The sequence below is a fragment of the Leopardus geoffroyi genome, chromosome E1 (genome assembly GCF_018350155.1).
Source record: "Leopardus geoffroyi isolate Oge1 chromosome E1, O.geoffroyi_Oge1_pat1.0, whole genome shotgun sequence".
In the NCBI taxonomy this organism is placed as follows: domain Eukaryota; kingdom Metazoa; phylum Chordata; class Mammalia; order Carnivora; family Felidae; genus Leopardus; species Leopardus geoffroyi.
Window position 1 is genome coordinate 46,135,247 of NC_059330.1, and position 113,986 is coordinate 46,249,232.

General features: G+C 44.8%; 4 protein-coding genes and 2 long non-coding RNA genes across 27 annotated transcripts; 3 read left to right on the plus strand and 3 right to left on the minus strand.

The window, feature by feature from the left end:
- The first annotated feature begins 2,378 nt into the window (after positions 1 to 2,378).
- On the plus strand, positions 2,379 to 8,374 carry LOC123603915 (translational activator of cytochrome c oxidase 1). 2 transcript variants are annotated; one of them, XM_045489412.1, is made up of 5 exons: positions 2,379 to 2,924; positions 4,389 to 4,438; positions 5,810 to 5,937; positions 6,449 to 6,626; positions 6,955 to 8,374. In XM_045489412.1, exons 1-5 carry the CDS (start codon positions 2,645 to 2,647, stop codon positions 7,153 to 7,155), a joined length of 837 nt encoding a protein of 278 aa, XP_045345368.1. In that variant the 5' UTR covers positions 2,379 to 2,644; the 3' UTR covers positions 7,156 to 8,374. The 2 variants fall into 2 exon arrangements, with proteins under 2 accessions (XP_045345368.1, XP_045345367.1); XM_045489411.1 differs by having other exon boundaries at positions 2,385 to 2,924; positions 4,389 to 4,495.
- LOC123603916 lies at positions 7,779 to 9,196 on the minus strand. The gene is made up of 2 exons (XR_006715108.1): positions 8,777 to 9,196; positions 7,779 to 8,547 (listed from the first exon to the last, which is right to left on the minus strand). It is a non-coding gene; the product is annotated as an uncharacterized LOC123603916 (long non-coding RNA).
- A 6,983-nt stretch (positions 9,197 to 16,179) lies between these two features.
- MAP3K3 (mitogen-activated protein kinase kinase kinase 3) lies at positions 16,180 to 77,184 on the plus strand. Of its 3 annotated transcripts, XM_045489417.1 has the most exons (17): positions 16,180 to 16,442; positions 25,520 to 25,641; positions 38,298 to 38,338; positions 43,742 to 43,841; positions 45,856 to 45,882; positions 48,163 to 48,276; positions 56,022 to 56,142; positions 64,360 to 64,493; positions 67,298 to 67,371; positions 69,329 to 69,396; positions 69,603 to 69,695; positions 70,306 to 70,497; positions 71,246 to 71,394; positions 72,044 to 72,175; positions 72,639 to 72,768; positions 73,099 to 73,276; positions 74,389 to 77,184. In XM_045489417.1, exons 1-17 carry the CDS (start codon positions 16,439 to 16,441, stop codon positions 74,615 to 74,617), a joined length of 1,908 nt encoding a protein of 635 aa, XP_045345373.1. In that variant the 5' UTR covers positions 16,180 to 16,438; the 3' UTR covers positions 74,618 to 77,184. The 3 variants fall into 3 exon arrangements, with proteins under 3 accessions (XP_045345373.1, XP_045345374.1, XP_045345372.1); XM_045489418.1 differs by lacking the exon at positions 45,856 to 45,882 and having other exon boundaries at positions 16,185 to 16,442; XM_045489416.1 differs by lacking the exons at positions 16,180 to 16,442; positions 25,520 to 25,641; positions 38,298 to 38,338; positions 43,742 to 43,841 and adding an exon at positions 43,901 to 44,447.
- A 1,535-nt stretch (positions 77,185 to 78,719) lies between these two features.
- On the minus strand, positions 78,720 to 82,443 carry LIMD2 (LIM domain containing 2). 4 transcript variants are annotated; one of them, XM_045489442.1, is made up of 5 exons: positions 81,884 to 82,443; positions 80,185 to 80,279; positions 79,949 to 79,993; positions 79,728 to 79,867; positions 78,720 to 79,652 (listed from the first exon to the last, which is right to left on the minus strand). In XM_045489442.1, exons 2-5 carry the CDS (start codon positions 80,224 to 80,226, stop codon positions 79,493 to 79,495), a joined length of 387 nt encoding a protein of 128 aa, XP_045345398.1. In that variant the 5' UTR covers positions 80,227 to 80,279; positions 81,884 to 82,443; the 3' UTR covers positions 78,720 to 79,492. The 4 variants fall into 4 exon arrangements, with proteins under 4 accessions (XP_045345398.1, XP_045345397.1, XP_045345395.1 ...); XM_045489441.1 differs by lacking the exon at positions 81,884 to 82,443 and adding an exon at positions 81,039 to 81,196 and having other exon boundaries at positions 80,185 to 80,326; XM_045489439.1 differs by lacking the exon at positions 81,884 to 82,443 and adding an exon at positions 81,039 to 81,195.
- A 1,334-nt stretch (positions 82,444 to 83,777) lies between these two features.
- On the minus strand, positions 83,778 to 110,854 carry STRADA (STE20 related adaptor alpha). Of its 15 annotated transcripts, none has more exons than XM_045489428.1 (14): positions 110,722 to 110,818; positions 109,355 to 109,520; positions 102,703 to 102,758; positions 100,944 to 101,001; positions 98,657 to 98,685; positions 92,691 to 92,793; positions 91,808 to 91,929; positions 90,024 to 90,132; positions 89,788 to 89,911; positions 88,106 to 88,277; positions 87,479 to 87,583; positions 85,323 to 85,564; positions 84,975 to 85,017; positions 83,778 to 84,691 (listed from the first exon to the last, which is right to left on the minus strand). In XM_045489428.1, the coding sequence occupies exons 3-14, from the start codon at positions 102,712 to 102,714 to the stop codon at positions 84,539 to 84,541; spliced, it is 1,272 nt and encodes a 423-aa protein (XP_045345384.1). In that variant the 5' UTR covers positions 102,715 to 102,758; positions 109,355 to 109,520; positions 110,722 to 110,818; the 3' UTR covers positions 83,778 to 84,538. The 15 variants fall into 15 exon arrangements, with proteins under 15 accessions (XP_045345384.1, XP_045345381.1, XP_045345380.1 ...); XM_045489425.1 differs by having other exon boundaries at positions 102,679 to 102,758; XM_045489424.1 differs by lacking the exon at positions 109,355 to 109,520 and adding an exon at positions 110,441 to 110,644 and having other exon boundaries at positions 102,679 to 102,758; positions 110,722 to 110,767.
- On the plus strand, positions 92,471 to 96,070 carry LOC123603926. 2 transcript variants are annotated; one of them, XR_006715109.1, is made up of 3 exons: positions 92,471 to 92,664; positions 95,322 to 95,377; positions 95,689 to 96,070. It is a non-coding gene; the product is annotated as an uncharacterized LOC123603926 (long non-coding RNA). The 2 variants fall into 2 exon arrangements; XR_006715110.1 differs by lacking the exon at positions 95,322 to 95,377.
- Positions 110,855 to 113,986: the final 3,132 nt, after the last annotated feature.

Genomic DNA, 113,986 nt, shown 5'->3' on the forward strand with positions numbered 1-113,986 from the left:
ATGAAGACCTACAGTCTTGCTTGGAGAATCCAAATCACTGGCAGAGAAGCAGCCTTGATTTCCAGCCAGGTATAGAACCTCAGAGCGGGGGTTTTTGAATATAGCATTCCCCACTTAGCTTTGTAGTTTCCACAGAAACTAAACTCTGTCTGCTTTGCAGTCCAGAACTGATGTTCACCCACTTTTCATACAGCTCTGTGTTCCTTTGAGCCTATCAAACTCTATTTCATTGAAATTTCGCCTAACCTCCACCTTTATCCATACTATATGTATACTAGTACATATACTATATTATAATTATCTTTTCCTTTGTTTGGTGAGACACCCCACCATCCCTATAGTGCGCAGTTTTCCTTGTTGCAGTGAGTCTATAGTCTGACTTTGTTGAACTACAGATTTGCCTTGGTAGACTTAGGCTGATTGGACAAGGGCAACCTCAAGCTTCACTTTGGTCTTTATGCTTATTTGCAATTATAAATTCTCTTAATTTGCTTTTTGCTATTCAAAGTATCATTTATATTAAACTATATTTTTAAATTACAAAAAGTAATACTATCTATGAATAGTATTTTCATAAGCACATGAAAAGATGTTTGACATCATTCGTCATTAGGGAAATACAAATCAAAACCACAGTGAGAAACCACTTCATGGGGCACCTGGGTGGCCCAGTGGGTTAAGCGTCCTACTGCAGCTCAGGTCATGATCTCAGAGCTCGTGAGTTTGAGCCCCGCATCAGGCTCTGTGCTGACAGCTCAGAGCCTGGAGCCTGCTTCGGATGCTGTTGTCTCCCTCTCTCTCAGCCCTTCCCCCCCTCATCTGTCTCAAAATGAATAAACATTAAAAAAAAAAAAAAAGAAAAAAAAGAAACCACTTCATACCCACTAGGATGTCAACAGCTATAGTCAAAAAGAGATAAGCGTTGGCAAGGATGTACAGAAAAGTGGAAACCTCATATGTTGCTGTTGGGAATGTAAAATAATGCAACTGTTTTAGAAAACTGTGGCAGTTCCTCAAAAGGTTAAATGGAGTTACTATACAATCCACCAGTTCCACTCCTTGTTATATACCCAAGAGAAACAAAAACATGTCTGTACAAAAACTTGAACATAAATGTTCATGACAATATTATTCATAATAGTCAAAAGGTGGAAACAACCCAAATGTCCATCAACTGATGAATGGGTAAATAAAATTGGTATATCCATACAATGGAATATTTTTTGGCAATTAAAAGGAATGAAATGCTGACATATGCTATGTGGATGAACCCTAAAAACACTATATGCTAAGTGAAAGAAGGCAGTCACAGAGGACCACATATTGTATGATTCTGTTCACATGAGATGTTCAGAATAGGCAAACCCATAGAGGCAGAAGTAAATTGGTGGTTTCCTAGGACTGAGGGAATTGGGGGGAAATGGGCAATGACTAATGGGTAAAAGGTTTCTTTCTGCGGTGACTAAAATGTAAAATTGATTGTTATGATGGCAACACAAATCTGTGAATACATACACTAAAAGCCATTATACACTTTAAATTGGTGACTTGTATGACATGTAAATCATGTCAATAAAGCTGTTTAAAACAAAACAAAACAAAAAACCCGAAGAACTGTGCCAGACACAAGGGTACCAACCTGCTCTCAAAGAATTTAATACTGTGGCAGAGCCATAAACATGTTTATATTAAAAAGTTATGTGCGGGGCGCCTGGGTGGCGCAGTCGGTTAAGCGTCCGACTTCAGCCAGGTCACGATCTCACGGTCCGTGAGTTCGAGCCCCGCGTGAGTTCGAGCCCCGCGTCAGGCTCTGGGCTGATGGCTCATGATGGCTCAGAGCCTGGAGCCTGTTTCCGATTCTGTGTGTGTCTCTCTCTCTCTGACCCTCCCCCGTTCATGCTCTGTCTCTCTCTGTCCCAAAAATAAATAAACGTTGAAAAAAAAAATTAAAAAAAAAAAAAAAGTTATGTGCTAAGGTACAGACGTGTTTGAAGAGTTATGTGAGCACAAAGTAGGGCATCTGAACCCGACTGGAGAATCTGGAGATGTTTCCATTTGGTGGAAAATGATGCCTGAGCTGAATCTTGAAGGAAAACAAAAGTTAGCCAGGTGAAGTCAAGTGGAACAAAGACCAGCAAAGACAGGTTTGTGTTGAACAAAGGAACTGGGAGAAGTACTAGGAGTAATCTGATGTTTCTAATATGGCAAAGTACGAGGAGAGTGCCGAGCCCATCGCAAAGAAGCTTGGATAACAATAATAAATTCCTAAGTGAACTATTAGTTACAGCTTAAAAAAAAAAAAAAGGTCGCCCCGCTTCGCCCCAGCTCTGCACAGGTACGACAAACAAGCGAGTACCGCGAGGCGGAACGGATTTTGCGGGCGATGGGGGCACGTTTCCGGAACGGACCGGGGAAAGGAAGTGTGTTACTTTATCGAGGGCACCCACTCCCGGCTTCCGCGGGGATGGTGCAGGGTGCTTCGTGTCACTGCTTCCCCGGCCTGGCCTGAGCACTTGGGTCTCCGGTGAAGGGCGGAGGTAGCCGCAGGCTCGGGACCTGCTTGTTTCTCTGGCGGACACCACGGGCTGACCGTGGTCGCTGCTCTTTGGCTGCTCTTGCTGACCTTGGCCCAGGGTCGGAGCCGATGGCGTCTTGGGCCGCTGTCAGCCTAAGCAGAGTTCCTGCCCGGTGCTTGTGGGCGCAAGGCCCCGGTGTCCGGGCGGCTCTTCCGTCCACCCTCGCGGCCTCCCAGCCTGAGCCCACGGGCTGCAACCCCGCTCCGGGCAGGACGCTGCACCTCAGCGCGGCGGTCCCCGCAGGGCACAACAAGTGGTCCAAAGTCCGGCATATCAAGGGTCCCAAGGATGCCGAAAGGAGTCGCATCTTCTCCAAGCTCTGTTTGAGCATCCGCCTGGCGGTTAAAGGTAAGAACCTGACGGTCGTCCGCTGCTGTCCTCTCCGCACCCAAAGCCTCGCTTGCCTCTCAGAGCTAAACCAGAGCCAACCCCGATCCTTGGTCCTTCATATTCTTTTCTTTTCCTAATACTCACCGTTGCCCACTTTATAAACGTTCAAAACACCTCCCTACACTGTAGGTCTCCACTCACCTTTCCAGATGCTGAGCGTATGCCTGCTTGTCGCAGAGTTGCTCTTAGGATGATAATGGTGAAAGTGACTTCATTCTAGAGTGTAGCTGGGTACTTCTTAGAAACAGACCCTAAGGGTAAGGTCACTCGTGTGTCTTTTCAGTAGAGACAAATCAAACCCTCTAGTCCCCTCTGGTAGCACATAGGTTGTGTGGCAGGGGCGTTGAGTAAAGCTGTTAGTTGCCCAGACTCAGTTTGCTTTGTTAGGGTTTCCTAAGACACATTTTCTTGGAAGGTAAGTTTGCAAGCATGGTTTTTTCAACTGTGTAGCCACTGTAGAAAGGCTTTTTTTGTTTGTTTGTTTTTGTATTTAGTGTCAGATACCTGTAGGAGTGGAGAACAAGTCCTGTAAAAATTACGGACTTCAGAGTCAAGAAGACTTGGTTTCTGTCACTTACTAACTGTATGACTTTGAGCAAATGGCTTAACTTTGATGAGTTTCAGTTTTCTTTCTTTATTTTTTTAAATGTTTATTTATTTTTGAGAGAGAGAGAGTGCAAGCAGAGGAGGGACAGAGAGAAGGAGACACTGAATCTGAAGCAGGCTCCAGGCTCTGAGCTGTCAGCACAGAGCCTGATGCAGGGCTCGAACTCATAAATGATGAGATCATGACCTGAGCTGGAGTCGGACACTTAACCAACTGAGCCACCCAGGTTCCCCGAGTTTCAGTTTTCTAATCTAAAAAAGGGATAGTGCCTACCTTGAGGTCATTTCTGGTGCATAATAGGCACTCAGTAAATATAAGTTTACCCCTAGAACTCATGCCTGATATTTCTCTTTGCTTCCTTTTCTTCTAAAATCTTGATACTGAGTTAGATAACAGTATTGAATGTTTGTTATGTGCACTGGTAATACAAGACAATGAGATATAGCCCCTACTCTTAGAGACAGCGTGATTACATGCTGTCATGTGAATGTTTCAATAATTACAAAATAGTGGTGTCACAGCAAGGGGTATTAATAAGTCCAGGAAATGTTGGTACCATTTTCATTTCTTACCCGATTCAAAGTGGTGTTCACTGAAACCTAGCAGGAAGATATCCGCCCTTAAATAGTGAATTAGAACCTTCTTTTCCAAAATACTTCTCTGTATTCAAACGCTGAATTAATGTTCTAAATGAACTGAGAGCTAAGTGGCGACCTGCTGCTCTTCTGGCTGGAGGTGGGTAGAGTGGCAGAAATCCCTTCTTTCCCCCTGGCTGTAATGCAGTGTTTTCACTCACTCTTTTCTCTCTATCTCAGAAGGAGGCCCCAACCCTGAACTCAACAGCAGTCTGGCCAACATCTTAGAGGTGTGTCGCAGCAAGCACATGCCCAAGTCAACGATTGAGGCATCACTGAAAATGGGGGTGTGTCCTCACTTTGACATTTTCTTATTGATCACAGCCCCTCCAGGGCCCATGTCTGGAAGGCCACTAAACACTCTGAAATTATCAGAGAGAAGAGTAGCATTGTGGTCGATACCCTCAATACAGAGCCTTCTGGTGGCTCTGTGTCCTTGGACATTGGTTGTGGGAGCATAATCAGGAACAGGATGAATAGACAATGTACAGAAGCATATGGCCTAGGGACCTAGGACTGCTTAGCCAAGTATGTGAGGAGATGAGAGAGAAAGAAGGGACACAGTGTGGGGAATATTAGATTGAGAAAAGGTTTGTTTTTCAGATATTTATGCCCTAAAGGAAAAGAGCCAGTAGAAAGAGAGACAGGGGCAATAGTGATGGTGGGAGGGGCAAGGATGTAGAGCCCAGTTATGTGAATTGTCTTTGAGCCCGGGTGAGAGGACACCTCTTCCTCTGGGACAAGTAGGAAGGATTTGAGGAATGATAATCATCTTAATAGCCAATAATTATTGAGTGCTTACTCTAGGCCAAACACTTTGATAAGAACTTTGTATGCGTTATCTCACTGAATCCGCAAAACAACCTTAAGTGGAAATCGGGAAACAGAAAGATTAGGTGACCAAGTCACAGAGAAAATGACAGACTTGAAACCAGACAGACTCTAGAGCCTGTTCTTTAACCATTTATAAACACTGCCTTCATGTGGGCTGTGGAAGGAAGAAATTGTCATTTGGGAGTTCCTGGAAAGGCAGCAGGGCAGGGTGCTTGGAGAAAGTCGTGAAAGTTGAATGTGCAGGCAAGGGATAAATGGAGGTGGCGTGGAAGGTCCAGATGAGATTGATTGGTCATTAGACTTCTGATGAATTGTTTGAATTTTGTGGCCCTGCTATTTTCAGTGGTTCTTATGATAGGGCCCAGGTGTGCTATTTCCTGAAGCAGTACTCAGCACCCCAGGGGAGACTTCACCGATGGGTTTCATGCAGGGTGGGCATAGGAGGAGGAGTCTTGGTGGGAGTTGGGGGGGGGGGGGTTGTTAGATGTGAGATTCAGCTGGGACAGGGAGGAAATGAAACTGGGAGATGGCTGACTGATTGTTCAGGGACCAGAGAAACAGACTCCCTTCCCAGTAAGGGGTTATACTTTCAGTTACCTCAAAAGTTGGTCCCAAGGGCCACCTCTCAGAGGTGGGGGACAACAATAAAGACTTGAGAGTCTAAGCTCTACTCCAGAGAGCCCCTCCCATGGAGTTATCTGTGTTCTGGGCTGGGATGCAGGAGGGAACTGGGAAACAGGAAAATGTGCTCATGTTGTTTATTGCAGAAAACCAAGGATGTTTATTTGCTGTATGAGGGCCGAGGCCCTGGTGGCTCTTCCCTGCTCATTGAGGCATTATCCAACAGTGGCTCCAAGTGCCATTCAGACATCAGACATATCCTGAACAAGAACGGGTAGGTATATGTGTAGGGAAAGTGGAAGGCTATGAAGCCTTAAAGTTCCAATTCTTTGCAAGGAAAATACTGTTGTTCTTGGCGGTGTTTCAAGTTTTAAGCACACTTCATCCTTAGCAGAATCCAAGTGGGATCATTTCTTCTCCCTTGTTTCGTTCTGTACTAGGCAGGATCCAGAAGACTTGTTCATTAGATGTAGAAGGGGCTCTTTGACCTATTTTCCTCATGTGTAGCCATATAATGTCTCCAGGTCTTAAAATATACTACTGAGACTGGAATCTTAAAAGATGAGCAAAGTTTTTGCATACACTAAACTCCAATCAGGGCAGAAAGTAGGGGATGGAGATATGTTTGGATTATTCCCTTGCCAGGTCGTAGCTGCATCTTCTCCTTCAGAAGTATGTATGTCTATACTCCGAAGGCTGGGTGGAAAATAAGAGTATTAGAATGCAGTGCTATGTGGAGGCTGAGTCTAAAGGCATTTGGTCTGGCGCATTTCCTTTCCTTTTAGGGGAATGATGGCTGATGGAGCTCGCCACTCCTTTGACAAAAAGGGGGTGATCGTGGTTGGAGTGGAGGACCGAGAGAAGAAAGCCGTGAACCTAGAGCGTGCCCTGGAGATGGCAATTGAAGCAGGAGCTGAAGATGTCAAGGAAACTGAAGACGAAGAGGAAAAGAACATTTTTAAAGTGAGTATGAAGACTTAGTGTTTGGTGGACTTCTGAGAGGCTCCTAATAGATGCGTTAAGGCATGCCTCTCTCGGTTTCTTCTTTTGTGCCCTGGGGTACAGGTGACATAAAGAGTTCACACATTGCACAAACATTTATTAAGTGAATACTGGAAAGGGCTTACTGAGGACTTTGAGAAGGATTCAGAACTCTGAAAACTATATCTCTGCTCGTAAAGAACTTAAATCTGGTGATTCATAATAGTAATTGCATTCAGGTTTTCAAGAGTTCTGACTGGCCTTACCCTGTTACCTCCCGACTCCTCACCTGACTTTCCTTTGTCCCTAGTTTATTTGTGATGCCTCTTCACTGCATCAAGTGAGGAAGAAGCTGGACTCGCTGGGCTTGTGTTCTGTGTCCTGTTCGCTAGAATTCATCCCCAACACAAAAGTGCGGCTCGCTGACCCCGACCTGGAGCAGGCTGCCCTTCTCATCCAGGCTCTTGGCAACCACGAGGATGTGATCCAGGTCTATGACAACATTGAGTAACCAGGCTGTATGTGCCCATGAGGTCCTTCCTAGGCAACTGGCAGCCCTTTCTGGAGCACAGGCTTTTGCAGCGTACTCTGAGACTGAAGCAGATTGGAGACCTAGCAGCTTAGGAGACACAAAACCAAGACCTGCAGCCCTTTGAGGCCAAGGGAATCACTACATCTCTGTGGGGCCTCTTCGTCAGTTCTGCTGATGTCTCATAGCCCTCCTGGATGCAGGGTGGAAACAGCCAGCTAATCAGACTCTGATCTCAGGGAAGGATAGGTGCCCTGAGGACCCATGTACTATAAACTACTTTTTTTTTTTTTTTTTTAAGAGAGAGAGAGGGAGAATGCCTGAGCAAGGTAGAGGGGCAGAGGGAGAGAGAATCTCAAGCAGGCTCCACGCTCAGCATGGAGCCTGACACAGGGCTCAGTCCCACAAATGACCTGAGCCGAAATCAAGAGCCAGATAATCAACTGAGCCACCCAGGCACCTCAGAAGCTACTCTTAAATAAGGTGATTGAAAAAAAAAAAAAAAAAAAGGTGATTGATGTGGGTTGCTGCACTGCTATTGTGTGGGTCTTCTGTTTTCCTGGGTTTTTGTCCAGCTGTTGGAACCCTCTTGACTTCCTTTGACATCTATGGGTTTAGTTCCACTACTCCAGAACTTTTTTTTTTTAATTGACCAAAGAAATGTAGCTCTCTTTGGGTACTACTCTGTGCTCTAATGCTGGTTTAATGGCCTAAACCTGTCACTGATCATGCAAATAGTATTTGTCAAACACCTGTGTACCAAGACCTGTACTTACCAGGAGTACAGGCTATTTATTTGGTGCCCTGAGTTAGATCCTGCCCTAAAGCATAAGACCTCAGAGGTCAGACACAGGACTTCTGTCTGCTGGAGCTATCCTAGGGCAGTGTGAGCTGCTGTGCCTGCATCCTTGTTCTCTTCAGGTGGCCTCTGTGCCCTGCTTCTGCCAGAGAGCTTAAGGTTCTAACCCAGTAGGAAACCCAAGTGCCAATAATAAGGGACTCCCAGGCCCTGCTTTGCCCAGCCTTCCATGTGTTCTGAGATTGGTCAGAGTGGACCTGTGAGCAGATTGGACTGCTCTCAGGAAAGGCTATGCCATGCTGGTTTTGAAACTTGCTTGACCCCAGAACACCCACCCTGGCTCCTTTTCATCCCTGCTGCTAAATGATGGGGCACTGGGAAGTGGAGAGGAAATGAGAATAGAAGGAAGGGTGAAGGACTGAGTCAGAGCCTGGCAGCTGGGGAATAGGACCCTTTGTACATTATGCTCTTCAGAGTCACTTTTGGGTTTAGAGAGACCAAGAGTGCCAATCATCTGTGCTGGAGCCCGTCAAGCATGTCAGGCCTGTAGTAGCTTTTTGATCCTTATTATTCACCTACTCAAGTTTTTTTTTTTTTTTAATGTTTTTTATTTATTTTCGAGACAGAGACAGAGCATGAATGGGGGAGGGGCGGAGAGAGAGGGAGACACAAAATCTGGAACGGGCTCCAGGCTCTGAGCGGTCAGCACAGAGCCCGACGCGGGGCTCGAACTCACAGACCGCGAGATCATGACCTGAGCCGAAGTCGGACGCTCAACCGACTGAGCCACACAGGTGCCCCCACCTACTCAAGTTTTTTAAGCCAGTTCTGAACTCAGTAATTTTCCTGAAGGAGCCTCAGGTAAATGAGGAAAAGAAGAAAAACCAATTTGGCTATAAATAATAACTTCCTCCTTCTAGGAAAAGATTCCTAATTCCATCATGACTTCAGCAGTTGGAGAGCAAAGGCAAGGGGGAGGAAAACCAATGAATAAACCATGAAAATGCCAAAGCATATGCTCTTATACCTCATTTCATAATCATGATACTACCTGGAATTTAGTTTGTATAGGAGATAACTCATCCAAATATCTGATGAACACATCATTAAAATAGTGCAACTTAAAGTTGAAGTGCTGCTTTGTAATTTATAAGATGATTCTTTCATATGTTATTTATTTGATTTTCACAGCAAACCTATAAAATAATGAGGCCAAGTATTTTATGAACAAATGGTCTCATACCAAGCAGGTGAGAATAGGTCTAATACTACATTTTCTATTGATAGACCTTGGTTTGTAAAATAGCTCTGTTTTGTAAACTTTGAATATAATTATAATTTGGAGGAATGTGATAATTTCTGATATGAGACATCTGCACCAGGAAAGCCATCTCTGGAAGGGAACTTGGCTACTCATGTGAACATTCCTCTAATCTAATAGGTAGGATTTGTTAATAATTTTTGTGTAACCAATTTTCTTCCAGCAAGGCATACTAGATGGCTCTGCACTGACCCCTGGTGGTGCCCCACAGTCTTTCCTGAGGTGAATATGGAAGAGGCAGAAATGAAACCTTATTTGGACCTGTTCTGCTTCTAAGTCTGCTAGAGCGCTTTAGCTACATAGGTTAAGTAGTTAAATAACTATTTAACTGAATGGTTAATTAGAGAGGGTAGGAGTTATTCTTCTACTAAAACTTATTTTTCAAAGAATATTTTAGGTCAGAAAATGTTCACAATATAATGTTAAGTGGAAAACAAAGATGTGAAAAACTGTATCGTATGGTCCAAATTTTAAAATCTAGTCATATCTATGTATGAACTTAAAAAAAAAAACAGAAGGAAGTGTATCAAAATCTCAAAACTGGTTATCTCTGAATGGTGATGTTATCACTGAGTTTTATTTTCTATAATCATATATTTTACCAGGGGAAACATTTTTTCAAAAGAAAACTTGTCACATTATTGTCCAACTAGGGAGACCACATGTGAGAGGCCAGGAGTCAGGCATACCTTAAAGTCAGAAGAATGAGGTCTGGTCCTGGCTTGCCTTTACCTTGTCTTTGGTCATTGTCTTAGCAACACAAAATCATTCAATACCTTGCAGCTGGTTTGGGCTCACTTTCAAGTGACCTTTTAGTGGGATGGGAGTATTTGTGACCAGTTCTGTCCATAGCCTTGACTCTTAAAAGAAGTGTTCATGTGCTTTATAGCTGCATTCACTCTGCCAGAGGCCCCAGCTGAATCAAATAGGAACCATGAAGGCTTTGCCTCCAGCCAACAATAGAAAAACCATGAGTTACTGAGTTATTTTTTTGTCTTTTTTTTATTCTCTGAAACTTGTAGTACAACAGTCAGTATAACTTCACACTGGAAGAAATCGCAACTTGTAGACTTTTACAAGTCCCCTGGACTCCTTTGGAGACATTCTGAGGAGGAAATAAATGAGCCAGTAGGTCTGACAAAAGAGAATGTTATGATAGATGCTATATTAGTCTTGACTGAAATGGCTTTCTCTCCTGATGCTACCCCTGGACACTGAACAGGATAGTAGTTTCTACTTTTTCCTCTTTTTATCTTTCTTTTGACTATGCCAAAAAGGTAACATTGGGTTTTTTTGAATGAGTAAGTGAACCTCAAATGGGGGACTTCCCTACCCCCTTACTTGTAAGATACAACCAACATTAACAATCTACTCTTTATTATTCTACTCATTGGAACTGATCTGCTGGGGAATAAATTTTAACTCTTCCATTTGCCAGCAACCTTGGACAAGAACTTCACCTCTTTGTACCTGTTTCTTCATGTATAAAATATGGATAATAGTATCTCTCTCTTAGGGCTATTTTGAGAATTAAGTAAGTTAATATATGTTAAGTACTTAAGACAGTGCCTGGCAATAGTAAGTGCTCAATAAATGTTGCCCCCCCCCCACTAAATATGAATGAACATTTTTTTAAAACTGAAATGTGATTGCCCTCTACATTTCAGCCTTATAAACTATTTTTGTTTTTGTTTTTGTTTTTCACTTCACAATATATCCTGGATGTTGCAATCAACATTACTTTTGCTCATTTGCAAAGTGTTCCTTTGGATAAATTTATAGAAATGGAATTTCAAAATGGAAAAGCAGTTTTTCTCTATAAGTTAATGTCAATAATAAATAAAATATCATGGTTGTAAAAATCTTCTATGAGGTATACATCAATCCTTAACAATGCAGATAAAGTGTTTGAACTGGTAACCTGAATATATTCTACTTTACCTCTGAATTAAAAGAATTTTCAGAAAATCAGGTGGTAGTTTTGTTTTCTTTTTTTTTTTTTTATACCAAATTCATTGAACTATCCCAAAGAGCATTCATTTGTGTTTATTGTTCCCTATCTTGTGTTCAAGTGTCCCTCTGCTCTTGAAAGAAAAAAAAGGAAAGTAGTAATGCAGCTTGTATATGGCAGGGCTGCCTGAGGCCCTGAGCTCTAGGGGCAGGTCGTGATCCTTGAAGTCAGGTATGGTTCAGGCATTTAATCAGGGGCATCTCCTCAGTGTAAAACCAGGGTAACAGACTTGAGAAGATATGACACAGATGGGAGGCTCCGCATGGGGAAAATGAGTGAGGAGAGAATATAGAAAGAAAAGATACATAACATACTTGTGGAGGCTACAACTACTGACCTCCCCATTTGAGGTTCACTTATTCAAAAAAATATGTTTTTTTAATGCACTATGAAAGATGCTAGGCATACCAATTTGAATGACAGCTTCTGTCTCTGTGCCTACTTCCTTTAAAGCCAATTACAACAGAGTGGGACAGGTGCTTTGATGAAGAAAGTACTAGGTGCTCTGGTACCCAGAAATGTATTTGTCTGGAAGGGCTTTCTGGAGGGAGTGATGTTCAGGCTTAGTTCTTTCCTGGAAGAATGAGGATGGAGGCAAAAGTAGAGGAGAAGAGTGTTCAAAACAAAATAGCACATGCAGAGGAAAAGAGGCAAAACAAACTGCCAGTGGTCAGTGTGGCCAGAACATATGATGAGGTTGGCAGAGGTAGGAAATGGGAAAACTTGTGGCTGGAGAGGCATAGCCTGGGTCCTGAAGGGCCTTCTTAACTACATTCATATATTCGACTTATCCTAAGGGCAATAGGAAAAAACTTAAAATTTTTAAGCAGAGCGTGACAAGATCAGGTGTCCATTTTAAAAAGATCACCCTTTGACATAGGTAGATACTGTTACATCAGGTTTCAATTGGGATGGTGGAGCTGAGGATGGAGAGGAGTGGACAGATTGGTAACGTGGTCAAGATTAGCTGAAGGGGAGAAGGAAATGGTGAGGAAGAGTTCGCCAAGGTAGAGAACTCAACTTGGAGTTGAGAACCCAACTTGGGAAACTGAAGAAATATAGAACTATGGAGGAAAATAATGAACTCAGTTTGAACCTGTAGAATTTGAGGTGCCTTTGAGAGGCTAATGGATGATGTTTGGGAGCTCAGAAGAAAGTCTGATATGGTAACTTCAGCGTGGGAATGTTTGAGATGGCTGGTTAAGGTACAGACAATGGAAAAAAAGCCCTCAAAGAAAGCTCTTGCTAGAAAGAAAGACAATCAGGAGGCTCTATTTTTCAGCCAAGTACTTATGTGGTTGTACTATAGTTCTCTACCATGTGCAAGGCAGTATTCTAAGTGCTGGTGATGGGGCAGTGAACAGGACAAAATCTGTGCTCCTACATAGCTTATGTTCATTGTAATTAAAGGAAAGACAAGTAAATGTAATTTTTAAAAAGGTGCTTATTTATTTTGAGAGAAAGTGTGCTTGCACACGCAAGTTGGGGAGGGGCAGAGAGAGGGAGAGAGAGAGAGCTCTGTTGGCACAGAGCTTGACACGGGGCTCGATCCCATGAACCGTGAGATTGCAACCTGAGCTGAAACTGAGATCCCAACGCTTAACTCACTGAGCCACCCAGGCACCCCGTAAATACGTACTTTTAGACATAGACACTGAAGAAAAATAAGGCAAAATATGGGGATAAAGAATGATGGAGAGGAGAGAGGCTCTTTTTGAATGGGGTGGTTAGAAACTCAGAAGAGTTGACAGTTTGAGTGAAGACCTGAATAAAATGTAGGAATTAGCCATGGGAACACCTTGTGGGGGAGGGGGGATGGCAGAGAGCATTCCAGGTAGAAATGGCAAGTGCAAAGTTCCTGAACTTGACAGGTTCAAAATAGGGTAAGAAGGCCAGTGTGGCTAGGAGAGAAGCAGAGATGAGGCAAGAGAGGATGGCAGGGCCAGCTCCTACTAAGCCTGAAAGGCCATGGCAAAGAGTTTGGGTTTTATTGTAAGTGTGATGGAAAGCCATTGGAGGGTTAACAGCAGGGCAATGACATGATCTGAATTACATTTTACAAGTATTGCTCTGGCTGCTGTGTGGAGAATAATTTTTTGGGTGGCCACAGAGGAAACAGGTGATGGGTTAGGAGGCTAAGGCAGTCATCCAACAGAGGGTGGCGGCTTGGACCAAGGCTGTAGTGGTGAGAGGTGGATTGGATTCAGATACATTTTGAAACAATAGGTGAGAAACTTGCTGAAGGATTAGATGTAGGGGTAGGGAAAGAGTAAAACCAAGGAAGACTCCTCCTAGGTTTGTATTTTCACAATTGGGAAAACAGAGGAGAGGGGGTGTTTGGTGGGGAGGGGGAAAGGATAAAGAGTTTGGTGTGAAACTTGTGAAATTGGAGATGTGTTTTAGACTTTCCAAGAGAAGCTGCTGAATAAGCCTTCCAACACAGGCAATAGAGTACTAACCAGATTTCCACTCGCATGGTTGTCTTTTTTTTTTTTTTTTTTTTAATCTCACGGGTCAGTACAATTAAGGGTCAGATATGAGCCTCAGACCGGTATATTGGGACCTCTAGCACTGGCTTATTACACACATTCTCAACAGGGTAATACTCCAGTGAGGTAAAAAATGATTCGTAAGGGATGAGAAAAACGTTAGATAATACAATGGTATGTGGCCTTCAAAGCTCAACCCTACTTGACAAAATCTTATTCCTTAGTATTTAATTTCTCCCATTAGAATTTACATTTAATTAGGGTTGCCTGGGTGGTTCAGTCAGTTGGGTGTTCGACTTTGGCTCAGGTCATGATCTCATGGTTTGGGAGTTGGAGCCCTGTGTCAGGCTCTGTGCTGACAGCTCAGAACCTGGAGCCTGCTTTGGATTCTGTGTCTCCTTCTCTCTCTGCCCCTCCCCTGCTCACACTCCTGTCTCTGTCTCAAAAATAAATAAACGTTAAAAAAAATTGCATTTAATTAATTCAAAATTTTCTCCTTGCGAGGTGATCATGAAAAAGCAGTTGAGAAACACTGGCCTGGCTTAGTAGAAGAACATGACCTTTGGGTGGCAGACAGACTGGGTATGAATTCTGGCTCTCCTACCCAGACATGGTACTTAAACTTCTCTGAGCTTCACTTGCATCATTTAAATGCCAATAGTATTGTTTACCTCAGAGTTATGGGAAAGATAAAATGAGACGATGTGCCTGGCATACAATAGATGACATAATTATAAATTTTCTTTCCCCTTTGCTCTTTCTCCCCTCCCTAGGAAAGAGATTATTATAGTTCAGGAAGTACAATAAACTGAATAGGGATCTAATCAAGAAGAATGACAGACTTAAAAACTCGTTGGAGAAAAAGAAACAGCTTGGACAAGGGGCCTGATTAAATATTGTGGGGAGGAGGGAGTGTAAAGAGAGGAGTCTAAGGTAGTTCTTGAACGATTTGACACCCAAAGCAAAGCCACCACTAAAGGTTCTTAGCTGACGGTTGAAAATGGCATCAGGGGAAGATTATTCTGGCGTCTGATTTATATTCCACTGGAACAGGGACTAGAGGAAGGGAGAGCATATTAACTGTGATGGACTTGGCATCTAAAGATGTGGGTGTAGAAAATGTTGAACAATGGGGGTTGGGGAAATTAATTACGGTCATTCTCTATTTTGAAACATCATGCAGCCAGTACAATTGTTTTGGAACAATATTTCAGTGGCACGGGAAAACACTTTTAATAAAATGTAAGCATACTACAAAACAGTATGAAGCCATTTTTGTCAAACGTTGTATACCTTGGTAGGAAAGAGATAAAACTATTTCTGGGGTGCAATTTTTTCTTTCAATTTTAATTCAAAGAGCTTGTATTGCTTTCATAACCAAAGAAAAAACTCTTATCCGAAAGAACCTCTCTGACTTTGCCACTTACTGCTTTCTACCCTGGCCAGCAGCGGAACTCCCAGGCTCCCGAGGACCCACATTCCAGTACTATCCCAGCCCCTCGGAGGGTGTGGCCCCGGAGGTAGGAGACCCGGGAAAAGGCGGGCACCGGTGAGTCCGCCCCCGCCTCCGGGCAAGCGCAACGTCTGGACCAGAGGAGTTGTCAGGGGGTCGGGCAGGAAAGGTGGCCACACGCCGGGAAGCGCTCAGAGCCAGAACTCTCCCCGCTTATTACGCGCCCGGTGTGGGCACTGGGAGGGGCAGGACGCTGGTCTCAGGGCCCGCCTGGACTGCCGAGAGCTGAGAGGGCGGGAGGCCGGGGGCCCCTCCAGCCGTTTTCCCAAACTCCAGCCCCAAAGTAGCCGGAGGGGAACACCGCCAGCCCGCGCGCCAGCCGAGCCTTCAGTGACTGACGGGAGGTGGGAATGTGGGCGGAGCCTCACGCGCGAGCTGTGATTGGAGCAACAAACACCTCCCGGGGAGAGAGGGAGGCTGAGACGGCAAGGATGCGCAGAGGCGGGTGCTCAGAGCCCTCTACGTGATTGGCTAGAAGAGAGGGAACCGGGTGCTGTTTCGATGATTGGCAGGCGGTAGACAGCCTTCGGAAACGGCCTTGGCTTCGCCCATTGGCATACTGAGAGAGTGGGCGGGATTGGTTCATGGTGTGGTGCTGATGATTAGCTGGCGGCTGAGAGTTAGGGTGTTGGGGAGAGAGTGGGGTTGGGGGGCTACTGGGGCAGCGACTTCTTCCCTCTTATTGGCTAGCGAAGTGAGCGGGGGTGGTACGAAGGTCCAGCGACTGCCTGGGATTGGCGGGCGCTGCAGTGAGTGACAGACAAGGGGGCGAGCTGCGCGACCAGCGGTTTGTTTTTCGGAGCGTTCCTGAGGTGGAGAACGGTGGCCGGACGGAGCGACTGCGGGACTGAGAGACGGGCGGACGGGCGGGCCGAGCGGCGCCGCCGAGGCCGGGCTGGGCCGAGCCGAGGAGCGCCGGGGATGTAGCGGGCCACCCTGCCCATGCCACAGCGCCCGGCCGCGGGCGGAGCCGGAGCCGGAGCCTGGGGAGGCGGCGGGGGCCCCGAGCGCAGCCCGCGCCCCCCGCGCGGAGCCAGGCCCGCTGCCGTCCCCGCCGCCCGGGCCCCCGGCATGCAGCTCCGGCTGCGGAGGTGACACTCGGGTCCGAGCCGCCGCCGCCGCCATCGCCACCATGGGTGAGTGTCGCCACCGCCCCGGCCTCTGCCCGCGCTGCTTCGCGTCGCCCCGCCCCGGGCTGAGGGGAGGAGGACCCTGGGCCGCCGCCTGACAGGCATGGACAGCCCGCCCGCCCGGCCCGGGCTGCGGACCGCCGGCGTCCGCCCGCCCCGCTCGCGGCTCGGCGGCCCGGGCCGGGGTTCGGTTTTTCTTGGCCCGCCGGGGCGGTCCGGGCCGGCGGAGCCCACTGGGCAGCCTCCTTCCGGGCCGCGCGGCAGGCGCATCCCGAGGAGGAGGCGGCGGAATCGAGGGCCCGTGCTCAGCGGGGCAGCCCGCTCCGGCCCGAGCGAGCCGGACCGCGAGCCCGAGGGCGGGGGAGCGGGAGCTCAGTGTGGGGCCCGGGCTGGAGGCTGGTGCAGGCCCAGCTGCTGTTGTGTCTTTTCCTTGATTTGCTTTTTTTTCCTGCCTGTGTCATTTCCTTCCCTTTGCTCACACAGGCCGGCCAGCGAGAGTTCCCGGGGCTTGCTCTCCAGCCCTGTGCGCGCCCCAGCTCAGGGGGGAGGGCGTGCGGGGAGATAGGCTGGGAGGTGATTAAAACGACAATCTCTGTTATCGGCAGCGCGGTTGAGAAATGCGAGACGCACGCAGATTGCCGGAGGTTAGGAATTGGTCGGGGACTGCCAGTTAGTCCTACTTTTTGAAAAATACGGTTGCAGTGTTTTACACTTATTATGTTTAGTTAGCGGCATCCCTGAAATTATGTAACTTTTTAAAGGAGCATTCGCTATGTAAAAGAATCTGTTCAGTCATTTTTTTTTTTTTATCAATACTTGCGATTTCTTTTGTGAAGATGTAATCTAAGAATCGCTTTTAATGTCTTCCACACGCGGCATTTGACATTTTCATGTCCTTTTTGGTAATTTAGCAAATGATTATTGGACTAGGTTATGAAGCAAGTAACATTTTAGATGTTCTTTGCTACTTTTGTTGGATCAGTTACTGTGATACTGTTGTCCACGATCACAAGTTTTGCAAAGTGTTTGGTATTGTCCTAAAAAATCAAGGAGTAAATTTCAGTGAAAGGATCCTTTGCAAAGGCATTCATTGCATCTGTGAAGTGCCCACGTGAAGAGGGAATGTTAATATTTGCTTTGCCTTATAGCAAGGTCAGGTCATTTTTGTAGAAGGTTAAGTGTATGCTGTGTCACATTGGGCAGATATTGTTTTGCTGCCCGTCTCTACACTATGGCTTTGAATGAATTGCCTTGTTCTGTTCCATGCTGCCCTTGCACAGAAATGGTTGGGTTTGGTTTGTTCATTTGCTGGGTTTACTGCTTCCTTCCCATGCTTTGCTTCGAAAGTGCTTGCTCTTCTGGGGTAAGTCTCCTGTGACAGTAAGCAGAAAAGGAACCCAGTAAGGCCTGTGATTTAAATCTAGAATTCAACAAATACTTACCAGACATTTATTACTATAAATGGGGCACATAATTCTTCTTGTCCTCCCCTTCAACATTTATCTTGTGTTTTGGAATTTGATGATCGAACTCAATCCTTGAATTGGTTTGTGATAGTCTTTCCTCTTTGTCTTGTGAGGGCAGTCTTAAGTCCCAAAAGGGAGTGTGTATTACTTGAGGGTGGGCTGACTCCCATTCCCCACTTTCTGGACCGCTAAATCAGTAAGAGTGCACAGATGTGTTGATTACATTTTAGTATCTAACATGAAAATAGATGTCACCCTGTTTTCACATTTCGAGACGTTTAAAAAATATACTTTAAGTGTATGAGTATATAGAGGGACAGTGATGGGGAGGAAAGGAACTGTATAGGTAGGGGCCAGAACCCCAGAGAAAAAAAAGGGCCCTATCATTTGTCTGCATGTCAGTTTTACGTAAAGAAACTGAGGCATTGAGAGGGGAAGTAACTTGCATGGTGGCTGCAGTATATTAGGCAAGTTGGTTTAAGAACCACTGCCTACCTTTCTTCAGCAGTTTCCTCTCATACTATTCTCTGTTTTTTGTGGATGACCTTGATATGCAATTAGAGCTAGTACTGAATCTTCCAGAACCTACCTAGAACTTTAATTTACTTTATATAAGGTTCAGCAAGGATATGTGTACATGCACGCGCACACACACACACTCACAGAGTCTGTTTCTTAAATACTGGTTTCCACTTTGGTGATGTATGTGATGAAAATTCAAATTCCCAGGTTAGTTTCCTTTAGTTGCTGTAGTTCTAAATAAATTGCGATCAACAAGAGGTTGATAAGAGAGACATACAGAATTATTAGTATATTCATTATACTTGTTAAACTTCAGCCCAGTGAGGAAAGGATCAAAACTAATTTGACTCCCTGCCCTGTAGGTTCTTTGGTTAACAGTCATGTTTCCGTGAGCTGTTCAAAGCCCCACACTCAAGCTTGTTTGGCAACTTGGGTTGGTAATAAAAACAGGTTAAATTTTATATTGGCTGTTAGCCTCAGTAAATTTCTAGTGGGAACTACACTTATCCCTGTAAATAATAGGAAATATGGAAATAATTCACCTTTTTAAAATTTTTTTTTGGCTTTGATACTATGGCTATTAAAAAAATTCAGATTAACTGGTCATTTTTGTTGGTCACGCTAGAATTCTCTCCCAGTTTTATTTACTATTTATTTTTTTAAAGTTTACTCTATTTATTTATTTATTTTGAGAGAGAGAGAGAGAGAGAGAGCAAGAGCAGGGGAGGGGCAGAGAGAGAGAGAATCCCAGGCAGGCTCTGCACTGTCAGCACAGAGCCCAATGTAGGGCTCAAACTCAGAAACTGTGAGATCATGACCTGAGCCGAAATCAAGAGTTGGACACTTATCGAACTGAGCCACCCAGGTGCCCCTATCCCAGTTTTAGTAATTATGTGGCAAATGCTGTTAGTAACACTTGAGACTAATTCACGAGTGTTTATTTGGACTTTTTATATGTGCATTCTGAAACTTAGTGGGAAGTGTTTTTGAAAAACATGTAACAATTTGGAAATGTTACAGGAAACTATAGTAAACTGAGTACAGGATTAAGGATGGTGTCGTTCCAGGAAACTATAGTAAACTGAGTACAGGATTAAGGATGGTGTCGTTCTGGTTTGATAGCTTGGTTAGAAGTCAGAATCATTGTGATTTACAGACACCTTGCATCTCTAAAGTTCCAACAACCTTCCGAGGCTCCTTCCAAGGCTAACTGGGAGCTCCAAGTTAGACCAGTCTCTATATAGACTCTGGTCAACAACTGTTTTGATTGAAATTTGGGTCACAATTTAATGAGTCAAGCTGGCCATGTGTTGACTAGGTTTCTGATATTTTTTAAATGACAGTTGGACTTTAAAACTGAATTTTAGGCATTTATAAAAAGTAAATATCTATCCAACTGAGTGTTACTTAGGGGAATACATAAAAGATAAGAAACCGTTTTCTTGGTCCTGTCTATGTAAGCTATTCCTTTATTCTTTGCCCATTTGAATGTCTCTTATGTGTCAGGTGCAGTATTAGGCCCTGTATCTGCATTTATCCTGTCCTTAAGAAGTTACAGTTAGGTAAGGTGAACCAGAAACATGTAAACAAATAAGTGCAAGGAGTTGTTGTAGGTACTTTGTCAAAACGGTGTAAAGATGCATAGGAAGGAGACATCAATTCTGTAGTTTTGGGATAAACATACATAATCCTACAGTCTCCAGACCTTTGGGTTAATTTCATTAAACATTAAAATAAAATATAGTGGTGATATGTTGATTCTTATGAGGAAGCAATGGCTTACTTTGTAACATGTATTTTTAAATTTTGGATCATCAGTTACTTTTAAAAAATTTTTTTGTTTTTTAAAGTGGGCTCCGTGTCCAGTGTGGAGCCCAACACAGGGCTTGAACTCACGACCCTGAGATCAAAACCTGAGCTGAAATCGAGAGTTGGACAAAACCAATTGAGCCACCCATGTGCCCCCCCACCATTAGTTATTTTTGAAGGGCTGTTATGGGATATCCCAGAAACAGAAAAATAAACACCAGGGTTTGACTTTGAGATCTAGCAAAGGTTCAACCATATCCATGAAGGAAAAAAGTTTCTTATGAATTGAGGCTCAGACCTTTTTGCTTATACTTCTATAAAATGATGTTTGCCCAGGTATTGACAAGGTGGAGGCAGTGGGAGTGTGAGAAATGTCACGAAGAGTAAGATAGTAAAATCTGACATAAAGACATTCTGAAGACAGCATCTCCTGGGTTAGCAGTATACACAGATGATCTGGGAGAACTGGGTAAAGAGTTGGCCACATGAAGAAATAACATTGTTAGTTAAGTGAACACAACAATTAAAACATTACTGTAGGGATTTGTATATATGGAAAGGGGTGTCTGACATAGTAAACAGATGTTACACAGGACAACAATGTTTACTGAAGGACATGGTGCTACTGGAAACTTTTCTGGGGTTTTAGCCAAGGGGATTCATAAACAGGAGTGCCTTAAGACCCTGCTTTTATTTTATTTACTTAAATGTTTATGTATTTATTTTGAATGAGAGAATCCCAAGCAATCTCTGCACTGTCAGTGCAGAGCCCGATGCGGAGCTTCATCCCATGAACTGTGGGATCATGACCTGAACCGAAATCAAGAGTCAGATGCTCAACTAACTGAGCCACCCAGGTGCCCAAGACCCTGCTTCTATTTATTTATTTTATGTTTTATTTTAAAATAATGTTTATTTATTTATTTTGAGAGTGAGAGAGCGTGCAAGCAGGGGACTGGCGGGGGGCGGGGGAGAGAATGAGAGAGAGAGAGAGAGAGAGAGAGAGAGAGAGAGAGAGAACCCCAAACAGACTTTACGCTGTCAGCACAGAGCCCGATGGGCTCAAACTCACAAACTGTGACATCATGACCTGAGTTGAAATCAAAAGTCGGATGCTTAACCGACTGAGCCACCCAGACGCCCCAAGACCCTGCTTTTAGAAAGAAGTAATAGTTCATTCTGGAAGATTGACTTCCTGCTGGAGCTAAGGAAAGAGGAATATGCTGCCTGGCAGCCCCCATACCATAGGTCGGGGTATCCAGAGAAGAAGTACATGCTGCTGGATAATTATGGATAGCCGTCCACTTAAGACTGCTTAAGAGCTTCCACTTTTCAAGCCTGAACTCTAATCCTAGTTTCATAGATCCCTTCTTTTCTATTTTCTATGAATACTTGCCTCCATAGTCATAACCTCTTAATCTCTAGAATTAACTTCTTCCTCTGTGCTTCTTCCTAGTAGCTTTTAAGTGTGTCAAACCACCTCCATCCTCAGGAAATCTTTTCAAGGTGATAGCACACTATTACCCCAGCCTCAAGTTGTTCATGTGTAAAGTTCACAAATGAATTGTTGATTTCCACTACTTCCAACTTCCTTTTAATCTCCAACTTCTTGATTCCCTTTAAAATTTTGTTTCTGCCTCTATCACTGTATTGGACCTGCCTGGTCTATGCCTGCTACTGTCTTTCTTTGGTCCTGACTTGCTGTGGTGTCACTCTTGTATTTTTCCAGACCTCTTAAAATCTTTGCCAGCATACCTTCTTCCTACTCTACTCAATAAGGATTAATATTCATTGAGCTTCAATCCCTGACCCAGTTTTCTTCCCTTCAGCCCCTCACTTGCTTTTAGGTCCTTTCTTAAGTTTATTTTTCTAATCTCTCCTACATAGCTGGAAAAGCTTGCTTTTCTGAAAGAATCCTTATTCTATTAATAGTTATGTAAAATTGTCTATAAAACCTCTTGCTAATCACACTGTAAAAAATTTTTTTACACGGATGTATTTATGTGCTCTAGTTTGTATATTGTCTAAATCAATTGCTTTACTTGTGTAACCTTGTATTTCGGTGTCATTCATCCATTTACTCCTAGAGTTTGAACAGCTTGAAGTATCTTTCAAAACTATCTAATGTATAACACATATTAGTACTCAGTAAATGGTTATTGGTAATGACTAATAAAAATTCAGGAATAAAATTAAGCGTTAGGATAGATTAAGTAGTGTCCAGTCTTTGCCCATTGACCTTTCTCCATTGAAAATAATAGCCAACATTTTTTTAGCATTACTAAGTGTTAGGTACCACGAGGGAATAATTTGTAAGTTCGTTTTTCTTTTAACTCTCACAGCAGCTCTGTGATATGATATATTTATTTATCTCCATTTTATAGATGAGGAAATTGAGGTTTAGGGAGAATAGTGATTTGTTCAAAGCCTCCTTAAATCCAGGTCTTTTGACTACATATAAATGACTGCTGAACGCTAAGAAAGCTGCTATTTGTTTTTAAAATTTTTGTTTGATTGTTTTTATTTTTAAGAAATACCATACTGGAGGGTTAATAATTAAGTTAAAATCTCAATCCAGGAAGAAATGCCTAAAAGAGCCACTTGATTTACTTCCTGTCTTTATCCATGTCCTCAGTTTGAAGTATCAGTTTAAGAACCTGTCTGCCTCTAGCAATGTTTTTGACTTTGACACAAAATCAGATTCTGTTACCCTGTGTCATTTGTGTCATTTATCCCGGGTTTCAGGAGATGGTGCCAAACCATTCCTCAAATGTGTTCTCAGCGCTGGAACTACCAAACAAGTTTATCCATGAAGTAATGCCAGGAACTGGTTAGCTTCCTGGAAACAGAATTTGTCAACCTGATAAACCAGCTCTTATAATAGTATCATCTTACACAGAATTAGAAACGCTTTCTGTAGTCCTGCTTGTTGTGGATTTGACTTAAAAAGCATGCGTCTCTGTGTGTACTCACATCCATCTCAGTTCAGTATCTGAGTTTAGACAACAACAGAAATTACCAGTTCTCAGAGTGGTTATCTTGATAATGAAAACTCCATGTATTCTGCTGTTAAGAATATCACTCACTGGATGTGCCTCAGAAAACACATACCTAGTCATGATCCTCCTTATAGTGATCCCAATTTACTGTTACAGTTGGTCCAAACATCGTATACACATGTTAAATATACATAATATATAAGCTTATGTATATTGTATATATAAGCCAATCTTCCTAGCTTAGATGTTATGCTCTAATTTTTAAACTTTTGTTGGGAAGTTAAAAAAACAAAATATGCAAGTCTCTTTCTTTAAGGAGCCTATAGGAAAATCACTAGGAAATATAAAATAATTGATGGGATGTATGTGTTTTAATTTTGACAAATGTCTTTTTGTAGGTACCCACTTTCTTTTTACTCATTATCCCATTTATTTATCCTTTTGGTTCTACATCACCTCTCAAACATACTTTGGTATATATTTTGAAATGGAATTAGATAGGAAGCTACTCTACTCATGTTTTTCCTGCACATTTTTAAGTCTAATTTTACTTTTATGAGCAGTCAGAAACCTCTACAATGGGCACCTTTCTCCTTCCTTTCCTGCACCTTCTCAGAGGGCATGTAGGGTACCCGAGCAGATTTGATCTAGAAAGAAGAGAGGCAAATAGCACAGATTTACTTCTTATACTTCAGGCTGTTCTTTCCTTTCCACAAAGTATTAGAATATTTCCAAGGCATGATGATGAAAGACAAAAGATAGGTGCTTTATGGGTGGAGTCTTTTGTACTTGCTTCTTTTAAGCTGTGCTTCTGGTCCTCAAGTGACTCAGTCGTCACCAAAACAAGTGTAACAACTCATCTGTCATGTTCCTTTCCAGATCAACAGATTTATTTTCAACTCCCAAATGCTGTTTGAGTAGACAAGGATGTCTTGAAAGACCTGGGAGAATTTTGCAAAACATGGAATTGGGCTGGTTTGAGTTCTGGGTTTTGGCCACTTGTCTTCAATGCATGAGAATTCCAGTACTCTGCTATTTCAAGAAAAGGGGATTAAAAGTAATGCCAGTAAGGCAGAGACAATGCATTGCTTGGCCAGTTAGGGAAGAAAAACAATAGAACTGCCTTTTCACTTCCCTGTGGGAAGCAGAAGGCCTATAAACTTGTAAAGAGTTGGGAGGGGGGGTGCTCAAAGGCTAGGCATGTAAAACAACTTCTGTTCAAAGCAGCTACCTTGAAGTCCTTGTTTGGTACCTTTTAAAATGTGCTTTTCTAGGGGCACCTGGGTGGCTCAGTAGGTTAAGCATCTGAGACTTTGGCTCAGGTTTTGATCTCATGGTGTGTGAGTTCAAGTGCCACATCAGGCTCTGTGCTGACAGCTCAGAGCCTGGAGCCTGCTTCGGATTCTGTGTCTCCTCTTTCTGCCCTCCCTGCTTGCTCATGCACTCTCCCCCTCCCCCCCCCCCCCCCCCGCCAAAATAAATAAATCTTAAAATAATAATAAATAAATAAATAAATAAATAAATAAATAAATAAAGTATGTTCTTCTAGGGGCAACTGGATGCCTCAGTCAGACTCTTAGTTTCAGCTCAGGTCAAGATCTCACGGTTCATGAGTTTGAGCCCCACATCTGGCTCTGTGCAAACTGTGCAGAGCCTATTTAGGATTCTCTCTCCCCCCTCTTCCCTCCCCTGCTCTCTCTCTCTCTCTCTCTCTCTCAAAATAAATAAACTTAAAAAAAATTTTTTTTAATGTGCTTTTCTACCTGGGATGCTTTAAGAATAAGTCTGTGTGTGACTCTGTCCCATAATCAGCTCTCCATGAATTCATCTTTTCACTCAGTACCCTACTACACTGTGCTGGTTGTTGTTCACTCCAACTTTTCATTTGTTTTTCCTGATTGAGTTTCTCTGGCACTGGAAGAATTGCCCTGTCTGAGCAACTCCCTTGCCGCCAGTGAATTGGTAAATATTGCTGCCAGAAATCTGATTGGAGATATGTTAAGAATCCATTAAAATTCAAATTGCCAGAGTCTGACCTCAGTTATCTACTTTTCAGAGACATCAAATGCATGTGATTATAGTTATAGGATCTGTCGTTTTACCTGGGCAGAACTTACAATTTTTAGTACTAATTTGCTGGTCTGTATTTTATTTTTAGGTTTTTATTTAAATTCCAATTAGTTACCATACAGTGTAGTACTACTTTCAGGTGTACAATTTGGTGATTCAGCACTTACCTGTGGTCCATTTTAAAGTATCTTAGCCCATGTGCTCTCTTTCATTGCAGACGAACAGGAGGCATTGAACTCAATCATGAAGGATCTGGTGGCCCTCCAGATGAGCCGACGTCACCGGGTGCCTGGATATGAGACCATGAAGAGCAAAGACACGGGTCACCCAAATAGGCAGGTGTGTGTGGCCATGGCAGACCCACCTACAGTTGCTGGGAAGGGGTTTTCAAATGGGCAATATTTGAGAAGCCAAGGATACTCTAATACCAGGTTAGAATGCTTTTTGCCCCTTTCTTTCAGAGTTTAGTAAATGGTGAGTGGTATATACCAGCCAGGTGTGGGTCCTGATCTGGATCCCCAAAGCCTTGTGCATCTGACCTTGTGTATAGTGTTGTATCTGTGGAGAATAAGAATAATTCCTTCATGTATTATGGGGACAGTATTCATGTAACTCTTCCTTTACTGATTATTGGCAGATGTTTAATCCAGATTCATAATCTCTCAGGAGGTTTTTTAGCTACCTTACAGTGTATACTCAGGAAAAGTTAGTTAATTTTAGTTTTAGCATATGTAAAATATAATCAGGAAGGGAAATTTACTTAATAAGATGTCACATAATATATTCTAAAGGTAACAATGAGTGATTTTATTATTTTTGTTTACACTTGTTTCCCCTTATAGTAACTTAGGTAGTTGAGAGTGTCTACTCTACTGAGAGTTGTGTGCTTCTTTAGGAAAGTAGTTACTATTTTTATTAACATTTAAACCTGTGCACTGTTGAGAATCTTTTTCCCATCTCTAGTGTCATTTACAAACTCCCTGTTTCCTGGGTACTTTGGCCTTCAGAGAGGAGTGAATGATGGGGAGCTTTCCTCCCTAGTGGGTTATCTAGTGCTATATCATATGGCATATTTAGTGTATTTGGTGAAAATTTGTACATGCCATTCTCCTTTGTGGTTCACTTCCTTATCAGCTAACCTTCCTTCTCTTTCCTCATTTGCACCTCGTCTACCAATTCTTCAGAAGAATCCTTGGTTCCTAGAGAAAAAGTAAGGCCCTAGAACTTTTTCTGTCTAAGGTCTTGCTAGATACAGTCTCCCAGAGTATTTCCTGCCTTAGGAAAACTGGGGAACCCTGCATCCTTTTGTTTCATGATATAACAGAAGGATTAGCTTAGAAGGCTGGTTTGTTTTTATGGCTACCTTACAGAACTGGGGGAATAGGGCCCATTCTTTTACTATTTTCATACATTATTCTGTCTAATTGTGTGGGTTCTGCCTTGTGGTAACTCTTTGCTATTCAAAGCTGCTTTTGGAAGGAGCATTTTACCAGAAGTGAGTCCCCTCCCCCAGGCTTGAGCCTAATGACCTCACTTTCCTTCCTGTCTTCCTATGTGGAGTGTGCTGCTCCAGTCAGCTGATCTTTCTCCAAATGGGGCTGATAGTGTGGATATCAGTTAGGTGAAAAGGGGAAGTTTTCTTGAGTTGGAAGGCCCAAATGGACCAGGCCGGGAAGAGGAGGGTGGCATGGCCTCTGATCATTCCTTGAAGGGAGTTACCTTTTAGAGATCCTTCTTTTTCTTCTTCTTCTTTTTTTTTTTTATGTTTATTTATTTATTCTGGGGAGAGAGTGCATGAGTGCACACAAGCAGGGGAGGGGCAGAGAGAGAGAGAGGGAGACACAGAATCCAAAGTAGGCTCCAGGCTCTGAGCTGTCAGTGCAGAGCCTGTTTTGGGGCTCAAACCAGGAACCGTGAGATCATGACCTGAGCTGAAGTCGGACACTCAACCGACTAAGCCACCCAGGTGCCCCTAGAGATCCTCTGCTTAGAGCCTAAAAACTATTATAAGAAAAGTCCTGATCTTTACTGTGCCTGCTGCTGTGTTATTGGAATAAAGTTAGTGGTTATGAAGGGAGAAGGCTGTGAAAAGGATTGACTGCTGGTTAAGAAGTAACCTTAACAAGAGGTAGTGGCTCTAAGGACCCACAGTTTACTTGAATATCATCATACTTTTTCTGTTGCATGGAGGATACACATTATTAACCTGTTTTTTTGTTTTTAAAGAAAAAACACAGCAGCAGTAGGAGCTCAGCCCTTCTGAACAGCCCCACAGTAACAACAAGCTCATGTGCAGGGGCTGTAAGAAAAAGAAATTTTGGGGAAGGAACCACATTACTCATTAAAGCTAAAATGTGCTTTCAAATCTGATCCAAGTGCTGGAAGAGTGTGGAGTTCATTTCCCAGACAAGTCATTTTAGTGGATTTGTAGGGAGCACTGGTTACTTATAACCTGTATTCTGTGCTTTTAGCCACCAATTTGCAGGATAGTATTATTCATAAGCAGTGTCTGTCAGTGCTGTCCAGTATACTTCGTGTGATGATAGAAGTGTTCTGTATCTGTGCTGTCCAGTGTGATAGCCACTAGCCACACATAGCTATTGATCAACTGAGGAAGTCAATTTTAGGTTTTATTTAATTTAAAAAAAATTTTTTTTAATGTTTATTTATTTTTGAGAGAGAAAGAGACAGAGCATGAACAGGGGAGGGGCAGAGAGAGAGGGAGACACAGAATCCAAAGCAGGCTCCAGGCTCTGAGCTGTCAGCACAGAGCCTAACATGGGGCTCGAACCCACGAACTGTGAGATCATGACCTGAGCCGAAGTCGGACGCTTAACCGACTTAGCCACCCAGGCACCCCAGATTTTATTTAATTTTAATTAATTTAAATTTAAATAGCCATATGTGGCTAGTGGCTACTGTCTTGGACAGCACAACTTTATATACTATAAGAGACTGTTGGTTTGCTGGGCAAGAAATTAAGTGCATGCTGGAGGTGTTTAGCAATTCATTGGTGTACATTCATTCTTCCACACAGGTCATGTGTTTCTATACATTGTGATAAGCTCATTCATGAGAATCCTATCTAAGATTCTATTCCAGAGGCATGGGGGCTGGGGGGTAGTGAAGCTGTGGAACTGACATGACTGTTTAGAAATGGAAGCTCAAAGTTGTATGCTAATATCAGACAGAAGGGCAATGAAAATGTCAAGATCATTTTTCCCCCTTAATAAAGTCAAGGTTGGGGCGCCTGGGTGGCGCAGTCGGTTGGGCGTCCGACTTCAGCTCAGGTCACGATCTCGCGGTCCGTGAGTTCGAGCCCCGCGTCAGGCTCTGGGCTGATGGCTCGGAGCCTGGAGCCTGTTTCCGATTCTGTGTCTCCCTCTCTCTCTGCCCCTCCCCCGTTCATGCTCTGTCTCTCTCTGTCCCAAAAATAAATAAACGTTGAAAAAAAAAATTAAAAAAAAAAATAATAAAGTCAAGGTTGTAGAATGGCCTCTCCTGGGAATTGTAGCAGATGTTCAGCTTCTGACCAGGGGAGGTATTCTTCAGCAAAATCCAAAAGGAGAAAGGAGGAGAAAGTCTCAGTGAATATATTTCTAGGAAGGATGGGGTGAGATGAAAGTGGAGGAAACCTTTGGAGGGAGATGTGTTTATAGCTTAGTGTAATGAAAAGAACCTGGCCTAGGAGTCTGCCAGTGTTAATAATCTGTTAACGTAGGATTTTACAGACTGAATCCCTATTTGTTATTATTGTTGTTGTTTGCTTAGGCTTGGGATAGGATTAAACTGTATTCTCCATTACCAGTTCCTCTGCCAGAAAGTCCATACTTAGCAGAGAAGAATGAAAGATCAAAACCTAATTTAAATGGCTAAGAGATGCCAAATTGAGCTAGGAAATGTCAAATAGGGCTAAAGATTCAAATTGCAGAGTACCAGTTGAAAGTAACCAAGTGTTTGGTTAGAAAGGTTGCTTTTTCAGGCAGGGGATGGTACTGACAGAGGCAAAGGGCACTTACTGCAGCATGAGAAGCGCAGTGCTGGCCACAGGGCAGCGCTAAGATTAGCAGAGCCTTACAGGGCTCAAGCTGGACACAGCAAAGGAAAGCCAGAGGAGCTATGGATTGACAATTGCTGCGGAGCTGAGGCCTGGAAGAATTGGAAAACCTAATTTAATATCTCTGCTTAGCAGGACTTCAGGCATCCTCTTGCCTAAATGAGCAAGCTAGGTAACTAATTGAAAAAGAGAATGCGTTTGGCAACAACTAAACGTTCTGAGCAGCTTTGGACGTACATGGGCAATGAGGTGCTCAACTTTGAACTCTTTGCTAGGAGGTAGGATCTGGGTTCTCTGCATTCTTCCTCTTCAACGTTTATTTATTTTTGGGACAGAGAGAGACAGAGCATGAACGGGGGAGGGGCAGAGAGAGAGGGAGACACAGAATCGGAAACAGGCTCCAGGCTCTGAGCCATCAGCCCAGAGCCCGACGCGGGGCTCGAACTCACGGACCGCGAGATTGTGACCTGGCTGAAGTCGGACGCTTAACCGACTGCGCCACCCAGGCGCCCCTGCATTCTTCCTCTTGTACGTTAGATCCCTGGAAGCCTACAGCCTTGTTAGAGCTGGCCGAACAATCTTAGATGTGTGGCCCATCCCAGTGTGTGGTTGGGGCCTACGGACAGTTTTGCAGGCGGTGATGAGCAACACCCCTTTAGCAGTCATCAGCTCACAGTGCTTTATCAATAGGTGCAATTTCTCTGTGAAGCTGACAGCTTAGTGTACTGAAAAGAGTACTGGCCTAGAAGTCTTGGAGTTGTTAATAATCCATTAACCTAGGATTTTACAGTTTACCGAGTGCTTTCAACAACAACAGTTGATAGCACTAACAACTGTAAGCATGTGTATGATGCTTAAAAGTTTGCAGAGTGCTTACGCAAAGGTATTTGGTAGAGCCAGGAAGCAAACCCAGATCTTCTGACTCCTGGTCACAGTAATTTTACTGTATATAAGTCTAATCATCTTTCTAAACCTCAGTTTTTCCATCTGAAATAATACCCGTTGTGTCTACCTCTTAAAGTTGTTGTAAGGTCACAGGCAGAATGTAAAGCATTTTGTACATCGTAAAACAGATGTACAGATGTAAAGTGGTAGTGATTACATCACTCTGTTATGTTCTGGCACTGCAGGTATGAGTTCTAGTGAAAGCCTCTAATCAGAATTCTGCATACTGTCATGGAACTGAAAAGGTTAAGGTTTTCTACCTTTATTGGATTGTTATTCCTGTCTATCAGATAGTTCTTTGCAAATTTCTGAAGCTAGCCTAATTTCTTAAAATCCCAGGGGAGGAAGAAATAGAATCCTTAATTCCCGTTTCTCTCAAGTCTTACCAGTAACTGGTAAGTAGAGGCTTGAATAGCATCCAGGCTCTGGGTCTGACTTTGCAGGTGTTCACTAGTGGGTGCTTCAGAATGGAAAAGTTGCTTTCCTCATTTCAGGCACTAGCAGGACAGGACTCTTGGCTATCAGTTCTAAAGGAGGAAAATTCTGGGGGCTGTTCCTCCAGTATGGCCAGTGATTGAGCAGACTGTCTTTTGCTTTTACTGTGACAGACCTGGCTCTTCAGGACTTCCATTCTCTTTCAGAGGTTGTTGATAAGATTGTCTGGCTAGTTTGAAAATGAAACATAAAGCAATATATAAGCCTGATACTTTATTTTGTAAGAAGGCTGCTTTATTTATATTTTATACATATATGTATATATTTATATTTGTGTGTGTGTGTGCGTGTGTGTGTAGCAGTGGTTTATTAGGCAGCAATAGCTAAGCAATATACCATTCAATCATTGATTCATTCATATGCTCACTGAGCTGCTCCTGCATGCCAGACACAGTGCAAGGACTGGGCATATAGAAAGAACTAGGGCAGAGAAGGTTGCTTTACAGTCATCTCTTCCGTTGCCCTTAGGACTTTCCAGACCCACACAAAATTATTTTTGTTGTCCTTTTTTTTTTCTTTTCATTTTTTATCTTTGGCAAAATAAGGACTCTAGTGCCAAAAACATGGGAGCCATTAAAGATACATAGCAAATACAGGGAAAAGGAGAGCTACAGAATCAGAGTGCACTCTGAACAATGGCTAGCTGAAACCTTTGTCAAATCCAGTTAGTTCGCAAACATTTGTTTAATAAACCCAGATTTGTACAGGGATTCCTGGGAGCTTTCTTGGGTTGCATGTTCAGTTGTTGAGTTTAGACTTTGAGAAGGTTATTTCTACTTCAGTTTGGCATCATTGTTGATTACTCCTATTGTCCCTGCTGAGTTCCCAAATCTGTAGTTCAGCCAGGAGGCCTACACTATCTTCCTGAGATTGGCTGTGGTGGGCAGGCGACTTGAACTTGCCTAGACCTGAATTTTTATACTGGAACTTCTTTTCTTAGCAGGGATGGCACCTCTCCCTTCAGTTCAACATGTGCCTGTAGTCAAGCCTCTTAGATATACAAAGAAATGTGTTATGTTCCCTGTACCCTGGGAGCCATACAGTCTTATTGGGAAATGAAAACTACATTAAAAAAAAGAAACTGAGGTAGGATGCAACGATGCCTAAATATACGATACAGATAGTGAGTGCCACGAAAGTGTAAGGTGAGCTTGAGCCGAAGGAGTTACAGAGTCATTTCTGGAGGGGGTAGCACTTAACTAGGCTGTGAAGGAATGTGTGAATGTTTAGCTAGGTGGACAGGAGGAAGGGTGGCACTCCAGGTCAGGCAACTGAAAGGCTAAAGGCTTAGGGCAAAGAACGAACCTGGCTTATTTCAGGAAATAGAGTGGGCATTGTTTGGGCCGGAGAGAGCAGTCCTGCTGAGGACAGTGTGAGATGGCTAGGTAAACTGAGTGAGCTTAAATTCCAGAGGACTTTGAATGACAGCTGAGGATTTAGACTTTATTGCATAGATCAGGGGTGTCACTGATTACTTTTTGAACAAGGAAGGGACATGGTGAAAGTGGTGGTTAAGATGACTGAAACCGTAGAGGAATGTAGACTGTGTTGGCAGAGGGAGCTCAGGAGTGCAGAGGCCGCTTTAGGAATCCAGGAGTAAGGGGAAAGGGTCTCAGTGAGAGTGATGACAGAGAGAATGGGAAGTGGGGTTCTGTCCCAGAGGCCTTTGAAGGGAGAACTGGAGGGGAGAGGAAGGAAAGAATCAAGTGGAACTCAGAGGTTTGTCTTCAGCCAAGAGAGCAGTGGTACCAATGTTAGAAATGGCATTGATGAGAAAGGAGACTAGTTTAGGAGGATGGTTGGTGCAAACATACATGTAGTGAGGTTGAGTTTGAGATCATAGTAAAAAAAAAAAAAAATTCAGATTGTATGCATGTGTGTATGTGTGTTTTTGCGGGTCCACAATCCTTTATCTGCATTTCTGAAATCCAAACGGTACTGGAAACTGAAAGACTTTTTTTTTTTTTTTTTTTTTTTTTTTTTTGGTAAATTTGTGGCAGACTCATTTGGCAGCAAAACCTGGTTTGAGTGGACATAGGGCTGTTTATAGTCTTTCTTTATTCCACTTATTGTGAGTATTCACACTTTTCACTACAAAAACTAGCTTGTACTGTGTTAACAGAAAAACCCTAAGTCTTAGGTGACTTAACACAATATGCCCAGTGTGGGGAAGGGAAGGACAGTGTTCCCCACAGTCAGAACCCTGATCGAGGGTGGCCCCACTGACCTGGAACATGTGGCCACCAAAGAAGAGAGTGTAGAACTCAGTTATGTTCCCAGCTCTTGGTCAGAACTAGTGATAAAGTCCCAAACTAACTTCAGGAGAGGCTAAGCAGGACAGAGGTGCGTGGGGGAATACCTGTTCATGTTCTGCCTGTGCCGTGGAAGCGCTGCCCCAGAGACCCTCCCTGGGGGAAGGCGTCACATAATATATATGACAGGTACCATACTTCCTCTCTAAGCTAAAAAACGCATTCTGAAACCCTTTTCACCCCAAGAATTTTGGCTAAAGGCTAATGGGACCTGTGTTTTCATTTATTGAGCACTTACTATGTGCCAGGTACCATTCTCATGTCTTTACCTAATTATTTCATTTAATTCTTCTGATAACTCCATGAGATAAATATCGTTACTATTCGCACTTGACAGATGAGGAAACTGAGTTACAGATAGGTTAGTCAAATTCAAGGTCATAGAGCTAGGAGGTTGTAGAGCCAGGGTTTGAAGCCAGATGGTTTGACTCTGCTGTCACATTTTTAAGAACAACATATCTGCCTCAAATACATGGCAGACAGAGGAAGTTTTGCTTGAGAGATTGGGGCTGTTCATAGAGATTTGGAAATTTTCTATTTACAAGTTGCCTATTTATTATTAAAAATTTTTAAGTTTATTTATTTATTTTGAGAGAGGGTGGGGGAGGGAGGGAGCATGTGTGTGCCAGCACGAGCAGGAGAGGGGCAGAGAGACAGGAGACAGAATCCCAAGCAGGCTCCACATTGTTGGCACAGAGCTTGACGCTCATGAGATCATGACCTGAGCCTCGCAAGATCAAGAGTTGGACACTTAACCAACTGAGCCACCCAGGTGCCCCTCAAGTTGCCCATTTTTTATTCTTACTGAAGAGAGGATGTGAGGAAAGCAGGAGAAATCCAGAGGCCAAAAGTCCAAACATCAACATGTGGGGGGAGGGGTGGGAGAAGGCATGAGGAAGAGGAACGAGCAAAGAAGCAGAAGTGGTTAGAGTGGTGGCAGGTTCCCTGGGCTGGGATAGAGTCACAGAAGGCAGGGGAGGAGAGAACCTCATGAAAGAGAACTTGGCCACCAGTGTGAAATGTCTCAGAGAAGCAAGGAGAATGGTTGGCAGGAGGAATTGAATATATTTATCTTTATCTGAACTTTTCTTATCCATGGCTTATTCTAGTCAGCCTGACAGGGGGAACTTGGATTTAGGAACTTGGCAGATGTGGACACACCATGTGGTACATGCCAGCATCCTGCCCTAGAAAGGCTGTCACCACATCAAAGAAGGGATTCAGAGCCCTAAGCATCTTTGTTTACACTGCTTACTAATCACAGGCTTGGTTGGTCTTGAGTAGGGGTGATTTGTGGTTTAAGGCAAAAGTTTAAATTCCCTTTCTAACTGAATTCACACGGAATAGTGCTTGGATTATGGTCGTCATTAAATAAATTCATTCCTTCAGTCCCACAAAGGGACAGAGGGGATTCCTTTGTAAGTACATCGAAGTATAATGTCCCAGTTTATGAATAAGAGCTATTGCTATATGTTTTTTATTGCTATAAAAAATGAGATGAAAAGCAACAAAAGAATACAATTTTATTTTAAATCAACAGAGAGAAATAAATCCTAAGGGGCTTTAGTTAATACATCAATATTGGTTAATTAATTGTAATAAAAACAAATGTACTATAGTAATGTATGATGTTAATAATAAATGAAACTGTTTGGTGGGAGGAAAGGTATGTGGGATCTGTTTGCTCAATTTTTCTGAAACTCTAAAGCTGTTCTAGAAACAGAATCTGTTAATAGAAAATACTAACAGTGCAAGCTACACCACGGTGTGCTGGACTGTGAGCAGCAGCAGGTGAAAGGCTCTGGTAGCCCCCCTGCGGGGGCAGACAGGTTTTCAGACTTCGGTGAGCACTCGGGTACTCCCGAGCCAGCTGTGGGACCAGAGAGTGTAGGCAGCTGGAGGTGGCACGTCCGTGTGCCCTGGCATGTCGGGGCACTGTGCTGTGGAGGGCCCTTGCCATGCTAACTGCTCGGCATTCCAGGGAAGGAGAAAAAGAGGACAGACAACTGCTGTCACCTGTGTAAACCTCAAATCCACACAGTAACTTTCTCTGCAGCACTGCCCCACCTTTCTGCTTGCACATGCCTGCACGTGCGCGCACACACACACACACACACACACACGCTCACACTCACCTAGAGTGCAGACCAGATGGGGCACGGTGCTTTTCCATTCTACTTCCTCCATCCCCATCTACTCACAACCTCAGCCAAAGCATCCCCTACTGGCTCCCCAGGCCCCATAGCTTGCTGCATGATTGGCACCTCAGTGTCCTGGTTCTGACTTCATTATTACTCCCATCTCCTCCATGAGTTCCAAGAAGTAAGGTCCCATTGAAGCTCTGCGTCTGTGAGTAAAATAAACCTCCTTTTTTATTTTTATTTTTTAATGCTTATTTATGTTTGAGAAAGAGAGAGAGAGCGATAGCAGGGGAGGAGCAGAGAGAGAGGGAGAAACAGAATCCGAAGCAGGCTCCAGGCTCTGGGCTGTCGGCACAGAGCCCGATGCGGGGCTCGAACTCATGAACCGTGAGATCATGACCTGAGCCGAAGCCGGACGCTTAACCAACTGAGCCACCCAGGCGCCCCAAAATAAACCTCCTTTGCCTGTGTGACACTTAAGTTGTGGCAAAGCATGATGGTTAAGAGCTGGGCTTCCAAGGTTTGAATCCTGGCTCTTTCTTTAAAGCATGGTGACCTTGAAGGAACTTATTTAACTTTATTGTCACTCAGTTTCTCCTGTAAAATAGGGACAATAATAGTATTTGTTGTGAGGATTTGCTTAATTGATACATGTAACAGGCTTAGAACAAGGCTTAATACATAGTAAATGTTCAGTAAATGTTAGCTATTGTCATATACTATTAATGGATAAAGTGGTCTACATGTTACATTAAAGAGTGAGAGGGCAAGATCAGAGCTGTGTTTTGAAGAGTTGTCACATTGCAGGTCAGCAGAGCGGAAGCTTTGCCATCCACTGTTTAGTATATGAACTTTTCAGGGACATGAAGCTCTTTGAGCCCCAATTTCACCTTGTCTTTAAAATAATGGGATAGAGGATGGCATTATTATATTTTGATTCAATGATTCTCAAGCTGTGGTCTAGGGATCCCTAGGAAGTTCCCAAGAACTTTTCAGGGGGTCCGTGAGGTCAAAACTATTTTCATATTAATACTAAAATGTTACTTGCCCTTTTTACCCTCATTCTCTTAAGAATGTACAGTAGAGTTTTCCAGCGGCTGCATGATACGTATTATCACAACAGATTAAAAGCAGAAGTTGACATGAGAATCCAGCTGTCTCCTATTAAGCCATGCATTAAGGAGATTTGTATTCTGTCACTAAACTCTAAAAATATAATTCTTTTTTATAACAGTGTGTTTATGTTAGCATGTAATATTTTTTAAATTGTTTTAAAATGAACAAAATAAATATAAATTTTGTTTTAATTTCTAATGTGGCAAATATCAGTGGATACAATCTATGCAAACAAAAGCTCTTTGAGGTCCTCAGCCTTTTTTTCTTTTAATTTTTTTAATGTTTTATTTTATTTTTTGAAAAAGAGAGACAGAGTGCAAGCGGTGTTTGGGGGGGGGGTGGTGGGCAGAGAGAAGGGAGACACTGAATCCGAAGCAGGCTCCAGGCTCTGTCTGAACTGTCAGCACAGAACCAGAGGTGGGGCTTGAACCCATGGATACAAGATCGTGACCTGAGCCGAAGTCAGATATTCATCCAACTGAACCACCTCAGCCTTAAAAAAAAAAAAAAAAAAAAAAAAGTTTATTTTTGAGGACAAGAAAAAGACATGAGTGGGGGAGGGGCAGAGAGCAGGGGAGAGAGAATCCCAAGCAGGCTCCACACTGTCAGTGCAGAGTCTGACGCAGGGCTCAGTCTCAAACTGCAAGATGATGACCTGAACCGAAACCAGGAGTCAGAGGCTTAACCAACTGAGCCACCCAGGTGCCCTATCCTCAGTCATTTTTAGGATGTAAATTAGAATCACTCGTCCAGTTCAGTGGACTATAAGAGAATTCTAGCTTTCTCATCTCTTGGGAAAAAGAAGTTCTTTATGTACCCACCCCACCTTTCGCATTCTGTCCTGTTTCTGTCGACTTCTCTGTCTGCTCTGTGTTTCTCATCTAAAGATACTCTGAAACTTTCTTCTTTCTTCCAAGCCACAGCCTATTAATTTCTCTTTCTCAGTATACTTTTCACTCACTGTCCACTCTTCCTTTCCTCCATCTCTGTTATTTGTTGGTATCCTGACAGGCTTAGTTTTATTTTTTCACTATACGTGTTCTTTTCTTCTGTAATATCTCTTCCCTTTTCCTGCCATTTTAAACTCACTTGCTCTTTACAGTATTTCTTCCTCCTTGATTTGTTTCTTAACATTCTAATGCTTCTACTTCCTCCTATTTCTGACGTTTACACTCAATTCTGTTCTCGCTCAATCCATTTAATAAATATTAGGCACAAATATTAGATACCATTTCCTTTGCTTGTCACTGGTAGTACAGAAACAAGATAGACACGGTCCATAGGGTACCCATAGGCTACCCATGATAATCAGTTAAGACAAATCTGGAGACACTTCTAAGGTAACTTGTCCAGGGTCCTGCTTTATGCCACCAGGGATAGTCTTGAAAGGGTCATGGAAATCCATTGTAACAGCAGCAACCGCATGTCTACTATGTATGAAGTATCTTGTGTATATTATGTTGTTTAGTTCTCATAGTTCTTCAAATCAGCTATGTTTAGCCTCACTGTACACATGGAAAACTAAGATTCATAGAGCATAAGTAACTTGCTTGTGGACTTATAGCTAGGAAGTATCCATCCCAAGATTTCTCTTTCTCTTCAGTCATATCAGCCAAGAAGGAAAGGTGTCCTGGCCAGGAGGTGATATGGTAGGAGAAACTCCAGAGCCAGTTGTAGAAATAGAGTGTAGGAACTTAGAAATGACATGTCAGCATAGCAGCTGAGCTGGGCAGCCACTTAGAGATCTTGTCCTAAGAGCTTTGTTGCCCCTGAAGTTAGAACTCAAAGTGTATGAGGTAGAGACGCTGTAACGGGAGCCATCAGGGATGTTTGCCTAAGGTTGCTAAAGGACTACCTGAAGCTTACCTGGGAATGGCAGGATAACACATGCCAGAGAACCCGCTAACCTGTCTATCATTCCTTTGACAGAGTGACGTCAGAATCAAGTTTGAGCACAACGGGGAAAGGCGGTAAGTCTGCCTTCTGATCAGTGGTTGTGTTCACGTGTGCTGCGGTTCTCAGAAAGCATCGAGCTTATGGAAGCTGTTTCCCTGGAGTGATCCCTGTGGGCTCCCTGGCTAGATGATGGGGTTGATTTGGCATAAAAGGGCAATTTTTACTTTTGGCTTGGCTTACCAATTAAACTTTATTTTTGGTCTTAGGAATGGAAGCCATTTCAACTGCTTTTACTGTTTTTACTCTTCTGCTATTATTCTGCTCCTGTGGGGTCCACCATTTTGCTAGGGGAGGAAGTCAGGACTCCAGCCCTACTCAGTTATGACTTCCAGATACACTGACACTGTGCCACCCGATAACATCAGAAGGAGATCAGGAGGCGTCTGGGTGGCTCAGTCGGTTGAGTGTCCGACTCTTGATTTCCACTCAGGTCATGATCCCAGGGTTATGGGATTGAGCCCCATGTCAAGCTCCATGCTAAGTGTGGAGCCTGTTTAAGATTCTCTCTCTCTCCCTCTGCCCCTCTCCTCTCTCTGTCCTCCCTCTGCCCTCTCCTCTTCTCTCTCTCTCTCTCTCTCTCTCTCTCTCTTCCCTCTGCCCCTCTCTTCTTATCTCTCTCTCTCTCAAAAAATAAAAATAAAAAATTAGTTAAAAGAGGATCAAGATTCTCCTGTGATGTGGTGCTATTTCCAGCCCAGTAGAGTGGCCCTGGCCCCTGGCTTTGTCCACATCAGGGCCAGGTTAGTGACTTGGAAGTTTCTTTATAATGTGTCAGGGTCATGGGAAGCTGCATCAAGTCTGTCAGTTGTGAAAGATTTCAGATCATTTGAGGACATAGAAAGAGGGAGTTTTTCAGTCTATATTCAGTATCTTACCTTGTTAGGGAAGTGAAAGTAATGTTATGAAACCCTTTTGTCCTTTCCTCCATTGTTAGTATTTAGTTTTTTGTAGGAAACCAAGATAGAAGTTTTCAGTGGAGAAAAATAGGACTCCACTTAATTTCTAAAGTTATTTAAGGAAAAACTTATTTTTTTTAAACTCAACATGGGGCTTGAACTCACAACCCCAACATCAAGAATCGCATGTTCTGACTGAGTCAGCCAGATGCTCCTTAAGGAAGAACTTTTAAATAAACTTTATTTTGAGAGAGAGACAGAGCATCCCAAGCAGGCTTCACACTATCAATGCTGAGCCCGGTGTGGGGCTTGATCTCACAACCATGAGATCATGACATGAGCTGAAATCAAGAGTTGGATGCTAACAGACTGAGCCACCCAGACGCCGCTTAAGGAATAACTTTTGAAAAGCATACAGAACTCTGGTAATGGGATAATTGGGACCCTGTGTGTGCACGCATGTGGCACATATGTGCCTGAGTGTGCTTTTCAATATGTTTCCTGCTATTCCAGTCTCTCTCATTGATACCCCACTTTTGCCTTTGCTTTGAGCATTTGGAAATGTGAAGAGCAAACCCATGAGAATAAGCTCTTCCTATTAGATTAGTTCTACCAGAGGACATTAGTGCCTCCAAACATTGTTAGCACAAGTCCAGATATGTGGCTGGATATGTGTCCAGATATGTGTTCTCCCTTAAAAAGATATGTTAACAAGCCTGCAAGGTTGTCAGAGGTTGCCTGGTGAAAACACTGTGGTCTGCGGAGCCAGAGCCCTGCTACTGCGGTGTGTGTTCTAGGGCTGTTTCAGGCCTGGAGGGAGGAAAGTCTTCTGATTTCTGTCCCCAGCGGCTCATCCTGTGTCCTGCCAGTAGCAGAGAAGTTGAATTGTCACTTGATTGTTGCTGCTTTTCACACTTCTGACTTGACTGGGTTTTGGAAGGATTGCCAAACTCAGACTGGCAGAGAGTTTTCAGAAGTAGATACAAAATCAAAAGCTCAATTGTGTTGGAGCCTAATTATGTGGTTACGCTCTCCTGAATTCCTGTTCCCAAAGTGGTATGTTGTTACAGTGAGCAGACTTACGCTGAGAAAGTGTATGTGTTTAGTTTCAGAGAAGCTGCCAGATCGAAACCACAAATATTTAAGGTGGTCAGGTAGGAATGGCCTTTCAAAGCCTGAACAGCAGAGTGTTGGTATCAAGGTTTCGAAAACTGTGCATTCTCTTTTTATGGAGCTGTTTTCAGGAGCCATTGCATTTCACTGTTTGTGTACTATGTGTGGAATTGAGGACTTTTAAGTTGGTGCGGGGAAGCCAAGTTGCAGCTGCACTATGCCAGACAGCTCTGGTTTCATGTGTTTTATGTCTTAGGATTTTATAGAGAATATGATTGTGGGCTTTCTTTACTTTTTTCAGGGAATATGGATAGTATATATCTAAATGTTGTAGGCCCTTAGAGAATTAGAATGTACAGAAAAGAGGGAAGAAATAGTCTTTTTCCATTCACCTATGCTAAGTATCCATTCTGTTTCCCTTTGCTTTGGAAGGGTAGGGATCCGGCTCCTAACGCTTTTACCTTTCAGCCCCAGGAGGGCAGAAGAGGACTGTAGATTCAAACTCCTTCCCTTGGAAAGCTTCCCTGTCTGGACACTGGTGAAGGTGGTTGTCACAGGTGTTAGTCCCCTCTTTGAAGCATTGGCTAAAAATGCCTACCACTCAGGGTGATGGCGGCAGCTTCGATCTTACCAACGCTGATAGTCCTGGTTTCTGATCTTGACTTTGGGGCTGCTTTTGAGTTTTTGAATGGCTTGTTGCCAGGCAAAATGCAGGAGAATTTATCTGAGCCTGATCCTTTTCTAATGGTGTGCTAGGGGCATACGAATGGTCTTCTGGTATTTTATTCAGGAAGACTGGCCCCTGTTGCTGAGATGCTGATGAAGGAGATATGATTTGCTATTAGGAATTAGTGGAAAGCCATTCTCTCAAAAGTCTCTAGAAAACGTCCATATCTAGATAACCCATATCTAGATAGCATTACACAGTATCATTCCTTGGCACAGTTGGTTTGAGGGAAAAAAAATACAAGGATTACAGTATGAATGGATTCCCAGGTGGGATATGAACTAATATATTCAATATAATTTCCAAAAATGAAAGGTGGTGATGGATAAAGGAGAAGTTATGGAGAAATTATCTTCCTGGGATGTTAGGCTTTGTGTGAAGGATAGACTGGTTGATAGAAGTATGCTATTAAGGTTGTCCAAAAGAACTTTCTGCTATAATGTAAATGTTATGTACCTTTGTTGTCCAGTATAGTAACCACTGGTCACATTGCCTTGTGGCTAGTGAGACTGAGGAACCAGTATAAAATTTAATTGTAATCAATTTGAGTTTAAGCAGCTGCATGTGGCTAGTGGCTACCACATTGAATAGTACAGTTCTAGGATGATGGAAGCTTTTATGCTGCCTACTTATTTGTGCCAGCCTGGCACAGAAGAACATTAAAGAAATTATCTGGTCAGATTCCATTAAAATCCAGTAGCTTAGATCCCTCTGTCCTGTGGTTTATTGCTTCTTACTCTGGTTATACCACTTCCCACTCTGGAGGAGCAGAGAAGATGTAAAAAAACCACACACTTCCCAGCATGAGGAGGGCAAGAACTGTAGAGGCTCCATGGCTGAATACTGCTACTCTACCAAGGACTAGTCATATTTCGTCCAGTCTAGGCTACTAAGAGATGAAGGTGGTTTTGATATATATTTTCCCCCATCACATTAAGCATAAATTCATGTGTTTATTGGTCATTCATAACTCTTTGAATTGTCATAATATCCTTGTCTATGTTTCTGTTGGGTTGTTTGTCTTACTGATTTTGCATGGATTATTTTTCCAAGTTTGATATTTCTTAACTTTGTTGAGGGCTGATCATTTTGCTATCAGAAGTTTAAATTTTTGTTGTTAAATCTGCCTTCTTCCTCCTTGTCTTCTGTATTTTATATAATGCTTAGGAAGACCTTCTCCACTCCAATATTTTTTAATCCTATGCATTCTTATATATATATATGTGTGTGTGTGTGTGTGTGTGTGTGTGTGTGTGTGTAGAGAGAGAGAGAGGGAGAGAGAGAATATATGAGTTACTTTCTGATATTCTCTTGTTTTCACTTATCTCATTGTTTATTTTTATCTTAAGTATTTAAGTTGTAATGTATTGAGTTGGACCCATATGGCCGCTTTTGTACATCAAAAATTGTTGACTACCAGCAGCATACAAAGGTAGAGAGAATGTTATACTGAACCCTTCTGAACCTGTAACCCAGATTTGATATTACCAATATTTTGTCAATTTTTTTGTATATTTCATTCTTCTGTTTCATTCATTTTGTATGTTTAATCTGTCCCCAGTTTTAAATTTTGCTGTGATGTTTAATTGACAGATTCTTTTAACACATCTTTGAACAAGTTCTTACTCTACTCTGTATTTATAGACATTGTTTTTTGGGGGCACCTGGGTGGCTCTGTTGGTTAAGCGTCCGACTTTGGCTCAGGTCATGATCTCACGGTTCGTGAGTTCGAGCCTTGCATCGGGCTCTGTGCTGACAGCTTGGAGCCTGGAGCCTGCTTCAGATTCTGTGACTCCCTCTCTCTCTGCCCCTGCCCTGCTCGCATTCTGTTTCTCTCTCAAAAATAAATAAAACGTTTTAAGAAAAGTTGTTTTTTGAACTGACCTAATGAGTTTCTCTAGAAAGGTGTCAATATCAACACTACTTATATGATCATATGTGTCACTTGTTAAAAAAAAAACTTAGGCATGTAACCAACTCAAGGGGAATTCTTTTGACTCTTAGGTAGGAAATCTCAATTCTGAAGATAATCAGCATTGAGATTCCTCTGGCATCAGCAATGGATAAGACCTTTCAAGTCCTGGAGTTGAGTCATTTAGGAGTTAAGACCATGTTTTCAGGACCACTGCTCCAGTCTCCAGGTTTTCTTCCTAACAAGAGTGTTTAGAACCTAATGTTTAAATCCAGATGTCCTGCTTTTTTCTTTTTTTAAGTTTATTTATTTATTTTTGAGAGAGACAGCATAAGCAGAGGAGGGGCAGAGAGAGAGGGACAGAGGATCCTAAGCGGGCTCCATACTGACAGCAGAGAGCCTAATGCGGGGCTCGAACTCACGAACCGTGAGATCATGACCTGAGTGAAATTCGGATGCGTAACTGACTGAGCCACCCAAGCGCCCCAGGTGTCCTGCTTGGATACTGAACTGTCATTGATAGAAAGATCTGAGCTGAAATGGTAGAACAGTTATTGGGACTGAGCAATGTTTGTGATGCTCAGGAGAAAGGTAAAAAAAAAATAAATAAAGTAGGTAAGAGAAGAAAAGAAAAAATAGAAAGTCAAACTGTATGAAGGAGAAAAAGAGAATCCTATGTTTAAAAGAACAGGAAGATATTCAGAAGTCCTAGCTTTCCAAATCTGACTTTTAAAATATACAATTAACGATGCTTCCTATTCCTTTTCAGAATTATAGCATTCAGCCGGCCTGTTAGATATGAAGATGTGGAACACAAGGTGACAACAGTGTTTGGGCAGCCTCTTGATCTTCATTACATGAATAATGAGGTAAGAAAGTAGATGGATGGTATGGAGACAAGATGGGGTGACAGCTGACTACCTTTTTCTTTCTCCTTAACCGAGGATATTTTAGTTTGTTCCTCTAATATCATCTGCAGGTTTTCCTTTTCTGGAGCCTCTTTCCTTAATTTCAATAATTCTGGGATTTCTGGTTTTTGCTACATGGGGGATTCCATAGCTACTTCCATTCTGCCTGCTCAGTCAGTGGTGGTAGCTCTAATACTCCATGGTGGGAACAGGTATGGTACTGGGGCCAGGATGTATATTGTCGCTGTTATGTTTTGTAGCTTATCTTTTTCTTTCCAGCACAACCTTAACAAGAAGCAGAGGTTTAGGAGGGGCTGGAGAGGTGTGGAAAACTGGTGGGTAGTTCCTCTATTGACAGTCATAAATACTGGACTCTTCTCTCAAAGTTTAACTCCCAAGTGTAGTTTGTTTCCAAAGTTAGCACCTACTCAAGTGATTTCTTTAACTCTTCTTCCTCCTGTCCCCTGCCCTTCCTTCCAGTTCTTATTTTTTCATACTTTGAGTGTCACCCAGGAAGGGATTCTTTTGAGTGTCAGTTACTTGGCTGCTTTTCTAGCTCCAAGAAAGGTACTAGAGGCTACAGTCTGCTTGGGCTGATGCTTTGCATTAGTCTGAGAGGCAGTGTGTTGGTGCCTAGTAAAAAGTGTGCATCTTGAGGGAATTGAATTGGGGGACAAGACAAGAAAGCTGGGCAACATCCTGGCTCTTTGAGAATTGGGTCCTTACTGTGTAGTTTTGTTTTATTGGTTAAAGAGTTAAGAATCTCCTCCATAAAGCAACCCAAGTGTCCATCCATCCATCAATAGATGAATGGGTGAAGAAGATATGGTATATATAGAGAGAGTGAAATATTACTCAGCCATAAAAAAGATGAGATCTTACCATTTGCAACAACATGGAGGGACCTAGAGGGTGTTATGCTAAGTGAAATAAGTGAGACAGAGAAAGACAAAAACCATATGATTTCACTTATAGATAGGATCTAAAACACAAAACAAATGAATAAATAAATGAAAAACAGAAACAGACCCATAAATACAGAGAACAAACTGATGGTTATCAGAGGGGAGAGGTAGGCAAAATGTGTGAAGGGGGTGAGAGATACAAGCTTCCAGTTATGGAATGAGAAGTCATGGGGATAAAAGGTACAGCAGAGGGAATATAATGGTATTGCAGTAGCGTTATATGGCAACAGATGGTAGCTACATTTGTGGTGAGCACAGTATAACATACAGACTTGTTAAATCAGTGTGTTGTACACCTGAAACTAACGTGACATTATGTGTCAACTATACTTTAAAAAATAAAAGCAAAAAACCTTCAGCTGGAGAAAAAAGGAATTTCTTCCATAATTTGGGGCTGACATCTATAGGGGCTGAGATTTGTTGGCTAAAACCCCCCAATCCCCTTTTATACAAAATATACAACTACCATTGGATATGTTGCCCAATAGCTAACAAAAATAATACTGTCTGATCTTTTGTTTTTTTGTGACAAATTTTAGAAATACAGCAGATTTGGAAAATAAACCACTAGCTCTATAGTTAATAAGTAATGCAGATGAACTTTTAAAAATTGCAGCTCAAGCTTCAGTCACTGCATAGAAAGCAAGGCTGGAGTCTGCCAGCTAATCAGCATTAAAGAAGGTATTCTTTAGTGAGGAAAGACTTTTCTGAATGATTTAGTGCTCATTTCTTTTTCCATTAAGAATTCCACATGTCCCAAAATCCATTTTCAAATTCTTTGGGCAATAAAGTGGCTTCCCAGAATGTTAGTCGTTCCTTTATTTAAATATTTATGCAGATGTTAATTCTAAAGCCAAACATAATTAGTAGTTAGTAATTATTTTAGATGATGCATGTCTTTCCATGCTCTGCTAATGTGAATGACCGAGAATTGACTAGTTTACACTTTATTAATTTAAAAATCCCTCAACCTTTTTCTTTTCTTTGCCCTCTAAACCTTGCCATGTCAGGATTTGAGAACCACATGTGAGAAATCAGTTGGTATTTTATTTTATGTTTACTTATGTTTTTAATAGCTTTATTGAGGTACAATTTACCCACCATAACATTTACCCTTTTAAGCTGTACAATTCAGTGGTTTTTAATATATGTACAGAGTTGTATAACCAACACTGCTATCTAACTCCAGATACCCCAAAGAAAAGGCCTGTATCCATTAGCAGTCACTTCCTATCCCCTCTTCTCCCTAGCACCTGGCAGGCAAACACAAACCTACTTTCTGTCTCTTTGGATTTGCCTGTTCTGAACATTTCATATACATGGAATCATATAATATGTGGCCTTTTGTGTTTGGCTTCTTGCACTTAGCATAATGTTTTCAAGATAATAATATTCCATTGTATGGATAAACGACATTTTGTGTATCCGTCTGGATACTGGAATTGTTTTCACTTTTTTGACCATTATGAGTAATGCTGCCATAAACATCTGTGTACACATTTTCATATGCACGTATTTTTTTCAGTTCTCTGGAGTATATACCAAGGAGTAGAACTGTTGTCTTACGGTAACTCTGTGTTATCGTTTTGAGAAACTGTCCATCCTTCCCATATCCACTGTACCATTTTACATTCCTACCAGCAGCATAGGAAAGTTATAATTTCCCTATGTCCTCATCAAGACTTGTTACTTTTTGGGTTTTTGCATATCTGTTTTTTAAATTATAGCCATCCTAGTAGGTACGAAGTGGTATCTCATTGTGGTTTTAATTTGCATTTCCCTAATGACTAATGACATAGAGTGTCTTTTTGGTGCTTATTGGCCATTGGCCATTGGCCATCGTCTTTTTTGGGCGATGTCTATTCAAATCTTTTGTCCATTGGAAGAATTGGATTCTTTGTCCTCTTACTGTTGAGTTGTAAGAGTTCTATATATATTCTGGATACTAGACCCATATCATACTTTTGCACAATTGTAGTTTGTTTGTTTGTTTAAGTTAAAGCCTACTCCAGTTATTTCTTTATCTCTCTCCACCTCCCACAACAGTTCTTGTTTATTCATACTTTGAATGTTACAGGAAGGAATTCTTTTACGATGTGATAAGATTTGCAAAATTTTCTCCCATTCCATGAGTTGTCTTGAAATTTTATTTTATTTTATTATTTATTTATTTATTTTAAGCAATCTCTGCTCCCCACATGGGGCTCAAACTCACAACCCCAAGATCATGAGTTGCATGATCTTTTGACTGAGCCAGCCAGGTGCCCCTTGAAATTTTATTTTAAATACTGTTCTTGCTCTTTGTTTTCTCCTGGCCTAGAATTTAGTGTTGCCATCTCCTTTTATTATAAAATGGGAACTGAAGAAATGAATTGGACTTTTGCTTGATTTTGTATTTGCCACAAACGTGTAAGATCTGACATTTGCTGGGTCCTAGGCAAAATGTACTTTTGCATTTTTTAATACTAAATACTCATAGTGTCCTCTGCATTTAACAGCAAGTGAGACTTATCCATACCCTCAAGGGCGATCTCTTTAATACTTCAGGGGAATGAAAACAGAGGAGATTGTTTCTGAATTCTAGTCACTGATTTTTATCTTTAAACATTAAGATATTAAACTCTGTTATGTGGCCTAAATTCGTGTTCTTATTTGAGTAACAGTTTTCATCCTCTGCCTATGCCCCTCCTCCTCCTATGCCTTCTCTGCTTGTTGTGTTAATTGCAGCACAGGCTAAGGTGAGATATTTAATTAATTTGGGAAGAAATATGGGGTTTTAACTGTTTAGGATTTGATGCTTTGGAGAAAAGAGTATTTTTAGAGAGGAAGCTCTTCTCAGAAAGTATCTTGAAACAAACTACTGATGTATTGCACAGCATGGATAAACTCAGAAACATTAAGCAAAAGAAGTAGATACAAAAGACTATGAACTGAATTGAACATGTATGAATTAATAGGATTCCATTTATGTGAAATATCCAAAAGAGGTAAATCTACAGAGACAGAGTAGATTCATAGTTGCCTGGGGCTACAGGTGGGAAGAGGGAGTGACTGTAAATGGGCACAAGATCTTTTTGAAACAATGGAAATGTTTTAAAATTGAATTATGATGATGGTTGCACAACTTTGTAACTTTACTAAAAATTATTGAATTGTACACTAAGGAAAAGAAAAAATACCTAGATGGTTTGAATTAATTTTACGACCCCATACTATCCAATTAGATTGTTTTCATTCAGGTATTTTTTTTAATTTAGCCTGTTTCTAAACTAAAGACATATTTTATATGATTCCCTTTTTCTGTGTCTGTGTCCCAGCTTTCCATCCTGCTGAAGAACCAAGATGATCTTGATAAAGCAATTGACATATTAGACAGAAGCTCAAGCATGAAAAGCCTTAGGATATTGCTGCTGTCCCAAGACAGAAACCATGTAAGTAGCCCCTCTGATGACCTGGCGGCTGGACAGAGGGCAAAACTTGCTGTTCTTTAAGAGTTCACCTGGTTTCCTTGACAGAATTTTGTATTCCTCAGCTGCTGCTAAAGCAAGCAAGCACATACGTGGAGCCCAGCACAGCCCACTGTGCCAGTGGCCAGATAGCAGTTTGCATGTGATTTCACTGTGAAGTCAAGTCACCTGTGTTAAAGTTGCAGCTAAAGGTTACTTGGCTTGTGGCATGGGAGGAAGGAAAACATTTATGATTAAAGAGAAAATTCTTTTTCTCTATATTTATGTTATTTCCATTTGATTTGGACCCTAACAAGAGAGATTTGATGAGGGTGAAGGTGCTTAGCGAAGGCTGCTAGAGATTTGAGACTATCCTGTAGACCTACTCTTACAACCCCTCAGCAACCGTGCCTGTCTCTTGAGATACATGTAGGAAACAAGCTTTTCCTTCTTTTCAATGGGAGAAAGGCCATGGAGTGGAGGGCCTCTTGTAACTTGCCAGCCACTACCTTACCAAATGGCAGGCGATCTGCAGAGGCCGTCAGAAGTGAAGGATTATCCCTTGTTAACTTCTGTAAAAGGTCCCTGGGGGCCTACATTTCACAAGAATGATTGCAATCTGTGTGTCTTCTAATCACTGATTCCTGTGCCAGTTTTCTTGAGATGCATGTTCCTAAAGGTTTCTTGGCACTCTTTCCCTTCCCTTTGCTCAAAGACAGCCAGCTGTGACATACCTTCATAAACACACCCTTAAATCACGGTGGTTATAAACCATGAGCACATCCATCAAAAGACTGTGAAAAAAGTCAGTGGCCACATTGCTAAAAGGGCAATTCTTAAAGCTTTCAGATTTCATACAGTGTTAAGTTCCTATCACAGGGGCTATAACACAATACAGACTTCGGGGAATCTTCAGGACAGATGGCACAGGTGTCTGTATCACCGAGTTACAATGGAATGAGAGCCCTCCCTTCCCCCGAACAATAGCTCACATACTATGTTTAGGTGGAATGGTGCTCATGCTGACCATTTATTTTTAAAAAGATGTATTGATATTGGGCTGTCCTACTGATTAGGGGGGAGCACAAGAGAATGCAGTTAGGAGGCGTTAGGAGGGGGAAGGGCAGAGAGAGAGGGAAAGAGAGAATCCCAAGCAGGCTCCACACTCAGCAAAGAGCCCAACATGGGGCTCAGTCTCACAACTGAGATCATGACCTGAGCCAAAATCGAGAGTTGGACGCTTAGCCAAATGAGCCACCCAGGTGCCCCAAGAAGACATTTTCTAATATTACTGAAGTGTCCTTGTGATTGAGGATGGTCTTCTCTGTCTTTTTTCTGGCTTTGTGTTGGAAAATATTCTGAAATGAAATATATCCTTTATTATTTTATTTTTCTGTTCAAGTTACTCACCTCCTCTTTATAGGCTTTATTTCTTTCATAGGATCCTATCATAGGATCTAAATTTAGCCTAGCACCCAGGGCTTATCACTATCTACCCTTGCTTTCAACTCCCCAGTCTCATCTTTCCACATTCTTCAGCATACTCTCCCCTTTCTACAGTTCTTACTTTTTGCTCTTTCCCAGACCGTGGCTATTTTTAGTATCTGGCTTGATTTACCTGCTACAGTTTGGTCAGTGTTTTTGCCTGAGCCATCTTGATTACTTTCTGTTCTTTTAGTCATTGGATATAATTTGTATACTTGTTTATAAGTTGCTTACTAATTCCCCTCTAGTTGTTGCATATTTGTACATGTTATCCCAAAAGATTATTAAGGTCCTTGAGAACAGGAGCTGTGACTTACTGTTTTGGAACCCTTCCCCACCCATCCTCTTAAGAAAACACAGTGAATGCTTCTTGATTATTAGCAGAAGTCAAGCAGAAATCATATTCAGCAAATCTTCTCTATGGAAGAAGCTAGAATCAGGATTTGGTTTAATGATGTGATTGCTTGACTGGGAGCTAGCACACTTGATCATGATCCCTCCATTCCCATGATGAGAAGGTATAGACAACTCGATCCTTACATCTACTTTCCCATCCATTAAGGGATGTACATGGCTGCAGAGACTGACACAACACTGTGAGCTGCCTGAAAGACGACCATCTGAGCTCTGATACCCAAGGCATTGCATTGCATTAGATGTTGCATAAAATAAATGCCACATTGATGCCTCTCTTTCTTTCTTCTTTCTTTCTTTCTTTCTTTCTTTCTTTCTTTCTTTCTTTCTTTCCTTCCTTCCTTGCTTCCTTCCTTCCTTCCTTCCTTCCTTCCTTCCTTCTTTTTATGGAACACTTCATGAATTTGCATGTCATCCTTATACATGCTAATTTTTGTATTATTCCAGTTTTAGTATTTGTGCTGCCAGAGCAAGCACTGATGCCTCCCCTTCTAAGGACCTATATTTTAAAAAATTACTATAAAGTCAGTTTAACTTTTTTATAAAGTTTAAAAAAGAGAGAACTCTCCTATGTAATCCTATCAGTATGACACATTGATTGATATTTACATGTGCCCCTGTAGTTTTTGAGCATATGTGTACATACTTCAAATGTTGTCATGGTAGTCATATAATTTTCTCAATTATTTTTTCACTTAATATTGTCACGCACATTTTTCTATGTTAATATGCAATCTTCATAATTATAATTTATAAGGGTTCATAATTTCCTTGAGTGGATATACTATAATAACCATTTTTGTTACTGTCAAGTCATTTAAGCTTTTTTTTTTTTTTTTTGCATTTATAAAGATTTACATTTAAGACTAGCAGTGGTAATGGTGGTGATAAAACCTTTCTTTGGGAACTTCCTCAGCTAGACCTCAGACTTCTTAATAAACACAAGTATCATGATCCAGATTTGCTATGTGCTCAGGAATCCCACCTCCAGAACAGTGTTTCTCTAAGCATCTATGATGCAATGTCAGTTTTGTTCTGATTTCTAGTCTGTCATGCATCAGTTCCTTTTAAAACACAAAAACTGAAAAATGAAATGGAAAAGGAAACCAGTGACATACAAAATACAAGACCACAGTTTTTATTATTAGATTCAATAGACAGAAAGTCAGTCTGCCAAATTGCTGTAAAAGTCTGTACAGAGTTATTCTCCGTTTCTGTATTTACCTCGTTGAGGACTGTTATACCACGGCTTGTGGCCTGGTGCCAGCCTACAGATCATACTTTGGTATGCTGCTCCAGGATACCATAGCACCCTGCCTGCCTCATCTCTTGCTGGCAACTCTCAGCCACTTCGTTTCTCTACTGAGTTTCTTTTCTTTTTAGCAAGCTGTTGCCTCATCCACCTATTGTTATCACTTATACCTTTACTTCCCTTCTTATTCCTGTTTCTAAATGTGTGGTCTCAATAAATAAATAAATAAATAAATAAATAAATAAATAAATAAATAAATAAATGTGTGGTCTCTTCTCTCTGAATTCCTTTTCTGCTGATCCTTCTATGACAACTTCTAATCTTTCCTCTGCCTTTACCCCTCACCAAGGTGTATATCATACCCCTCCCACCTTACCTGTCCAAGGCCATGTCTTAGGTTTCAATATTGTTCTTACCTGAGAACTCCTGGATTTTGGTCATCACAGAGTCTGAAGAGCCTCTCTCTAGCCTTACTTTCTCCTGCCCTTTTAAGAAACTTCATCATCTCCTTCAGTAGTTCTTGCCACATTAGGCCTGTGCCTGGAACCATCACCTCTTAGATTATTGCTATTACAGACTTCTCTAAACATGTGTGCATCTGTAAGTTTATCTTTCCTCTCTTGATCTTATAACTTCCTAGACCCAGCTTTTTACTCTCTTAAAGTAATCTCAAGCTTAACATTCTTTTTTTTTTTTTATAAGAAGGTTTTTTATAATTTTTATTTTTTATTTTTTTGAGAGAGAAAGAGAGCAAGCAAGTAAGCATGGGGCGGGGGGGCGGGGGGAAGAGAGGGAGGGAGGGAGAATCCTAAGCAGGTTCCACGCCCAGCACAGAGCCCAACACAGGGATCAATCTCACGAACATGAGATCATGACCTGAGCTGATATCAAGAGTCGGACACTTAACCGACTAAGCCACTTCAAGCTTAATGTTCTTTTGTCACTTATATCCGAATACGATAAAAACTAAATACCCAGCCACCTTAAACTGAGTATGGCATTTTATTTTATTACCTCAGATTCTCCCTGACAAAAGTAAACTTCTAATCTTCTCTTCCAAATGTTGCCCAGTTCCCAAATATCCCATCAATGAGTTTGATGCTATCTTGTCTGCTATTTAAGTTCAAAATATCAAGGACAATGTAAAGAGTAATCCATTCTTTTTTGTCTTACTAAAATAATGGGGCAAGTGCAAGAAGACAGGATCAAAGTTGTTGAGTGGCATAGCTTCAGTCTGGTCCCTGTTTAAACATGGAAAGACCTTACATGTGTAAGTGCTTTTGTCTCTCATTGATTCTTGCAACTTTGAGGGGTCCAGGGCAGGTATCTGTTCTTGCCAGTCTAAACCTGGGGAGACTGAGACAGAGTGACTTGCCTGAGGTGAAGCAGTAAATGGTGACAGAGCTGGTCTAGAATCCAGATGTTCTGTGTAGCTCAGTACCTGTCAGTTACCATCCAGGATGGGGATCTTAGAATTATTGTAGTCCTTGGGAAACCTCCTCCAGGTTCCTCCACAGTTTGTTAGAAACAGAACAGAAAATATAACATTGCCCATGGGGAGAAGTTGTGAGATGTTATGTCACTCGCTTCCCCACAGCTCAGAGGGCAACCGAACTAGAATAGGTCTAAGGGAAGATGAAATTTTCAAGGGGTTGAAAATTCACTTTTATATATGAATAGCTTAAAAAGCCTGGAACTCTTTAGTCTGGAAAGGCAGCCTAAGCATATACGTAATCAGAATCTACGAAGCACTGAAGAGTAGGGATAATGAAAACACAGATTTAGTCACCTTGTCCTGGTTTGGATGAACCCCTTAAATATTGGGGGGAATACTTGGTGCAAAATCTCTTGTTGCCACCCTTGAGGCAGAGGCCTGGTGAGATCCAGGTGCCGTTTCTCACTTGATGCTCCTGCGAACCAAACTGACGCAACCACACACACACCCCCCTTCCCCCTGCATAGGTGAGCCTACTTGTTCACTTTGTCTCATACCACCAGATCTCTTAGCAAGGTAATTTGTGGATCCACTTTTATGACCTTCTTTTCTGCTGATTTTCTAGCTTCCAGTCACTGCAATCTTTTTTTTTTTTTTTTTTTAATTTTTTTTTTTCAACGTTTATTTATTTTTGGGACAGAGAGAGACAGAGCATGAACGGGGGAGGGGCAGAGAGAGAGGGAGACACAGAATCGGAAACAGGCTCCAGGCTCTGAGCCATCAGCCCAGAGCCCGACGCGGGGCTCGAACTCACAGACCGCGAGATCGTGACCTGGCTGAAGTCGGACGCTTAACCGACTGCGCCACCCAGGCGCCCCTGCAATCTTTATGAAATTGGTTCCCTGGTAATTTTTCATGTCATTTGTATCAGCCAGACACACTGCTACCTGCAGAGTCCTTCAGTGAGGCACGGGGTAGGCAAATGCCACCTTCTGTTTGCTGTCTTTAGAACGTTCTGCTGGCCACCCACTCTATGCCCGTGGGCTCTGCTTTCACTCCACTGCTGTCCCCTTTTGGTTTTCCTAGTCCCACCTTCCTCCTTCCTCTCTTTCCCACTTCTCTGTCTTGTTCAAGGTTCCCTGAATCCTTGCATGAACCTCATTTTTGTTTACAATGCCATTGCCTTTTATCCCCTTAAATCAGGGTTTTCAAAATTGACTGAATATTACACACACTTGGGGAGATTTAAAAAATACCAACCCTTTGGCCCCAGCCCCAGAGATCCTGTTGTAGTTGGTGTGAGGTGTGTTTGGCCCCACAGGCAGCTCTTTAAGTGGGTGGCTAGGATTGGGAACCGTGACCTTAAATTGAAGTGTCACTCTCCTCCTAAGACCTCCTGCTCAAAGTGTGACCCATGGATCAGCAGCATTAGCATGCCTGGAAGCTTGTTAGAAATGCAGATTCTCGGGGCACCTGGCTGGCTCAGTCAGTGGAGTGTGTGACTCTTGATCCCAAGCCCCATATTGGGTGTAGAGATTACTTAAAAATAAAATCTTTAAAAAAAAAAAAAAGAAAAAGAAATGCAGATTCTCTACTCCATCCCAGACCTACTGAGTCAGAATCTCTGTTTTAACAAGGTTCCAGTTGGATTTGTGCACATTAAGGTGTGAAAAGCCTGCTTTGAAACCTTCATATGTTTTCCAACCTGTTGCCACAACTGCAGCCTTTCCTTCTGTAGGTCTGTGCTTTTGCTGGCCGTGGAACCTACTTTCTCATCTCAGCTTTTAGAATTTAGAATTGAGAGTTTAGAGTGTATGTTCTTTGATACATTTCAAATTCACGCCACCAAGATTTCTGGAATAGGCCCTGTGTGTAAGTAGGTGTCCTTGGGGGGGGGGGGGGGTGGCGCTCATCATGTGGCTCTTCTCTTTCTGACTGCAGGGCTGTGGCCTTCCCTTGCCCTTCACTGGCCTGCTTCCCCAGTATGTGGCTTTGACTGTTTTTTCCTTTCTGACTCTCAGCAGAGAGCTATTGCACATCGGAGGCTTCTGCAAGAACATTCACTTCCCCTTGGTTCTGACTTCCCGTTAGAGCAAGACAGTTTGTGAAGACAGCCCTGCATGTGATAAAGTCTGGTGTGGGGAGACCAGAGGAGGCTGCTTGGCAGCTGAATTACCCCTGAAAGCGGGAAGCCTTTTTCCTGGAGGACAGGATATAGTTTGTTTAGGTCAGACTTTTTTTTTCTTACGTGAGGTAGAAGAGCTCGAGAAGCAACTAGAAATTTGACCCAAGTTCTTTAGAGTCCTGACCTCCCATCCCCACCCTCTGGAGTGCTCTGCATGTTTGTGACTGCATCCTGACGCCACTTGCTCACCACTGAGCTTCGGTTTTTAGCTTTCTCAGTGCAAGGGCCCCCCTTTGTTGCTTTGATTTTTTTTCTAGGGCTCACTGGTGGCTTGACTGGGACAGTGCCAGCGCAAGGGTGCATGTGGTAATGTTGATGATCCCATTCTGTTCTGAGATCCTTGACCTCTGGCAGAATGGTACCTTTGATAGCCTTTCCCAGATGAACACAATCCTGAGATGGTTTTCATGGAAAGCCTGGTTATGTTAATCAACTGAGACTTTGCCTTAATTTTGAGGGAGTGATTATGATTGGGGCAGAAGCAGCACATCAAGCTACTTTGAGAAATACATGTTTATCACCCAGATTTCTGTTGCGCAGGGAGGTTGCCATCATTCTCTATTCTGACCCCCCACTAAGCAGGTGATCTCGCTGCCGAAATAATTTCCTGCTATTTTTCCCAAGCTCTCTGGAGAATTTTATGAGGGAGTGTTTACAACTGTCTTTTCTGTTTGGCATATTATTATAGGAAAACTTGTTATTCCTCCATGCCTAGGTCATCACTCTTTAAACTGGGGCAGTGGGTCTCAGTGCTCAGATAACACTGAAGCTGTAAAACTACTGTGAGGAAATAGTGATTTGCCAAGACATATTGAGGAGTGAGATTTGGGGGAAGACTGGGTAGCTCGTGTATTGAAAGCATGAAGGCAGCTAAGAACATGAGTCTTAGGGAAGGGGAGGAGGCCTTTCTTGCCCTGCCTGCCTAAAGATAGCTCAGCTTTTTTCCTCTTATCTTGCAGACCAGTCCCTCTCCCCATTCTGGGGTGTCCAGGCAGGTGCGGATCAAAGCTTCCCAGTCTGCAGGAGATATAAATACCATCTACCAGCCCCCCGAGCCCAGAAGCAGGCACCTCTCTGTCAGTGAGTATTTCACCCCCTTTTTCCCCTGTCATCTAATTTATCTGCCCATGCTTTTTAAAAATCAAATATTTGTTAATTAAAAAACCATCATTTGTAGATTACTACCCTGTGCAAAATAATCCTCTGTGCCTTTATTTGGGGGGAATGGGTAGAGAAATGACTGGAATAGTGTCCCAACCCTCAAGGAGCTTATAGTGTAACAACATGATGGCATGACCAAGTTCCTTTTGAATATGTCTGAAAAAGTGATCTCCTCAAACATCTGCTTGAAGACCTCCAACGACAGGCTACTCTCATTTTTTGTAACGTTTATTTATATTACTTTTGAGAGACAGAGCATGAGTGGGGGAGGGGCAGAGAGAGAGGGAAACACAGAATCCAAAGTGGGCTCCAGGCTGTGAGCTGCCAACAGAGAGTGCTACGCGGGGCTGAAACCCACGAACCATGAGATCATGACCTGAGCTGAAGTCAGATGCTTAACTGACTGAGCCACCCAGGCTCCCAGTCCACTCTCATTTTTGACCATCATTTTGCCAAAGAACTGGGGACTTGTGAGGTTAGGAGTCAGGTCCAAGTTTGAGTTTTGACCTTAGACCTCTTGCTTATGATTCCTGAAGAGTCCTTATGCTCTGAGGAAGATGTTGACCAATGAAACTCTTAGAAAATCAAACTAAGTTGTCTGGAAAGGACAGCAGACTGTTGACAGAGTATATATGATTGGCTAACTAGGAAGAAAGCTATGTAGCTGCTCCCAGGCCTCCCCAGGAAGGAAATCTAAGTCAGGTCTGTGCCTTATGCCAGATAATCCAATATTGTACTGGATCCCATTTCCCAAGTCTGAGGAGAAGGCCACGTCCTGAATTGTGGCATCTGTATCAAGAAGGAAACCAGGCCTTCAAACATTTGTGGTGAGGTTACTGCTGCTGCTAGGAAGGCAAGTTCTCTTCATAAGGTAGAATTGCATCAAATTAAACTGCTCTTTGAAGATCTTGAGCTGAGCTTGGGGAGTTCTGAACATCATTCCTGCTGCTGAGCCTGTCTGTGAGTGATAAGCAGGAAGAATGTGTTACTAAGGCACTGACTTTGCCTTACTGAGTAATTTCAGGAACCTGAGCAAACACTGGTAGTAAGTGTTGCCCAGCTGAAGGTCCACATATGAGTTCCATATTTCTCTAACATTGTAAATAACTGGTGGCTATGTTTTTAATAAGCTGGTTGAGGAGAAAGAGCCAGAACCCCAGCAAGGAGACACTGTCCAGAACATCTCTAGTCCTGGTATCCAGGTGCCCTGACTCTGCCAGAATGGCTTCTGTTCCAGAACCCTCAGAGAGACTGAGGGGCTGGAGGAGGGCAGTATTGTTCATTTGTACAGTAAGCAGTGAGGATCGTCATGGGGCAGTGATTGGACCATTGGGCCTCCTGGTCCTAAGCAAGAGCCCATGATTTGTGTGTAGAGGCAGGGCCTAAATGCTAGGCATTGTTGTGAAGAGCCATGTATAGAATTTCCTTATCTGAGAATGCTGAGGAATAGGATTTTTATGAAGTAGTTCCTTTGTATCTAGAGATTGGGCAGTACAGCCTCCCAGCATGTATAGATCCTGGGTTCCTTCGTTCAGCAAGCATGATATACCAGCCGTTGGGCTGAGATGAGGGCTACAGTGGACACATGTACAATGAGTCTGCAGTGGAGGGCAGGGTGGGGTGGGAGCACAGAGCAGGCAATAACTGACTCTGCCCAGGCTTTGGAGAAGGTCTTCCACAGAAGAGGAAACACCAGAGCTGACACATGAAGATTTGTTTAGCATAGAGATATTCAAGGCACAGGAAGGGGTACCTGCCAGACATAATTGAAAAAGAAGGTCTTGGGTTCCAAGAACCCCAGATGGTGTGGAGTGTGACTCAGAGATCATGGGGGACTTGTATAGGCAAGGATGAGGGGAGAGGGCTTTTTGACTGTTAGCCTGTGGAAATCTCACTTGTGCTTCAGACTGGCTGATGTATTTGGAGGAGAATAAAGGAAGGTGAGAAAGGATGCCTGGGCCACTTCCTAAGGAGCCTTTAATGCCCTTGGGCTTATTGGTAGGCAGTGGGAAGCCACTGAAAATGTTGCTCTCTTATGCCCATCTCCGTTACAGTGTTTGTCACATTATCTCCGTATCAAATGACATTTTTATTCATTCATTTACTCACTTCAGGTTTAATTGTCAAAATATCAGCTATGTGCCAGAAACATGGGAAGGCAAAATGACCTGGCTTCTGCCCCTTATGTCTCTTGTAGATGCATAAGACAGTTTGTCTTTGGGAAGACAAATACTTACTTATCATGATGAGATTAATGTATGACTTACAGGCTGTGGCTGAAAGGTGTGTGGTGCTATGAGCATGTATAACAGAGGGATGTGCCCTGACTTGGGGGGCCAGAAAAGCCGTAGCCTATGATCCGGAGCATGAATGTGGGAATTTTGCAAAGGGAAACAGGGAAGAAAGTCTGAGGCAGGGGGAGCTATACGTGTGGAGGCCTGCTGGCTGGGGGAATATGGTGTGACTGAGAAACAGAAAGAAGCCCTGAGGCTGGAGAGCTGAGAACAATGGGGAGGAACCATCTAAGGCCAGGGAGGGAGGCAGAGCCTTATGGTCCATGGTCCTATGATTAAAGATTTTGATCTTTAATGTTGAAAGCAGTGAAATCCACTTTCTTGTTTTTAAAGTGAATAGAAATGGGTAATGTGACATATTCCAATTTGTGTTTTGAAAAGATTGCTCTGGCTACATTGTGGAGAACAGATTGCAGGGGAGCAAGAACAGATCAAAGAGAAACCATGTTGTGCTGTTTCGAAGGGGCACATGCACCCCAATGTTTATAGCAGTGCTATCGACAATAGCCAAAGTATGGAAAGAGCCCAAATGTCCATCGACAGATGAATGGATAAAGAAGATGTGGTATATATATACAATGGAGTATTACTCGACAATCAAAAAGAATGAAATCTTGCCATTTGCAATTATGTGGATGGAACTTGAGGGTATCACGCTCAGTGAAATTAGAGAAAGACAAATATCATATGACTTCACTCATATGAGGAATTTAAGAGACAAAACAGATGAACATAAGGGAAGGGAAGCAAAAATAATATAAAAACAGGGAGGGAGGCAAAACATAAGAGACTCTTTTTTTTTAATTTTTTTTTTTTCAACGTTTATTTATTTTTGGGACAGAGAGAGACCGAGCATGAACGGGGGAGGGGCAGAGAGAGAGGGAGACACAGAATCGGAAACAGGCTCCAGGCTCCGACCCATCAGCCCAGAGCCCGACGCGGGGCTCGAACTCACGGACCGCGAGATCGCGACCTGGCTGAAGTCGGACGCTTAACCGACTGCACCACCCAGGCGCCCCAAGAGACTCTTAAATATAGAGAACAAGCAGAGGGTTGCTGGAGGGATTGTGGGGGGGGATGGGCTAAATGGGTAAGAGGCATTAAGGAATCTACTGAAATCATTGTACTATATGCCAACTAACTTGGATGTAAATTAGAATGAATGGATGGAAGGAGGGAGGGAGGGAAGAAAGAAGAGAAACCATGTTAGGCTAAAGCAGTTTGGTCCAGAGGAAGAAGACAGAAGCTTGGATTAGGCTGGTGACAGTATTGGAGAGAAGGCACAGGTGTATTTGAGACATTTAGAAGGTAAAAACAACAGAACACAGCATTGTGGTGGTTCTCAAAGTGTGGTCTAGGGTGGGGACTCAGTGCAGGGGGTCCCTGAGATCCCTTCAGGGGGTCTGCGGTTTGCCTTTTTACTGATTCTCTCATGAATATACATTGGAGTTTTCCAGAGGTTACATGCGTGAGGTGATGTCATTGCTCTGATGGCTAATAGAATGTATGCTTGTGTATTAATGTGTTTTCAAAAAAAAGTTTTTTAAAGTTTATTTATTTACTTATTTATTTATTTTGAGAGAGAAAGCACGAGTGGGGGAGGAGCAGAGAGAGAGGAGAGAAAGAGAGAATCCCAAACAAGCTGTATATTGTCAGCACAGAGCCCAGCTTGGGGCCTGATCTCTCACGAACTGTGAGATCATGACCTGAGCTGAAATCAAGAGTCAGATGCTCAACTACTGAGCCACCCAGGCGCCCTGTGTGTTTGCAAAATTTTTGAGCTTTAATATCTAATACAGTGAATATCAATTGATAAAACCCTCTTAATAAAAGCTATTTGATGTCCTTGGTTTTTAAAGTGTAAAAGGGTTCTAAGACCAAAGATTTCAGAACTACCGTGATACTATATTGATTTTGCAGGGGTTGAATGAGCAGGAGATAAGTTACTGGTTTATGGATCTGGATGAATGGCACTGCCTTTCACCAAAACAGAAACGGTCAATGAGAGCCTGGTTTCGCATGCTGAGAAGAGGCAGACCTGATGTTTTAGAGGTTGAATTAGAGGTGCCTTTGAGAGAGCTAAGAGGAGATAGCAAATGAACAGTTAGATATACAGGTCTCTAGAGGAGAAAATCAGGACTAGAAAAAAAAAAATTAGGAATTGTCCAGCTGAAGCCATGTGCCCAGGTGAGGGGCCCTAAGGAGAGACTGCAGAGTAAGAAGAAGCCTAGGACTGAGCCTTAGGAATCCAGACACTTCATGGCCAATTAGGGGAAGATGAACCTGCAAAGGACACAGCAAAGGAGTGACCAGAGAAACAGGAGGGGGTAGGGGGAGGCCTTACATGGTACCAGCCAGGTTGGAAAGGGCAGACCAAGGGCAACTTGTCGTTTGGTCCACAAATGTCTGAGTGCTTGCTGTGTTGGTGCAGCGTAAGGCTGTTTGGAAGTGGAAGGAAACAGGAAGAGGAAAGAGTCAGGGTTTAAGCATTGGGCAGTAGAAGTGCTTGGAGTAGAAATGGGGTCAAGAAGCCTTAGCCATTCAGCCCCCAACCAGCAGGAGCAAGTGGGGTTTGCCTCCTCCCTCCACCAGTATGAAGGAACCTGTATTTAGTGAGAGACAGTAACATGCACGTCATTCAGCCCCCACCGCACCGTGTTCAGTGATGGGGAAGTGCAAGTCCAATTTTAGATCACGCTATTTGTTTGAAGTTTTTCCTTATATTGAATTGAAAATCTGCCTTCTCTCACATTACCCAGTGACTCTGGTACTGCTCTCTTGAGCAACACAGATGTACAGATAACATCTTTCATCTGACAATTTTTCAACCATTTGAAACCATTTATCATGTTTACTTTTTGTTCTTTCCATTGTAATATACATACCTTGAATTTTAATTTTTTCAAGCCAATTAGTCTATTAAACTAGTTCATGCTAAAAACTAAAAACAAGCAACAAACAAACAAAAACAACTAGGTGATGAGTTAACCCAAAAGAAAGATCCCTGTGGGGAGATCTTCAGACAAGGCAGATGGAGTTTCCCTATGTGACGATGCCCTTCCTCCTATCTTTGCCTGTAGAAATTTTACCCACCTTTGAAGCCAAGCTCGAGCACCATTTTTTCCCATATACATTGGGTGGTGCCCTTAAGCCATGTAGCCAAGCCCTGCCACCTTGTGACTCATGTTCCGTCTAGTGTGTCTTGTTAAGTGCCTTTGCCTCTGTTCCCGCTCCATCTTATTCCTTGTCTTGCTACTGCAATCCCACAGTTAGGCAAACCAGATTGCAACCCCTAAGGAGTGGGTAGTGGGGGAGCAAAGGCAATCGGTTCTTTCAAGGAGCTTGGTGGTGAAAGAAAATCAGAGATGGGTTAGTGGTTTATAGGAGAGGTAGACTGTAAGCTAGAGATCTGAGCATGCTCACCAGGAAGGGAGGCGCAAAGTCAGGTGAAAAGAGTGCTGAGGGTGGTGCCAAAGGAACCGTGGGGAAGCCGACTCCTGTGGCAGATGAAGCAAGGAGTGCAGGTAGAGGGTGCAGAATGCTTTGGCCAGGGGAAGGAGAGAAGGAAAAGTTCAGGCAGAGGAGGAGAGAAGTGTTGAAAGGATGAGGTGACTGGAGGGAGCCATGGCAACAGTGGGGTAGAGAGCTGTGCACAGTGCAGACCTCCTGTCCCCCCTGTCCTGGTGCAGTCGGAAGGGCGGGGCCTGGGATCACACAAGTCAGCTCCCTTCACTTCCACAGGGCTCTTCTCCTTGCCAGAAATTCTTCTGTGATGCTAGATGAGACCAGAAACTGTTTAGTAGTGGTGGCAACTTCAGAATAAAATGGGAATTTTGAAAGTTGAAACACATTAGGATGTCCTCCGGGTCTCATGGGATGAAATCTTCTGCACAGCCTGGTCCAGTGTGAGCACACTAAGAAATACTGGTTAAGATTTCCCACTGAAGAAGAAAAAAAGATTCAATTCCTCCCCCAATCTCATCTGCCCAGCAAGAGACAGCAGAGTTTAGAGAAAATAGTTGATGTCCAAAACAGCTATCTCTTTGTACTTGGAATGACCTGCACATTAACACTGACCCCAAACCCTAGAACTCCCTGCAGAGGCAACTTCCTGACTGCATCAGCTTCCTGACAGGAATCTCCTATGAGAACGGGTAGAATCTGAGAGCCAGTCTTTCAGCTTTGGGTGAGAGTTTTGCTCGGACTCTGCACTATGGGTTAAGGACCTAGCAGAGAGCTGGCATGGCCCGGGAGGAGCACAGACGGCCAGCAGCTTAAAGCCCTGGCTTTCTCCTTATGTGTAGAGCACCATCATGCAAAGCAGTGGGCCACTCTGGACACAGGCCTACTACTCTGCTTTGTTGCTTCAGCTGTTGCTGCTGGGGCCCCTTGGCACAAATGGCCTCATGAGAATAGAACAAGATTGGGCTGGAATGCCAGGGAAGGGCATCCCAGAGAGCCTGCTGTCCCTGCCATGCCTGCTTTCCAAGGCCTGAGTTGAGTGGTCTTGCTTGCATAGTGCTGTGATTTGTGCTGTCTAGCTCACTGCTGTCTCTGCTGGTAAATGTGGGCGCATCAGTGAGTCTTGCAGTCCAGTGTCCTGTCCTGTTCAGGTCCCTGTCTTACTTGGTCTCGACTGCTGTTGTAGCCCCCAATTTCTGAATTGAAGATAAAAACAAAACTGAAAATGCTCTGGAGCAGTTCTGCCAACTCCTGGTTTTTCCATTTGCTTCCTCTGATAGCCATTGGTTTGGGGAGACTTCCCTTTCCTGCCCCAAGCTGTGGGCCTGTGCACAATAGCCCCTGGCCCATTGCCCATCAGATAATAAGGCTGGCTCTCTGCAGGCAGCAATGTGTATTGGAAAAAGTGAAAGTCTCTGGCTGGAAATAAAAGCTCAGAAAACCTTTGCTATTTTCCCCCAGCCCCTCCTGGGTCTGTAGTGCTGGCCTTGTGAGCCAGTCCCATCCTACCTGGAAAACCAGGGGAGAGTTCAGTGGCAGCTGGTGAAGAAGAGAATGGATGTTGCATTCTTGGATATTCTATCCCAGGGAGGCTTCACCTAGACACTCCATGTAACAGACTGGGGCAGTTCATCCTGTTTGGGGATAGTTTAGATCCCTGTCTGGGGATTTCATCAATAAGTGGGTTTTTCTTTTTCTCTCATCAGTCCCTTACAAGAGACATTTTTTGTTCATTCTAGGTCAGATGTGTAATACCTTTTTACCCCAGCACGTATTGCTCAGGGTTCAGGTGCACAGAGTAGAATCCACAAGAATAGATTTAGTGCACATCTTGGCTTACAGGGTGGAGAGAGAGAGAAACAGACACCACAGAGCTACTCCCTCTTCTGTAATCTGGAAGCTACCAGATTCAGAAGCACAGTGCCCCTCTGCTCTGCTTCACACCACATACATAGAGGATGCCTGCGTCTGTGTCTTGACATCGGAAAAACTGGAGACCAGGTGTGGGGCCTCTGGTAACACTGCAGCAGGAAAACCGCGGCTCCCATGACTGTGTCCAGGAGCGGTAGGAATAGCAGGAAGCCATCTCAATCTCACACAAGTGCATCTGATTGGCTGGACCCCAGGGGGTCTTAGATGTAATAGCTTTTAGCTGATTAACTTCAAAAGTGCAGGAAGGCATACCTGAAGCGTGGAATGGATCTTGAGTCTAACCCATTTTATCGGCCACATACAGTGAAGGAAACGAATGGAATTCTGCTGAGCTCCTACCTTGTACCAGCCTCTGCAACAGACATTTGGTCCGACCTGGTCCTGTGTCTGCTCCTCTCAAGGGCACATCCTGGGCTCTGTTGTAAAAGATCTTGTTTCTGTGCTCTAGGCTCCCAGAACCCCGGACGAAGCTCACCTCCCCCTGGCTATGTGCCTGAGCGGCAGCAGCGCATTGCCCGGCAGGGGTCCTATACCAGCATCAACAGCGAGGGGGAGTTCATCCCAGAGACCAGTGAGCAGTGTGTGAGTATGGGGTCCGGGATATGCCTTGGAGTGTGTCAGACCAAGGCTATAAAGGGGCTTCTCAGTGGTCGCTAAGAGCGACTAAGAGCACTCTGAGCTCTTAGAAATCACCTTCGGTTCCTTGCCATTTGGCTCTCTCACAATATGGCAGCTTCTTCAAGGCCAGAAGGAGAATCTCTTGCTCCAGTCTGTGGATCATAAAATGTAACATGAAGATGGAGTCATCAAATGTAACATAATCACAGGAATGAACATGCCACCCTCTTTGCCATAGTCTGTTGACTAGAAGCAAGTTACAAGTTCTCCCCTTATTTAAGGGAAGGGGTTTATACAAGGCTGTGACTCATTGTGGGGGTCACTCTAGGGTACGTCCTCCAGAACAGCTTACCCATTTCAATGGCTAACTTTTTAACTAGTGGCTCGCTTGATGAAAATGACATTTTAGCTTAGTGAATTCAGCGAGAGTGAGATCTCTGGCTTCATTCTGAAGTCTTGTCACAGAGCTTTGCTTTGATTGCATAAGAGAAGGATCTGCACTTATAAATGTTTAGGAGTTGGTCTGGGAAAGGGGGATTTCTTAAGAGTAAAGTGTCCAGTAGAAGGACCAGCACCATCACATGAGGGATTTTACCAAAAAAAAACTGATCCTTGTAACTTTTCTTTCCCCTAAAACTGATTCTTACAACTTTTCTTTCCCCATGATAGCTAATCTCTGAAAGCGTTATCCAAACTATACAGGCTGTGAGAAGCCCTTTACACTGCTTCTTCTCTCTTCTGTTAACTCTTGCTTTCCAGATAAAATTATGTTTATGGAGTGCTTTTAGATAAGGATTCCCTTCTTAGGTATTTTACTGACTATTCTTTCTGTTTTCTTTAACCAGAGCACTTCTGGACATTGGCTGTGTTAGAGGTGACTTGGGTGTAAAATCTCAGATTGCAAATGAGTTTATTGCCTTTGGTCTTGATCCCTCCCCGTGGCCCTATATTCTGGTCCTTTTACTTCTTTGTTTTACCTGGCTAGCCCTAGAAGGTGTGGGAGTATTAGACTCCTAGAGAGGACAGACTTTTAGAAAGAGGCCAAAGAAGGAATGCATAGGTCCTTCCCTGGTGCCCCGGCCTCTTTAGCTAAAGTGAATTGTTCCTGGTAACGGACCATTCAAGATAAATCCACTTAACGGAGACCAAAACATGTATGTAGTGAAAGAATATTCAATTGGGCCTTTCTGGAAAAGTGAAACTAAGATATGTTTATTTTGTTGTTTCTTTAATCAGATTAAGGAGATAGTTGCATCTATTTGCTAATTTTTAGAATGAACAAAAGCATGATTCAGGTAAAATTTTTTGGCTTAATTTTTATACCAAAAATTTTGCTAACACAATGTAACTTCCTTGACTTCCCCTTTGATTTCTTCAGCATTGTCATAAAGATTGTCCTTTTTGGGGGCTCCAGGACATCTCAGTAGGTTAAACGTCCAACTTCGGCTCAGGTCATGATCTCACGGTTTGTGAGTTGGAGCCCTGCATTGAGCTCTTTGCTGTCAGTACAGAGCCCACCTCAGATCCTCTGTGTCCCTCTCTCTGTGCCCCTCCCCTCCTTGCTCTCTCTCTCAAAAATAAATAAACATTTTTTTTAATGTTTATTTTTGAGAAAGAGAGAGACAGAGTGAGTGAGGCAGGGGCAGAGAGTGAAGGAGACACAGAATCCGAAGCAGGCTGCAGGCTCTGAGGTGTCAGCACAGAGCCCAACGCGGGACTCGAACCCACGAACCGTGAGATCATGACCTGAGCTGAAGCTGGACGCTCAACCAACTGAGCCACCCAGGCGCCCCTCAAAAATAAGTAAACATTAAAAAAAATTATCCTTTTTTACAGAAGACTTCGCAGGATTCAGTGAATTTTCCAAAGGCCCCTTTTGAACCTTTGGTATTCCTGCTTCATCATACCTGCCATGTTATTGTACTTGCACATTCTTCTTCTGTTAACTGGTCTCTCTTTGAAATTATGGGCAAGATGGACCCTAGCATTAAATAGGAAGAGATAATTTGAGTTGGAAACTAATTTTATGAAAGTTGTTAGTGAATTTTCATAAGTCTGATTTCTGCTTCTCTATGTAATTTTTAACTTTGTCTCTCAGATAATGAATACGCTGATAGGGAATACCCCCTTAGGCTAAATGAAGGGAGTTTAGTTGGAGAAAAAACTAATCTGAAGGCTTTTTATTACTGCATTCGACCAAGGGCCAGAGAAACACTTTAACTTACATAGTAGGTACTTATTGCTTGTATATGAGAACCAGGAACTAGGAAATTTTTCATCTGTATCAGCTGTACAATAACTAGTTTCATGACTTTAAACAATTCTCCTAACCTTCTAGGCCTGCAGTGATTTGTCTGTGAAATGAGGACAATACTTGTCTTTATAAATTTTAAATTATGGAGTGTAAACAGAAGCATTACAGTCCCACCCAGATGCACTGGAAGCCTCTGCAGGGTAGTACCAGCTCCATCGCCAGGCTCCCAATGTTCACGAGCCAACAAAATGCCAACAGGAGAAGTAGCATCTCTGCTTTGCTCTCCTGGCAGAGCTCCTTGGGATGCTGGCCAGGCACTTTTCTCACTCCTGGAAACTTGCCTTTCAAACTATGGGGGAGAATGGTACCTTCCTAATTATTCTTCCCACTGCACAGGCAGAGAAAGGGCACTTTCATATTTTGACAAAAAGCACCATTTGCTGGACTTGGCTGGGCCGTAAAACCCTGAGTCACCTGGCTGGGATTGGGTTTTATTGTATGACTTGCCTTGCAGATGTTGGATCCTCTGAGCAGTGCTGAAAATTCCTTGTCAGGAAGCTGCCAATCCTTGGACAGGTCAGCCGACAGGTACGGGACTGTGGCTGCTCTGGGGGTTAGTGCATAGGCATTTTTGGGACTGGTGGGCTGAGGAAATAGAGTTAGCTAGTATGTCTCTGATCTAGACACTGGTCTGCAGACCCATGGTTAAAGCATCATGCTTCTGGGAAAGAAATCTCTTTCTGGGATTCCTAGCCATCTCCTTAATTTTTCAAATACCGTGAAGAATGTTATGTTTGTATAGTTTGATGAATGTAATAGAAGCTCATGATAGCAATTCACATGTATTAAATGCTTGCTCTGTTATTCTGAGTGCTTGACATGTTCTGAGGTTCTGTATAATATACACGCTGCTCTTGTGCTCTTGGCCTCATTGCTGTGATCTGGCCTGACAAGCAGTGAAGTTCAATGTTTTGGGGACAAAATTGAATTGTTACCTGTGGGTTTGCCTTATTTTTTTTCCTCCAAGTGTTTCTGGCGGAATAAGACACTGGGCTATAAAAACCAGAAAACAAAATATCCAGACTGCCTAGCTTACCATGCTGCTTGGTGTGGAATTTTGTTCACACACTTGGAGAGGGAACAAGTGCTATCTTTTACATACCAAATGGTTCTGTGGAGCTGATTCACCCATCGGCAGGGGTATGTTTAGAGTTGGCTTTAGCACTTATCCAGCCAGCCTCTCACCTTGACCTTGTTATTTCCAATAGCACATTTGATCATGTCTGGCTGGGCTTAGGGCTGTGGTCAGAGGCTTTGGAGCAGGTTTGAGATTTTTTTTTTTTTTTTTTTTTTTCCCTGTGTGTAACTGATCAATTGTTCATATGGGTACTGACCTTGTGACTATGGCCAGATCTGTATTATGTCTTTCCTAACAGATCTGAAAACTGATGAGCAGTGTCATAGAATTCGGTCACAGTTACTTGCTAGTATCCAACTCATAGCCTTGTCAGGGGCTTGCTCTTCAGCCAGAGTAGCAAGAAGGCCCAGGCAAAAGTGCCAGGAGTTACTGCCACAAACTGTAGGCTCTGCCAGGACAGGGACCAACTCTGGCTTTGGGTTATCTCCTAAGCTTTGTGGCTGAGCAGGGGTGGGGAGTGGGGTGGGCAGTGGGACAAGACTACAGAAAATCTAGTAGTTGTGAAGTAGGGGGCGGCCTACTGTGTCATTGCCTTGACCGTTTCTGACCTGTGGCTCTCTCAAAAGGCACTTACATGTAAGGGAGAAGACCCTTCAGGTGAATGCTAGGAAAGATAGCTAAATGTACCCACTTGGTTCTTGGCTTTTTCCTCTGCCCCTTCAATACTTTGTTTTCTTTCCCTTGGGAGTGAAACCCAGTGACCTGGACTTACTCCCTTGAGGCCCAGCCTAAAGCATAGGGCTTTCCTCTCCTCCTCTTTATGGTATCTGGAGCCTTATAGAGCCCAGCTCCACCAAGTAGAAGTCCAATAGCTTGGGACAAGTCCCTTAACCTCTCTATTCCTCAGTTTCTCCATCTCTAAAATGGGATGGTGGTGATTAGTCTGAAAGGAAGATGCTTGGTATTGTTGCTATTTTTATTATTGCCCTGGACAAGGGAATTTTTTCAACTCTTCCCCTGTTACCAAGGTGGGAGGAATGGGCAAGAAGGGAAAGTGTTGTGCTGCCAAGGTGGAATTTGGGAGGCCTGGAGGGGTTTATTATTCAAGGTTCTGTCAGATTTGGGCCTCAGACTAGTAAAGAGAAAGTAGTAGAAGGCTGAACTCAGAAGAGGGCCGTTTCTCTCAAACTCTGCTTCTTCCTTCCCAAACTGTGAGAACAAGACTCCACACCAAACAGCTAAGCAGTTTGGATATCTTGTTTTCTGGGTTTTCTATCCCATGTAATGATGCGGGAGGGAGTTAGAAAAGGGAGTCCATCTGGATATCCTGCCTTCTGCCCTAGTGGGCAGCCTTTTGAAGTACACTGAGCCGATGTCCACGTCGTGATTTCGTTTTGTTTTTTCCAGCCCATCCTTCCGGAAATCGAGGATGTCCCGAGCCCAGAGCTTCCCCGACAACAGACAGGAGTTCTCTGGTGAGTTCCCCAGAGTCTGGATGAGTACTACAGGGCTTCCGGGTGGGGCTGCAGGCATTCTACTCTTGCTAGCTGAGTTGGGAAGCCAGGACTGTACTTTAGTTCTCCTCGGGCCTGCTGTCCTGAGGTCTCAGGTGACATAGGGGCTTAAATGGCTTACTCACATTGATCTACCCAGAAACCAGCGATTCCTCTATCTTATTCAGAGCGGGAAACTCAGCTATATGACAAAGGGGTCAAAGGTGGAACCTACCCCCGGCGCTACCACGTATCTGTGCACCACAAGGACTACAATGAGGGTGAGTGCACCTCCACCCTGCCCCCTGCTGGCTCTCTCAGAACGGACTCAGGTAGAGCTTTGCCACACAAAAGCACTGCCAGGGGCTGGGCCTAGGCACCCCAGACCCCATGTTTCTTTCCTTTATTCCTGAGAAAGTGTGCCCAGACTTGAGGCACTAGAGACTGAGGGGAGATGGGGGAAAGGACGGCACTTGGAAACCAAGATGCTGGCACTGGGAACACTGTCCTTTGTCTGAGCGTGCTCCATGACACCAGCTCTCCAGCGCCCTCTTCTGCCCCTTGGCAGCAGACAGAATGGAGCTTCCACAAAGGTGTGATTTGGGATTACCATGCCAGGGAAGACAGACTTCAGCAGTGGATTGGCCTTGTGAGTGATGTGGCACCCGAGGGCCAGCCCCGTGCCTTCCCTTTGGCCAGGGCTTCCTGAGCCATCTGTGGCTGCCTTCTCATTCCTGCTTTTGTCCTGATTCTCAGGGTGCTTGTGACATGAACCATTCTGGCTTGAGTTAGGTGAAAGGGCAAATGGTGAGGGTGAATGATGTGACGTGCACAATTAGCCTGGTGGGCAGGGGTCTGACTTGCTCTTCTCCGGCCCCTTCACTCCTTCAGGCAGAAGAACATTTCCCCGAATACGGCGTCATCAAGGCAACCTCTTTACACTGGTGCCATCCAGCCGTTCCCTGAGCACAAATGGCGAGAACATGGGTTTGGCAGTGCAGTACCTGGACCCCAGAGGGCGCCTGCGGAGCGCGGACAGCGAGAATGCCCTCTCTGTGCAGGAGAGGAACGTGCCTACCAAGTGTGAGGAGTGGGCCCTGGCTAGGAGGAGACTGCCCAGGGGGTGCTCAGACAAGCGGCAGGGCAGGAGACTGGTGGTCCACCAGGCTCGTTCAGCTCAGCAGCAAGCTGCTCTGGCCCATCCTCTGAAAGAGCCTGAACACTGAAAGAGCCTGTGGGTCAGCAGCAGATCCCCTAGGCCTTAGGCCTCAGTCCACTGCTGTGCAACAAGCCACTTCCCCTCTCTGGTCTCTAGTTTGACCATGTTTAACCAGAAGAGCAGTGTTCTCGGTCCTTGCCGTATTAAGATATTTAGGGGGACGCCTGGGTAGCTCAGTCAGTTAAGCGTCTGACTCTTGGTTTCAGCTCAGGTCATTATCTCACAGTTCATGAGTTCGAGCCCTGCATCAGGCTCTGTGCTGATGGTGCGGAGCCTGCTTGGGACTGATTCTCTCTTTCCCTCTCTCTCTGCCCCCCTAAATAAAATAAATAAACTTAAAAAAATATTTAGGGACTTAGGAAATAAAGATATTTGATCAATGCAGAGGAGCATTTAACCATGACGTTAGCTAATCATCTGCTTCTCAGGACTTGGGCCTAATGGTCCAACTGATTGGGGCACTGGGCCTGCTCCAGTTGGGTGGGGATGCTGGGCTGAGAACTAGAGGGGGTCTTGAGCCAGAGGTGCCATCACAAAGCCTCTGGAAACCAAGGCAACATCTCAGTAAATAATGTGCCCGAGCTAATGCTCTTTCCTTCCATTCTCCTGTAGCTCCTAGTGCCCCCATCAATTGGCGCCGTGGGAAGCTCCTGGGCCAGGGTGCCTTCGGCAGGGTCTATTTGTGCTATGATGTGGACACAGGACGTGAACTTGCTTCCAAACAGGTCCAATTTGACCCAGACAGCCCTGAGACAAGCAAGGTACTGCCTTCCGCATGGTCTGGCTTACATTCCCCCACCCCCTCCCCAATAAAAATGCCTGTCTTGTTGCATAAACCAATTGCTCGAGATGCTGCAGGATCTTTCCCCCATTATTCTTCTTCCCAAGTTCCCTTGCTCTCCACTCTGGCCATGGCTATGGGGCAAAGGGACTGTGGTCCAAAGAGCATCAAACCCTACAGGGGAGGGATTAGGTATGAGGAACTAATTTGATGCCAAAGTACCAAACCACCCAAACCGAGAGGCAGTGGCCAGCCCTGGCCACCCTCACCAGATGCACAGTCTCTCTCAGCCCTCAGTCCAGGAAGGAGCTTATCTTTGGAGTTCAACTGTGATTGTGGCCTGTACTCCAGTCTGAGTGGACAAATAGAGCAGTTACCGTAACTAAGCACCACAGCCTATTCTCCCACCCCACTGCCTGCCCTCTTCCAGCATGGGAATGCTACCGTCCCATGGGCTACCCAGCGTTGTGTCCAAGGGCCAAACAGTTGGGAGAGACTCCCTTGCTCCAGCTGAAGTTCCCGAGGCAGACAGACCCCTCTAAAGTCACTTACTAGGGAAGTTGAGCTGATCCCACACGGGCAGAGCCAGGACCCTGGAAGCCAAGGTGACCACTGAGCCCCTCCCACAGGAGGTGAGTGCCCTGGAGTGTGAGATCCAGCTGCTGAAGAACCTGCAGCACGAGCGCATAGTTCAGTACTATGGCTGCCTGCGGGACCGCGCCGAGAAGACTCTGACCATCTTCATGGAGTACATGCCAGGGGTATGTGCTCCTTGGTGCATGTGGGACACCCACAAAGGAGGGCCAGACTTGGGCCGTGGGCTCCGGGGGAGGGGCCCCTTGGACATGCTTCTGATCACTTGAAACACCGGAGGCTCAGGGAAGAAGGTGAGGAGATACTCAAAAGTCAGGGGGGGTCCTCCATCTGGCCACAATGACGGTGTGAGATGTGAAGTGTCCCAGGTCACCCTGACCCGAAGCTTACAGGGTGATTGCACCGTCCAGTAAGTACTCCCTGTAGCTGGTGCAGAGGGCCTTCCCTCCTGGATGCGGGTCACACGTTGCTTGACGGAAGGGCTGCCTCATATTGTTCTCCAAGCAAAGCCTGGTGCGTTGCTCATGGTGGGTGGCTAAATCACTCCTGCTACAATGCTGGGGGCTGGAAATAGCCTTGCCCCTTCCTACCCCTTCCTGAGCTGACTCCCTCTGACTCCTGTGGCTGTAGGGCTCAGTGAAAGACCAATTGAAGGCCTACGGAGCTCTGACAGAGAGTGTGACTCGCAAGTATACCCGGCAGATCCTGGAGGGCATGTCCTACCTGCATAGCAACATGATCGTTCACCGAGACATCAAGGGTGAGCAGGCACAAGCTGTGGGGTCCCCAAGACCTGACCACTTAAGAATTCTGGATTTTCTGAAAAGTGGGACCTTAATTGCTTCTTTGGGGGATTGGTGCAGATTGGTTGAGCACTTTGGGAAAATACTTGTTGGGTGTTGTGCAGTTGTTGGCCCTGGTGATGATCATTTCATGCTGTAGGGCTGAGCCAATAGCGTGTTTCTATTCATGTCCAATTCATGGTAGAGTCCATCCTCTTCAGCAGCCCTGTGACCTGGGAAGGCAGGGGGAAAGGGTGGATGGTAGAAAATGCCCACAGGGTGGCAGCCTCTGTTCTTTCATGCCTTAGGAGCCAACATCCTCCGAGACTCTGCTGGGAACGTGAAGCTGGGGGACTTTGGGGCCAGCAAGCGCCTGCAGACCATCTGCATGTCGGGCACAGGCATGCGCTCAGTCACGGGCACACCCTACTGGATGAGCCCTGAGGTGATCAGCGGTGAGGGCTACGGAAGAAAGGCAGATGTGTGGTGAGTGCCGGGGATGTGCTGGGATGGCATATCTGTGTCTGGTCTGTAGTGACTCCAACCTAGAAATGAGCTCATTTGAAATGTTTCAGTGTGGTGGGAGGAAGAGGAGGCTCCCCTCCTGGCAGCTGGGTCATATGCAGGGAAGTGGGTGCCTGCAGCAGCCCATAGGGCAAATGCGTTGCGTTTTAACCCCAGATAGCACCGGTTTGTTATTGCTGGGAACTTAGGCCACAGAAAACATCCCTAAAGGAAGTAGCACCCATTCTGAAGGCCTGGGTCCGTCTCTAAATATTAGCAAGCTTCTTCCTTTCCTAGCATTCAGATGGCTTGCATTTGCTCGCCCTAACTTTATGTCCATCCTCTGAAAGGGCCTGGAGGTCGTGAGAGCATCTCTTCCCCTCACAATGTCATTGTGGTAGGCTGAGTATGGTTCCCTGAAGGTGCCCACGTACTGACCCCATAACCTGTAAATGTCTCCTTACGTGGCAGAGGGCCTTTGCAGATAGGATTAATTTAAGACTTTTGTGATGGAGAGATTATCCTGGATTACCCAGGTGGGCTCAGAATAATTGCAAAGGTCCTTACAAAAGAGAGGCAGCAGGCCAGAGTGGGTAGCAAGTGATGTGACAGTGGAAGCAAGAAGCTGGAAGGGGACATGAACCAAAGAGTGCTGGCAGCCTCTCCAAGCAGAGCCTCCGAAAGGAGCCATCCCTGCTGACATGTTCACCTTAGCCCATGGAGACTAGTTCTACTAGACTTCTGGTCTCCAGAATAAATTTGTGTTCTTATGCCACCGGGCTCATAGTAATTTGTTACAGCAGCAGTAGGAGACTAATACGGTTATCTCAGAGCTCTTTCTGTCCATGCCTAAGGGATCTCTTCCCCAATCTCAAGACCCCCCTGCGTGGGTATTGGTTGATGAAGCCCATGTAGATGAGGCCAACAGTGCTTTGAGGCCTCTTCTGGCTTTGAGGACTCTCTACAGAGATGTCAACCCTCAGCTTGGCCCATCCTGCCTCAGGGTTTTCTGAGAAAGGCACCTCCTTCCACGGCAGTGGGCAGGTTAGGGAGCCTGGGGCTGGCCAAGGGGTGACATGGGATTCTCTCTCCAGGAGCCTGGGCTGCACTGTGGTAGAGATGCTGACAGAGAAACCACCTTGGGCAGAGTATGAAGCCATGGCCGCCATTTTCAAGATTGCCACCCAGCCCACAAATCCTCAGCTGCCCTCCCACATCTCTGAGCACGGCCGGGACTTCCTGAGGCGTATTTTTGTGGAGGCTCGCCAGAGACCTTCGGCCGAGGAGCTGCTCACACACCACTTTGCACAGCTCGTGTACTGAGCTCTTAAGGCACGCTGCTGCCCGCCGCCCCTGCTGCACAGGCATGGGGCTGCTGTGGGGCTCAGCAAAGCTGCTGCTTCTCCCAGGCAAGGCTGTGGACCATGGAGCTCCAGTCCAACCAGCGTTTGTCTATGCCCCTTCCACTGCTGGGGCTCAGAGCCAGGGTGGGGTGGCTGCGGCCTCAAGGACTGGGAGCCCCCACCCTGCCAGACCTGAGAGCTCCAGCATCCTAAGCTCAGTGTGGAGGGGAAGGGGCTAGGAACAGTGTGCAAAGCACTGAGGGCCTTACCCTCAGGGCTGTGTCCTGACACTGCAGTCGGCACCAGAGCCCCAAGGGTCTTGGGGCACAGGACAGACACAAGGGTCTGAATAGTGTTAACTTTCATGCAGAGTGTTATTTTGTTTCTCCTCCCCATGTCTGGAGACCACCAGGGCGTCTCTGGGCTGGATGAGCCCACCCAAGCCTGAGGTCAAGCCCAGCATCCCACAGCCAATGGAAGGCAGAGGCCTGGGCTGTGCTCTCCCCAGAGCCCCCAGGCCAGCTTTGCCAGTCCCTGTCCTTTACCAAAGATGAATGAAGCAAATGTTTTGCTGCCTTATTCAGGGAAGGAGGAGCCCATCCTGCCTGCTCCCATGACTCTGCACCCCTCCCCCACCCCCAGCAGGGGCCTGAGATGTGGAACTCCCTCACTCGAGGTGGGGAGACCCAGTTTTGTCAATGCAATTGTCTCTGTTTTACAAGTTGGAGTCACTCTTATGCTGTACCCAGTTTCTAAACTGGAGACTTTGTGTGCCCTTGGGCTCTGAGTATCCCTGTTGTGGGCTTGGGCCTTTGGGCTGGATTGGAAAGAGCTGAAGGTAATGGCCTTTGTGTTCCTGACCTGGCACCTGTCTCCCCACTGGAGCAGAAAGGAAGATGGACAGCATGGTGAGGGCACCTGACCCCACTAGCCGCCCTGAGCCCTGGGCAGGCTCTTCTGGATAGCCAGGGAAGTTGTATCGGGTTGTCTGTGAGTTGTGACCCTGCTAGGCCAGAGCCCTCCCTGGTAGAAGGGAGAGCCCATATGATGTCACCAACTGTGTCCCAGACTACCATCTCTGTTCCTCCTTGGCCAGCCTTGCCCTCCCCCATGAGGTCTCAGCCCCTTTCCCTTCTTGGAGGAGGAATGGTAGCAGGGGTCGGGGAGCCAGTATCTCCAAGCAGCTTAGAGTTGGCCTTATTTACCTCAGCCTGGGCGCTGGTCCTTTCTTCCGGCCCCTCCCCTCCAAAATGTGCCTATTGCTAGAGCTCCTCCCTCCCAAAACCCAGTTCCTTGGGAGTTGTCATTAAAGGAACAACAACAACAACAACAACAACAACAAAGCCAGTGCCCAGGGATGGGTCTCTCCAGGGAGCTGGGGATTAGTGCCAGGCAGCTCATTGCCAGCCATGCCCACTTCCCCACGGGCACCAGAACAAGCCAAAGCCTTCGTTGTATGTTGACGATGCACTTTTATGAATGTAGTTTCTATCGCTGTTTTTAGCCTTTTCACATCATGTAATGTGAGGCCTTGTACTTGTTAATTTATATCTCAGATCATATTTGATGGTTTTTATATATATCAATTCTAGATTGTTACAGGTGATGGACGCCTCGAGAGAGAGAAGAGAAAATGAAAGCAGGTGGTTTTGCGGGAATGTGTGCTGCACGGTGCCAGTTGGGCCGAGGCCCCTCTGTTTCCATCCTTGTCCGTCAGGGGCCTGTCAGGCACCTCCAGCCCAGCCCTGTGAAGACAGTGAGCAATGTGCTCCTGTCGCCACCTCGGCCCTTGCCCAGGGTGGGGACTGGCCCCTCATTTTGACCAAAGCTGCCAGATGGCAGCTCGGCCTTTCCACGACCCCGTCCTGACGGCTGCAGCACTCTTCTTGGGCCCACATCCCTGTGCCCAGTCCCTGTGCCCCAAGAGGAAACAGAGCACAGTGCCCTTGCCGCAAGACGACTCTGTGTGTCCCAGCTTCAGGCTCTCACAGAGCCCCACACCCCGGGGTCTTACCTCACAGGGAATGGGTTTTAAAAGTGAATTTACAAACAAGCCAACAAACGCTGCACTCCAAAAAAACAAAAGACCCTGACTTTTTTGTGCCAAAAACTGTGGACATGCTGGCTCAGCATCCTCAGGACCAAGCTGTTGCTTAATTTTAATTTATTGTCTTTATATTAATTAACCCAGATGACAAGTTGTGGGCCTAGGACAGCCTGGGCCCAAAGATTCTGAAAGGCAGCCCCCTAGCAGCCCCAGGCTTGCTGTGGGAAGGGCCATGCCGCCATTTGCTCATCATTCCATGGGCTATGCCGGCCTTGGCCAAACCTTCACAGAGAGGTCAAGGCTGGGGACGGTCCACACCCTGCCACCCTCCTGCCCCTCCCATGCCCCTCCCGTCCCCCTCACTCTGTGTCTGTGTCTGAATTGTGGATCGTGCAGAAGAACCTGCAGCCATAGTTATTTGACTATATCTCGACCAAGGGCTTGCAGTGCAAAGCCAGGCCAGTGTCGCGCATTACTTACAATAAAAGGGATCATTTATACCCAAGGGGTCCTGTGGAAATGCTTTTGGTTGAGGTGTGGAGTAGGTGTTTGCCTGGGAGGAGCCAGCTATGGTGCCCAACAACCAGCTTGGGTCCCTCAGCAGGAAATTTGACTCCAAGAGGGGTCCTAGGAGGGGATGACTTGACTGGTACCACTGTTAGCTCAGAGGTGGCTCCCCTCTTCCCCCCACTCCCAGGAGCTCTGCTGAGGGTGTTTCTATCGCAGCTGATTATCAAGGTGGTATACTACTGTCAGCCCCACCTGACCCAAGTGTCACCAGTGCTGGGTTCCCAGGACTTTTGTGGCCATCTAGTAGTCATCCCGCTGCAGGTACGTACTCCCCAGAGCCATATCCTTGCAGGGCAGAGTTCAGGTACCTCCAGGAGCCACCTCTCTGGCATCTCCCCCCTGGTCTGCCTGCTGCTGGTGCTTAGCTCAGAGCCAGGAGAGACTGTCCTTGTCCCCACCTGAGACCTCCAGTGCAGAATTTGGGCCTGCTTTGCATGAGGCTGTCAGCTCTCATGCTGAGGACCCAGTGCCACCTCTGCTGAGTGGTAGCTCTACTGCTTCGAGGGGCAGGGTCCACCCCAACAGAGCACAGTGGCCCATCTGCCACTGGAATTTGAGTCCCAGCTTCCTATCCTGTCCTATGGCCATGATATCATTTAGGAACTTGAGTTGTATGGGGCGGTGGCAGCAAATCCCCCAGGAGTCAGCCCTCTTGTTCCATCAGTTCAGGTAGCCCACAGGCAGTTTGGGGGAAATCAGGACAGTTGGGTCTGAGACAGGACAACCCAGATTTCCTGCCTGTAATCCGCTGGGGGTGGGGTGGGTCTCAGTTCCTCCAAGCTTGCAGTATTCGCCCTGCTATAAACTGTTGTCCCTCAGAGAAGCACAGGAGCTGTTTCTCCTTGAACTACATGGGAGTGACCATGGCTGCCCCACTCCCCAGAGCTTGAAAAAGCAAGGGGAAGATAACAGATGGGGAAGGGCACAGAGAACCAGAAACCCTTTAACAGCACTTGCTGAATCTGCTGGTTTCCACCAGCCTTTGTTGATTTCTAGGGCAAAGGGGGTCTAGGCAAGGACAAGAAGGGTTCTGCCTTGCAATAATATACTTAAGTGCAGTGAGGCCGGGCTCCACATCACCTGCTGATGGCCTGACCTCCTTCTTCTTTTTTAATAGGCTCCACACCCAATGTGGGGTTTGAACTCAACCCTGAGATCAAGAGCCACATGCTCTACCAACTGAGCAAGCTAGGCACCCCAGCCTGACCTCAATTTTTCAACCGACGTGGAGTTTCAGTTTTAAAACCACTCTGGGTACGACAGCATGGAGACCTGGCTGTTGAAAAAGGAGCACCCCCTTTTTCTCAGGCTGGCTGGTATTTCTCTGACACCCATTTCTCAGCCCCCATCCCACCCCAATCAAGTCCAGGAGTGTTCTAGGCTGACCATGTCCCCTGTCACCTCTACATGACTAGTCTGCATCTTTCCTGCCACAAAACCCCCCATCAGGCCACATAATACAGAGTCAGGATCTGTTAAAACATGTTTAAAACAGGGTTGATCGCAACAGTCAGAACCGGCAGCAATAGGGGACAAGAGGAGGGGAGCATGGCCAATGCCAGCCCCCACCCAGCCAGTCTCTGTGGCTCTCAGCCTGGCGGTGCTTTAGCTTCCGCTTCTTGACTCCGGTGGTGCAAGATGGGTCCCCAGTCCCACTGGGCATGCCCTGCCTCGCCTATGGGGCCGGGGGGGGGGGGGGAGGGCAGGGCTAATCAACTTCCCCCTCCACTCCCCCACAGGGCCTTGGTGGGCATTCTGTGAGGCCCAGCGAGGGCACACTGGCTCTCCTTCCTCCAGTCTCCATGGCTCAGGACCAGGCTAAGGGCAGAGGTAGATGGGGAGATGTGGGGGCCACAGAGGGCCCCAGGTGGCAGTGAGGGAGCTTGGGACCCTGAGGGGGGCATGCTGACTCCTTGCTGGAGAAAAGGCACCTAGATAGGGAAGCTGGGCTTGGGGACCTCCCAGGGGGCCATAGGGTGAAGTGGGGTAGGCTGAAAAGTAGGAAGCAGGGTGGTGAGAAACCCCCAATCCTGATTCCCAAACCACCACCACCCACCCCCAGGGAGAATGAAAGAATCCTGGAGCTCTGCCCCCCCCCAACCCTCTGCCTGAGCAAGATGACCTTATCCCCCTCCCACCCTGCCCCCCAACCGGAGCCCAGGTCCAATCTCTTTCCCACCCTTCCCACTGCCCCACTCCAGGCCCTCTTCTACGGAGGGGGTGGACAGCAGAGGGGCCTCAGGCCGTCTTGGTGCCGGCGTCCACCTCCTTGTGGGCCCAGAGCTCCTTGTGCTGCTTCCGGCCAAAGCCCTCATCATAGTTGCCTTTGCTCTTAAACAGCTGCTGAAAGTGGGGCTTGCAGTAAAATTCCCCGTGCAGTGCCGCGTAGCTGCCCAGGCTGCAGAAGCAGAACAACTGTGGTCAGGTCAGGTGAGGGCTGGCGGGCGAGGGCAGGGGCAGGGCAAGGGCGCACCTCAGCTTGGTGTGACAGTGCTTGCAACAGAAGCAAGAGTTGTGGAAAATGAGCTTGTCTGCCACCAGGCGCTCCATAGGGTACACGGTCTTCTGGCAGGCGGCACAGCTCTCCTTCACCTGGGCCCGAAGGCTGAAGGACTGTCCCGGGGAGAGAGTCAGCTGGGGGCCTGACGCATGCCCATCCCCTTCTCCCCCAACACCCGGGTCTCAGGGCCCTACCTTGGAGCGCTGGACAGTGCTGCTGCCACCGCTGCCTTTGGCTTCCTATGGGAGAGGGCCAGTCAGGGCCAGGTCAGCGGAGGGATGCCCCAGATCATTGCTGGGGTCACCGGCCCAGATCCCAGGGGCATGGGGGCGGGGCAAAGGGTGGCAGGCAAACCCGCCGCCCCTCACCCCTTCACCCCCAGGCCAGACGCCTGCGGCGGCGGGGGTCTCCCACCCCGCTGATCACCTACATGAGAGGGGGTGGCCTGGGCAGCTCCTGCAGCCTGGTACATGGCTCGGTGGAGGTGATGGAGGCCCCAGGTAGAGACGCGGCACCCGCTGGGTTCTGCAAGGGGAAGTCGGTGGGTCGGGCCCCACAAGCCCTTCCCCAGCCTGCGGGGTGGGGTGGGAGTGTTTACAGGCAGGGGGCTGGGGGGCTGCGGTTGGGACTTTCCCTAAGTCATTTCCTGTTGCTCTGGGTCTTGCCACTTCCGCCCCCCACCCACCTCCCCCTTCGCCCGCCCGCCCCCCACGCTGCTCCCGGAGGGGCAGGGGTCCCTGAGCTTAACCAGGTGTGGGGGAAGAACGGAGACAGCCGGGGCGGCCCGGGGAGGGGGCACCGCGCAGCCGCCGTGAGCCGCCCGGGACCCCGCCTGGATGAGGGGAGGTCAGGGGCAGGCGGGCCAGGCGGGGCCTCGGTGAGAATCCGCTGGCCCCGCCTGACCCCGGCCCGACGCTGCTGAGGCCGCGGGCGCCCACCACTCGGCCGGCCCAGCCCCTGGACAGCGCTCCCGGCCGTGCCGCCCGCCCCGCCCGAGCCGCCGCCCGCGCGCCCCGCTTCTCGGCTCCGGGGCCCGCGAGGACGGGACCCTAGACCCGGTACCCGTACCGCGGGCCCCGCCAGGGGGCTTCGGCCCCGTCCCCGCTTGGAAGCCCGCCCGGGAGGACGGCCGCTGGTCCCGGAGCCCCGGCCGAGAGCGACGGGCGCAGGCGCTGGGCGTCGGGACCCCCGCGGGCGGCGGCCCTCGCGCCTGCACCCCCACCTCGGCGCCCGGGTTCGTGAGGCGGATGCAGGCCCCCTCCCCGGCCCGTCCGCGGGTCTCACCGGGGCCCCGGCCTGGGCTGCGGGGCGGGGGTCGGTCTCCGGGGAGCGCCTCGGGTGCGAGGAGGGCGCGGGCGCGAGCTGCCGCCGCTGCCAGTGGTCCCCGTGCGGCCGCCGCCGCCACCGCCTTATCGCGGCACCGCCCCCGCCGGCCCCCGCCCCGCGCCCGCCCATTGGCTCCGCCGCGCCCGGAGCCGCCTCCGGGGCCCCCGCGCCGCCGCCGACCCCCTCTGCGCTTTGTCTTTCCCTCGCTCGCCGTCCCCTGCCTTTGTCTGCCCCCCGCCCCGACCCCGCGCTCCCGGCACTCGCACCATCCCCGCGGGCCCCGCGCTTTGCCCGCCGCCCCGTCGGTAGGTCCGCTCCCGACCGAGGCCGGGACTGGAGCCGGAGGGTACCGCACGCCTCCGGGCGCGGACGAGTTTAGGTTGAGACGCCGGGGGTCCCGGGACAAATGGCTCTCCCGGCGACGCCCCTGGGGCGAAAAAGGATAACCGGAGTGCCCCTGGGCTTTTAGGTGCCTCAGTTTCCCCCGGTTGGACCTCGGGCCCGCCCGGATCTCCGTGGGCGCTGAGGTTTGACAGACCCCGCGGGGGCGGCCCGGTCCCGGCTCCCACGCCCCCGGCGGCCGCGGAGTCCTCCCGCCGCCAGGGGCCGCCCCCATACGGCAGCCCGAGGAAGGTGGCCGCGGCGGCTGGCAAGCGGTCCAGCCACGCGAGGCTGTGAGGCCCGGCGCCCCTGTGTCCTGTCACCTTGGGCCGCGGGCTCACCGAGTGCCAGTCTACACGAGAGGTCCAGCGGACCACCCCCACTCCCCAGCGCCTTCTCGCGCGACCCCATAGACAAGGCACCCGGGATCACCAAAGGCAGCAGCCCTCCAAGGCCCGCCGTCCTAAAACGATTGTGGCCGGTTTTTGTGGCATTAGTCACCCCAGGTTCCTGCGGGCGGGCACTATTGCCTGCGAGAAATCAGGGGCTCCCCCCTTCAGGGAAGGAAATTTACATCCGTCAAACAAGCAAATCTCGGTGTCCCCTGACCCCATTTAACACAAGGGAGCCAGGCCTGAAGATGTGAAGAGCAGCAGGACCGGTGCCAGAAGCCAGGCCTCCAGCCCCTCTGGCCCAACCGGCTGCAGTGCCTCCAGCACACAGCACAGCTCCAAGGCACCCAGGAGGCAAGTGGCTGGCACCTGGTCGGGGTGGAGCCTCAGCTGTGCCCCACACGTGGGGCCCCGGCTTCTTGGACGACCTCTGCTGGGAGATCGGGGTCTAAACGGCCCCAGGGACTGCTGGGCTTTGCCTGATGTCTGGCTGGAAACTGTTTCACCACACAGCCCTAAACATAGCTTGTTCCCACACTGTGGCAGGAATAGAACTGGTGGCTCCAGAGCGCAGCCCACACAAGCCTCAGGGAACAGAACAACTCAGCGCCTCCGTGCCTGGCAGGGGAGGGAGGGAGGCAGCAGGCTTCCCCAGCCCCCAGCTAGCTGTTCCCTTGGCTCCCTCAGGGCCCCCACACTGCAACTGGCTTTCCTCCCCAGCCTCCCAATTCTCCCTAGAGGAGATATATGTTTGGGTGGAGCTGTAGGCCCAGGACTCCCATGATGGTTTGTGTGTGTGTGTGTGTGTGTGTGTGTGTGTGTGTGTAACTTCAAAAATTGTGTTGTGTGCATCTTTCCCGGCAGATGGCACAGAGGTCATCAAATTCTCAAAGGCGGCCGCCCTGCTGCACCAAGGTGCAGCAGGGAGCAGGCTGGGTGGACAGCAGACACCCAGCAGCAGCCTGGGCCCAGAGGTGGTAGGGTCTGCAGACAGCTACCACAGAAGCAGCAGGCAGCCTGGGCACTAAGGATGAGTGGAGAGCAAGGTGAAGAAAGCAGTTCAGAAGGAAAGAAAAACAGGCTGATAATGGTGTTGAGAAAAGGGAACTTGAGGTTTCAAGAAAAAAAAAAAAAAAGAGCTGGGCAAGAGGAAGGAGGAAGGCTGGAAATAAATGTGACCTGGCCTCCACCTCATAGTGGGGATGGGATCGTTCCCTTCACCTCAACTGCTGTAACTGCCCAAAGGAGGGGGGGGGGGTTATTTTTCTTTTAAACTGGAGTTACAATTTCTGAGGGAAGGGAAAGTGAGAGCATTTGATGGTTCAAAGCAGCTTCAAGCAGGGAAGAGGGAGGGGCACTTCCTTCACCTGAAGTTTGAAGTGCCTGGGCTGGAGGGGGGGGGGGGGGCTCGCCAGGCCCGTGCACCTGCAGGCCAGGCAGCACCATGGAGACCCAGGTCAGAGTCCCCCCACCCTTGCCGGCCACCAGCCAGGATGACAGAGAGGGGACAGGTCTGGCTCTTAGGTTACCTGCTCTTTGGGTATTAGTTCCAGCGGTAAGGAGACACTGCAAAGTCATGTTACAAAACAAAACCCTCTACCTCATTTCCTGCCAAAGGTAAGCCGCTTCTGCCTGGACTCCTAGCGGCCCAGAAGTGGTCCCACACGTAGAAGGCCTGGTCTTTAGCACCTAGACCTTCCCAGCCCCAAAGTGGTTTGACGGCCACAGGCTAAAATGAATAGTCAGGTGATACATCTATTATGGGTTTTAAAAGAAACTGGCATGTTGTGAGGCTATCTAATGAAAGCGGTCATGGTCGGGCTTCCACGTGCACCCGTGGGACCACTCTTGGATGGCAGAATGTGGCACTGAAGGACTCCCATCTGAGCCTGTAAGGCCAGCACACAGCAATGCCACTCTCCAATGGGTTCTCTGAAATGTTTAATTTGTTCTGGCGATGAAACTAACGTGGCATAAGGACTTCAGTCCTCAGGCTAGGCAAGACACTGTGGCCTTGGAGAAAGCCTCAAGGAGGCTGGCAGGAGGCAGTAAAGATGGTGTGAAAGGGATGAGCTGCACAGATGAACTATGGGAAGGCTTTAGGTGTTGGGGCACAAGTGATGAAAGGGGTGAGGATGGACTGCCCCAGCCTTGACCTGGTGCTTAACAAGAAAAAAAATGCCCTTCCCTTCAATTACCAGGGAGAGGCCTGGGGGCTGGAGAGGGGGGGCAGGTGGCTTATTGCTTACCCCTCCACGGACCTCTAAGATCTGAGAGCAGAGGGAGAGGATGCAATAGGCTGGTAGGACAGCTACAGTGAGAAGAGGAAGTCACACAGTCCCCAGGTCAAGGAGTCAAACCCTGGGCTTGGCCTTTAGCCTTCCAGGGCCAGAACAGCATCTCTTTCTTCTGAAGAGGTTGCCTGAACTCCCAGGATGGAATGTCAGATTTCTGGCCTCTGATCACCAGTTGCTGGGATTCCCTGGTGTCTCAGAAGTCCTGGAGCAGTAAAAAAGGTTTCTCTCCAAGAATTTCTTTCCCAGCGAGTAAGCGGCCAACTCTCCTGGCAGAAATGTCTTTTCTACCCAACCTGCACGCGGGAGGGTGGGAGTGTGGCCGGCCCTCAGAAAGGGCCCCTGAGGCTCACATGTTCCAGGACTGAGAACGTGCGCCTTCTTCGGGGGCTCAGAACTCCCAGTCGTCCACCTCCAGCTCTTCCAGGTTTGTTACCAGGCCAAAGATCCCGCTGTGATCCTGAGGCTGACTGCCCTCAAAACTGGTGATGGGGGTGACAGGGCGAAGTAACTCAGGCAAGGCCTCTGAGGCGCGCCGCTTGATCTGAGGGAGGAGAGGCAGTTAGGGGTGGATCCTGTTGCTCTGGGTCCCAGGACACCATCAGGCAAGAACTATGGCCCCGTGACAGTTGGACTGTTAGAGCCAAGAATCTCTCTGAGAGGAAGGCACAGCGCCTTTAAGGGGCTTCAGAAAACTGGGCATTTCTCTTTGATTCAAAGGGAGGAGGAGAGAACACCTAAGGACCCCGAAGCTAAGGGGGTTGAGGGTCGTTAGAAGCACAGGCAAGAAGAAAATCCCAGGGAGCCTCAGGAGAGTGCTACCATACCTGCTTGAAGAAAGAGTGGTTCAGGAGGGTACTGGCACTTGGTCTGTGGAGAAAGGGGAAGAGAGCCCAGCATTACCCCTGTGCCCCAGGATTCCCAAATCCTGCTGCTCACACCTTATCCCCAGGCTCCCTCTGCTTCTTCCCTCAGCTCTAGAAGAAACAACAGCCCGAGCTACCCAGGTCGCTTCTTAGCAAACCGTTGTGTTGATCCCTCTGGCCGCAGGAGCTCGGGACTCCTCCAGGAACCCAGCCCTCCACAGAACAGATGAATCCTCTCAAACCCTGCCTTCGACCCCCCAGGCCCTCTCTGCCCCCCACAAAGCCCGGCTCCCAGCCCACAGGAAATACCTTACGTCTGGACTACGCTGAAGGCACTGCTCCACAAAGTGATGGAAATGGGGGGAAAAGGTGCGGTGATAGGGGTGGGAGGGCGAGTCGCCATTGGAGGTCCTGGGGGTGCTGGTGGCCAGGCTGTCACTCAGGCCAGAGTTGGCTGCTGAGCGTGAGGTGCTCATGGTCAGCTCCTCGGCAGGGATGGTGCTGGTGTCCAGCAGGCAGGGCACGGTGCCATTCAGCTTCTCCAGCAGCATCTGGGGAGGACAGAGCCAGGACGTGGGCTGGAGGGGGGGGCCCTGGAAGATCTATGGAGTTTCTTCACAAATACACTTTTCCCAGTATACAAGTGTGGTTTAGGGGAGCAGAGAAAAGAAAAGTGGAGTAAGTCTAGTTTTCTCAAAGGTATGCTGGCCACTGGCTCCACAGCCATACCCCAGCTCAGCCAAAGGGAAGAGGAGGAGAGGGCCTGCAAGAATGCACCCTTCTGCCATGGCTGCAAGGAAGGTCCCCGTCTTCTCTCCCGTTTATAAGACTTCTTCATGTCCTTTTAACTGTAGAGCACTCACCCTAGGGTGAAGGCGGCTGTCAGGTCATTGTCTTTGGAGCCCAGCCCCAGTCTCTTGTGCCCAGGTGGTTCGGGAGGGGTGTGTTACACAGCGCCTGCCAGGCACGCCCTGGGTTGTCGCTGCACTGGAGCAGGGTGCCCAAGGGCCGACTAAGCTTGGGCAGCTGTGCCACAAAGTCCTCTGATGCCACACATGCAAAACAGCCCCAGCTTGGGGATTGCTGCCCTTGGGGTTGTCCCCCTGAACTTCCAGGCCAGAACCCAGAAGTCTCTCTAGAGCTGTGCTGTCTAATGTGGCAGCCACCAGCCACATGTAGCTATTTATACTTACATGAAATGTGGTTTAAAATTCAGTTTCTCAACCTCACTGGCCACACTGTAAATGCTCAACAGCCACAGGTGGCTAGTGGCCACTGTACTGGGCAGCATAGATAAGAGAATGCTGCCACTACCTCAGAAGATGCTATTGGATAGTGCAGCTCCTGTACCTCTCATTCACCTTAAATAGCCGCCTACCTTTCCTGAGCACTTTCTGTGACTCTCTTACTTAGATTTTCTAGACTCCTTACTGAGGTTTCCATACCCTCCTAATGAGTCTGCTAGATCTAATCTACCTGCTATTGTGATCTTTCTGAACTATGTATCTGATGCTATCACTCCTGGGCTTAAAAGCCTTCAGCAATTCTCCATGTGGTTTGGGACCGGAACCAAATGCCCTGGTGTGGCACACAAAGTCCTTCATGCTCTGCCCTGGCTTCCTGCTCCAGCAACATCACCCAGCAGCCCCCCAGAAGCACCTGTACTTCAGCTATTTGTAACCATTGCTATTCCCCAGATCCTATCCCTGTTTGACTCTGGGTCTTTGCACATGCTGTTCTCTCTGCCTAAGTTTCCTTCTAGTTCCCATTCCTCACACAGCAAACAATTACTATTTGCCTTCAAGACTCAAATGTCACCTCCTCCCAGAAGCCTCCCTGGGTCCCCTGCTCTACAGAGCTCCCCTCTGGCCACTCTCTAGCTGCCCCTATTCCCACAGGGCAGTCTGTGGGTTCAAGGGAGAGGCTCACTCAGAGCCTCCACCCCTCCACCCCCTCCCAGTTCTAGATCATGCTCCAGATACTTAGGATTCATTTAATTCTTGCCGAAATGACCCGAGTCTGCTTCCTAGACTTGACAAAGATTGATAAGCCTCTTCCCTGGCCTGTCTCCCAAAGGTAGACTATGCCACTGGCTGTGTGTGCCAAGGAGTGGCCAAAGGACAGTCATTGTAAGGGGCATGAACAGATGTTGAACTTGTAGGCTGGAGGTTCCAAAGGTATTGGCCAGAATATGGTAGCACAGAACCCGAGAAGCCTGAGAACTCTCAATTAGAAACTGGCCTTCCAGGTATATTTATCAAGGTAGGACGGAACATATTTTGTAAATTTATGAAATTCATCTAAGTAGACAACATGGTATGTGGGCCTCCATTTGCACACCTGCTCCAGGCCCTGCAACAGTCAGTGGCGGGCCTGCTCCTGGGCTCTCCTTCTCCAGGGTCCCCTCCCACAGCAGGGGAAGGCAGTGGTGGGCAGGTAAGAAGGAAAACAGGCTGAGGGCTCACCTGGGTGGCAGGCATATCCTTAAAGGGGACATGGCCATTGGCCAGCTCACAGGCTGTGATTCCCACACTGTAGATGTCAGACTTGGCATCGTAACCCTGCAGATTCTAAGTCAGGAGAAAAAAGCCACAGATCACTCCTTTTGTAGCCATGGTTGTTCTTAGAAGAGACCAGCATGGGGCAACATCCGAGGGGAGGAAGACAGTATCTGTCTCAAATCCAGCCCACTTTCCTTGCCTGTACTACTGAAGAGTAGCTGATATTGTAAAGGAATGAATGATGCTGTGTAACAACCAGGGAGAAGTGTGGGTCCCCATACTCCTGCTTAGTGGAAGGATGTGGAGAGCACCGAGTATTTCAAGAATGCTCACTCTTCCTATAAGGAAGGTCTCTGAAGGGAACTGAAATAGCATTAGGCCCACTTTGGGACCCCACAGAGGGGAAACACCACCATGTGCAATGGGCTGAGAGGCCTCCCGGGTCCACCTACCAGCAGGGAACCCCTCCCTCTGGAACCCCTTACTCCACTGAGAAGCAGAGCACTCCCATCTGGGGAAATTCCTGAAGGCTCCCTAGGGAAACTGTGAATTGGTGAGGGATAGGGGCTTCTCAGGACTCAGGCCACAGACCTGCTGGAGGACCTCTGGGCTGAGCCAAGGCAGAACCTTGACACTGTACTTGGGAAAGTCGTGGACCACACGCTGCCGCTGCCCATGGCTGATCATGCTGAGGTTGCTGCGTAAACCAGACAGGTAGACCTTTCCCTCCGAGGAAATCAGAATGTGGCTGGCTTTGACGCTCCTGGGTTGGGGTGGGGAGCAGAGGGAGGGTGTCATGGGGCCACAGGAGCCCTTCACGTCACAGACCTCTGATCTTCACATACTAGGTAAATATTATATACACATAAACACATTTTAATATAATACATGCATAAAAAAAGAGAAAATAGCATGACCCAATTTACATACCACCAGATTTTAAGTCTTTATATTTTGCTAAAGTTCTTTTAGGCTCACAGACCACTGCTTGGAATCTGTGGGTATTCTTACAAAGCGGATCATGGTGTGATATCCATATATTTTCAATTTACCTAAAGGTACTGTGTTATGCATCCCATCCTTCCTTCACTCCTCAGTGCTGTTTGTAAGATCCATCCGTGTGGCCACCTGTATACAACCAACCTTTGCTTCTAACTGCCACCTGCACTCTGGGGTGGGATCGAACACTTCTACTGACCCCTTCTTCCAGTAAGGAACATTGATGCTGCCTCTAACCACCATGGATATGAATGATGGCATCTACATATGTCCCCTGAGAGGCCTGTGTGAGGGTTTCTTTGGGGCATACCCCCAGAGCAGCATTGACGGCTCCAGTGCCGAGTGACCCTGACTGGTTGCATTGGGCCATCTTCCACTGTGCGGTCAGGAGACCCCACCTCACCACGCTGGGCCTCAGCCAGCCTCCAAATGACACTGGTCTCAGGTGTGTAGGGTGACATCCTCCTGTTTAATTTGCTTTTCTGATTCTTATTAGATTTGAGTGTCTGGTCATATTGAGAGTCCTGTGGGTTTCCTCTTCTATAAACTTCAAACCCTTTGCTCATTTTTCTGTTGCTTTGCTTATCCTTTTCTTATTGATTCACATAATTTCCTTGTTACTAATCTCCTGTGTGTTCTAGACACAGCTAACATCTTGCACGCTGTCACCCATTTCTTAATTTTGTCCATGGTGTTCTTTTTTGGAGAGATATCTTTAATCTTGATATAATCAAATCCATCATATGTTGTTTTGTGCTTCTAAAATATCTAGACATTCTTCTGTGCCTCAGGTCACAAAAATATTTCCTTCTATCCAAGTCTGTAGTTTTATATCAGACATTTAGGCCTTAATCCATCTGAAATGTGCTCCTTTGTACGTGGAATTAGGTAAGGGTCCAGCTTCCCTACTGTGAGTGTCTTTTCCTAATACCGTCTATTAAGCAGCCCCTCGCCCCAGCCTCTCAGCACAGGACTGACTGTGGGGCACACACGCAAGTTTAGGTGCTCCAAGGAAGGAGGGGGGTGGGGCACAGAGGCCCATGCCAGATGTTCTTCTCACACAGCACTCAGGACCGAGCTGCTCAGTAAAGAGAAAGTTGGCACCCAAAGGCTAAATGCTCTACCAAGTCAGAGGCAAGGACAAAATCCCAAGCTTTGATTTAAACTCTGACTTCACTAACTTCAGTCAACCTTCTCCCCTTCCCCTGTTTACTTGAGGGCTCCTGGGCACAGATCCCTGCTCTTGTCAAGGGCGATTATGCCTAAGAATGCACCTGTGTACGTATCCCATGTGGTGGATGTAGTCCAGGGCCTTGAGCACCCCCTGCAGGATGTAAGCAATCGCCAGTTCATTCATGCCGTCCATAAAGTGTGTGCAGATGAGATCCTTTGCAGAACCTGAAGAATTGTGGGGACACGGGGAAGAGTAACAAAGAAGGGAAACAGACATGAACCTGCTGACAACAGCGTTCTCAAAGCACCTCTCTGCCAGGACCCCTGTTCCACTCACCATACGCCATGAATGATGTGACAACCCACAGCTCATTGTCTGCAATAAAGGTGGCTCGATATGGCAGGATATTGGGATGGCTGAAGAGTTTAGAGACATGAAGCTCCCCCTGAAAACAATGGTAAGCGGAAGTCAGAATCAAGGGGTGCTGAAGAAGGCGCTCAACATGAAGGTGGTGGCATGAATAACATGGGGACCCAGTCTTTCCTGGAGCTCTTCTCAGAGTCCTGGGAGCAGCCCAAGCAGGTGGCCACCCACATGAGAGAAGCCAGGCTCTGCTGTCTCCACAGGGAAGCCAGCACTGCTCTGCCAGCTTCTGCCTGCGTTTGGCTCCACTAGCCAATCTTAGAGCCTCAAGAAAAATTCCCCACCAACAGCGAAACTGCTAACAACACGGTAGAGGGTCACAGCTCGCCACGTCAGAAATGATGAGAACCAACAGTTGACTGAAGACTTATAAAGTAATAAGCTTAGTTCAACTTCAAGGGCCAAGGCACAGATCTCCTCTTTAAGATAAGAAAACAACAGGGGCACCTGGGTGGTGCAGTCGGTTAAGCGTCCGACTTCAGCCAGGTCACGATCTCGCGGTCCGTGAGTTCGAGCCCCGCGTCAGGCTCTGGGCTGATGGCTCAGAGCCTGGAGCCTGTTTCCGATTCTGTGTCTCCCTCTCTCTCTGCCCCTCCCCCCACTCACATTCACCCTCTCTCTCTCTCTCTCAAAAATAAACATCAAAAAAATAAAAAAAGGAAAACAAAAAACATTTTCCTCTTAAAAGGAAAATGTTGTAATCGATAGGACAAGGAAACAAAGTTATCAGAGAGCAAACACGAACTACTAGACAGCCGAAGGTACTTCTCCAGCAACCTAGGAGCGAGAGAGCAGCTACAGAAAGTGTCAGACCTATGGGATTTTAGAATGAATTTGGACAAAAGAACTACAGAAACTCAGGGGTCCTGGCCTCTGGGACATGAGCTAAAGGCCAAACAGGCAATACTTTCTGCCTATCTACTGCTCCAAAGAATTTAAAAGAGAATCCTAAAGTCCAACATGCTCTAGAATGAACTCAGATATCTTTCTTCCCAAATAACTAAGCTGGGACTGACTTTCGGTCCCATCCTCAGACCCACAAAACTACTCTGAACACGAATGGGTGTTAGAGCACCATCAGAAGAGCATGAATTCAGGGAAACACTGTGATGAAGAAGAGGGATAGGTTGCAGTCAAACTGCTGAAAACACACTGACCCAGGCCCTGAATCTAAAGAGCTCCCGGTGCAAGCCTGAGTCAGGGAGGAACCCAGGCCCCTGCCAGCTGCTCTCAGATCTGTGGTGTCCCCTGTAACTAGAGGGCAGCTACCTCCTTCTCCAACAGAAAGGAACCTCAGGAAACAGGACAATGAGAGCCAGAAGGTGGCTGTCACGGCAAAGCAGGCTGCCCCGAATCTGGAACAAGACTGCCTGGGTTTGAATCTTGTCTCTACCACTCACTAGTATGTGTGACTGTGGGCAAGTTACTCGGCCTCTCTGAATAGTAAATAAATGAATAAATGAGCCACAAAGGCATCTTTGGAGAGGAAGAAGGGAGTATAAATTGGCCTGAGCAGAATTACAGAATCCTTAGTGCCAAATGCCCACGATTCTTCGTTAAGAGCTTCTGTTAACTTCCTGGTTTGGTCCGCCTTCATTTTCTGCCAGCTATTTTCAGAAGACAGATGTAAGAGTTGCCTTGTAATTGCAATTGGAACTAAGAGCCCATCCTTGAAGTGTCCCAACACATTTTATTACCTGCAAGAACGTCACCATCTCATTGGAACAAGCTTCCAGGTTAATCCTTCGTACCGTCACGTACTCTCCTGTCGGTTTGTACCTTGCTAGATTCACTGTCATCAGGTCCTCAAATCCTTTGCCTAAAAGAAAAGGAGAATGTCATGAACAAGTTCAATGGCAACAGAGGTAGCCTTAAAGAGACTTGATTTAAAATGAGAACTCGGGGACCCTGGGTGGCTCAGTCAGTTGAGCAAACGGCCTCAGCTCAAGTCATAATCTCACGGTTTGTGAGTTCGAGCCCCGCGTCGGGCTCTGTGCTGACGGCTCAGAGCCTGGAGCCTGCTTCAGATTCTGTGTCTCCCTCTCTCTCTGCTCCTCCCCCACTCACGCTCTCTCTCTGTCTCTCAAATATGTATAAATGTGGGGGCGCCTGGGTGGCGCAGTCGGTTAAGCGTCCGGCTTCAGCCAGGTCACGATCTCGCGGTCCGTGAGTTCGAGCCCCGCGTCAGGCTCTCGGCTGATGGCTCAGAGCCTGGAGCCTGTTTCCGATTCTGTGTCTCCCTCTCTCTCTGCCCCTCCCCCGTTCATGCTCTGTCTCTCTCTGTCCCAAAAATAAATAAACGTTGAAAAAAAAAAATTTTTTTAATAAAAAATAAAAAAAATATGTATAAATGTGAAAAAAAATTAAAAAAAAAAAAAAAAAGAGCTTCTCTCCTGGTAACATGATCTCTTTTCCCAGATTTGGAAGACAGAAGCAAAGGAGAGTCACAAAAGCCAGTTTTGTCACCCTGAGTCCTGCTAACTAGCTGATAGCCTCTGGCACACGCTGATCTGGGGATGCAGAGGAGGCCACAGGAGTGCCCAGGAGCCTGAAGGTAAAATAGCAATGCTAGGACTTTACCTATGACAGAGAGTAGCTCATAGCGCCCTCCTTCCGGCAGGAAGCTACTCATGATCTCCTGTTTAGACAGGGATGCTATAGACTCTGAGCTCGCCTCATTGGTCTAAAGAAAAAGAAAAATAGGTTAATAAGAGGAAATTGGGTGTGGGATGGGAGTGGGGAGGGGGTGATTCAGACCCACAAGGAGACTGGCATCTAAACATACAAATTCTGACTCGGGGTCAAAGAAATAGGTCCAACACTATTCGATGAGAAATGTAGAACACCAGATGTTCAGTGTAGTCATTAGCACTAACATCAGAGCCAGTAAGTGTGAGCGCCATCTACAAATGGGGGTAGGGGACAGGGCTGGTTCCTAGTCAACTGTTGATTTGCTTGTCCTTTCCAACAACTGGCTCATTTGCTAAAAATTATGAAATTCTTACTTGGGGAAAGGATGTCTAGACAAAAGGCATGTTTAGAAAAGAGAAGGGGGATGGAGAAGTGAGGGGCTCTCTTGAATTTCCTGCTGTATTGGGGTCCTATTTTAGGGCCCTGACTACAAGACTCAAAGGTCACATGCTGAATTTTGCTATAGGGGAAATTTGGCCATAAGAAGTACCCTCTTGAGCAAACCAAGAGCCCAGACCAATCATTCTCTGACATTTTCTTTCTTTAAAAAAAAAAAATGTTTTTTTAATGTTTATTATTTTTGAGAGAGAGAGACAGAGAGCAAGCAGGGAAGGGGCAGAGAGAGAGAGAGAGAGAGAGAGAGAGAGAGAGACATAGAATCGGAACCAGGCTCCAGGCCGGCTGTCAGCACAGAGCCGACGCGGGGCTCAAACTCACAGACCGCGAGATCATGACCTGAACTGTAGTTGGCCGCCCAACTTGACTGAGCCACCCAGACACCCCAATTCTCTGACATTTTCAAGTGAAGCAAGAAAACAGAACACATAGGGCTGCAGGCAAGGCACAGGGCTGTCACGTCTCAGCCATCATCCCAGGCAGAGGAAGTGACCTGCTTCCTGGTTCCTGCCATAAATGAAGCTGGACCTCAACCAGTTAGGATGTGGGCATCACACCTCTGGGCTTTGAGGTCCTAAAGGAAAAGTGCCCAGCGAAATTGATGGCAGACCAACTCTCCCTTCAGCTCAAAAGGCTCAGACCTAAATTTATTTGTGTGATTTAGGGGCCATATTTTTCTTTCTTTTGGATCCTCTTTCCTCCTGAGATGGAGTACCTTAGGCCAGCTCAAATTTCATATGCTGTATTCCTAAACCTGACCTCTAGTTAGGAAAAGATCTTTGTGAACACAAGAAAGGCCCCTCACTCAGCACTAGCCAGAAGACAGGGAGTCAAGAATGTTCTGACATGGTGGTACCTCCTTGCTGGGGATCCCTGACGTTTCAAGGGCATCCGGTTTCAAGAATTGATGGAACTGCCAAGGAGAAAGAAACCAAGTGGGGTTCTTCCTCTTGCACCACTTAAGTATGACAGTAAGAGGAATCTAGCCAACCAAAAGTGAGCCCTGTCAGCAAATTTCTAATTCAATCAATTTTTTATATTTCCAAGATTCATCCCATATTGTTGTATTTAGCCATGCTGTACACCCATGTTGTGTAAGAGTCATCTTGTGTATATACCTGTTTATCCATTCCAGTGTTGATAGGCTTTTGGGGTTGTTTTTGGTTCTGCTCGTATGAACTGTGCTATTAGAAACCCATTTGAATGTGTCTCTTGATGTGTATATGCAAGAGATATTCTAAAGCTTATACCCAGAAACTGAATTGCTAGGTTACAGAGTATATGAACAATCGACTTTACAAAATAATGCAAAATTGTTTACCAAAATGGTTAAACCAATCTACACTCCCTCCAGTACTGTATGTTCTCATTGATCCATTTTTCCCCATCACTTAGTATAATCAGACTTAATTTTTTGCCAATCTCATTGTGTGATTTATATTTCCGTGATTGCTAATGAAATTGAGCATCTTTTCATGTATTTATTAGCCATGTGGGTTTTCTCTCAGGTGAAATTGGCTCTTTGTGTCTCTTGTCCATTTCTCTACTGGAATGTCTTAATGTAGGATTTCCCCAAAGTAGGCCGCCTGGAACACTGACCTTGGCAGTTAACACATATAAATGGTTTACACATCCAATTAAATGAGAAAATGAAGCATTCTCTCTCATGGAGAATCACAAGGTGTGCTGGCATAAAATGGCTTCAAGAAGTTTTGTAGTAAGGAAACTTGTTTAATTTGTTTAACCTAGCATTTCCCAAATCTACTTGTCCAGAGAACCTTTTGTATCTCATATCCGTTAAATTTTGGGAAAGGCTATTTTAAGTAAAACATATGGTACTATGCAAAGACTATAGGCTCTGGGGCCAGACAGAGGCAGAACTTGAACTCAGGTCTATCACTTGCTCTGTGACTGTGGGTAAATCACGCTAAATTCTTGGGATCTCTGTTGTCTCATTAATGGAATAATTCCCAGTTTATAGGGTTGCTATGACAAATGAGATAAAATATGTAAAGATCTTAGTGCTACCTGGTGTTTCATAGGTATTCAGTAAATGTGAATTCTATTCTTTTCCTCCCTCTTTTGCTGCCTACTGTTTGGTCACTCTCCTGTTCAACAAATAAGATGGAACAGAGAAAATGGAGAAACCAGAGTATGCGGGGTAGAGCTTGATAGTTAAGGTTGGTTTGATTTTCACTTTTACAGTTATCTGTTTTCAAATGCTCTGAAAATACGTTCTAGGAACATTTATAGCCATTGTGGCTTCTTGACACTGTGGTGTTCAGAATAATCCCAAGTGCCTCTGCCAGCTGAGAGACACACACACAACTATGGGACAAAACAGAGTAGTAATTTGAGCAAAAAGCCCAAACCAGGAGCTCTGAAATGGCAACCTACCATTTATTTAGAATTTATAAGCTGCAAGCTAAGTTAGTCTTGAGTCCCACCAACTTCATACCTCTCACCACCTGTGCATAATCTTGTTCTACAGATCCTGTTTTCTCAACTATCAATCTACCCCTCATAAAATCGGCGTCATCAGTTAACACAAAACCCAGGGTGTGGCTTTCAGACCCAAAGTCCCTACTCTGATCTGTGAGTATCCACATGATTCGGCCCCTGCCTACTTCTAATGACTTCATCCCTTACCACATCCCTGTGACTTGCTACACTTGACCCATACGAACAGGTGCACTTCAATCTTAGGAAGCTCACACCAGCAGTCCCTTGGTTTGGAACATTCCTGCCCTACTCCTTCCTGCCCCTGCTATTTTCTCATAGCTGCTTCTTCCCTACCATTGAGATTTCAACTTAAATGTCGTCTTGCATTGAGGACTCTGAGCAGAAAGTAAAGTAGGCTCTCAGTCACTTTATTATGTCATCTTGTTTTACTTTCCTCACAGTAGTTATTATTGTGTTCATTGATCTGTTGCCTGCCTCCTCAATTAGAATGCAAGCTCCAGGAGGGTATAGATCCTGTCTTGTCAATTTGGTATTCCCAATGCCTACAGTGATGCTGGCACATAAAAAGATGATTTAAACAAGTTTGAGCTAAGGTTTCCTGGCCATGACCTTGTCATTGCCATGAGTTAAAGAGGACAGTAGGCTACATGTACCAGCCAGTTCCACTGGAGACAGAGTTCAACATAATGACCTATGCTGGCAAAACCAGCCCTCATGCAACGCGCTCACTGGATCCCCTGCTGCTAGGGGCACTTTATAGATCAGAATCTCGTACCTGCATGTGAGAAAGTACTGCATATTTTAGCAGGTAGAATCTAGAACCACTATATATTTGAAGGTCTTCCCCCTGATCTCCAGGCAAACTCCAAAATATTTCTCTAATTTGAAAAAGAGGCTATGAAGGACAGCTGGAGTTGTGAGATTAAAGTGCTTATTAAATGCATTTTAAAAAACTCCCATGGGGGGCGCCTGGGTGGCGCAGTCGGTTGAGCGTCCGACTTCAGCCAGGTCACGATCTCGTGGTCCGTGAGTTCGAGCCCCGCGTCGGGCTCTGGGCTGATGACTCAGAGCCTGGAGCCTGTTTCCGATTCTGTGTCTCCCTCTCTCTCTGCCCCTCCCCGGTTCATGCTCTGTCTCTCTCTGTCCCAAAAATAAATAAACGTTGAAAAAAAAATTTTTTTTTTAAATAAAAAAATAAATAAAAAAACTCCCATGGGAAAAACTACTGATAGATACTTTTTCATTACCTATGACCCTCTTCCTTGCTAGAAGTGCATATAAGACATGCTGTCTACTAGGCAATACACTATAGACATACACTTGCTGAGCCAAGGTAGGAAATTATGCATTAAACTACTGATATGATTAGGTAGTAACTTGACCAAATATTTCTACTATCTCTGTTGACTACAGAATAATACTCAAAAGTGTTAGTTTTAGGAAATACAGTTCCTTAGTTAATTGGGAATATGAATTCTTGGCAATCTGGAATTGCAAGAAATGAATTTGTCTCTTGGTTATTGTCCTTGTCTCACTGGGAACACTCCTAAAATGGGCAATTTCTACATTGTGGATGTTCTGCAAGTCTGAACTCAGAAACCGATCTTTATTTAGGAAAACAAAAACAGTGTTTTGAAAGGAAGAGGTCTGGTGGGATATCGCCACAAGAGAGGCGGGTTAGCTCAGTAGACTGTTTCAGAGTTAGAAAAGGACAAAATTCAGATGAAAAGGATGAAATGTTTAGTCCAGTCTCTTTAAAAAACACAGCACAGCATAGCTTTATTAGTATGATATATAATCTCAAATTGTCTAGAGAAACTAATTCTAGCAAAGCTGCTTCTTAGTTTTTTCCCACCATGAAAAGCATTGTTGTTTATTTTGAAGCATTTGAAAAATACATAAGCTACTGATATCCAGAAAGCACCATAAAATAACATTGTTTAAAGAGTTTAAAACAAAATACAAGAGAGCACGCAAAGACTATATTTGTGAAATGCTACATCCAACCCCCCACAGGTTTCACACAGGATAAGTCTTGGCATAACACCGGCAGCTGTGAAAATATAAAAATTATATAAAATGGGCATTCTCATCTGGAAAAATATTTAACTGATCATATAGGGAATGTTTTTAGTCTCCTGACTGGAAAATATTTGGATCTGATAGAGAGGTGCTCCTTACTAGAGCGTAGTCAAAGCTTCACTCAAAGAGAAATTCCTAGTCAACGTCACCACCCTTCTGCTGGTGGGGCTGCCTGCCAAAGGTGCAGATGTCTGTCATCTGAAAAGAAGAAGTTTATTTAGAAAAGCGTTCTTATCCTCTCTCTTTAGAAGACACTGATTCACATTATCAAAAATAGCTTGGTACACTGTGCACATCTGTGCACATGTGGTGTTATTTACTTTGGTAAAATAAACTACAAGAGTAGGAAACAGAACAAGTCTTCCAACCCTTGCCAATTAAAAAAAAAAGTACACTTTCTGTTTTGTACTTTTTAATGTGGGGTTTTGATTTTAAGGTAGGAGATTTGATATCCTGCCTATAATCTAGGGAAAGCTCTGTAGTACCTCTGTGAACTGAAATCTATCAGCAATAGACCACGGAGGAAAAATTTAGTATCACTAGCCACTAAAAGTAACCATATCTTAGATTGTTGAAATTTTCTTTTTTCTTTTCTTTTTTCTTTCTCTCTTTCTTTCTTTCTTTCTTCTTTTTTTTGGAGGGGGCACTGGGCGATTGGTAAGGTTGGGAAGGGGAGGAGACCTTAATCCCCAAGAGAGAGCAAAAGTGCCTGAGACTTTTTCAGCTTCTAAAGTACAGGTCAAAATCTTTCCAGGGTGAAACCTGACTTTCCACAAGTAAAAGAATTACACTACAAATAAAACTCAATGAAATAAGCAAAAACACAAAATGATAAGCCAACAAAAAACACAGATTTCCACAAGAAATCATTCCCATGCAACAGCCATAGAGCTCAAGCCTAGAAAGTCACTTACTTTTCTCCGAGTGTCACCCGGAGGCTGCTCTGGAGTAGAGAAATTGGCATTTTGTTTTTTAGCAGAAGACACATCCACATTCAGAACAGCAATTATTACACTTAGAACTACATTTATTAATAGAAACCACCTAAGAGTCATTATAGTAAAAAGTGTCCGCAGTGCTGTATATAAACACATACATGTACGTACACACACACACACACACACACACACACACACAGAGTAAAAACACTACACATAGATGGGATTTTCAACATGAATCTATGGCTCTTGAAAACATGGCAAGGCTACTATTCTATGGGTATTCTTCTGAGTATAACTCAACTGCTATAATCCCAGTCTTACATTTACTTTCCATCAGCACAATGTTAGTTTCAATAGGCTGGTTTGAGAGTCTTATACTGTGAACAAAAAATTCATTATAAAGTTATAGAGATGGCCGGCTATTTCCCAGAGAGTGCAGAGGCTAGAAAACAGGCTTTAAAAAAAAAAAAAAGGCAAAAAAGGTTTTAGCAGCAACATGTACATGTGAGACCATAACCCAATTAGATTCACCAGACACATACATTCTATTCTGAATACAAATAAAGCAAGGGCTTTCTGGGCCTCTGCTACCCTTGGTGAAAATAAAGTAAAGGGCAACTGAAATAACATTCTGCTCTTAAATCAGACAAATTCTGTATCTGTCCTTTTTATTTTCTCCATTCTATAAAAGGGAAAAAAATCATCAAAGTAGATTTTTAACTGGAAAGTACTGGAATGATCACACATCTCCAAATATCTTAAATTAGAAATCAGAGCATCCAACTGTATTATTGAAGGAGATTGGCTGCACAGTAAATTAGCCTCAACTTGTCAAAATAAGATTTTTTTTTTTTTTGGCCTTGGACATCAGTTTTCTGGTACACAAATGGCAGGTGCAGTTGCTTAAGACAGTCTGTTAAAGGTAAAAAACCAAGTGAATAGATTAAAGGAAATCAAGCCCACTCTCACAGAGTAGAAGGCAAATTCCAGGTTGTATAAAATTTGATAATATATACTTCATCAAGCTGTAAGCAATATACAGAACAACCTCTTCACTCTCCTCAGATCAGTCAGTGATGAGGCAATTGTCAAAAGACCGCCAGAGATCCCACACTCAAGACACTGAAACCAAAATCCCTTCATTCAGTTCACATATCCTGTAATATTTTTAACTAATTGTAAACTGGACTTCCAACTCAATTTTCACCAGGGCCAATGTTTACTTTTAAACATGGTATTCCCGTTAATGATGAGAAGAAAATGAGAACAGGACCAGAATGCTGTAGTTTTGTTCCATTAGCTTTTCCTTTACTGTGCAGCTAATTTTTATTCTTCAGAACTAAAACAAAAACAACTCATCATGTTTCTAAACTCTCGTTTGTCTAAAACATAACATTTTGACAGAGTTCACAAATAATACTCCTCTGGAAGTTCTTTGAATGCATTAGGGAAAATAAATTAACAGGTACCATTTAGTAACTAAAAAGTTTGAATTTTCAATGACCTGAGCCTACCCCAGGGTATTTTGTTTGGATCGGTCGACCAACACACTCAATCTGATAACCTGTTTCTTTAACTATAGGAGCTGAAGAGAGTGTCTTTGGTATTCAGACACAAAGAATGGGGCTCTAATATTATCATTTGTATAGAAAAGAATTTTCTTTGCCTTAAATTAACATAGCAGTTCTCAAAAAGGCTCAATTGGAAAACAGCCAAAGACAATGCCTGGCCCTGTTAAACCTCAAAGTTGCAAGGCTACTTCCGAAATCAACACGTGGAGTTTACAACAGGAAGTTAATATTTTTGTCCCGACAGATTTTTTTCCTTAGTTCTCCTAAGTCTCATAATTTCTACCACGAAAAGATGAGTCAACTAGATTGATCAGTAAAACCAGAACTTTTATATCATTGCTACCATTGTCCTGACTATAGTTTTATTTTTAAAATCTTCAAGGTTAGAAGCTTTTGAACACTTAGGTTTTTTCCTTTAAGAATATGTATTTTAACTGGACAAATACTTAGAAGAAATAAATATGCCTTTAAGTAAATACTGACTTTCTAACAATCAAGACAGATCAAGGTCAACTGCCAGATTAGTCCTCAAATCTTTGGGAAACCATAGATTCAAAATTGAGCCAAACAAATATAACAACTGTAATTTACACCTGCCCTTAGAATTGCTAATTTCTATAAATTGATTTAGTCAACAAGAGTAGTAATGTTTATCCTGAAGTGATGGCTAAATGCCATACTGTACTTACCTCCAAATAGTTCCAAATCTCTTAAGCCCTCAACAATGAACTTTTCCGAGACCCACCGCTAAAGAGGAAAACCCCAAAGAGAATTAGTATTTCTTCCAAGCCACAAAAAATTAGCTATCAGCCATTAGACAAACAAATAAACTACAAAACCAGAATCATGCAGTATAGTTAAGATGCATTTCTATGGAAAAGTTTTAAAAAGAATCTTGAATTTAAATCAACTGAAAATAATAGGTGAATTCCTTCCTCTATCCTTCTGTGCCTAATTTGATAAATAATCCTTAAATCTCACAGATGAAAACCATGTAGGACTGGCCCTAAACAAGAAGAATGTTTTTGTTCTTCCTATATATACAACTACCTTCTGGTTCCATCTTACTCATTCAATGGCTATTACAGATGCTTTGGATCATAAATACCAATGTGAAAAATACTACTGAAATTCACAACACAGAAAACAGAGATGAAACTGTTTTTCACAATCCTCTATTAGTTTGTAAAAGAAAACAGTAAGCTGCATGTTCTTTCATCCACTAGGATTTCTAAAAACATCATCACCACACTTACATTTTCTATCAAGTTTACAAGGACCAAACTAGCAACACCAATCTGTGGTTCACTTTACTATCCTATTTCCAATGAGTATTGGATTTCCTTACTGATCAATGGTCTGGTGTCACCCGAACCAGGCAAGGTTGAAATAGAAAAGAAGCTCACATGTAAAAGTAACAGTATCAAGATTGCATTTCACTTAAGGACTGGTGTTAAAGTTTCGCTTGGGGGCATTCTTTCCACCTGGCAGAGTTCAAACTAAGGAGAGATTCTATTTTTCCTCTTAATTAACAGTGAAGTTTACTCTTTCCAGTATAAATTATTCTTATATATACAAACATAAGAAAAAAGAAGATTAACATTCAAAAAAACAAGTTGCATAATATGGTTCATGAATTGGAACTATAACATCATTCTCTGTCCTTCTCTATATCAATTTTTTTCTAAATTGAAAAAAAAAAAAAGGAACACCCAAAGTAAAAAATTTGGTATAAAAAAATCATATGTACTGTATCACAAAATATAACGTATACTTTAATATTTAGAAAGTGATATATTCATGCGTCATAGCACTTATATCTTGTTACAAAATTTTAAAATAATAACTACTGCATTTAGAAATCAAATACTTGATAATAGATAATAAATAGAATACAATACTCTTTTTTTATGACATCATGGAAGCTATTATAAAGAAGCTAACTCCAGTGTTTGTTGGGGTCATTTTAGCTGGTGAGGTTTTTCAGGTTTAGTAACATTTTTCATGTTCAAAGAGGCTCCAATTAAACCTATGATTATACTTAGAAAATGTGTTCCAATAATTACAATTTGATGCTGATTTTTAAAACATAGAAACTCATTGAAAATACGTAGGAAATGGGCAGCTTATTAGCGGTTACATATCTACAGTGAAAAGTGTCACTGATTCATTTAATTTTGTATGACTGATATTCATAAAATAAGCCACCTTGTTTCTTCTCTACCAGACAAGCTGGTGGGTATATTTAGTGTCTCTGGTCAGCCCTCTGCTTGCAAGCTCTCTCCTCGGGAGTGGGGGCCGCAGTGTCTGCTTTACTTCCTACATCCCTCATGTTTGTAGGATTCTGAGCATCATATAAAAACACCACCTACACTGCTTTACAGAAAATAAAAATAGTAAAGCCAGAAGAATAGAAACACTCACCCTAATTCGCTCTGGTTTACTTACAAGAAAAGACATGAGTTCCTAATGTGTAGACTTACTTCAATTTCAAAAATTTAAACCTAAAAGGGAAATATAAACAGGTTGAATTAGCCAAATCTCCTTTTATAAAAATGCTTTTTGATTAACAAAAACTTACTATGAGTCTACCATTCAAAGCACTGTACCAGACCTATACATTTCTAGATTCTAATGATTTGTTTACAGAACATTTCCGTGACAGTAAAACTGGATGTACTGGCCAAGTACACTGTGAGATACTGCAATCTCTATAAAAAAAGACAGGTTTATTATTATATGGTTTCTTCTTTAATTTTCAAATTTCTCTTGACCAAATTCCCCCAAAGACTGATTCTTTCCCAGAAGCAGTTACCTTCAGTTCTTTTGGCTGTTTCAAGTTTATCCTTTTTACTCTCATTCTTAAATAATGTTTACATGGCCATGACTTATCCATTTGAGACAGTTATCTACTAACTTCACTACTGTGGTAGATGAAGACTAAGCTCTCTTATATCACCTTCCTGCACCCTAGTTTCCTGCCTTCATTCTCCCAACATAATTCGAGCATAATTTTTTTATTAAATCAACAGTCTGCAATTACATTGCTATGACTGTGGAAACATGGTTTAGAGCTGAGGCAAACAGTTAGAGATGACCATGTCTTTCTTCTTGTACACCATTTGTTTTCCTAAAGTTAATAACGGATTCATTTCTTTTTCACTTGCTTGGTTTCCCATATAGCTATAGTTAACTTTTTCTGAGTACTTCAATATCTCTGCTATTCGTCTTATCAATATATTTTCTCATACATTCAAACTCATCCATTCCAATTTTTCCCTGGAGGTTGCCTTTCCAAGGCCCTCCATCCCCCTGTTGCTGAACTCACAACCCCAAAATCGAGACGCATGCTCTACTGACTGAGTCAGCCAGGCAACCCTGCAACAACCTTTTTAGTGTGGAAATCTGGATCTTCCAATTCTGAGAAATATTCTTGTATTATTTCTTTGATAATTTTGTCTCCTTCACTTTCTCTGTTTTCATGTTACAGAATTCCTAATAGTTGAAGACTTACTTCTAGAATTACCTAGAATTAATTTATGCTTGTTTCACTCCTATTTTACAACTCTCTTTTCCAAGAGATTCCTTCCATTTTATTTTCTAACCCTTCTATTAATTTTTAAATCTTGGTTACACATTTCCAAGACCTTTTGCCATTTCTCAAATGTATCTTTTTTCATGTCATCCTGATCTTCTTTTATGTTTGCTTATAGTTAAAATTATATCTAGAATGGCTAAAAGCTTAATGCATCATGACCACATAGGGTTTATCTCAGAAATGAAAGACAGTTTTAACATTAAAAAATGAATCAATGTATACAAACTGTCTTTGTCCGAAGTTGTTTGCAAATAAAAAACAACCAATTTTAAGGAATTTTAAAAAGTGAATCAATGAAGCACACTTGCTGGCTCAGTTGGTAGAGCATGCGACTCTTGATCTCGGGGTCACGAGTTCAAGCTCCACACTGGGTGTAGAGCTTACTTAAAAAAAAAAAAAATCAATGTAATTTTACTTGAATAAACAAGAAAAAAATACAGTCATCTCAATAGATGGAGAAAAAGCATCTGAAAAAACTCAACATCATTCATGATTTAAAAGAAACTCTCAGGCAACTAGGAATAGTCAAATAGGAACAAGATAGAAATAGAATTTACCAAATCAACTTGGTAAAAGATATGCATAAAAAATGTATCACTAACATCATACTTAATAGTAAAAAGAATTAATGAGTTCCCTCTAAGAACAGAAGCGAAACAAGAATTTTCTTGTTATCTCATCATCATTTCTGTTCATCATTGTACTGGTGGTCTTGGCCAATGCAAAAAGGGAAAAAGAAACAAAAGGCATACAAATTGGAAAAGAAGGTTTAAAACCCTTTATTCATAGACAATGTGATTGTATACATAGAAAACTATAAATATTTTACAAAAAAGACATTAGACCTAAAAAATGAATTTAGAAAGAAGGTCAATTACAAAACACAATTGTACTTCTACATACTAGCAATGAATTAGTAGAAAATGAATTTTAAAAAATGAAAGCTTACAGTATCAACAAAAACATAAAATAATTAGGAGCGTTTTCTTAAATTATAAATAAGATACGTATGTTTAAAATTATAAAACATTGCTAAGAGGTATTAAAGATAAGCTAAACAAGAGATATTCCATGTTCATAGATTGGAAGACTCAATATTGTGAAGGTGTCAATTCCCTCCAAGTTGATCTATAGATTCAGTGTAATCTCAATCAAAATCCCAGCAGACTTTTTAAAAGAAATTGATAAGCTGATTCTAAAATTTATACAGAAATACAAGGGACCTAAAATAGCCAAAATAATTTCGAAAAAGAACAAAATTAGAAGACTTATGATACCTGATCAGACTTACTTTAACGCTATAGTAATCAAGACAGTGTACTTTGGTTTAAGGATAGACAAATGGATCAATGAAGCAGAGTAGAGAATCCAGAAATAGATCTCTTTCCAGAAAGAGGACAAAGTAATTCCATGGGGAAAAATAATCGAATACAAATGTCTATCTATTTAGAAAAAATGAACTTTGACCCTTACCTTACACCATACACAAAAATTAACTTGACATGGATCACAGAACTAAAGAAAAAGTTAAAACTACTAAATAAAAACAGAGGAGGAAATCTTCATGATGTTAGGATAAGTAAAAATTAAAAAAAAAAAAAAAAAAGGAATATCAAGAGCATGAAAGGAAAAAGAAAAATATGATAAATTTATGAAAATTAAAAAATTCTGTCTTTGAAAGATACTACTAAGGAAATGAACAAGTTGGGAGAAAACAGTGTGTGTGTGTGTGTGTGTGTGTGTGTGTGTGTGTACATAACATTTTACATACAGAATATTTAAAGAACTTCTACAATTCAATAAAACAACTCAATTTAAAAAATGGGCAAAAGAGGGGCGCCTGGGTGGCACAGTCGGTTAAGCGTCCGACTTCAGCCAGGTCACGATCTCGCGGTCCGTGAGTTCGAGCCCCGCGTCGGGCTCTGGGCTGATGGCTCAGAGCCTGGAGCCTGCTTCCGATTCTGTGTCTCCCTCTCTCTCTGACCCTCCCCCGTTCATGCTCTGTCTCTGTCTCAAAAATAAATAAAAACATTAAAAAAAAAATTTTTTTTTAAAAATGGGCAAAAGATTTGTACAGAAGATATAGGAATGGCCACTAAGCACATGAAATGGTACTCAACATCACTTGTCATCAAGGAAATATATACAAAGCTACAATGAGATACTACTACACACCTACCAAAATGGCTAAAAATAAAAACTGACAATACCAAGTGCTTGACAAGGACAGTTACCAACAGGAACTTTCATACATTAATGGGGATATATGGGGATAGGGATACAAAGTAGTATAGCCACTTTGGAAAATAATTTCGTAGCTTCCTATGACCAAATAATTCTGCTCCTAGGTAGTCTATTCAAAAGAAATGAAAACATATGTTCACATAGATTTGTATATGAATGTTCATAACAGCATTATTCACAATTGGCCCCAAACTGGAAACAAACGTCTATCAACTGGTAAATGAAAAAACAAAATGTAGTATATATACCGGCAGAATACTACTCAGCAATAAAAAGAACTTTTTGGGTGATGAAAATGTTCTGTATTTCGATTACATGGTAGTTACCTAAGTGTATCTGTCAAAACTCAACAAAACCATTAACTTAATGTAGGTGTATTTTATTGAGGGTAAATTACATCTCAACAAAAATTTAAAAAAAAATTTTTTTTCATGTTTATTTTTGAGAGAGAGACAGACAGAGTGCAAGCAGGGGAGGGGCAGAGAAAGAGGGACACACAGAATCCGAAGCAGGCTCCAGGCTCCGAGCTGTCAGCAGAGCCCAACACAGGGCTCGAACTCATGAACTACGAGATCATGCCCTGAGCTGAAGTCAGCCACTTAACCAACTGAGCCACCCAGGCACCCCACAACAAAAATGATTTTAAAAATCAAATGACGAGAGACACCTGGGAGGCTCAGTTGGTTAAGTGTCTGACTTCGGCTCAGGTCATGATCTCATGGTTCGTGGGTTCAAGCCCCACGTGGGGCTCTGTGCTGACAGTTCGGAGCCTGGAGCCTGCTTCGGATTCTGTGTCTCCCTCTCTCTCTGCCCCTACCCTGCTCACATTCTGTCTCTGTCTCTCAAAAATAAATAAACATTAAAAAAATTTTTTTTAATTATAAAAAAAGTCAAATGACTAAAATAATCAGAAATGCTTTTGAATAGTCTAGAAAAAAAAAAAAACACTGCCAAATTCCTCCTTTTTTTTCTAGGAATCCTTAGAACTGCTTCAGAGAAATCAAAGAAATAGTTTTCAATCCAGGGGAGAGAGGAGGCCTTTCAAAATCATCTATAGTTTTGTTTTGCTTTTTTTTTTTTTTTTTTTTTTTTATCAAATTGCATTTATCTTCACCCCTATCCTAATTTTCTTACAGAAGATCATCATCATGTTAAGAATCATTTATCCTGGCATTAAATAGTAAACATATTGACTGAATTTGAAGAAAAAAAGATTATTAGAATACACATTATTTAATAACATTAAACACAAAGCATCATGCAAAAGAAATTTAAGAGGAAACAAAGTCCACATCCATATGTAGTCTACAACAGAAAGAAAATAGAATATTAATGTAGATAAAAAGATGATTTTTATCTGAAGGAACTGCCTATGATCTGGAAAAATACTAGCAATAGAAAATAAAGTCAATCCCAAAACACTGTATAAACTAATATAACAAACCTAAAAACTGGTCCTAGACCACCACACCAACAGCTTCATTAATTATCTGAACCATTGGCTCCCAAACCAGGATGTGTTTCAAATTAACTTGTTAGTTATAAAAACCTTTGGATGCTCAAACTCCCCCCTTCAAAAATTTTAATCCAGCAAGTCTGGGGAATGCACAAGTAGAAACGGGCAATTCATTATGCTGTTCAGCAAAGGGAAAAGACAAGGGACCTGAATAGTTTTATGGAAGGGATGGGGGGTGGGGCTTGAATGGCAAATACAACTTAAAGAAAACAGCAATTCCAAGCATGAAATAGTATTACTACTGATTTTTAGTACATTCTTTGTTTTGTCCACACATGTATCTCCCAGTTTCTAGAATAGTGCCTATCACATGGTAGGCACTCAGTAATGTTAAATGACCAACCAAATATACTGATAAATGTGTTGGCACTTTGCATACTCTCCACTTAATGTGAGGCCAGTAATAGGAGCACAAATCCACATATATGAGAACAATGAAGAGGCCTTATGTGAATGCTAAGAGTATCGACTTTCTTCACCAGGCAGTAGGAGGTAACTAGGTTTTGAACAGAAAGGTGACAAACACAGAACAGCGGTCTAAGTGTCTCTCAAACTTTATTACGCATTCAAATCATTTGAGGATACTGCTAAAATTGCAGATATTGATTTAGAGATCTGGAGTGGGGCCTGGTAGTTCTAAAAAACTTCCAGATGATGGTAATGCTGCTGATCTGTGCACCATCGTACTGACTAATGTTTGAGAAGCTTTGTTGGAAGGAACATTCTAAGGAATATTAATCTGCAACGGGATGGGAGAAGGGGAGGTGAAAAAACCCAGAGAAAGGAATGCCAGTTAGAACATAATGCCAGTGGACCATATTTGGGGTGATAAGAGCCTGTAGGAGAAGGAATGGTAAGAAATAGATGGACAGGGGAGAAGGAAAAATAAAGAAATTATATTTAATTAGCAAGGACACCATAAGTCATCTAGCCCATCCTCCACCCTTCAGAGGAACAGCTTTTACAAACTCCTGAATGTAAGGTTACTTTTAACCTCTGCTTGAAAACTTCCCCCACTAGAGACTCTACCTTATTAGGGAACCCATTCTACTTGTGGACAACTCAGATGACTCCTGATTTTTTTGTGCCCAAGGAACTGGGAAAGAGTAGTGTGTCAGCGACAAAACAGGAAACTCAGAGGTGGAAGTGGTTTAAGTGGAATGATGAGTTCGAGTTTTTAAATCATAATGAGGTTGAGAAAGTAGTTATGCATCCCAAATGGGAAGGTGTAGCAGTCAGAAGAGACACATTAGAGATGGCTATGTGGACTTGGGAGTTAGCAGCTAAAGCTCTACAAGTGACAAACTCACCAAAGGAGAAAATGGGGAGAGCAAAGCAGGCTGGGAAGCAAGCCTTGGGATAGGTCCATACTTAGGACATGGCACTTGAAGGCAGGTAGGAAATGGAGCCCAAAGGAAAAACTTTAAAGGTTCTGCTTCCCTTACTGGACCACTTTTGCTCGTCCAACCTGGTTAACTTTGACTTGTCACTGCTTACTACTCATCTCAGGTGTCCTGTGCTACAGAAGCTCTCCCTGACCACCGCTCCCCCCGCCCCCACTTATGTTAGGTGTTCAGTCTCAGTATTCAATCCTTACACTTACCACAATGTTAATTGCCAAGAGTCTTGTTCACTATTGCTTTACTCTGCCCAACACATAATGTGGGCACTCCCGTATCTGTTAAATTATTAATAGTTAAAATTAAAAAAAAAAAAACAGTAAGCATTTATGGTGAACTTACTATGTGCAAGGATCTGTGCCAAACGCTTCACAGAGATCAGCTCACAATAAGTACTATCATCCTCGTTTTACAGATCAGGAACTTAAAGCTCAAAGAGGTTAAGTGCCCCAAATTCCCCACAGGCAAGTGGTAGAGGACTTGTTAGATCTTTTCCAAAGCCCGTGCTCTAGAAGCCAGAGTGATAACACAGAAACATAGGGAGAAGTGTCAAGACTGTGTGTGCGAAGATACAAAGATGACTGAGAAGACATCGCCTGATTTGACAATGCTGCTGACCAGATGCCAAACAGTATAGAAATAATTCATTTGCCTCGATTTATTTTTCTTTTTTCCCTATTTTTGTCACTGCTTTCCTAAACTTCTTCAATGTCTGGGGTTACAACTATAAACACTGCATCTGAGTCACAATATTCTAAGAAACCTGATCAAAGGCTGGGGGGGAACAGACTTAACCAGGTCAGCACTGTAACTAATGGCTGAATAGGACCCTGGCCTAAGGCAGGTAACCGGGTGAGACTTGCTTTCAATTCTCAGGGACAAGAAAGTCTTGGGTGTCTTTAGACAGTATCAATCAGTCAGTGAAGAACTGTCTTAATCCCTCAAATACATATTGGAATACGGTTCTACTTCAACAGGTAGTATACAATAAGAAAGGGACCAATACTAATGGCTTTTCCTCTTTGAGGGAATCAAATTAGAATATGCTAGGATATCTTAACAGAGAGTTGGGCTGATAAATTAGTTCCCCATTTCCTGGAAACTTGAACAATTTTATTTAACCACTCCCCTTCCCTCGAGCTCACTTCCCTACCCCAACCGCCCATCTCCACCCCAAATCTACTGTGGGCGCTGAAACATTCTTGGAAAACAAGACAATTAGCAGCTCTTTGTTTTTGCTGACTCAGGGAGTCACCTAAATCGTTCTCCTAAGGGGGTTTGCCTGTCCAGCCTGGGATAGATGGAAATTGGGGTTATGGGATCGGGGGGGGGGGGGGGGGGGGGGGGGGGAGGAGCGGAAGAGGTCAACACAGGATCGGCCGCCTCTTTGAGCAGGACAAACGAACACCTGGGCCCCAGGTTCCCCACCTGGAAGTCTGGGGGGTAAGATGGGTACGGAAAGCAGGCGCTCGCCTCTCCCGGCAACTCCGCTCCGGTGTCTCCCGGGCAGGCCCAAGCCTATTCTGCTCTCAGGCTGCAGTCCCTCATTGCGGGAATCGAGGAACTGGGTGAAAAAGGGGCCCGTGGAGGGTGAGGGGGGGCCGGGATGGCCGATCTGACGAAGGCCTGCCCCTGAGGAGATGGAATCGGAGTCAGGGCGAGAAAGAACTGGTCCTGGAGCGCACCAGGCGGCCCCGCCAGCCCGGTACCTGGTCCTGGAGTTAGCAAGCAGTCCCGACCCCGTCTCAGCTCCGCCTCCTGAGTTTAGGGCCGCGCAGCCAGGCCGGTTGCTGGCGGGGGGGGGGGAGGGGGGAGGGGGAGGGGGGAGGGGGGAGAAGGTACGCAACGTGCCATGCGCAGTAGCGGGACCCGGGGAGGGCTGGTGGCGGAGAGCTCCACCCCTCCCCGGCTCAGCCCGCGCAAGCACGGAAGCTCCGCCCTCCCCGGCCCAGGCGGGTGAGGAAGCTCCGCCCCACCCCCGCAGCTGCAAGCCAGTGGGGCAGCTCCCGAGCGGTTGGTTCGTCGCCTCGGGGGCGTCCAGCCCCTTCGGAGGGCCTTCCTTTGCGGCCCCGTAGAATGCGCTTCTTCGGTTCAGAGTTAGCTCGGTCCTTGACGGAATCAGACGCAGTCTGTCTTTAACAGAAGGGATCTTTTTCCCCATGTGTGTGGAAGCCGAAGGCATTAGCTCGTCCTCGGTGGGGCCTGTGGGGTTCGACAAGAGCTCCCGGGAGCCTCCGCGCCCCTGAAGCAGGAAGTAGGATAATTTCAATAATGAAGAGTCAGAGGGACTAGAGTAGGGCAAATAGCTGATGACTTGGCTACTTTAAAAAAAAAATTTTTTTTCTCATTTTGTGTGGCAGTACTTCAATGGAAAAAGCTGTTTCGCACTCTTCTTTGAAGACCTCTCAAACGCCCTTCCAGCACCAAACGAGCTGCAAAGGGGAAACCCACTCCTTCTCTGTGCCTCAGATTCCTTATTTGTAAAAGGAGGAAAAATAGCTCAACTAACGCGAACTTTTTTTTTCCCCTTCTGGATCTTTACGTCCCTGGATCCTTCCCAGTGCACAACTCTGAGAGACGTTCTGTAGAAACCCGTCAAGCCTAAGCCGAGCTGTGTTGGTCTTGACAGAGGAGGACACAACCAAGTGAGACAGATCTGTGAGACTGCGGTTTTTTCCAGTGACTTACCCTCGGGGTGGGGCGTGTGCCCACAATTAGGTAGCCCATCAAGTATTGAACACCGGCTCTTCGCAACTCTGACCCTCGACACAGATTTGTACTGGTCTAACTTCCAAGATGGGGGAGAAGTTCTGCTGCATCCAAACTGATGGATAAATGATGCTGAAACTCAATGTGAACTTTGCCTAGTGACTGATAACGCGCCTCGGGGCCTCATTCAATTTTACATACAGCACTTTGATGTTACCTAGTCCTTTAACATTCCAAAGCACGGCCCTCACTACTCTCTCTCTCTCTCTCTCTTTCTCTTTTTTAAGTAGGCTTCAGGCCCAGTGGAGGCCAACACGGGACTTGAATTCACAACCCAGAGATCAAGACCCCAGCTGAGATCAACAGCTGCTTAACTGAGCCACCCAGGTGCCCCTATTCTATCATTTTCAAATTAGGATGGCGCTCTCTGCAGCAGATGTTAAACTGACAAAGCAAGATGGTAGAAAATGAAGTCAAATTCTCGGCGAGTTCTTCAGAAAAGACCTTCACATGTGGTCTTGGCAACTGAGGGTGCTAGAAAGGTCAGTGCCTTTAGAGATGCCAAGTGATGCAGCCGTCACAATGAGGAATTTAAATACGGAGGCTCCGCCCACCACCTGTGGCCAGGCAGCTGTCATTTTCTAACTGGATGTTAATCAGGTAAGGAGGCTCCAAGGTCTCACCATCTTCATGATTGCCCACAAAAGCTAGCTAGAGAAACTTTTGGCCCAGACTTTGTGACTGTTTCAGGGAGCAAATTTCCACTCACTTTGGTTTTCCTTGCGAAAGCATCTCCTAAATCCAGATAGCTTAGAAAACCAGTGTTAATGGAAGGTAAACTTTCAGAGTTTACAAAGTCTTCCTGCTTTGCTTTTGACTTGTTATGGGCAAGTTTTGCTTTGAACTCTGCGCATCCCGTTTAAACTAAGCGCAATGGCCTCTTCAAGATAAATGATTAGAAAGGTAAGGTAAAACCAATTGCCTAGAATACTCAAGTGAGAGAAATGCTCATGATACTTGGTTTTAGTAAATTGGGCGGGATTATTTAACTTGTAGAACACCTTATACGTCAAAACACATTATACATGGTGTTTGTTAGGTCCTCTAAAGAGCCATTTCAGAAGGGGGAAGAGTGGATAATTTATGCCCACTTATAGAGGAGGAAACAGACTTGTTCAAACACTAAGACCGCCCCAGGGTCCCTGCCTACAAACCCAGGGCTCTTTCCTAAAGCGGAAAACTAGCTTCCAGCTTGGCTACAAACTTTCTAAGTGATACAGTTACATGCAAAAAAAAAAAAAAAAAAAAAGCAGAAGAAAGCTATTTGAGCACTTAAGTTCAAAATGTGATAGGAAAGCAGTTAAGAGTTCTCCCTCAAGCAAAACTGATACAATAACCTAGGCAGATGAACTATCTGATTTCCAAATGTAACTTCCACAGAACTAATCACTTAAAAAGGCCTGGGTGTCTTTTAAGTAAATAAAAGTTATACTATTTGGATAAGACCAAATAGATGAAGTTAAAGAAGGCAGTTAATTTTAAAAGATGAAAATGAAAACACAATAGCCATTAAAAGTGGTACGGTAGATGCAAGTTTCTGCCTTTTAGGAAAAAGAAAGTCAGTTTTCTTCTGAAATCGGTATTACTTCTCAGTTAATGGAGCTGAGAAGATGGCATTTAGCTTGTCCAAAGATTAAAACATTACACTTTCTTCCAAATGCAAATAAATCTTTTGCTGGTCACCAAACTCCAGAAACGGAGAAAAGTAATACTTTTCACTATTGTTTTAGCAGTCTGTACTAGAAGCCACTCCTATTGGGTAGAACTGCCTCCTCCCTTTGACATCCTTTAAAATCCTTCAAGATAAGTAGAAATAGGAACAGTAAGGAAAGAGAATCTGGGATAATACAGTATTGTACTCGTCCCACGAAAACCAATAAATCCACTGTAGAACACTGCTCTAAATAATTTTCACGTTGCCTATTCCCACTGGACAGGTGGAATGAAATACCAATCAGTGTTTTCCTTTGGTCTACTTCCCATCTAAAGAAACGAGTTTCACAGCCAGTGCATGACAGGGAAAGGTTCTATTACTAAGGAAACAGAAATGTATATCATCCACGCCTCATTCCAAAATACCCTGTCAGATTTTGCAGCTAAAGTTAGAGAACTCTGAGGAGATCTGCTTGGTTTCCATTGGGATAAAGGAAAGCAAAAGAGAGTAAAGCAAAGATATACCATTTGGAGAATAGTCCTAGATGATAC

Bases quoted from the DNA above. Each gene is read 5' to 3' on its own strand.
- STRADA (XM_045489423.1), bottom strand. From the start codon at position 102,714: ATGTCTTTTCTTGTAAGTAAACCAGAGCGAATTAGG. The intron at 91,930-92,690 runs GTAAAGTCCTAG...CTTTTCTTTTAG, and splicing joins TGAGCTACTCTCTGTCATAG to GCAAAGGATTTGAGGACCTG. The intron at 84,692-84,974 runs GTATGGTAGCAC...CTCCTCCCTCAG, and splicing joins ACCACTCTTTCTTCAAGCAG to ATCAAGCGGCGCGCCTCAGA.
- LIMD2 (XM_045489442.1), bottom strand. From the start codon at position 80,226: ATGTACCAGGCTGCAGGAGCTGCCCAGGCCACCCCCTCTCAT. The intron at 79,868-79,948 runs GTAGGGCCCTGA...TCCCCGGGACAG, and splicing joins GCACTGTCCAGCGCTCCAAG to TCCTTCAGCCTTCGGGCCCA. The intron at 79,653-79,727 runs GTGCGCCCTTGC...CTGCTTCTGCAG, and splicing joins CACTGTCACACCAAGCTGAG to CCTGGGCAGCTACGCGGCAC.
- LOC123603915 (XM_045489411.1), top strand. From the start codon at position 2,645: ATGGCGTCTTGGGCCGCTGTCAGCCTAAGCAGAGTTCCTGCCCGGTGC. The intron at 2,925-4,388 runs GTAAGAACCTGA...TCTCTATCTCAG, and splicing joins CATCCGCCTGGCGGTTAAAG to AAGGAGGCCCCAACCCTGAA. The intron at 5,938-6,448 runs GTAGGTATATGT...CTTTCCTTTTAG, and splicing joins CATATCCTGAACAAGAACGG to GGGAATGATGGCTGATGGAG.
- MAP3K3 (XM_045489416.1), top strand. From the start codon at position 44,016: ATGGGGGATTCCATAGCTACTTCCATTCTGCCTGCTCAGTCAGTGGTG. The intron at 70,498-71,245 runs GTGAGGAGTGGG...ATTCTCCTGTAG, and splicing joins GAGGAACGTGCCTACCAAGT to CTCCTAGTGCCCCCATCAAT. The intron at 72,176-72,638 runs GTATGTGCTCCT...CTGTGGCTGTAG, and splicing joins TCATGGAGTACATGCCAGGG to GGCTCAGTGAAAGACCAATT.